At 40.9% G+C, this 144,179-nt stretch overlaps 4 protein-coding genes, 1 non-coding gene and 1 pseudogene across 6 annotated transcripts; 4 read left to right on the top strand and 2 right to left on the bottom strand.

The window, feature by feature from the left end:
- Nucleotides 1-9,848: 9,848 nt before the first annotated feature.
- On the bottom strand, nucleotides 9,849-10,810 carry LOC137770334 (olfactory receptor 13C7-like; annotated as a pseudogene).
- A 9,320-nt stretch (nucleotides 10,811-20,130) lies between these two features.
- On the bottom strand, nucleotides 20,131-21,147 carry LOC137770927 (olfactory receptor 13C7). Its single transcript, XM_068553976.1, has one exon. It carries the CDS (start codon nucleotides 21,145-21,147, stop codon nucleotides 20,131-20,133), a length of 1,017 nt encoding a protein of 338 aa, XP_068410077.1.
- Nucleotides 21,148-31,474: 10,327 nt separating this feature from the next.
- On the top strand, nucleotides 31,475-32,434 carry LOC137770324 (olfactory receptor 13C7-like). The gene has a single exon (XM_068552956.1). It carries the CDS (start codon nucleotides 31,475-31,477, stop codon nucleotides 32,432-32,434), a length of 960 nt encoding a protein of 319 aa, XP_068409057.1.
- Nucleotides 32,435-47,964: 15,530 nt separating this feature from the next.
- On the top strand, nucleotides 47,965-48,121 carry LOC137771055 (small nucleolar RNA SNORA69). Its single transcript, XR_011075274.1, has one exon. It is a non-coding gene; the product is annotated as a small nucleolar RNA SNORA69 (small nucleolar RNA).
- A 5,466-nt stretch (nucleotides 48,122-53,587) lies between these two features.
- LOC137770308 (olfactory receptor 13C7-like) lies at nucleotides 53,588-54,559 on the top strand. Its single transcript, XM_068552920.1, has one exon. The coding sequence runs from the start codon at nucleotides 53,588-53,590 to the stop codon at nucleotides 54,557-54,559; it is 972 nt and encodes a 323-aa protein (XP_068409021.1).
- A 10,348-nt stretch (nucleotides 54,560-64,907) lies between these two features.
- Nucleotides 64,908-140,298, top strand: RECK (reversion inducing cysteine rich protein with kazal motifs). 2 transcript variants are annotated; one of them, XM_068553395.1, is made up of 21 exons: nucleotides 64,908-65,053; nucleotides 74,741-74,799; nucleotides 79,385-79,459; nucleotides 80,375-80,411; nucleotides 82,975-83,060; nucleotides 84,628-84,675; nucleotides 98,310-98,343; nucleotides 100,582-100,779; nucleotides 110,255-110,522; nucleotides 113,137-113,316; nucleotides 117,320-117,532; nucleotides 119,189-119,325; nucleotides 122,207-122,347; nucleotides 124,203-124,391; nucleotides 125,911-126,033; nucleotides 128,363-128,534; nucleotides 134,224-134,416; nucleotides 135,691-135,901; nucleotides 137,097-137,170; nucleotides 138,014-138,169; nucleotides 139,001-140,298. In XM_068553395.1, exons 1-21 carry the CDS (start codon nucleotides 64,954-64,956, stop codon nucleotides 139,220-139,222), a joined length of 2,916 nt encoding a protein of 971 aa, XP_068409496.1. In that variant the 5' UTR covers nucleotides 64,908-64,953; the 3' UTR covers nucleotides 139,223-140,298. The 2 variants fall into 2 exon arrangements, with proteins under 2 accessions (XP_068409496.1, XP_068409497.1); XM_068553396.1 differs by lacking the exons at nucleotides 64,908-65,053; nucleotides 74,741-74,799; nucleotides 79,385-79,459; ... (1 more) ...; nucleotides 82,975-83,060; nucleotides 84,628-84,675 and adding an exon at nucleotides 85,909-85,963.
- Nucleotides 140,299-144,179: the final 3,881 nt, after the last annotated feature.

The raw sequence follows: 144,179 nt of genomic DNA, 5'->3' as shown, positions 1-144,179 counted from the left end.
TCTTTGCCTAGAAAAAGTAAAAACCTGAAAAACCTGCATACCCATCACCTTAGCAATTCCACCTCTGGGAAATAATTCTACAGAATCAATGAGAGTAGAGGGCCAGTGTCTCACAGTAAAGGCTTTTACATAGCAATATTAGCAAGTGAAAATAGGAAACAAAATAACTGTCCACCAAGAAATGCCTAAGTAAATTATGCCACTTCATATAATGAAACATAAATTATATATATATATATTTAATATATAATTAAAGTTATGTTTGTGATTTTTACACCATAATATTATTCCACTATAATGGTAAATGAAAAGGGAGAATACAAAATTTTACACACTGTTATGATCTCAATTAGGTAAAAGATATGTGTGGATTAAAGTTACCGGAAGGAAATTATAGCAAAATCAGTAAGGGAGGGATTCCTCTTTGTACCTCTTCAGTATTACCCCATTTTCTATTAATACAATGGGCACATGTTACTTGGTATTCAGGGGGAAAAAATCTTAGTAATTATGAAAGGAAAGTGAGAAAAACAGAACTAGCCATAGACTGGAAACCAGATGGACCAGGCTCGGGTCTGCTGACCCTCTGACCCTAAGGAAGACCATTCTTCTGAGAAATCTCTGCAGGAGGGGGATGACAGGAATCCCATCTGCCTCCCTCCCTGGGTTTCTGTGAGGAGGAAGCAGCAAGGGCAGGGCAGGGGCTTGGAAAGTGGTGAGCCCTGGAGAGCGTGATGGACTGCCTAGCGCTTCCTCTCAGCTGCTCCTCCCTGCTCCAGCATCAGCTGCGGGAAAGTTTCTCAGAGCAGAGGCAGGGGAGGGGAAAGTACATCTTTGGGAAATGCTCTGCAGAAGGCATGGCCAACTACCTCTGTCCCCGTCACAGCCCAGCTCTCCCCACCTGTGTCCTGCTTGTGGCCGCCTCTCTGAGTCTCCTGATCCCAGACACAATTCTCAACTCCTCACTGCACCCCAGGACCAGACCCTAGATGCCAGGGAAAGACCCAGACACTCCCCTGCCTGACTTCCTTTACCTCTGAGACCCTCTTTCTTCTTTTTCCCCCTGAATCCTTATGGGAACTTTAGGCTCTGGTGGTTGTTTCTCTCACGTCCTTCCTCCCAGCTGTGTTGGCTGAGCCCTGGGTATCTCAGTTACAGACTCTTCCTGTACAGGACCTGTCATCCTTGTCTGAGGCTGAGGAATCCCAAGGGTCCATTTTCCCCAGCAGTGAAGGGAGTCCTGAAGCTGCAGCCGTGGACTCCTACAGGGACCCTGCTAGTCCCAGAAGCAATTTAAACTTTGGAATGTCGAGTGTGCACAGAGTGCTGGGGCTTAGCATACTTGGGGGCTCCAGCATACTTGGGGGCTCCACATCCCCGCCGTCCGTTGCAGTTAGAGGCAGTGACTGGGACATGGCCAACTGGAGATGGAGAGGTGGGCACGGCAGATGCCGCCTTCCTCCTGAGCCTTCCCCAGGGTCTCAGAGAAGCCAGTGCTCGCTTTAGGGGCCTAGCACCTTGTCCCCAAGGTGAAGGCCTAGACACCCAGAATGGGGAGGCAGACAGATATCTAACAGCAGCAGCTGCTGCAGAATTAGCTACATTCATTGAGCTCCCCCATGTTCCCGTCACTGTGACAAACACTTTACACACATTATGTAAGTTCAGTAAAATCCAGCAATGCATATATGTTAAGTATCTACTTCCAGTCTTCCCTGGGAGGTTGTATTTATTATCCCCCTATTTTTTTATTTGAGGGAACAGACTTTAAAAAGTTAAGCGATTTACCAAAGACCACATCTTGTGAACAGCAGAGCTGGGATTTCAATCTCAATACATCTAATTCTCTTTGTCATTATTGATATCACCATCATCATCATCATCATAATCATCGTGATTATCATCACTGTTATTTAGTAGGTATTACTTGTACTTGGAACAAAATTTATAAGGTATAGAAGGTATAATAAAATTAAGCCTCTGTCTCCAGTCACCCAGTTCTTCTCCCTTGAGGCAAACAATATTAGCAATTTCTTGTATGCTTTTTCTCCAGTGGTGTTCTATGCATAGTTAAGTAAGAAAGGCAAGATAGTAAGACATTGTGTATTTGTGCTAAATTTGTCTCCAAAATAAAGTTAGCACAGATACACACTATCTTACTGTCTTGCTTTTCCTCACTTAGCAATATACCTTGGAGATCTATACCTTGAAGAAAACATATGTAGTACTGCTTCATTCTTTTAAATGTCTGCATATATTCCATTGTAAATATAGATAATCATTTAATTAACCAGTCTGATACTGAAGGAGATTTAGATTTTTCAGTCCTTTCCAATCTTATGCTATTACAATCAGTGCTACAACAAACATCCTTGCATATTTATAATTTAGCACATGTGGTAAAAATATATGTTTTATGTACATTTGTAATTTTTATGGATATTGCCAAATTTACAAGGTCTTATCAGTATATGAGAATGTCTGTTTTCGCATACTCTGTCAACATAATATGTTGGTCTTGAGACTTTTTGGTCTTTGCCAAACTGATAGTTGAGAAGTGACATCTCATTGCAGTATTTAAAACTTTTGGTATTTAAAATGATTAAAAATGTGAAATATAGCACATATATGTAAATGCATATGAAAGTATATAAAACATATATTTTTAATTTAAAGAATAATAAAGCAATTGCCACCTAATTTAAGGAGTAGAACATTGCCACATTGTCAGCACCTTGAAATCTTCCTGGGTATTCCTTCCCACTCCCAGCTCTCTCTCTCTCTCCTCCCAGAGATAATCACACTCCCTACTTTTGTTATAATCATTTCCTTGCTTTTCTTGAATTTTATCACCTATGGATGCATCTTTAAACAATGTAGTTTAGGTTTTCCGCTTTCTGAACTCTAAAAATCAAATCACTTGTAGGTGTTCTTTTTGACTTGTTTCTTCATTCAATATTATGTTTGCGAGATTCATTCATATTTATAAGTGTAGCTAAACTCATTAGTTTGTATTGCTATATTCCATTATATGACCGTAGCACAGCTTATTTATACGTTCTATTTTGATGGATAATTGGGTTGCTTCCCAACTGAATGCTGCTATAAATATTTTATACTTTTCTCCTGGTACACCCATGTCTTCCCAATTGTCCTAGTTGTGTTTATAGCCCATCCTTTCTCCACCAGTCTGCAGTACCATCTCTGTCATATATCAAGTCTCCCAACATAAATGGATCTGCTTCTGGGATCTCTATTCTTTTCCATTGGTTCGTCTATTCCTGTGTCAATGCTATACTGCCCTAATAAATACTGCTTTATTGTATGTTTTGATTTCTTGTAGGGTAAACCCCTTTATTCCCCCCCTCCAGTACTTCTAATACGTCATGCCTGTTCTTGGTCTTTTGTTCTTTCATATAAATTATTGAACCAGCTTCTTAAACTCTGGGGATTAAAAATTTGGGATTACACTGAATATATAGAGATCAATTTTGGGAGAATTAACATCTCTATAATACTGAATTTTCCTACCCATGAATGAGAAGTATTTCTCTCTTTAATATCATTCAAAACATTTTATAATTTATAATTGTATGCATAAAAGTCTTGGAGCTGTTTTATTAGGTTTACCCCTGTATGGTGGTATTTATATCTTAATATATAAATATCTATATTTATATTTCTCGATATCTTTAAAAATATTTCATAATCTGCTGCTGGAATATAGAAATGCAATTGGGTTTTTTAAAACATTGATTTTGTCTAGGAATCTTGCTCAACTCTCTTTTAAATACTTATATCTCTAAATTATTTTAGATTTCCTATATAGTAGGTAATAATAATATCTGTGAATGATGACAGTTTCTTTTTCTTCCTTCAAAAATGTTAGATTTGTAGTCTTTTTTTCTTGTCCTGCCTCACTGGCTGGGGCTTCCAGTTCAGTGCTGAAAGTTTTTATCATGACTGAGTGTTGTTTTTTCAAAAGCTTCTTCTGTTTCACTTGATATAATCATGTGATTTTTTTCCTATTTAGCCTGTCAATATGGTAGATGCATTGACTGATCTTTGAATATTGAACCAGCCTTGTACTCCTGGGAGGAGGGGATTCTCCTTACTGCTGGGTGGGGAGTGGGAATTTCAGCTCCCTACTAGGGCTCTGCTGATTCCCTTCTGCCTGGCAGAGGCAGGAGTGCCTAGTACTACTCCCACGGCCTCCACTGACACTGTGGGAAGGGGTGGCCTCATTAGCACAGGCACAAGTCCTGACCCTCCTTTAGGCCCCCTCTGATACCACCCAAGTGGGAAGGAGAGGAGCTTCCCACGTGGTCTCCACTGACACTGTGGGTTGGCGTGGGGACTTGTTACTGCCCAGCAGATATAAACATCCCACCTCCCTATCCAGCCTCCTCTGATACCACATTGACAGGGTAGTGGTTGGGTTGCCTTGTCATAGCCTGGTTAGAATGGAAGTCTAGGCTGTCTGCTCAGCCTTTGCTGGTGGGGTGAGGGTGCTGTTTTTTTTTTTTTTTTCCTGAGCTGTCTGGCTGGAGTAGAGTGGTTATTGTCAAGACATTGAATTTTAAAAAATTAATTAATTTATTTATTTTTGGCTGTGTTAGGTCTTTGTTGCTGCGTGTGGGCTTTCTCTAGTTGTGGCGAGCGGCGAGTGGGGGCTACTCTTCGTTGCGGTGCACAGGCTCTAGGCACGAGGGCTTCAGTAGTTGTGGTGCATGGGCTCAGTAGTTATGGTGCATGGGCTTAGTTGCTCTGAGGCATGTGGGATCTTCCCGGACCAGGGCTCGAACCCATGTCCCCTGCATTGGCAGGCGGATTCTTAACCACTGAGCCACCAGGGAAGTCCCAGGACATTGAGTTTTATCAAACATTTTCTACATCTATTGAGATGATCATTTGGTTTTTCTTCTTTAATTTATTAATGTGGTAAATTTTTAATGTTCACCCTATCCACGCTTTTTTGGGATGAATGCAACTTGCTCACAGTGTATTATCTTCTAAGTGTATTACTATATTTGTTTTATTATAATTTAGCATTTTGGCATCAATGTTCAGGGAGAGTGCAGGCCTGAAAAGAGTTTATTCCTTCTGTTTTATTTGAAAAAGAGCCTGGAATTTGATCAAGACTAGTTTGCAGTTTTTTGTATCTCAATTGGGAATTATCTACCATGTAATATAAATATAGGATTGCAGCTGGAGTATGCAGTGGTCAGCAAGAGAGGGTGACTTTGTAAAGATGCTTTTACTTTGGGCTTTGTAATTGTCAGGACTTTGTAAGTTTCTAGATAGAAAACTTACTCCAACCAGCATAATCCCAATACAAACTTTAATGCTCATACAACTGAGAAGTTTAAGGGTGGATTCAGTCTCAGGCACAGCTGGAGTCAGGGACTCACCAATGTCATTAGGACTCTCTGTCCCTTCATCTGGTTCTTATCTCTACTTGTCTTTTCCTGGCTTCATTTTAAGCAGACTTTCTCACGTGCTAGGGAAGAGAGCTGTCAGCAGCCTAATCCACATTTTTCTATTTGAGTCTCCAGATAAGAACTGAGCCTTGGCCAACACCTTAGACTGCAGCCTTGCAGAGGACTTGCTTGAATTCCTAACTCACAGAAATGGCAGGATTATAAATGTGTATTGCCTGAAGCCACTAAGTGGTGATCTGCTGTGCAGCATAGAAAGCTAATACAGGACCCCTTTCTTCTTGCTCCAGTTGAAATATGCTGGGGAATGGTTCTGATTAGTTTGACCTAGGTCACATGCTTTCCCTTAGACTGATTGCTGTGGCCAAGCGTTGGTGTAGTACAATTGGCAGCCCCACTAGAATCACATGATAAGAGTGAGAGGGCAGTTTCCTCCCCAAACAATAGATGCACAGTGAAGATGTAAGTGACCTCTGTGACGGCATCCTTAGGAACTCCAACAATCCTGTGACTTACATGTGCTTCTAGCAGAGGTCGTAAATTGCAACCCATAGCCAAAAATGGCTGAGGAACAAATTTTGTTTGGTCCTCATAATACTTATACTGTTGAAGAATTATGGGAAGCACTCAACTCTGCAAACACCAGAGGTAAATGTGGCGCCTGCAGCAGAGGGAGCAGCTCTTTGCGTTCCCTCCCCGCCCCCTTCCTGCATTCCTGCCTGGCAGCAGCTGGCTGGACCTGAGGAGGGAGAGGCAGTTAGCTCCTGCTTTCCCACCTGGTCCTTCCACCAGGACCTGGTCCTGGTCCTTTCCCACCTGGTCGTGTCCACAGGGGACACGTTCCCTGTCCGGCATCTGAAATGCTCTGATTCCTTAAATGCTCTGATTCCTTAAATGCAGTTTGGGTGATTACATTCTAGACACGTTGTCTGTGATCATCTGTGATGTTTGATTAGGTCATATTTTGTGATAACCTTCATTAGATACTATACTCTCTTGAAGATTTTAGGGATGATCCTAAATTGAGAGAAATGGTCACCAGTAGTAATCAGGTAGAAATTAATTTGCACGTACGCAGAGCTCTGAAAGACTCCATTTGTCAGTGGTCTGGTTTAAACTCTGGTTATCTTCAAAACCAAGGGCTGGAGTAAAGACTGGTTTTCTTTGCTTCTGAGAACCTTTGATGAGTGAGCCTTTGTGTTTGCCTCCAAGCCCGGGGCTTGGACCTTTTCCCAACAAACAGGATGGATCTGCTGTAGGGATGGGAAAATGGATGGAGCATGGTTCATCCCAATCTGTTAGAAAGGGGGAAAAAGGCTTTGGATGAGGGCACTTGGAGGATACTCTAGACTGCCCTGAAGTTTACATTCAGGGCTTTTCCTCCCTCCAAAATGAAAACATCTTTTTAAAATATCTTCTGTTAATGCATGACCATTGTAAATATATGATGTACTCAAACTTCTTTATGTATTTTCCCTAGGTATTTTAAAGTTGTGACTGGTGTGAATTATATACAACCCCTCTACTGTACTTTCTTACTAGTTGTAGTAGTTTTGCACTTGATTAAACTTTTTTCCTCAGTAAACAACATCTGTTTACTTACTGAATAGTTTTCTTCTTTTCTATATTTTGTTCCTTATTTATTTTTCTGATCTGATTTAATTAGCTAGAATGATGCAGACATGGAGAGCAGAGGTCCTAATCCAGACATGCATTGTAGGCATGTCACTGGTATTCTGCCATCAAGTATGCTGTTTGCTGTTGTTCTGATACTTTCCATTCTTGTCAAGGATGGTTTCTTCTATTCAAGTCCACTACTTTAAAAAGTCAGAAATAGATGCTAGATTTTACCAAATGACTTCTCAACATTTGTGGATGGGATTACTTTTTCTTCTTTAATCTGTTAACAAAATGGTTGTAGTAATTGATCTCCTAATGTTCCTAATGTTAGAAACCTTGAAATTCCTAAAAAAAAAAACCCACTGGGTAATGTGTATTATTTGTTTACTGTACAATGATTTAAATCTACTCAGGTTCAATAAATGAGTTTTTTCATTTGATGAACTTTCTTTGTTCTTTCATAATCCTCTGATTCTTTCAAAGAAAGAATTCTAATACTTGTCTACTGGTATTTACTCGTAAATTTTCAACAAGCATGTTAAGACTTTTGTTGCATTTCAGTATCATTGCAATGGATTGTATTTATAAGAACCCCTTTCCCACCATATCCTTTGTAAGATGAGGCCTTCAGTGGCCTTTGCTTCTCTTTCTCCATTTCCCAGCTTGATGACGTCATCTAGAATTGTAACTGGAGCTCCATCATTGCTTTGTTGTCACTGTTTACCTCGACATGATTGCTAATAATTCCTTCATATATTCGTCTTTGCAAATTTGGTATAAGAATTGACTAGACTTCATTGGTCTTATGCATTTCATCATTCTCCACTGTCTCTTCTATGGCATATCCATCACATCCTTTCATTTATTTATTTTTAACTGTTTGTTGGGAGAATGTTCTAAATAAATGTTTTTTCAGGAAGGGATTGCAGGGGTATGTGCTTTCTGTGTTTACACATGACAGCAAGTGTCTTTTTAACCCTCGTATCTGTGCAATGATGAGGGGTATGTAGAACTCGGGACTCACAGCCCATTTCCCTCAGAACTTAGTAAACCTTGTTCCACTGATGTCTACATTTAGGGCTGCAGAACAGCTGGCCAATGGCAATCAGATTCTCATTCCTTCTTAGGAAATATGCTTTTCTTCTGTGTAAAAGTCTATAGAACTATTTTGGTATATATAGGAATCAAAACTTATCCTTGTATAGTTATCCTAGGTAGGTGTGTCTTTTGCTACAATTCTTACCTCGTGATTGATGAACATTTTATGAACAAAATATCTAAAACTTCTATTCAGTGAAATGTGTTTTTTTCTCTTTAGTTATTATTTGTCTTTCGTCTGCTCTGTTTTCTCTTCATGATTTCCACGATGGATCCCCCTGGTCTATCTCCCATGCCTCTCATCTTTTCTCAAATAACTTAAATCTCTTTGTTTTTCTCTCTGAAGTCTAGGAGAGGAATTTAAGTTATTTTTAATTTTAAAGTTCATTTTAAAAAATTGTGCTATCTACTTTTAAATACTTTCTACTGAATTTTATTTGATCCAGTAAGTGGAATCTTTCCCTTAAGAAAAAGTTCTTATTTCCCAGTTATCTTTTGTCCTAGCTTCTTTTTTTATAGACTTCTCTTGTTTTATTGATTCACTACCCTCTTGAATTCTGCTGAGAAAACCACTGAGAATTTTCTTTAATGCTTTCACCATCTTCCTGCAATAACTCTTTTTCAGCAAAGGCTGATTGTTTCGATTGTTAGTTTCCTCTCTATTGGATTAAAAATTGATATCAACTGTCAGATGTTTTCTATTCTGCTCATTCTTTAACTAGACTTCTAGATTAATTACTCTACGGAGCTGCCTTGGAATTCCTCACCAGTCATGTAGGTGATTCTTAGATGTCTCCTCCTCCCTCTGAGCACCACCTCCTCTCCCTCTGACTACCGTGTGGCTTTGGGGTTTCTTAGGTAGGAAAGCAAGTGATGGTCACCCCTTGGCTGCACACTCCATCAAGCCAGGTCAGGTGGTTAATAGAATTCATTTGATTCTCCTCCATACCTCTCAGTTTCGACATTACTCTGATGACCCTTGGAGGACAAGGATATCTAGGGAAAGAACACAGGGATGAATAACATTTTCAAAAAAGGGAAAAGAAAATAGGCCTGAACCTTTGACCTTTGCATCAGTTTCGCCACACCTTACTCTCCTCTCTGCTCCAAAGATGTAAATGATTTTCTGGTGGGGGACTTGGTTAAGGACAAGAGAAAGAGGTTAATTTTGAAGACACAGGAAGAGAATGATTCAAGAAACAGTTTTAAGAATTTAAATGACAATCAGGAGAAAGAGGCAATGAGAATAAGGATAAAAAAATTACTGTTATTTAATAATGGAGTAGGAAGAGTTGATAGGTGACATAAAAATAAGAACCCTTTCAAATATGTTCAAAGGGCGAGCCAAGGAGTAATTGAATTATGGTCCTACAGACTAGAGCTTTTCATGAGTTAAACAATATATCTTGAAGAGTTACTTTTCCTTGACATCAATTTGTTTAGTATGCATCACAGATATAGAGAACTGTAAGGCTTGATCAACAGGAATATACTTTTGTAGAATCGCCTATAGAATGAGGGGAAAATTCACATTAAATGCTTTCTGTTCACACAGAGCTCTTGGGTGTAATGAGATTCCGTGTAATTAGATTTACCTACGTAAACTTGCATGAAGTTAGCCCTTCATCTTATCCTCCGAGACCCTCAGGTGAGAGAAACCAGGGAACAGGAACCATCAGGACCCCTCCAGCATCACTGGGTGAAGCGTTTCTGAGTTACCAGGTTCCTCACAGCGGCCTTCGCCTCCTTATTCGTCAGGCTGTAGATGATGGGGTTGAGCATGGGGGTCACCACTCCATAGAAGAGGGAGGTGAGCTTGTCTGCAAGGTCCTGTTTGTCTGCCCCCAGGGGGTCCTTGGATTTAGGCTTCCCATACATGAAGAGGATGGTCCTATAGAAGATAAGCACAACTGTGAGGTGGGCAGAGCAGGTGGAGAAGGTCTTTTTCCTCCCCTCAGCTGAGGGGATCCTCAGGATGGTAGCAATTATGAACACATAGGAGAAAAAGATGAACAGAACTGGGACCCCCAGGAAGATCACATTGGCCACTGCCATACTGATTATATTGATGGAGATGTCAGCACAGGCCAACTTCAGGATAGCCAGGATCTCACAGGTGAAGTGGTTGATGACATTGTCCCCGCAGAAAGGTAGTTGCATTGCTAGGGATGTCTGCATCATGACAGTGGTGCTTCCAGCTGCCCAGGAGCTGGCAGCCATGGGCACATAGGCAGCCTTGATCATGACCTCAGGGTACCTCAGGGGGTTGCAGGTGGCCATATAGCGATCAAACGCCATCATGCCCAGAAGCACACACTCCGTGGCCCCCATGGCAAAGGAGAGGAACATCTGCACAGCACAGGCTGAGAAGGGGATGGTTTTCCTGGGGGTCAGGAAGCTGTCAAGGATGAGGGGGACTGAGGAGGCTGTGTAGCAGATGTCCAGGAAGGAGAGGTTCCTCAGGAAGAAGTACATGGGCTTGTGTAGGCGGGAGTCAAGGATGGTCACCAGGATGAGGACCCCGTTGCCCAGCAGGGTCACCAGGTACATGGGCAGGATGAGCACAAAGAATGTTTTCTCCAGCCTTGGGTGGGCTGAGAGGCCCAGGAGAATGAACCCCACCAGGAGGGGGAGATCCAGTTAGACCTGTCCATGATGCCGCTGCTCTGTCACCTGTAGGAACTCAAAAAGCCAACTTCATGATTCTCTGATGCCTAAAGTAGCCAGAAAATCAGTGAGGGAACTTGTCCTGCTGAGCAGCTAGACAGCAGCTCTAGCAATCTGGGGGGTTCTTTGTGTTGTTCTAAGTAAAACAGAGAGAAATTGATCAAAATCTACTTTGTGATATTTGGCTGCCCATAGAGGTGTTTGACATGTCACCAGATTGGATTGAATTTTTCTAATCATAATCAAGATTGATATCACACATTTACTTCAAGTTATACCATGTGTGGCCAATTCATTTTAATCAATTTTGTGAGAAGTATTAACATTCCCTTTGTGTGATTTCCCCCGCTTTGGGGTATAGGACTGGTAGAAATAACTGATCTTCTTTATCCTCAATTCCTGACCATTCCTCTCCAAGCACTTTTCGATATTACCTTCCTCATCTTTCATAGTTCTCTCTCTTACAATCCCCAGGCCCCTGGGATATTCATTCCTTTATTCCTTCACTCACCTGCCAAACTCTGTGGAAGAATTTTCCCAAAGAGCTGGCCTTTGCCAACTACTCAGTGCCTGGGAATCATTAAGTCCCTTTTGCTCTTTGGACATCTGGCTCCCTAATACTCACTCTGGAATGGATTATTTTTAAAGGCTTTCCATCCCAGGAACTAAGTGATCTCACAAATTTCTTGTTCTTGGACTTTCTGTCACACCACTAAGATGTCCTTTTCCTTCAAGTTCCCCACATGCCACTTAATCACAAGGAATGAAGCCAGGAATGGGGCTGGGCCCTCAAAAGTTTACACATATATATATGTGTATATATATATATATATATATATTTTTTTTTTTAAAGTGTTCTCTTACCTTTTTTGTAAATAGATCGATAAAGAAAATCACTTTTCTTCGGTCTGGGAATAGTCCAGAGGCCTAAAATAGCCAATCTGGTCTGAAAGTAGCAGCCAGAGGAGTTAGCGCCTGAAATCGATGAAAGCTAAGTTTTCTTGTCTTTGTTCTGTGTTTCAGAAAAATCCACAAAGGACCATACATTGCATATATGAAGCCATTTAAGTCCCACCCTGCTATTGGGATTACTCTAGTCCCTGAAGTGATTTAAAGTTTAGAAATTGAAGTGACAAAATTTAGAAACTTTATACATCTGAGATTATGTCCCCAAGATCCAATTATTCTGAAGTCCCTCCAGAAATACTTTCTTCCCCCTCCCTCCCTTTGTATCCATCCTGCTTAGCTACTGGAAGACGTTAGAGAAGAAGGGTCATTCTGGTCCTGCCAGAATTAACATGAACCCCCAATCAATTAGAACTCTCAGCAGAGCCCACAGTAGATCTGGGAGAATGTGAAACCCACTGCACAGGACAAATCCTTGTAGCACCCCTGGCATTTCAAATTCAGGATCTCAGGACTGGAAAGAAGCAAGTGACCTAGAAGTTTCCCTCTTGTCTGTGTCCCACTAAATAGATTCTGAGTGCCTACCATAAGCCAGACTTTCACAGGGTATTGGGAGAGTCATAAATGAATCTGGTCCTGGCTCCTGCCATGAGAGTTTCACAGGTACCGCAGCTGTGGGCTGCTGTAAAAGGTCAGTTGTAAAAAAGATCAGGTGATCGCAGAAGTGATGTCCTTTTGCTTGAAGTCTTTCTTAAGTGCATGTGTTTTATCCTCTCCAGAGAATAAACTTTTTGTTGGGTAAGTAAGGGACAATCGACCAATGTCACGGAATGAGGGAGGGGATATAGGAACTCTGTTTCTTATCTGTTTTTTTGCCTAATCCTCCTTATTTTAGCAGCACCCCCCTTCATCCCTGGTCCCAGAGGGACCTGGTGCAGCGAGTCCTCTGTGCTGTAGGTCTGGTTGTGTCTCAGCTCTCCTAGTTTCTGGCTTAGGATTTGACTCTATCAAATCTGCTGTGGAAACGGCCACTAGTCCATTCACTTTCCAGCCTTCAAAATGTTATCACTGTGATGTCTCCCTTCTTCTCCTTAACCTTGTTGATTTTGTTATTAAAAACAAAAATTAAACAAAACAAAATCATATTGCTGTAGTTTTTGTGGGTTTCAGGAAGGAGAAAAATCAGATGCATGTGTTCAGTCCTCCTTTATGCCTCAGTCCTGATTCCATGCAGTTTCTAACACCCTCTATTATTTTCTTATTTATATTAGTCATTGTTTCTCTCCTGATAGAATGTAAATAAGTTTCACAGAGACAGAGGTTTTGTTTCTTTTTTCCTGCATTGTTCGCAGATGTATCCTATGCATAAAAACTGTACCTGGCTCACAGTATCCACTCAATGAATAGTTGCTGAATGAATTAATAAGTAAATTTGTGACCTACCCTTGTTTTCTTCTTTGCCCCATGTTAGCTGTTCTTTTTTATATTTTATTTTATCTCTATCCCATCTTTTTAATTTCTATTTTTTTAATAAATTTATTTATTTTCACTTATTTATTATTTTTGGCTGTGTTGGGTCTTCATTGCTGGACGCAGGCTTTCTCTAGTTGCACCTCGTTGTGGTGTGCGGGCGTCTCTTGTTGCGGAGCACGGGCTCTAGAGCGCGGACTTCAGTAGATGCGGTGCGTGGGCTCAGTAGTTGTGGCTCATGAGCTCTAGTGCACAGGCTCAGTAGTTGTGGCACACGGGCTTAGTTGCTCCACGGCATGTGGAATCTTCCAGGAGCAGGGTTCGTACCCGTGTCCCCTGCATTGGCAGGCAGATTCTTAACCACTGTGCCACCAGGGAAGCCCTTTAATTTCTATTTTTATAAGCATTTTATAATGTACATAACATATTTGTACATAACATCTATACATTTATAAAGGAATAAACAAACATACAGTGTAAATTGTAAGAAAACATGACTTTAAAACCTAGGAGACCATTGACCCTAGGAGACCACTGACCCTAGATACCTAGCTTCTGGCTGCGGCTACATCCTTTTAAATAGTCAGCAAACCTCTGTTAAACACTGGAAACCTCTATCTTGAACAGAGCAGCACTGCAGAATTCAGGGCTTTTGGCCTCATTCAGAGGAGATCTGCCAGCTTCCTTCTTGTCTGCACCAAACACCTTTTTTTGCCAGACACCACCCATGGTGAACAGGGACAGGTGACTGCCCTCACCAAGATACTGGAAAGTCACCCCTGAGCTGTAAGATGCCTTAGGGTCTGGTTTAGAGTCTTTCTTTCCCCCTTTGGGTTTCTCCCTGAACTCTTCCCCAGCCCGTCGCCCCCCACCCCCCGGTACTCTACTCATGAGTTCGGGTCTCCTGTGGAAAGTTCAGGGGTAAATGGAAGAGAAGAGCCCACGTCGTTGCCTCAGCTGTTATAACTGGCCCCAGTTACTGCCAGGAACATGGGAATCAGGATACATATCACAGGGACAACTTGACTCACTTCTGCTCTTTACAGAGCCGTGCCCATGTTAGCTCTTGACATAACTTCAAGGCCTCTCCATACTTTTCTGGAATGAGGAGATAGTACTTGGGGGAAGAAATCAATGAGGTTAAGTAAAAATTCTGTAGATCTTAATTTGAATTGTACATATGTATTTTCTTTCCACAGAAAAGGCCTAGAAACTATGACAAACTCAATAGCACCCATAGCACCCAGATTGTGGTTTTTAAATACCAAAAGGAAACAAAAGCTCCTTAGAGAAAATGGTTGTTTCCAGGTCTGGAGAGGAACTGTACATGTTGAGCCTGGAACATCTAGATAGAACCAGAAAGCAAAGAAGCCATCAAAGATACTAGGATCGTATCAAAAGGTCTCAGGAGCCGTGAGCTCATCACTACACAAACAAAAACCTCTCAAGTATCTAGATGTAATCACCAATTTATAGGAAACACAGGGACAGATACTACAGGACTGTAATCAGCAAAATGCAGACTATGGTAACATGGTACTGTGATTTATAAGAAATACATATTTGTTCATTCAGATGACCAAAATATTTTTATCATGTATATTTGGTCTTCGTCCACAGTTCCTGGCTCACAGCTGCCAAACCTGTCACAGCTCTTAGAATCCTTGGAATTTCCTGAGTGATAAGAGCAGTGGGAGCAACTTTCGTCATAGTATTTGGTCTTTTATCCTCAGTTCCTGAAAAACACTTTAGAGCCATAAGGTGAAGTGGGTGTCTTGTTATTCATAACAAGCCCATTTCAGCCACAACCAGGTTTATGTTAACTAGGTGACTTTTGGAAAGCACCTAAGATTGGAGTCAGTTGCCAGGGGAACCAACCCTGAATAGAGAGTTGGAACTTTCAGTCTCATCCCCTGATTTCCAGGAAGGGGAGAAGGGCTGGAGGTCGAATTAATCACTGGAGGCCAGTGATTTAATCAATTATGCCTTTGTAACGCTGTCTCCATAAAAACCCTAAAGGTCATGGTTTGGAGAGCTTCTGGGTTGGTGAACATGTGGAGACGTGGAGGAGTGGTGTGTTTTGGGAGGGCATGGAAGCTCCGCAACCTTTACCCATCCCTTGCTCTGTGCAGTCTCCATCTGGCTGTCCCTGAATTACATCCTCTTATAATAAACCAGTGATTTAGTAAGGAAAAGGTTTCTCTGACATCTGTGAACCTATCTAGTAAATTAATCAAACCCAGGTTGGGGGTCGTTGGAATCTCTAATCTACGGCTGGTCAGTCAGAAGCACAAGTGACAACCTGGACTTGTAACTAATGTCTGAGTAGGGGAAGGGTGAGGGGAGAGAGCAGTCTTGCAGGACGGAGCCCTTAACCTGTGGAATCTGATGCCATCTCCTGGTAGATAGTGCCAGAATTGAGTTAAATTGTAGGACACTCAGCTGGTGTCTGGGCATTGCTTGGTGGGAGGTGGGGAATCCCCACTCTACACCCACACATTGAAATTGGTACCAGAACTCTTAGGTAAACTCTACAGTTTCCCTAGTGGGAAACTATTCCTTCCCCAAAAATGTAAATTAAAAAGGAGGGGGGAAAAAAAAAAAAAAAAAGGAGGGGGAACAAAAAGACTAATTTTAATATATAGTCTTATTTATATTCTAGTTCAAATAAACAAACTGAGATCAAGCATATATAAGACATATGGGGAAATATAAATGCTGGATAATTGATGATATCGATGAATTACTTTTGAGTTTTCTGTATAATAATAGTGTTGTCGAATCTAAGTTCGTGTGCCTGACACACAGTGAGGCCAAACAAACTGAACCGTTGGAGTTTGGAGCAGAGAAAGGTATCTTAGTTGAGGAGGTGCCAACCTGGAAGATGGGAGACCTAGATTCGTCTCAACTCCATCTTGCTGGCTGGCCAGGGTGCAAGGTTGCAGACTTCCTGGCACCATCTCTTCACTCAGTGTGTCACTGGTGATTGTGATTGATCTATGTGTTCCTGCAAAGCAAACTAGTAAATCATGGTCTTGTGATCACTTCTTTCTAGGAGAGAGCAAAAACAATGGTTGAGGCATTTTATTATTTACTTAGAGCCTTCATGATGGTTCAGAAGTTTCAGTTCTTGATTGACCCTCCTGGTGTCATCAATATTAAGTCCGCTTGGGGCCAGCTGGTTGCAGCCACAGGACATTATCTCAACGGTTTGGGGTCATAAATCAAGGCATAAGGTTAAGCTAACAATCATGGAAAAGATTATGTTGGGCTTGCTTTTCCTTGTTTCTGCCTTCCCTCATGTCCCTAGTTAGTAACTGTGTGAATCTGCTCTTCGTAACTCAGGGAAGGTCTATGAGGCTAAGGCCTTTTAAAATTTATTTTTTTAATTTATTATTTGGCTGCGTTGGGTCTTCGTTGCTGCCCACGGGCTTTCTCTAGTTGCGACGAGCGGGGGCTGCTCTTTGTTGTGGTGCGTGGGCTTATTGCGGTGGCTTCTCTTGTTGCGGAGCATGGGCTCTAGGCACGTGGGCTTCAGTAGTCGTGGCACACGGGCTCGGTAGCTGTGGCTCGCGGGCTCTAGAGTGCAGGCTGTGAGTTGTGGTGCATGGACTTAGTTGCTCTGTGGCGTGTGGGATCTTCCCGGACCAGGGATCGAACCCGTGTCCCCTGCATTGGCAGGTGGAGTCTTAACCACTGTGCCACTAGGGAAGTCCCTAAAGCCTTTTTATACAAACAGGAAACTGGGGATACGGAAAAACTTTTTTGTACCCAGGAGGGCCTCGCAGGGTCCTGTTTGGTTTCAGTAGTAATTTATTTATATTTTACAAGAGTACTAATTTTTACAGATAAATACTGAAATATTAAAGGATGAAATGCTATGATCACCTAGAATTTGTTTCAGAATAATCCAGGAGAGGGAGAAATAATCCATGGGGGTATGGATGAACAAGATTGACCACGAACAGATCATTGTTAGTTAGCCATTTTATTATTCTCTTTATTTTTCTATAGGTTTAGATTTTCCCACAAAATGAAAGAAAAAAAGGCTTCTTTAAGTCTTAGCTTATGTATTGCAGCCTCTATTTCTGTTTTCATGGTTCTGTTTGTGTCTTTGATTTGTCATCTCTCTGCAGATCAGCTTTCTCTTTCTTGCAAGGGACATGTCCACATCAGACCTGGATTTATGTGGTCAAGAGCCCTATGCCAACTAACAGGGGTCTCTATATCCAAATTCCAAATTCCTTGGAGAAAAAATATGATTAGCCCAGTTTTGGTCAAGAGTCCAGTCATCTGTGGCCAGAGGGGCATGACTGTCCTCTCATCAGGTGCTAAAGGAGGAAACATTTCACTGCCGACAGGGCTTTCTAGCTAGGATGCCGCAGGCTCCAGATATGCCAAGCTCAGGGTCCCCAGGGGGTCACTAAGCAGAACATGTAGTGACCTAAGTCCCCAGGTGAATTGCCTTCAGCCATGAGTAGACTCATCCACTTAACCCAGGATGTATACAAATCCCATTATTTTCTATGTGTTTCATAGCAAGAAAAAGATAGCAAAACACTGAACTAGAGAGGTAAGCAGGGTGTGGTGGTAGGAAGATGTCAGAGAAGTTATATACAGTATAAAACAAACTTCAAGGTTATAACCATGATAAAGAGAGGTGCTGGAATCTAACCAAGGTCTGGTTCCAGAGCTTCTGATGCTAACACAACTATTCTACATGATTTTTGCTAAGTATCACCAATGTCCAAGATTCTGAAAAGAGAGCACGTGTTACTTGAGCATTGGACTTTGCATGGTGTCACAGTTTGGTTTTGCCAGGAAGCAAACTCTGAGACAGAGATTGGAGTGCAAGAGGCTTATTAGGGAGTACTCTTAGGATCAGTACTGGTGGAAGGGAGGATGAGGACGGAGGATTGGGCAGAGGGGGAAGTTGGGCTGTGATGCAGTCTCAACAGAGGCCTCAGTCAACCCCATGGGGGACTCTGGTACTGGGATGGCCCTTCAGAATTGTCCCTAGTGGGGGCAAGGCATTTATATCCCTTCGCCAATCAGTCATTGGATATGGGCTGCCTTGGGGAAAGGAGCATGACCTTGGGTGAGTCAGCTCTCTTCAGCTAAGAGCCCTCTTATCTAATTCCCAAAGATGACTGACAGCTGAAGCCTGTCTGCCAGCCGCTCTTTCAGCAACTGGGGAACACCTCCTTTGGTCCTTTCGAAAGAGTTGGGTAGGAACTAAGCACAGTTCTCTAAGCCAAAACTAGTGAAATAAAATATGTTGAAAAGGAACTTTGCTCTACAAGTACGTTTCATTTTTAAGTCAACTCTTCTTGATTTATAAAGGTCAGAATTAATCCCGAGTTGATGTCCTCCTCCCTGTAGTGAGCTGAGAAGGGCGTACGTGGGCTCTGTGCTCAATAGGGAAAGGCAAATCCACCCCCAGGGTGGGACAGATAATACTGGGGATGAAAGGGTGGGACAGGAACATGTCCTGCTCTTGCACAGCCCCAGAGACTGTTGAAGAAGCCACGCAGGCAGTGACCGTGCCTGAGTTTCTGCCAAGAATGGGCAGGAGAGCGCTGTGGGGACCAAGAGAGTGGCTGGACATGTCTCAGGCAGGAGGAACCCAGGACACCCAAGCAAGGCAAGCTGAGAGCATTTGTTTTCACTAGAAAGTTTTGATTCTCAGGGAAAACAGGGTATCTGACTGCCTTGAAAAAAAAAGAGGCAGTTTCTCTCCCTTACGATATCTTTGCCCTCTTTTGTGTCACTGCTGTCTGAGAGCCTCACACATTTTACCTCTGGACCTCTTGTCAGGTACACGTGAACTGGCTCTGCCTTTCAGTTTTATCACCCCAGTTCTCCTCAGCATAGCCACCTTGCTCCATCTTCTGCGGTCACATTTCACCGTCCTGACTCCAGCTTCCCTCAGATCACTGTGGTGCCCCTGCCCTGCTCTCCCCATAGATCCATCCTTTAACTCTCCAAACTACAGGACCAGACTGTGTACTTAAGACTTACCGAGGGGGCTTCCCTGGTGGCGCAGTGGTTAAGAATGTGCCTGCCAATGCAGGGGACACAGGTTTGAGCCCTGGTCTAGGAAGATCCCACATGCCGCGGAGCAACTGAGCCCGTGCGCCACAACTACTGAGCCTGCGCTCTAGAGCCCGTGCTCTGCAACAGGAGAAGCCACCGCAATGAGAAGCCCGTGCACCACAACGAAGAGTAGCCCCCACTCGCCGCAACTAGAGAAAGCCCACGCACAGCAACGAAGACCCAACGCAGCCAATAAATAAATAAATAAATTTTAAAAAAAGAAGAAAAGACTTACCGAGGGCAGGAAAAGAAAGCTTAAAACCACATTCCAGGCTAAGACCTTCCACACACGTGTTACAGGATCCACCTTACTTGCCCTCAGAGGAAATGCCCTACCTAGAATCTACACGATCCCAACTCCCCTGAGTCTCAGGGAAAGGAAGAAGACTGACTTCATTCTTATCTCCAGCCTCAGCCTTGCTTCCAAGAAAAATAAAAAGACGTGCCATTTCATCTACAAGGAAGACTATCTTTTATACTGCTATGTCATGAAGTTTTGCCCCACACTGTCTCCACAGTGCCTCCTTTGAGAGCAGGATTTTGAATCTTTCTGCAGCACCAAGGCAAACTAAGCTGTTTTTCTCAAAATGAAGGAGCAACCTGCTCACAAAGGTGAATTCAGACTTGCCCAATAGAGAAGCGGGAAAATCACTAATTGTTCTCTCAGCAGCATTCCACTTCCATCCCCTCGTGTCACAGTCCCATCAGGTTTTAGGTTACATTGTTTTTAAAAATTAAGTCCAGTAACAGCTAAAATTTTCCATTATATATGTAATTCAGTTTTCTGGTAATCACTCTACATGTATCTTCTTTGGGAGGCACATTCTTCTGAGATTCATGGGTGAAAGCAGCCAAGAGGCACAGAACTCCAGGGGCATCTGTCCTCCAAACACCACTGGGTGAAGTGTTTCCGACTTACCAGGTTCCTCACGGTGGCCTTCACATCCTTGTTCCTCAGGCTGTAGATGATGGGGTTGAACATGGGGGTCACCACCCCATAGAAGAGGGAAGTGAGCTTGTCTGCAAGGTCCTGTTTGTCTGCCCACCTTGGGTCCTTGGATTTGGGCTTCCCATACATGAAGAGGATGGTCCCATAGAAGATGACCACAACTGTGAGGTGGGCAGAGCAGGTGGAGAAGGCCTTTTTCTTCCCCTCAGCTGAGGGGATCCTCAGGATGGTGGTGAGGATGAAGATGTAGGAGACAAAGATGAACAGAACTGGGACCCCTAGGAAGATCACATTGGTCACCCCCATACTGATCACATCGTTGGAGATGTCAGCACAGGCCAACTTCAGGATAGCCAGGATCTCACAGGTGAAGTGGTTGATGACATTGTCCCCACAGAAGGGCAGCCTCATTGCAAGGGATGTTTGAACCATGGAGGCAGCACTTCCAGCTTCCCAGGAGCTGGTAGCCATGGGCACATAGGCAGCCTTGCTCATGACCACGGGGTACCTCAGGGGGTTGCAGATGGCCATATAGCGATCAAACGCCATCACGCCCAGAGGCACACACTCCGTGGCCCCCATGGCAAAGGAGAGGAACATCTGCACAGCACAGGCTGAGAAGGGGATGGTTTTCCTGGGGGTCAGGAAGCTGTCAAGGATGAGGGGGACTGAGGAGGCTGTGTAGAAGATGTCCAGGAAGGAGAGGTTCCTCAGGAAGAAGTACATGGGCTTGTGTAGGCGGGAGTCAAGGATGGTCACCAGGATGAGGACCCCGTTGCCCAGCAGGATCACCAGGTACATGAGCAGGATGAGCACAAAGAACGTTTTCTCCAGCCTTGGGTGGGCAGAGAGGCCCAGGAGAATGAACTCTGTCACAGAGGCTGTCTGGTTGGTGCTTTCCATGGTCTGTCTCGTCTTTCAACTGAATAAAATACTCATTGATCCAAACTCAACATCCTTTGTCTCATGTAGGTCCAGGGCATCTGGTCTGGAGTTCCAGTCTGGCTGAGTGATTGAAAAACCGTTGTGAAAGTCCACAGTCTCTATTTGTTTCCAGGAAAAAGGAGAAATAAAATTAGAAATTACTTTGGGGTCATAGAATATCAAATTTACAATGTTTAAAGTGATGATTCTGATTATTTAATGCATTTGATCAGAGACAAGATACATAACATATTCATTTTAGTGGTTCTGTGTCCTATATGGCAGTTCATCTCATTAAACTTGGCCAGAAAAGTGACTTTAAGTTTGCTCTGTGTTCTCCCACTTTGTGCTAGGTACTAGGGAAATCATTAGTTGTGAATACTCACTCTGTTTCTCCAGATCATTTTCACAGAAAACATGCTCCTGTTGTTCCCAAGATCTCTTTTCTCATGAGCAATGCTAGCTCCAGGGCTTTCCATTCATCTGTCTGTCCAGCCACCTGTTTTGTCCGTTTGTCCATCCATCCACCCCTCCATCCCTCCATCAGTCTATTTGTCTGTGTCTGAATATCCATCCATCCATCCATCCATCAAAACACTTGTTGATCACCCAGTATATGGGTGTGAGAATTCCTATGAGGAACAGGGGTGACCCATGGCCCAGGCTTAAATGGGCACACAACCTGTCAGGGAGGGGAAGCAGAAGGATTCAGGAGAGACCAGAACATCCAAAAGGACATGCAGTGTGTTGATAGAACAGGGATCATGAAATGCTTCTTAAGTGATGTAGAATCTAGCTGGGCTTTTAAGGACAAAAGGACACTGGACATGGAGAGTTACCTTGGGGAGGTCTCCAAGGTAATTTTGTGATCTGGAAATGCTGATATGTTCCTAATAGTTTGAATCTGATGTTTTATGAAGATAGACAGAGGACTGTCTCCAAAAATCCACAGTGGGTCACAGCTTCTGAAAATCTAGTTCTCTTAGATAACTAAAAGTAGTGCTTTTTTCTTTTTTTTTCAGTCTTGAATATATTTGACATAAAACATGTAAATTTAAGGTGTACAATGTGTTACTTTGATACATTTACATATTGTAATATGATTGCTGTTGTGATATTTATTATATTACATAATTATGGTACAATATTGCTGTCTATATTCATTGAACTGTGCATTAGATCACTGGGTTATTTACTACTTGTCACAAGTTTGTACCCTTAAACAACATCTATTTTATGTTATGTTATTTTATTTTTTTGTTATCATTCCCTCCTGGTGAATGTCCACACAGGAATCAGTGGACATTAATAGTCCTTGAACCTTTTGGCTAAGCTTCTAGGTATGTTACACAGACTTATATCATGATTATGCTTCCCCAAATAATCTAGTCCAACTCTGTCTGCCATTGTAGATCTTTTTCTGCACCACAGTGATGCATGGCTTTTCAGTTTCAGCTTGATTTCCTCTAATGATGAAGAGCCCACTACATTCCCAAACAACCTACTCCATATTTGCAGAGCTCTAGAGTATTAGAAAATTCTTTTTCGTATTGAGCCCAGCAGGCAGTTTTCTAAGTTTTTCTTGATCATATGATGGTGGTCAGCTTCCTTCAAGAATTGCATTGAATTTGTGCAAATACACCAGGTCTGTAACCACAGAGATTTGGGCCGCATTCTAACCTGCTGTGTAGACTTCAGTACTGCTTCCCTCTCTTAGACCCTCAGGTTACCCTATTCTATGTTGGGGTTGGAAGAGATCAATGATATTCAAACTCTTTAAGAAAGAGAACTCTTGTTTTCTTAAATTCAGACTCCCCCCACCCCCCCCAAGGATAAAGCAGAGCTGCTGTTGCTGAAGTGGTCAAGGAGGGCTCAGAAAGTCTGGGCTGCTCAGCCCATGAGGCCCTCCAGAGGCCAGACCACAGGGATACGCAGCTCCGGGAGACTCTGTTTTCATTGTGGTCAATGTAAATGACACCTCTGTAACATAACAACAGTGCAACTCCAGCCATTTCCATGGCTACAATGTGAATGGTGCTCCCTGGAGTTGTACAAGAAGAGGCTCTGAAACTGTGGGATCATCTCATCCTGGGGGTGTCTTTGAAGTTAGAGGAATCTATGAAATAAGACAAAGTTTCACAGGCTTCTTGCCGTCTAGGTTTTTCTGACCAAGGGGTTTTGCATGGCCCTCAATCTTTGAAATTGTTTCATTTTCTCCTTCTCAAGCGCCAACCCCTTTGAAAAATCAAGTCAGAAGCTGGAAATGTCCCTGGGCCAATAAAAGGTTGAGGATTACTCTTATAAGAACTCTCACTTACCTTTTTCAGGAACCTACTGAGAAAGGGTCCCTATGGCCTGGGAACAGTACATGGGCCAGAAGTATCAACACTAGTTTGACAGGTCCAGGCTGAGTTGTCCATCTCTGATTTGAAGAAGGGGTGAAAGCCAGTTCCTCCCACTCTTAGTTCTGTGTTTTAGGCAAAATCTCTAAAGGAACAACCAGTCCATGTAGAAGGCAATTTGAAATCAGTACTGCAGTTGGGACTATTGTGTTCCCTGAAGTGATTAAAAGTTTGGAAATGGAATCATACAAAGTCAGGAAGATTTTTATACTTCTGGGACAATGTCCCCAAGATCCAATTATGCTGAAAGCACTCCAGGAAAACTTCTTTTTCTCCTTCCTTTGTTCCTGCTGTAACTTTCCACTCTTAGGCCACTGAAGGATATCAGGGGAAGCATTTCCATTTGCTGCTTGAATTTCTACAAACTTCAAAATGCTTAAACTTCTTGAAAAGAGCAGTTGGGGAGATAAAAATTATTTAGGAACACTCTATGTTCATAACATTGTGGAACCAGCAGGATTCCTGGCCACCTAGGCATCTCCTCCCCTCCACTGGGTGACCCAGGGTGTGTGCTCTCTCTCTCTCTCTCTCTCTCTTCCCCCCGCCTCCCTCACCCTCTCTCTCCCCCACCAGCCTGCCCTCCACTCTGAACAATCTCTGTGCTACAAACATGTCATGTGTGCCAGGCCTTGTGCCAGGTACCAAAGGGTAGGGGTGAGTGGGGGACACGATGGCAGAAGGGAGTCTTTGCCTTCAGAGACTGTCCAGCAGAGTGGGAACATCCAGAGACTGAGGCAAGGCTGAGAATGTCACAAAGCTGTCCAGGGGGCTGGTCACGGGAACAGCGGGCAGCACTAGCCCAGGGTGACAATAACAGGGATGGAGGAGAGAGTGGCCCTGGGAGACGTTTAGGAGGAAGAAATGATAGAATTTAGAGATAGATCTGGGGTGGGACATGCAGGAGAAAGGAAAATGAACAATGGCTAGATCCCCAGATCTTGTGAACGGGAAGGAAGACCTGGAGGAAGTTAGAAGGAGAGCCTGTCTGGGCTGGTGGAGGTAGGGTGGCTACAGGGTTGTCTCTGACATTTCTGTGTACAGTTTCTCTACATCTTTGTGCCCAGCTCCAGGCTGGTTACTAGAAATAGAGATATGACTAAGAGATAGTTTCTGTGATTGAGGGAGTTTATGGCCAATTTGATTTGTTGTATTTGAGATAATGGTGAGGTATTAATATTAATATGGGTTGCCATTAATTTACAACTGTTTTCTTAATCTTATCTAATGCTCCCCAAGCCCCGTGAAGGAGGTACGAGGGATACTTGGATGTGAGCGGGTGGAAGGACCCTCCTTCACTGGGCTGTAGTGACTCGTATTCGGGATGTCTAGCATCTTTGACCTCTGCTCTCTAAATGCCAGGAGCCTCCCCCTCCTTCCGCTTGGGCTTCCTCAAGGGTTAGGGGATGTCTTGGGGTTCATGGGGGACAGTGGCACAGTCAGGCCTCATGGTTGAACAGGCACTGGACTGTCAGTCAGGATCTGAGTGGCTCCTGCTGGTCCCTCTGTGGCAGAACTCTCTGTCCCCCACCTCCAGGGACAACTGCCCAGGGTCCACCATGTTAGAGACTCAGCCACCCTGGCCTTGCTCTTCCTCCTCCAGCTGGGGCTAATTACCCCCTACCCTTCTCCCTGTGACTCAGCTTCAGCTCCCACAGGCCAGGCCACTCCTCACTACCTGCTTTCTTTGTGTTACTCTGGTTTCTCCTTCCTGTCCTTCCTTCCTTACACCAGCTGCTGACTCTGTCCTGGTGTTTTGAGTTCAAGCTCCTGAGAGACAGAACTAAGGGGTTTGGTTAGTCATCATCCAGTATCGGCCACCAGACAGCCCATATGCTGACTGCCCCTGGGACAGGGGTCCACTGGTCGGTCAGGTGAGTCCTGTGGCCAGGGCGCCTCGTGGTACAGAGCATGGAAACAATGGAAACTGAGGAGCAGTCTCCTCCTCAGAAGGAGACTGTGATGCTTCCTGGAATGAAGCAGCGAATCGGGCAAATATTGTTTAGACGATCCAGCGTTCAGACATGAGAAATTATACACTTACTTCTCCCCTGAGTGCTTGCTGCATGAGTGGGCTCCCCTCCATGAAGGGGCAGTGCTTTGGCCCCTCTCCCTTCCACCTCTTCCCTTCTCTCTCTTCAGGGAAGTTCTGTCTCTCTGACCTTTATAGCACCTGATTCCAGCCCTGGTATTATCTCAAAATGGTGGTGGTTCTTTTCCACCTTTACAGAGAATGTGCTGTTACTCATGACTCCCAACAGCATCTCAAAGTGTTTTGAGCAGGGATCTGGTTACAGACCTTATGAACTTCGCGGGGTGTCACGTCCACATTTGTCCTTAGAAAGCCACAATCAACAGATGCCTCCCAGGAAACGCGGGGGTTGGTGAAGTTCAGACTACCCCTTTGGTCCAATTATCTATGGCAAACTCACATTTACACACATACACACAAACACACTTGTAGAAAGGAGATTTCTGACACACAAAGCTTTGTCTTGGCCGATTAAAACCCAGTATCCCCTTGGCTGATCTGTCCAAGGCTTCCCTAGACAATGAGGAATAATGAGGAGAAGCATTTTCTGCAATACCTCAAATTTCAGTGCCCTGAGACCCTACACACTGAGTAAGAAGCCTAACCCTGGGCTACTCAGTGTGACAAACAGAGGGCAGCGTCGGCATCACCTGGGAACTTGTTAATGCAGATTCCTGGGCCTTTCCCAGGACCTACTAAATCAATCTCTGTGGGTGGGGCCCAGCAACCTGTGCATGCACCTATATGTGTGTGCGTGTGTGCCTATGTGTTTCCAGTCTGTGTTTTAACAATTCCTCTAGGTGATTCTGACGCATGCTACTGTCTGAGAAGCACTGGTCTATCTAGACTTTTCCTAGGATTGGGGTCCCAGTTATTCCTTTTAAGGAATCCAAGAGGAAGGACGGTGTTTCTTACGCAGGATCAGAACAGCTGCCTGTAATTCCTCTGCTCTGGAGACAACTGCTTTTCCAGTCCTTGCTTGCCCCTAACTCCTGACTTCTGACCCTTGACTGTCCACACCCCTGCTGACCTCCTCTGGGTCACTGGTCTCTGGGGCCTTACCCTCTCCTCTGCCAGCAGCGAACCTCGTTCCTATCCTCAGAATCCACTTGCTCAGAGGGTTCTCATGACAGAGTGGGTGGGTCCCTAGTGGCCCAGAGGTCAAGGAAACCATGTAGATATTACGAATTGCATTTCAGGGGGCCCCCAACAATCTTCCATGGCAGTACAGTTAGACTTGTATCTACAGACAGCAGAGCAGTGCTAGCATCTCCAGGGTTCCAGCCACTCTCCCTAAGTGCTGGATAAGTTGATGAGTCTCCAGCTCAGACATCTCCCCCATCTCTAGCTGGAAGTTCCTCAAACACACTGTACTCCAAAATGAATTCATCTTCTCCCCAAAAACCAACAACTCGGTTGATATTCTCTACTCTGGTGGTGTCACCATCATCCACCCATCATTTCAGCTAGAAATATTGATTCTATCCTCTTTCCCGCCTGCTGTATCCAACCAAAATCTACTATTGTATTTTGTACTTACCAAACCTTTCTTGAATCTCCCCATCTTCACCCCTCAATCACTCCCCAGTCAATGTTCTTATCTTTGTTTGCCTGAAGTGTTTCCCTGTCTCTTTAGACCTTGTCCTCCTGCCCCCAGTCTTGCCTCGACATTGTGCCCAGAAGGATCAACCTAAGATGCAAATTTCATCATGTCGGACCTTTACTTAAAATTTCTAAGTGCCTTCTCATCCCCTACAGCAGAAAGTCCTAACTCCTTAGGATGTCCCAAAAGATCAGCTTGGGTCCAGCCCTGCCTTCCTCCCCATCAGCAGCCCCTTTGTGCTCCAGCAACACTGCACTGCTGGTCACTCCTCACTCCTGGGGCTCTTTCTCATTTCTGTGTCTTTGGTTATGCAGCCCCCTCTGCCTGGGATAATTACCCACTCCCCTTCATTGGGCAGATTGACATTCCTCCATTCCAGTGGTGTGCTGGTGAATATTTAACGACTGCCATCTCCAAGTCAAAAAAAAGCCCTGATCTGGAGCATTTGATGATTTCTGTGATATAAACACTCCCAGGATGACCCATTTCAAGCTACCAACAAAGTCACTGAATCGGAGTTGGGAAGAGACGTGCACAATCGCGAGCCAGCGCCAGCACACCACAGACCTTGGGTCACCTCCTCCAGGAGGTCTGGCCCCTGCCTCCTCTGGGCTGCCACATCAGCGTGGGCATTCTCCCTGGCCTGCACTTCCTTCCTTGTTTGGTAGTTTTCTTTTCACATTCCTGTCTCTAGACCATGGTTCTCGGCACATTTCTGCCTTCTATGTAGTACACACTTAATAATCGTTTGCTGGATAAAGGAGGGTACCCATTTTCTGGACCCATCCCTGTTCTGGGTCACATTCTGTCCGTGACTACCGTAAGGTCTAGGAGCACGCGTGCAGATGATAGGTCACTGAAAGGACAGTGACTTAGATGGATGCCAAGTGAGGATTCAGGAAGAACATGGCAGGTTACTTCAAGGGCCCTAATCCAACAAGTTGAAAATCCAGAGGAGAATATAAGATATTCACTCAGACCCCTAAAAACCACTGCATAAGCACACACTTGGGGTAATGAGGCTTAACAACAGAACAGGAGAAAAGACTTGGCGTCTGAGTGAGTCATGTTCTGACCAGCAGGCTGCTGGACTCTGTTAATGGGATTATGATGTTCAGAGAGAAGGAAGGGAGGGAGGGAGAGAAGGAGGGAGGGAGAAAGGAAGCAGGCAGTAAACTTCCTCCAGTACCTTCAACATAATTGGATCTTGGAAATGTAATCCCAGAAGGATACAAAGTTTCTAAACTGAGTCAACTCACTTTCCAAACTTTAAATGACTTCAGGGACTAAAATGGTCCTGAAGAACAGACTGGAATTTAAATGATCTTCTAAGGGTGATGGCCAGTCCTTTGGAGATTGCGCCCTGAACACAGGAGACAGGTGGAGGGCAGAGGACTGGCTGGACCCTTCACCTGTCACATATTCCGAACCCTCACCCTGATGTTTCCCAGCTGGTATTGCTATTTCTGATATGTGACCTCTTCCCAACTCTTAGGAAGCAGATCCTTCTTGCTCACCATGTCTCTGATAAAGGTAAGCACAGGATTTGATCACACCAAAAGTTTCATTAGTGCAGCTGCATTTCGGCCGTCAGACTTGATTGTAATGGAATGGAGTTGAAAAGGGGAGGTGGGAAGCCCTTTCATTGATATGATGTTATTCTCACAGAGTCAAATAGACCCATCAAACTGCAAATGTCTCTGAGGTCCTCTGCCCTCACCCCACTTTGTGCCGACGGGAAAGGTCTTGCCTGGGACCCCGCAGTCCTAACCTTCTCACACAGTTGTCTCTTCTTGATTGAGACTGGTGTGTGGGGTGGTGCTGTTTCTTCTTTTGTAGTTGAGAATCCAAAGTCCAGCGATAATAATGAGCCACGATTCTGGATCTCGTGATGATGACATGGAGTGAATATCTTCTTCACAGGATCCAGGTTTTGGAGAGAGGTTGGAGGGCTGGCTGACGTAGAGTGAAACCCCAGCCTGGGACTGATCTACTGCCCCAGAACACACATCCACCTAGCAGTGTGGCACGTGAGCCATCCTCAAGCTGGGGGCTGTTCTCAGTGCTGACCAACCTTTGTAGTCAGTTCCTGGCTGGTACATTTGCCCGTGTGAGAGATATATCTGTTTTAAGGCCCTGGGAGGAAAAGGGAGATGGACTCTTGTTTATCTTCATGCTGAAGCCAAGCTATTTCTAGACACTTGGAGGGCTGTCTGTGGAAGAGGGATTAATGTTGCAAAGGAGCAGATTTTGGCTCAGTATCAAAGGGGAACTACTTCAAAGTGCAGTGAGCCTTGCCAGGGAGTACAGCGCCCCACATCATTCAAGGAGCCAAATGCAGGCCAGAGGACTGTGAGGAACGCAGCAAGGGGCTTTCCACATTGGAAAGGGAGCAGATTGCGAAACAGATCCCAAGGCCTGTTGTCAGTAGCATCAGAGCGATCGTTTGGGTTGATAAGGATGAGGATGATATAATCACTTGTGTGTGTGACTATTTGCATGACTATTTCCGCTACTAGATTTTGAGCTCTTTGAGGTTATGGGCTGTGACTGTCTTTGCTGTGATCCCAGCACCTAGAATTATGCCTTGCTTAGCACAGATGCTCAATAAATATGTCAACCTGAATTGAATTATTGTGGCACTGACTTGGTCACAACTACAATGCTGAGCACCGCCAGAGGAGTGTCTCAGAGCTCCCCAGGCAGGAAGTGCCCCCATATAATTGAGGCAGGGGCTGGATGACTGAGAGCACTTGAAGAGATGGAGATCTGGGAAGTTCATGAATATTTTCGATACGGAGCAAATAAAACCAAATGCCCAACATCCTCAATGTCACCTACAGTTTTTCACTGGTCCAGAATAAATCCTAGTTTGGGGAGCTCTTAGAAGTCTGAGGAGAGATTCAAGCTTCCCAGAAAGAAGGCCTGACTGAGCAGGACTCAGGGCTCTGTGAACCGTCTTAGGAAGAAGCCAGTGCCTCTGGTGAGGCAGATGGAGAATGAAGAAAAGAAGGGACATTCAGTCAAACTCTCCTTCAACTTGGCCACAGTGCACAAGAGGCTCACTTGTACCCCAAATGTACAAAAGGATCAACTGGAGGTTAAGACCTTGGCACTGTGTCTGGGTTAATTCTCTCAACAGGCAACACCAGGGCAGAGGAACTACAGGCTCCCACCTCCCCCTAAGAGAAGAGGCTTGATTTTCTTTTTTTTCCTGTTGGTTTTCATTTATGTTGTCTTGTCTCCTGTGTGCCTTATTCTTTTTCAATGTGTGCTGGATGTTGTATTTGCAAAATTACTTGTAGACATGATTTAGAGACGGGGTGGTACTGCCTTCCTTCAAGGTAGATTTATGTTTGCTTCTGTTAGGTATTTGGGAGCATCAAAAATTTGGGACCACCTCAATCCAATTTCAGGGCTTGATTTGAAGCTGAGCTACAGCACCTGTAAATGCCTGTTTCTTTCTGATTCACTCATTCCTATGGTGCTGCCCTTTGGGTTCCCTACCAAAGGGAGGCGGTTTAGTTAGGAGCCCTTCACAGTGGGCCTTGCACTTCAAAACCTGTTCCCACCTCCAGGAGGCTATGCGTAGTGCCTCTTGGCCTCTCAGTGGCCACCTCCAGAAGCTGCAAATGCCCTAGTTGAAACATAGCCTCAAATGCTAGATTTACTTCTCTGAATTCCTTTTTCCCCCCAGAGTTATGACCCTATGATTCTTTGTTGTCTTACTTACCTCACCAGTGCTTTACACAGATGTTTTAAATCATTTGCCCAGTTTTCTGTGCTCTAGAGCCTGCGAGCCACAACTACTGAGCCCATGTGCCACAACTACTGAAGCCCGCGCACCTAGAGCCCATGCTTCGCAACAAGAGAAGCCACTGCAATGAGAAGCCCGCTCACCGCCACAAAGAGTAACCCCCACTCGCTGCAACCAGAGGAAGCCTGTGTGCAGCAACGAAGACCCAAGGCAGCCAAAAATAAATAAAAATAAATTAATTTATTTATTAAAAAAAATCATTTGCCCAGTTTTTAAAATTGTCACCTGCAGATGAGTTAATCCAAATTAACTCTTCATTCTTACTGAAAACAAGTTAAATACTGATCTCTACTATATTTTTTCTAGAACCCCTTAGACATGACAGAATTGTCAGAGCTATTCTCCAGTTGCTCAGCAGGGTGAAGATTTTTGCCCTGCTTCCCAGGTACTTTTGGAGTCAGAGAGTGCTGAGATTGACCTCAGAGACTTCCTTCAGGTGACAGATCAGAGGCACCATGGACAGGTCCAATCAGACCTCCCCCCTGGTGGGGTTCGTTCTCCAGGGCCTCTCAGCCCACCCAAGGCTGGAGAAAACATTCTTTGTGCTCATCCTGTCCATGTACCTGGTGACCCTGCTGGGCAACGGGGTCCTCATCCTGGTGACCACCCTTGACTCCCGCCTACACAAGCCCATGTACTTCTTCCTGAGGAACCTCTCCTTCCTGGACATCTGCTACACAGCCTCCTCCGTACCCCTCATCCTTGACAGCTTCCTGACCCCCAGGAAAACCGTCTCTTACTCAGCATGTTTTGGGCAAATGTTTCTCTCCTTTGCCATGGGAGCCACAGAGTGTGTGCTTCTGGGCATGATGGCGTTTGATCGCCATGTGGCCATCTGCAACCCCCTGAGGTACCCCATGGTCATGAGCAAGGCTGCCTACGTGCCCATGGCTGCTGGCTCCTGGGCAGCTGGTATCACCAACTCTGTAGTTCAGACATCCCAGGCTGTGAGGCTGCCCTTCTGTGGGGACAATGTCATCAACCACTTCACCTGTGAGATCCTGGCTATCCTGAAGTTGACCTGTGCTGACATCTCCATCAATATAATCAGTATGGTGGTGGCCAATGTGATCTTCCTGGGCATCCCAGTTCTGTTCATCTTTTTCTCCTATGTGTTCATCATTGCTACCATCCTGAGGATCCCCTCAGCAGAGGGGAGGAAAAAGGCCTTCTCCACCTGCTCTGCCCATCTCACAGTTGTGCTTTTCTCCTATGGGACCATCCTCTTCATGTATGGGAAGCCCAAATCCAAGGACTCCCTGGGGGCAGACAAACAGGACCTTGCAGACAAGCTCACCTCCCTCTTCTATGGGGTGGTGACCCCCATGCTCAACCGCATCATCTACAGCCTGAGGAACAAGGATGTGAAGGCCGCTGTGAGGGACCTGCTTCATGAGAAACACCTAACTGAGTGACTGTCACAGATTCTCCGACTGCCAGAGTGCAAGGCCTCCAAACTCCTCATTGTCCTCGTGGGGGAATGGTAACCCAGGGAGGTCCTTAGGTTGTTGGTGGTAAGAGCCTTTTCATTTCTGGTGCTGCTGATTAGTTTGTTGGCTTCACCCAGAATGATACTGTATCATATCATAGCTTATTTTGCTGCCTAAATCTGAAATCCTCTGATACCAGAATTTGATGACTACCCATAAAAAAGTTATAAATATAGTCAAAAGAGACAAACAGAAATTTTGGTGGTACTGAGACTTTCGAGTATTTTGTTTTTCTCTGTGTATATCTGTTACCAAAAGTGGGGTCCAGCTACTTGCTGCTCAAAAGCCAATAAAGAGGCAAAGTTAGTGGAAAGGATAGATTGCTTTATTTTGGAGGCTGACAACTGGGGTTGGGGGTGGGTGGCAGACTCCTGTTCGAAGGCCGATTCCCCCTCCACTGACAATCAGTGGGCAAGAGCTTTTATAGGCAGAGGGAGGGGCTACATGCCGAAACAGCACAGTCAGCTCTGACAGTAGTCTTGAAATTGGTCATGCGGTGGTCTGATCAGCGTCATCTTGATTGTTTTAAGTGCAGTTAGTCTTCAGTTCCAGGGTCAGTTTGTTGCCATTTCTTTTGAGGCCAGTTCAGGGAATTGTGGCAGTTTATGTCATGGCTACAGTCTGGTCATCATGTAGTTAACTTCTTCCACCTGATGGAGGTTTTAGTATCTACAAGACAGCTCCCAGGACATGGCTCAGAATATTATCTATAGCTCTTGAGGAGGAACTAGAGGCCCTTGACTTTAATGACTAAACTATTATTTTGTCCTTTGCTTCTGCATTTTTTCATTTCTCTGATTAAATTTATTTTTTGACTAAAGATTTTTTTAACAGACAAAAGGCAGGTGGAGGACATGGGGGAAGGACCATAGGGTCCTGCTCCGTTTCAGAACTGTTGCTTCCCCTGTTCTGCTTTGGTCTCATCCTAGAGACCTTGGCTTCATCTGATAAATTGGAAAATGACAACTGCCTCAACGTACAATAGTGCTCGTTAGCACCATGGCAGGCATTCCTCTCGTATGTTAGCACTAGACATAGTGAGGCTTATCTTGAGCTGCCGCTTTGTTTTGATCTGATGGACACTAAGAATATTGTCATGTACCATGTTCTCCTCTTTGTTGTCACTGCAGGGAAGTCAGAGGTAAGTGTGCCACTCCGCCGCAGCAGAAGTAGAGTGCCGCAGGACAGGGGGCCTGCAGCTCCTACACTAGTGTCCACGCAACCCACATGGCTCATGGATGCCAGTTACACCCAGCACACGCTCCATGAGTATGCCCACACTGAGATGAAACCCCAGAAAGACAGTAGGAAAGCAAATGCAGAAATGTTCTCAACCCTACAACTAATGAGAGCAGCAGTGTTGGTCACCCCTTACCTTCTGTGGCACAGGCAAGATGGGCTGTGAGGCCAGTGCCGCTCCCAGAGCTCTATGTCCATGATTTTCTCCCAAGCTCAAGGAACATATTGAAATAGAAGTGAGATTTACTGTATTATAGTGATGATTTTTTTAAATTAATTAATTTATTTATTTATTTATTTTTGGCTGTGTTGGGTCTTCGTTTCTGTGCGAGGGCTTTCTCTAGTTGTGGCGAGTGGGGGCCACTCTTCATCGTGGTGTGCGGGCCTCTCACTATCGCAGCCTCTCTTGTTGCGGAGCACAGGCTCCAGACGCGCAGGCTCAGTAGTTGTGGCTCACGGGCCTAGTTGCTCCACGGCATGTGAGATCTTCCCAGACCAGGGATCGAACCCGTGTCCCCTGCAATGGCAGGCGGATCCTCAACCACTGCGCCACCAGGAAAGCCCCTATAGTGATGATTTTTAATCCACTTTACATTTGTAAAAGTCAGTGATTGCCAAATTTTGGTCCTTTGACTTTTGTGAGTATGTAACACATTGTTTCCTCTCTCTCTTTCCTCCCTCTTCCCTCCTGTCCCTTAAACCAGATCCATGTCCTTGCCTCAGATGTGTTTTTGTAGGTGGAAGTGCAGTGGAACCATATGGGGGATGGTCCAGAGAACTAAAACAGAATGCCAGAGCTGGCATTCATCAGTTCCCTTCACTTTCTTAAAAGCCTAAGCCCATTAAAGAAACTCATTTAGATGTCCTGAAGCGGAAGGGAAAGATCATCTGTGAGATGAAGGAGGAGAGATTCCTAGAGGCGGGGAGGTGTGGAGGTGTGGAGGTTGGCAGATCCTACTCTGGGTGGGACTCATCCCTACCCTTAGACAGTGTCCTGGGGTCTCGGAGAGAGTGGCTGCTTAATGCTCGCACGGAGGACAGCCAACGCCAAGCTTTTCGAAGATGCCTCACCAGTGCATGCCTTATTGCCTTAGTGGGGGGTGGCCTCTGGATTTTTCCAGGGTGGTGGGTTCTTTGATCTCCCCTCAGAAGCCCTTTCTAACATTCACACTCCCTGAACCTTCTCATTTCTTCCTCCACACGCTGCCAAGGCGGTGCCAGCCTCCTCACCTCATTTAATATGGACCACTGTCACATCCCAGCTTCATGAACCCATCGTCCTGCACATTAGGACAGCTCCGGCATTCTTGCTGAGTCTTCAGTCCTGAGTCAAGGAGAGATGTCCACATCAAGACACTGTCCCCATGTAGCCAGTGTGCCCACACCCTGCTCTCCACTCCAGCACCCTCCAGGTCCACTCCCACACAGATTCCCCAGGTCCTAGCATCCTTTTGCGGAGTCGCTGTTTCCTCTCAGAGCAGGAACTGTGCTGAGGGGAGTCCAGGCTTTATCTTGAGAAGAGTATCTGCCTCAGATGAGATCCCTGCACGGTCTCCAGGCAAGCGGAGGCTGCTCTGTGGCAGCACCAGGGAGGGGACTGATTCTGTGGGTCTGGAGGGTTCAGAGGAATCTGAGGGCTCTAGATTCTCAGGAGTATCCGCCCAGACACCCTGATCCCAGGATGCAGGGTCCCACTCTTTCCCTGTCAAGGCCCCAACTTTAGCATTGGAAACCTGGCAAGGCTGCACAGTCTCCTTTGTAGCTCTGCCATTTTTACAGTCAAGTCCTGGCCCTGCCTTGTAGCACAATCTGCCTTGTGGGTGCAGGAGATGAGAATCTCTTTAAAAATTGCCATGGATGCCTTCTGGCTTTCATAGCACGTTCTGTGTTTACACTGAGCTTACCTGAGCCTATTTTTCTTTCTTTAAGTCTTATAGGGTAGTTAACAAAAGAGGGTCAATTTTACCACCGTTAAAAATACCTCATATTATCAAAGTACTAGAGCTACTGAATAACTCATGCGTCCCCTTCAACCTGTAAAACATTTCAGCCCCCTGCAGGTGAATGTCTTAATGAGTATGATGCTACAACAGGCCAGGGGTTATCGCCACTTCACTTACCAACAGAAATGGGGTCCTTGTTGCCGTCTGAGTGGTGAGGGCATGTTTTCTAGGGCTACTCCTGGTAGCAGTTGTGTTCCCCCCAAAGCAGAGCCTGAGGCAAGGACTTGGGAGCAGGCAGTTTATTTTGGAGGTGATCTCAGGAAGCTGGCATGAGGGAACAGGAGGAGTGAGATGTGAAAGGAGGAAAAGCCAATACAGGGGCGCATGATTAAGGTGGCTGCTGTGCACAATAGGGGATCAGTTCTGCTGGAGGGACCCAAAGAGCATGAACAATGCCTCTCAGAATTGTCTACGTGAAGGATGGGAGGCTGGTGACTTTATCCCCAGCTACCTTCCCCTACTGGTTGATAGTTCCTCCAAGGTTGTGTCAGTTTTCTATTGATGTGTAGCAAATCACCACAATTTAGCAGCTTAAATCAATGCCCATTTATTAGCTCACAGTTCTGTATGTCGGAAATCCAGCATGGCATGACTCGGTTCTTAGGGTATCAAATGGCTGAAATCAAAGTGTCAGCTGGAGTAAGTTCTCATCTGGAGGCTCTGAGGAAAAGTCTACTTTCAAGCTCATTTATGTTGCAAAATTCAGTTTTTTGCAGCTACAGTACTGAGGTCCCCATTTCCTTGCTACGTGGCTCCTTCCATCTTCATGTCAGTAATGGTGCATCAAATCCTTTCAGTGCTTTGAATCTCTGACTTCCATTTCTGTCACTAGCTAGAGAAAAACTCTCTGCTTTTAAAGGATTCATGATTAGGTCAGGCCCACCTGGATAATCTCCCTATGTTAAGGCCAACTATGTCATGTAGTATAACCCAATCATGGGAGTAAAAGCCATCATTTTTACAGTCCTGGGGATTATGCAGGGTGTATACACCAGGGGGAGAGAAAACTTGGGGACAGCTTAGAATCCTGCCTACCACAGTTGTAACCCCTGTTCTTCTGGACTACACACAGGTGGCTTCCATAGCATTGGAGAAGGCCTGGGGCAGAGAAGCAGAAAGATGGATGGTGTTTGAGGTGGGATACTGTTAGCTCAAGGTGAGTCTAACATGCACAAACTGTCCACCTGAAATCATAGGTGGACTGAGAGATTGGGAAGTGAGATACCGTAGCATTTGCTAATTATGGATAGATCTGTAGAGCCAAGCTCATGTCACATCTTAGAGATGTCATAGAGCCTGCCCTATCCACATTTCCTCTAAAGGGATCTGTTCCAGCTTCAGCCCCGTGACACTACCAGTTATCCTGCAGCTGCAGTTCACTGGACCAGAGCAACTGATCCAAGAGGAGGTAACCTATAAATTTGAGGGTAATATATCTGAAGCAAAAGGACAAGCTGGGCTAATTAGATTGATCTTTGGGGAACTTGGAATTGGGAAACAGGGAGACTACATCAGTTTAGTGAGACTCAAATCAGAAAGGACCCACCAAAGATTCCATGAGGTAAGGTTAATGTTATAGCAGTGGGGTGGGAAGAAAAAGCTCTGAGTTAGCAGAGGAAGCCCATTAGAAAAGAGGAAAAAAAGAAACATATGTAGAAAGTGTCAGGACTTCCCTGGTGGTCCATTGGTTGAGACTCTGCGCTCCCAATGCAGGGGGCCTGGGTTCGATCCCTGGTCAGGGAGTGAGGTCTCACATGCAACTAAAGATCCCACATGCTGCAACTAAGACCCAACGCAGCCAAATTAATTAATTAAAAAAAAAGAAAGCGTCTGTCTCATTAATAGAGGAGATTCAGAAGGTGAACCTGTGAATTCTGTTTCTGGGTTTCCTGGAGCTGCCTGCTATCAAGAATACTCTCCATCTCTACAATCCTTTCACTTTTCCCTGTTAAGAATCTTGTTCTTTGATTTATATGATTCCATAATTGCCCCAAATGCATCTTTATTTAGAACCACTGCAGCAATGAAAATTTCCCTGAGCTAGCCTGAGCAGGTCTTAGTTTCTTATAACCAAAAGAGCAAAACTAAGCTAGATCAGGATGAGAGTTATTGAGAGCCAGTTGCTCACAACCAGTCCTGGCCCTAGTTTAGAAACCAGGAGGCTTCTTGGGGAACCCCAGTGGGGGAACCAGGGCTGACCTGTTTGGTCCCAATTAATGCTGGTTCAGTGTGCCCTTGAGAGTTAATTTAGAGTTAACTTTTTTCCCCTATATTTTGGCCATGCCACGCAGCATGCAGGATCTTAGTTCCCCAACCAGGGATCGAACCCGTGCCCCCTGCAGTGGAAGCATGGTGTCTTAATCACTAGACTGCCAGGGAATTCCCTGAGGACCCTGAATATGATAAGGAGGAGAGCCTAGGTATTACGAGGAGGAGGAGGAGAGAATGGGGGGGTCCATTAACCATCCCAAGTAAATTACTACAACAGCTGCTTCTATCACACTCTCAGTATGGCAGGTGGCTGTTCAAAGAAGGTAGATATGAGACAGGTTTGGCCTCTGTCAGACCACAGAGGCCACCATAGACTAGGTTGATTCATTTGCCCTTCTTTGTTCCAGTAGAGGAAGTCCCATCCCAGACTACACAGCCAAGAGTACCACTGCCTTTTAGTTCTGCCTCTAGCACTGTATACTAGTGCAATGACCTTGGCAAGCTCCTTTTCCTATCTGGGCTTCAGTTGTTTTATCTATAAACTGGGAGATATTGCCGTGACTCTGATACTAGAAAACATAAACTCTAGGTTCAAGCATGTTCAGAAAGAAACAATGTCCAATGCTGTTTGTGCAAAAACAAATGGGCACCTTTTATACAACCAGTCTAGATCAGAAAGGCCTGGGCATGTCTGAAGGCAGAAGGGAATAAAGGCAGCTGATGATATAAATGGAGGGAGCAACCTTGGGAGCGGTTGACATGGGTCAGGATAGGAACAGGGGATGTGTAAATAGAAAAATGGAGGTTCTATGGCTCTCCTCACCCCGAAGATATTTACTTGTGGAGATCTAATGGTTTGGATGGCCCAGTCACAAATAAACTCTAAACAAATCTATCCCACTTCTGTAGAGCTCCTGTTAGTGCAGGGTGCTGAAAGAAAGCTGGGAAGAATCCATCTCAGTTCCTGCCCTCGAAGGGCTGGAAAGAGGGACAGACACACAAGCACATCCCCGAATAACCAGCACACGGCAGGCAGCCTGTCAGATGTCCTTGTAAGTGGCAGAGTGAAAAAAGAATGCAGCAAAAAAGAAGTTAACTCCTCTTAGACATACATGAGTACAACCAGAGAAAAATGCAACTAGAAACTGATCCTCAGGAAGGCTTCAAGGAAGAAAGAGTGTTTGAGTTGGCATGAGATTAGTGTCCTTAGAAGAGGCAACAGAGAGCTCTCTTTCTTTCTGCCATGTGAGGACATGGCAAGAAGATGTCTGCAAGCCAAGAAGAGAGCTCTTACCAAAACCTGAACATGTTAGCACCCTGATCTCAAAATTCCAGCCTCCAAAACAGAAAGAAAATAAATTTATGTTGTTCAAGTTTAAAAAAGAAAAAAAGAGTATTTGAACTGGACTTTGAAGGATGCGAAGAACCACAGCAAGTGCTTCATAAACATCCACCTCACTCTGGGTGATCAGCATCTGATGTTTCATTGGCTCTGGGGCAATGAGGAGGCCTCAGATGAATCACTGCCAAAAGCAGTCTATGGGTCATTAAGCACCTTGTTCTGTGTCCACTTGTGTAAGCCTGGGATGGTGAGAACCCCCAGCGTGACCCATCAGGTCAAAGGATGAGGCGCCCCCGTACACAATCTGTTTGCATGATGTCTGCCTTATTTTATTACCCTCTGTCTCACTTATAATACATGGTACACTCAAAACAATATTTTAACTGATTATAAAACAGTAAATCACATGGATTATATTACTTAATGTTAGTAAAGAGCAAGAAAATAGAAAAACTCAGTTTTTGGTTCTCTGAATATATACAAGTATTTTTTTAAGTACACCAAATAAAATTGAGCCTAACCAAAATGTCACATTTTATTATTATTAATGCTATGACAGCTATTTCAATACAGATAAGAAATATACTACAATCTTAGATAAATAGAAATAGTTAGCATTGTTTTTATGTCCTAAGAGAAATGAGTATATGATTATAAGATGAAACAGGAAGAAAAGCCATAGAAGTTGACCAAAAAATGTTTGCAGGTACCTTTTAAATCTTTTAGAGCAGAAGCAAGAAGAACTACAGCCCTGCAGCCTGTGGAACAAAAACCACATTCACAGAAAGATAGACAAGATGAAAAGGCAGAGGGCTATACACCAGATGAAGGAACAAGGTAAAACCCCAGAAAAACAACTAAATGAAGTGGAGATAGGCAACCTTCCAGAAAAAGAATTCAGAATAATGATAGTGAAGATGACCCAGGATCTCGGAAAAAGAATGGAGGCAAAGATCGAGAAGATGCAAGAAATGTTTAACAAAGACCTAGAAGAATTGAAGAACAAACAAACAGAGATGAACAATACAATAACTGAAAAGAAAAATACACTAGAAGTAATCAATAGCAGAATAACTGAAGCAGAAGAACGGATAAGTGACCTGGAAGACAGAATGGTGGAATTCACTGCTGCGGAACAGAAAAAAGAATGAAAAGAAATGAAGACAGCCTAAGAGACATCTGGGACAACATTAAACGCAACAACATTCGCATTATAGGGGTCCCAGAAGGAGAAGAGAGAGAGAAAGGACCCAAGAAAATATTTGAAGGGATTATAGTCAAAAACTTCCCTAACATGGGAAAGGAAATAGCCACCCAAGTCCAGGAAACACAGAGAGTTCCAGGCAGGATAAACCCAAGGAGAAACATGCCAAGACACATAGTAATCAAATTGACAAAAATTAAAGACAAAAATTATTGAAAGCAACAAGGGAAAAACAACAAATAACATACAAGGGAACTCCCATAAGGTTAACAGCTGATTTCTCAGCAGAAACTCTACAAGCCAGAAGGGAGTGGCATGATATATTTAAAGAGATGAAAGGGAAGAACATACAACCAAGATTACTCTACCTGGCAAGGATCTCATTCAGAGTCGATGGAGAAATCAAAAGCTTTACAGACAAGCAAAAGCTAAGAGAATTCGGCACCGCCAAACCAGCTCTACAACAAATGCTAAAGGAGCTTCTGTAAGTGGGAAACACAAGAGAAGAAAAGGACCTACAAAAACAAACCCATAACAATTAAGAAAATGGTCATAGGAACATACATATCGATAATTACCTTAAACATGAATGCATAAAATGCTGCAACCAAAAGACACAGGCTTGCTGAATGGATACAAAAACAAGACCCATATATATGCTGTCTACAAGAGACGCACTTCAGACCTAGGGACACATATAGACTGAAAGTGAGGGGATGGAAAAAGATACTCCATGCAAACGGAAATCAAAAGAAAGCTGGAGTAGCAATACTCATATCAGGTAAAATAGACTTTAAAATAAAGAATGTTACAAGAGACAAGGAAGGACACTACATAATGATCAAGGGATCAATCCAAGAAGAAGATATAACAATTATAAATATATATAATATTATAAATATATATGGTGCACCATAGGAGCACCTCAATACATAAGGCAACTGCTAACAGCTATAAAAGAGAAAATTGACAGTAACACAATAATAGTGGGGGACTTTAACACCTCACTTACACCAATGGACAGACCATCCAAACAGAAAATTAATAAGGAAATACAAGCTTTAAATGACACAATAGACCAGATAGATTTAATTGATATTTATAGGACATTCCATCCAAAAACAGTAGATTACACTTTCTTCTCAAGTGTGCACGGAACATTCTCCAGGATAGATAACATCTTGGGTCACAAATCAAGCCTCAGTAAATTTAAGAAATTGAAATCATATCAAGCATCTTTTCTGACCACAATGCTATGAGATTAGAAATCAATTACAGGGAAAAAAACGTAAAAAACACAAACACATGGAGGCTAAACAATTCATTACTAAATAACCAAGAGCTCACTGAAGAAATCAAAGAGGAAATAAAAAAATACGTAGAGAAAAATGACAGTGAAAACACGACGATCCAAAACCTATGGGATGCAGCAAAAGCAGTTCTAAGTGGGAAGTTTATAGCAATACAAGACTACCTCAAGAAACAAGCAAAATCTCAAATAAACAATCTAACCTTACACCTAAAGGAACTAGGGAAAGAAGAACAAACAAAACCCAAAGTTAGTAGAAGGAAAGAAATCATAAAGATCAGAGCAGAAATAAATGAAATAGAAACAAAGAAAACAGTAGCAAAGATCAATGAAACTAAAAGCTGGTTCTTTGAGAAGATAAACAAAATTGATAAACCATTAGCCAGACTCATCAAGAAAAAGAGGGAGAGGACTCAAATCAATAAAATTAGAAATGAAAAAGAAGTTACAACAGACACTGCAGAAATACAAAGTATCCTAAGAGATTACTACAAGCAACTCTATGCCAATAAAATGGACAACTGGGAAGAAATGGACAAATTCTTAGAAAGGTGTAACTGTTCCAAGACTGAACCAGGAAGAACTAGAAAATATGAACAGACAAATCACAAGTAATGAAATTGAAACTGATTAAAAATCTTCCAACAAACAAAAGTCCGGGACCAGATGGCTTCACAGATGAATTCTATCAAGCATTTAGAGAAGAGCTAACACCCATCCTTCTCAAACTCTTCCAAAAAATTGCAGAGGAAGGAACACTCCCAAACTCATTCTATGAGGCCACCATCACCCTGATACCAAAACCAGACAAAGATACTACAAAAAAAGAAAATTACAGACCAATATCACTGATGAATATAGATGCAAAAATCCTCAACAAAATACTAGCAAACAGAATCCAACAACACATTAAAAGGATCATATACCATGATCAAGTGGGATTTATCCCAGGGACACAACGATTTTTCAATATACGCAAATCAATCAATGTGATACACCGTATTAACAAATTGAAGAATAAAAACCGTATGATCATCTCAATAGATTCAGAAAAAAGCTTTTGACAAAATTCCACACCCGTTTACGGTAAAAACTCTCCAGAAAGTGGGCATAGAGGGAACCTACCTCAGCATAATAAAGGCCATATATGACAAACCCACAGCAAACATCATTCTCAATGGTGAAAAACTGAAAACATTTCCTCTAAGATCAGGAACAAGACAAGGATGTCCACTCTTGCCACTATTACTAAACATAGTTTTGGAAGTCCTAGCTTTGGCAATCAGAGAAGAAAAAGAAAAGGAATACAAATTGGAAAAGAAGAAGTAAAACTGTCACTGTTTGCAGATGACATGGTACTATACATAGACAATCCTAGAGATGCCACCAGAAAACTACTAGAGCTAATCAATGAATTTGGTAAAGTTTCAGGATACAAAATTAATGCACATAACTAGTAAGAACCTGATATATAAAAAAATAAGATTCAAAAATTCAAAAAAAACCCAAAATTAATGCACAGAAATCTCTTGCATTCATATACACTAATGATGAAAAATCTGAAAGAGAAATTAAGGAAACACTCCCATTTACCATTGCAACAAAAAGAATAAAATACCTAGGAATAAACCTACCTAGGGAGACGAAAGACCTGTATGCAGAAAACTATAAGACACTGATGAAAGAAATTAAAGATGATACCAACAGATGGAGAGATATACCATGTTCTTGGATTGGAAGAATCAATATTGTGAAAATGACTATACTACCCAAAGCAATCTACAGATCCAATGCAATCCCTATCAAATTACCAATGGCATTTTTTACAGAGCTAGAATAAAAAATCTTAAAATTCGTATGGAGACACAAAAGACCCCGAATAGCTAAAGCAGTCTTGAGGGAAAAAAACAGATCTGGAGGAATCAGACTCCCTGACTTCAGACTATACTACAAAGCTACAGTAATCAAGACAATATGGTAGTGGCACAAAAACAGAAATATAGATCAATGGAACAGGATAGAAAGCCCAGAGATAAACCCACGCACCTATGGGCAACTAATCTATGACAGAGGATGCAAGGATATACAATGGAGAGAAGACAGTCTCTTCAATAAGTGGTGCTGAGAAAACTGGACAGCTACATGTAAAAGAATGAAATTAGAATACTCCCTAACACCATACACAAAAATAAACTCAAAATGGATTACAGACCTAAATGTAAGACTGGACACTATAAAACTCTTAGAGGAAAACATAGGAAGAACACTCTTTCACATAAATCACCAGAAGATCTTTTTTGATCCACCTCCTAGAGTAATGGAAATAAAAACAAAAATAAACAAGTGGGACCTAATGAAACTTAAAAGCTTTTGCACAGCAAAGGAAACCATAAACAAGACAAAAAGACAACCCTCAGAATGGGAGAAAATATTCACAAATGAATCAACAGACAATGGATTAATCTCCAAAATATATAAACAGCTCATGCAGCTCAATATTAAAAAAACAAACAACCCAATCAAAAAATGGGCGGAAGACCTAAATAAACATTTCTCCAAAGAAGAAATACAGATGGCCAAGAAGCACATGAAAAGCTGCTCAGCATCACTAATCATTAGAGAAATGCAAATTAAAACTACAATGAGGTATCACCTCACACCAGTTAGAATGGGCATCATGAGAAAATCTACAAACAGTAAATGCTGGAGAGGGTGTGGAGAAAAGGGAACCCTCTTGCACTGTTGGTGGGAATGTAAATTGATACAGCCACTATGGAGAACAGTATGGAAGTTCCTTAAAAAACTAAAAATAGAATTACCGTATGACCCAGCAATCCCACTACTGGTCATATACCCAGAGAAAACCATAGTTCAAAAAGACACATGCACCCCAATGTTCATTGCAGCACTATTTACAATAGCCAGGTCATGGAAGCAACCTAAGTGTCCATCGACAGATGAATGGATAAAGAAGATGTGGCACATATATACAATGGAATATTACTCAGCCATAAAAAGAAACGAAATTGAGTTATTTGTAGTGAGGTGGATGGCCCTAGAGACTGTCATACAGAGTGAAGTAAGTCAGAAAGAGAAAAACAAATACCGTATACTAACGCATATATGTGGAATCTAGAAAAATGGTACAGATGAACCGGTTTGCAGGGCAGAAATAGAGATACAGATGTAGAGAACAAACATATGGACACCAAGGGGGGAAAGTGGCGGGGGTGGTGGTGGTGTGTTGAATTGGGAGGTTGAAATTGACATATATACACTAATATGTATAAAATGGATAGCTAATAAGAACCTGCTGTATAAAAAAAACAAAATAAATCTTTTATTTTCAGCACTTTGGAATCCAGCTGTTATTAAATTCTGTGAAAAATCAACTTTGCTTTCCCATACACACTAATTTTCAAAAGAGGGATAGTAGAAATGAAAACTATATAAAGTCTACATATTTGGAACTTATTTGAGTTGAAAAAAAAAATAGAAGTTTGGAATCCATGTTACCTACTAATGTAATTGTACCATCTACAATATCTGAAAAAATTATCTTATTGAAAATGGTATCTCTTTTAAGAATGATGTATGTATGTGTGTGCATGTATATGTCTCTGGGTGAAGTTTTATTACATAACTGGAATGGAAAAAGATTAATAACAATGCCTTGATTTATGGCTGCCCCATTTAAGCTTTCTCCCATAGTTTACTAACATAACTCAGTTATTTCCTTCACACAGACCTTTATTCCAATCAGTCATTTCCCACGTTTTTTGACTTCCTACTGTAAAAAGAATACATGAACAAAACAAAATCTTTAACAACCGCATCTGATGAAACAGTGTGCAAAAATGCTTTCAAATATTTTCTTTCTACAAAAACAGCCCATGGCATCACAATGCATATTAATCACTATTATAACTGAGGAAAAGATTTTAAATTGCCCTTTTTAAAAAAGATTTTTAAATGAATTTTTAAATTGAGGTACAGTTGATTTATAATATTATATAATTTTCAGGTGTAAAACATAGTAATTCACAATTTTTAAAGGTTATACTCCATTTATAGTTATTATAAAATATTGGCCATATTCCCTGTACTGTACAATATATCTTCGTAGCTTATTTTATACATAGTAGTTGTACCTCTTAGTCCCCTACCTCTATCTTGCTCCTCCCCTTCCCTCTCCCCACTGGTAACCACTAGTTTGTTCTCTGTATCTGTGAGTCTGTTTCTTTTTCGCTCTATTTACTAGTTTGTTTTATTTTTTAAATTCTGCATATAACATACAGTATTTATCTTCCTCTGTCTGACTTATTTCACTGAGCATAATACCCTCCAAGTCCATCCATGTTGTTGCAGATGGCAAAATTTCATTCTTTTTTATGGCTGAGTAGTATTCTATCGTATATATATACCACATCTTCTTTATCCATTCATTCGTTTGTTTGTTTGTTTTTTGAAGTATAGTTGATTTACAGTGTTGTGCCAGTCTCTGCTGTACAGCAACATTCATCTGTTGATGGACACTTAGGTTGCTTCCATATCTTGGCTATTGTAAATAATGCTGCTATGAACATTGGTGTGCATATATCTTTTCGAATTAGTGTTTTCATTTTCTTCAGATGTATACCCAGGAGTGGAATTGCTGGATTATATGATAGTTCTGTTTTTAACTTTTTAGGGAACCTCCATACTATTTTCCACAGTGGCTGCACCAATTTATGTCCCTACCAACAGTGTACAAGGGTCCCTTTTCTTCACATTCTCACCGACATTTGTGATTTGTGATCTTTTTGATGATAGCCATTCTGACAAGTGTGAAGTGATATCTCATTGTGGTTTTGATTTGCAATTCTCCAGTGATTAGTGATGTTGAGCATCTTTTCATGTGCCTGTTGGCCATCTTAAAGTCTTCTTTGGAAAAACGACTATTCAGGTCTTCTGCTCATTTTTTAATCTTGGTTTGTTTGGGGGTTTTTTTGATGTTGGGTTGTATGAGCTGCTTATATTTTTTGGATATTAATCCCTTATCAATCATATTATTTGCAAATATTTTCTCCCATTCAGTAGGTTGTCTTTTCATTCTGTCAGTGGTTTCCTTTGCTGTGCAAAAGCTTTTAAGTTTAACTAGGTCCCATTTGTTTAGTTTTGCTTTTGTTTCCTTTGCCTTAGGAGACAGATCCAAGTATATATTGGTACAATTTATGTCAAAGGGTGTTCTGCTTGTGTTTTGTTCTAGGAGTTTTATGGTTTCCAGTCTTACATTTAGGTTTTTAATCCATTTTGAGTTTATTTTTGTACATAGTGTGAGAAAATGTTCTAATTTCATTATTTTAATGTAGCTGTGCAGTTTTCCCAGCACCACTATTGAAGACACTATCTTCTCTCCATTGTATATTCTTGCCTCCTTTGTCATAGATTAATTGACCATAAATGCATGAGTTTATTTCTAGGCTCTGAATTCTGTTCCATTAATCTATGTGTCTGTTTTTGTTCCAGTACTGTACTGTTTTAATTACTGTAGCTTTGTAGTATAGTCTGAAGTCAGGGAGTGTGATACTTCCAGCTCTCTTCTTTCTCAAGATTGTTTTGTCTATTCAGGGTCTTTTGTGTTTCCATGCAAATTTTAAAATTATTTGTTCTAGTTCTGTGAAGAATGCCATTGGTATTTTGATAGGGATTGCACTGAATTTGTAGATTCAATTCAAAATATTTCCTCTAATATCAGGAACAAGACAAGGATGCTCACTCTTGCCACTTATATTCAACATAGTGTTGGAAGTCCTAGTCACAGCAACCAGATTAAAAAAAGAAATAAAAGGAATCCAAATTGGAAGGGAAGAATAAAACTGGGAAGAATGATACTATACATAAAAAATTCTAAAGACACTACCAAAAAACTACGAGAGCTCATCAGTGAATTCAGTAAAGTTGCATGATATAAAATTAATGTACAGAAATCTGTTGCATTTCTATACACTAACAATGAACTATCAGAAAGAGAAATTAAGGAAACAGTTCCACTTACGATCACATCAAAAAGAATAAAATACCTAGGAATAAACTTACCTAAGGAAGTGAAAGACCTGTATTCAGAAAACTATAAGACACTGATGAAAGAAATTGAAGATGACACAAACAGATGGAAAGATATACTGTGTTCATGGATTAGAAGAATTAATATTGTTAAAATAACCATACTACTGACATTATCCCACTGAAAGAAAATCTGTGTTGATCGTTTTTGATTTTGCCTTTATGGGGGTAAACTCATGACAGATTGACATTAAAAAATCTGAGAAAAAACACCCATACTACCTGAGACAGTCTACAATTCAGTATATTGCCCTTTAAAAAAGAAACAGTACATTTGTGCAACCCTTGGCTAAGTAATCTGAGGATATTTTAATCCAGCTCTGATTAGTTGAAGAATACAAGACCACTATCATGAGCACATCAGTTTTAGCTGTCAGAATAAGGTGTCTCTGATGAGAAGCCATTGTTGTCACCTGTTTTTCTTCGCCCAGCCAACTCCAGCCCCCTTCTTCCAGTTACATAAACATTGTTATATAAAGGCCAACCGTCATATTCCATCCTTCATTCTAGATTCATCATCCGTCTTGTTTGCACTCACAATCCCAGCTCTACCTTTTCTTCAGCTCTACTTCACAGTCGATGGGTGTGATCCCTGTTCCTGGGTTCCACATTCAATGCAGAATCCACATAGTTCACATCACAGTCATGGGTTCATTCATCTTTTCCTTTGGTCTTTCCCATTCAGTAAGCTCTCGTACTAATACTTTGTCTGAATTTATCACTTACACCATGAAGTTTTAGAAATACGTGCTGGGAAGAGCATCCAAGTTCCTTATATTATTCTTTTTTTTTAAATTTTTATTTATTTATTTATTTATTTTTGGCTGTGTTGGGTCTTCGTTTCTGTGCAAGGGCTTTCTCTAGTTGTGGCAAGCGGGGGCCACTCTTCATCGCGGTGTGTGGGCCTCTCACTATCGCAGCCTCTCTTGTTGCGGAGCAAAGGCTCCAGTTGCGCAGGCTCAGTAGCTGTGGCTCACAGGCCCAGTTGCTCCGTAGCATGTGGGATCCTCCCAGACCAGGGCTCGAACCCGTGTCCCCTGCATTGGCAGACAGATTCTCAACCACTGCGCCACCAGGGAAGCCCCTTTATACTATTCTTGAGTTAACCGAAATACTTGGTTTCTAGTGTTGTTGGAGATCAGTTATTGCCCAATACAACCAATATCCTCCCACACATCTTTTAGTATTGCTTTTGCTACATGCCATAAGTTTTGGTATATTGTGTTTTGTTTTTGTTTGTCTTGAGGTATTTTCTAAGTTCCTTTTTTATTTCTTCTTTGACCCAATGGTTGCTCACGAGTGTGTTGTTTTATTTCCACATATTTGAATTTTCCAGTTTTATTTCTGCTATTGATTTCTAGTTTCATTTGATTGTAGTCAGAAAAGATGCTTGGCATAATTTCATTCTTCTTAAATTTGTTAAGACTTGTTTTGTGACCTAAGATGTGATCTGTTCTGGAGAAAGTTCCAGGTATACCTGAAAAGAATGTATATTTTGCTACTTTTGGGTGGAAGTACTGTATTGATAAGTACTGTATTGGGTGGAAGTACTGTATTGTACGGAGGCTGAGAAGTCCCACAGTCTGCTATCTGCATGCTAGAGAACCAGGAAAGCCAAGGTATAATTCAGTCAGAGTCTGAAGGCCCGAGGACAAGGAGCTGTGGTGTCTGAGTAAAGAGGTTGATGTTCCAACTTAAGAAGAGCGATACTTGACTTTTAACTCACCTTTCTCAATACAGAGGGTGAGTGCCCTAAAGACTGAGCCAGTGTGCTACTCCTCTACATGTGGATGCCTCCCACTCCATCCTGAAAAAGTAATGTCCACAGAGACAGTCTCTCATGGAGTGCCTCAGGGCTCTGTATCCATTCCTGTCCTGTGTTGTGCTCCTGTCAGTGACTCAGATGAGGAATTGAGCATGCACAGAGGACAGGAAGCTGAAAGGACAGTAACTTACTAGAGGCAGAGTGAGGATCCAGAAGGAACACAGCATGTTGCTTCAAGGAGCCTAACCACTCTGTGGATGAGTAGCCATCCTGAAATCAAACTCTAACTCTCCTCCCAAAACCACTGCAAAGTCCAGCCTGGGGATGATGGAGCTGCTGCTGCAGCTGAGGGAAAAGGACCTGGGGGCTGAGTGAGCTACAGGATGACTGACCAGCAGGCTCTGGGCTCTGGGTGATGTCTTCATAGGAATACGTTGACCGAAGAAAGGAGAGGAGGACATGGAAAGGAGGGAGGGAGGCAGCAAGAAGAAAACCTCCTCCGGGGCCTTCAGTATCAATGGATTTGGGGATATTATCCCAGAACAATACACAGTTGTTGTTTTTCTTAATAAATTTATTTATTTGATTTATTTATTTTTGGCTGTGTTGGGTCTTTGTTGCTGCGCACAGGCTTTCTCTAGTTGTGGTGAGCTGGGGCTACTCTTTGTTGCGGTGTGCAGGCTTCTCATTGCGGTAGCTTCTCTTCTTGCGGAGCACAGGCTCTAGGTGCGCGGGCTTTAGTAGTTGTGGCACGCGGCTCAGTAGTTGTGGCTCGTGGGCTCTAGAGCACAGGCTCAGTAGTTGTGGTGCATGGGCTTGGTTGCTCCGTGACATGTGGGATCTTCCCGGACCAGGGCTCAAACCTGTGTCCCTTGCATTGGCAGGCAGATTCTTAACCACTGCACCACCAGGGAAGTCCCAATACACAGTTTCTAAACTGAGTACAACTCACTTTCCAAACTTTAATGACTTTAGGTACAAAACTGGTCCCCAAAAGGAAACTGAGACTCAAATTACCATCTATAGGCAATGGCAAGTTCTTTGGAGATCATTCCTGGAGCACCAAGGCAAGTGGAGTGGGGAGACCTGGACCTTCATCCATCACAGGGACTGAGCATCTCCCCCCTCTTCCTGCTTTAGACCCAGTGTGGCTATTTCTGATACGTGGCCTGTTCCCAACCCTTAGAAGAGTGATCACCCTTTCACATCATGTTTCTGATAAAGGCAGGTGAAGGTTTTGGTAAAAGGACTCTGAGATTTTCATTAGCACAAGCTCATTTCTAAGAATAGATCTGATTGTTCAGTGGAATAGGGCTCAAAATGGGGGAAAAGAGGTGATTTCAGTGGTATGGCAAGTGCTGAATGCAGCACAGCCCCTCATGGTGGGACATAATATCCTGAAAGACATCTAAAAATTATTCAGGAATTATGCACAGTTCCTCTCAACTATATGACATTTTTTTTTGGACGCTATGAGAGTAGCAGCGTTGATTCTCTATCATCTTATTGCCAAAACCAACTGATTTCTGAATATCTGGAGGGCATGGGAGAAGAACTAACTTTGCTTGAGGACTGCAGAAGGCAGAGCCAGGTGGAAATTGCAGGGAGGCAGATTTCCTATCTATAGGATTGATACTTTAAAATGTAATAAACCTCCTCAGCAACCAGAGAGCCTGTTTTACTCAGGTATTCCAGCTGAGGCCAGAGGACCATGGTCAAGGAAGTAGTGGGCCTGCATGCTTTGGGGGTGGGGGTGCGGTGGTTGGCCTGGGTCGACCCTCAGGCCTCTCCCACGCCTGGATCTACAGTTGTCTGTCAGCATAATGAAAGCCAGAACTGAAGGATGGCCAAGAAGGTGTGTTTTAGGAAGCCCTGCATAAGCAGGTGGCATCCACCCCATGACTGTTTCTATGACTATTTTTGCACGTCTGCTGAAAGAAAATATTTTGGAAAATCTTTCCAAACCTGAATTACTTCCAAATCAATTAATTGGGCTTAAGTGATGCCAAAGGGAAGCAGTCTTTATTCTTAGGGAGGGGGAGGTTGGAACCATGATTCCAGTCATGAATAAACCAAATGGTTTCCTTCCTCCAGTGGAAGAGGAGCTGCTCAAGGGGATTCATGACATCCAACCCCTGGATCGGAGAGGGACTCTGACCTCGGAGGTATGGGGCCCCATACAGAGTTCCTGCAGACACCACCTGTGTGGGGAAGAGGTCAGGAGTGATGGGCATTCAGTCATCTAGCCTGACCTTTGCATTTAGGGGCAGAGGGGATAACACGGCTGGTAATAGGGCCTCAGAAAAACCCAAGGAGGGTGAGGATGGCTTGTCCTCAAAACCTGTCAGTGGACATTGCTTATTCTGGGGAAGTCTTTTGATCAGGCAAATGTCCAGGAAGAAATCGCGCAAGTCTCTAAAGAATGCTTTTCATTTGTTTGTCTGTTGATTGTCTGTTTTCAAAAGGTCGTGACAGCAGAATGGAATACCTGGGAATACAAAGTTAGGATAGTGTTGTCAGCCTTGGCTGGACATTGAAACCATCTGGGGAGCTTTAAAAAGTCCTGATGCCTGGATTCCATCACAGACATCTGGATTTACTTGGCCCAGCGTGTAACCTAGGAAAAGAGGAGAATTAAGGGAACCATTATCTTTAGATCTCTGATGAGCTGTTATGGGGCAGAAAGGAGTGACATGCTCTGTGTGTCCCCAGAGAGCAGGACTAGGACTAAAACTAGGAAAATATAAAGAGACTTGACCCAAGAGACAAATTTTTCAGATGATAAAAGATGTATAAAGCTAGAATTGGCTTCCTAAAAAGGTGATGAGATCTTCATTGGTGGATGGGATCAAGCAAACACTGGATAGTAGCAGCTTGGATGTAAAAAGGAAAATTCAGGGAGACTAGATGTTTGGAGGTCCCTTTTCCAAGGCTGAAGTCTTTAAAGTCAGGGATGAGGCATTAGCCTGACTTCAGTGGCAGTGGTATGAGAAGCTAGCCAGGGAACTGGAGCTCTCTGGAGGCTGAGATGGTGGCTGTTAATGCAGCCTGGCTTCCCAGGGCATCGGTGCAGACTGGCCAGGACAGCACTACAGCCAGGGGGATGATAAGCGCCTTAGAATGCAACCATACTCCACAACACAGCTGCCCAAGCCCAGCCCTCAGCCTCCTTCAAGGACCCGATTGGATGTCACCTTCCCCAGGTGGCCTTCCTGTCCATCCTGCCCTTCCAAAGTGACCTATCAGTGCCCCCTCCATGGAACTGTAGTCTATTCTGGAGCCAATGCATCCTTCCCTGAAAGGCTGTGGATTTTCTGTCACGTGTGAGTGAGTCATGTTGGCTGATGAATGGAGAGAGGAAGACAGGATGGCGTAAATGGACAGATGAGAGGATGGCCTGGGGCCTGGGCTGTCTATTATAGGAGGATAAGGGGAAGGTCAGAAGATGTTTCTGTGAGGGTAACATGAAGAGAAGAAAGCCTGCCAAGAGCTGTAGATTCAGGGCTGATCATTTCACCAGCCCTGGGCACCAAGGGAGAAAGACATGAAGTGAATCTCATCTCACTTTTCTGACCAAGATTTAACAAGATAACAAGATTTAACAAGATAAGTCCATCATCCAGCATATACCAGTAGAAATGAATATGTCTGATCAGGTAAATTAAATCACCACAGGGGCATCTCGAATGTCTCTCGCACAGAGAGTGGCTTAAGATGTCAAAGTAGATTCTTTTCTAGTCCCCTGAATTTTACTGAGAATCACAGAGAGACCATCCATTGTTAAAGCTGTTTTCCTTTTGCTCAGCAGAGAGGGCGTTCCTCACTAGCAAGCCAGCAACTGCAGAGTCAGAGGATGCTGAGGTTGACCTGAGTTCCTGCAGGTGACAGAGCAGATGCACCATGGCCAGGTCCAATTGGACCTTCCCCCTGGTGAGGTTCATTCTCCTTGGCCTCTCAGCCCACCCAAGGCTGGAGAAAATGTTCTTTGTGCTCATCTTGCTCATGTACCTGGTGATCCTGCTGGGCAGCGGGGTCCTCATCCTGGTGACCATCCTTGACTCCCGCCTACACAAGCCCATGTACTTCTTCCTGAGGAACCTCTCCTTCCTGGACATCTGCTACACAGCCTCCTCAGTCCCCCTCATCCTGGATAGCTTCCTGACCCCCAGGAAAACCATCTCCTTCTCAGCTTGTTTTGGGCAGATGTTCCTCTCCTTTGCCATGGGAACCACGGAGTATGTGCTCCTGAGCATGATGGCGTTTGATCGCTCCGTGGCCATCTGCAACCCCCTGAGGTACTCTGTGGTCATGAGCAAGGCTGCCTATTTGCCCATGGCCAGCTCCTGGGCAGCTGGTATCATCAACACTGTGGTCCAAACATCCCTTGCAATACGACTGCCCCTCTGTGGGGACAACATCATCAACCACTTCACCTGTGAGATCCTGGCTGTCCTGAAGTTGGCCTGTGCTGACATCTCCATCAGTGTGACCAGTCTGAGGACAACAATTATTATCTTCCTGGGCATCCCAGTTCTGTTCATCTTTTTCTCCTATGTGTTCGTCATTGCTACCATCCTGAGGATCCCCTCAGCTGAGGGGAGGGAAAAGGCCTTCTCCACCTGCTCTGCCCACCTCACAGTTGTGGTCATATTCTATGGGACCATTGTCTTTATGTATGCCAAGCCCAAGTCTAAGGACCCACTGGGGACAGATAAACAGGACCTTTCAGGCAAGCTCATCTCCCTCTTCTATGGGGTGGTGACTCCCATGCTCAACCCCATCATCTACAGCCTAAGGAACAAAGATGTAAAGGCTGCTGTGAAGAACTTTGTGTGTCAGAAACACCTGAGTAATGTTGCATTGTATATCTAGAAAAATAGTATAGATGATCTTATTTGCAAAGCAGAAATAGAGACACAGATGTACAGAACAAACGTATGGATACCAAGGGGGAAAGGGGGGGAAGGTGGGATGAATTGGGTGATTGGGATTGACATATATACACTATTGATACCATGTATAAAATAGATAACTAATGAGAACCTACTGTATAGCTCAGGGAACTCTATTCAGTGTTCTGTGGTGACCTAAATGGGAAAGAAACCCAAAAAAGAGTGGATATATGTAGATGTATATAGCTGATTCACTTTGCCGTACAGTAGAAACTAACATAACAGTGTAAAGCAACTATACTCCAATAAAAATTAATTTTTTAAAAAAGAAATTTAAATTAAAAAAAAAAAAAGGAACACCTATCTGAGTGACTGTCATGGAATTCCACACTGCCAGAACACATGATCTCCAAACTCCTCAGTGTCCTCCTGGGGAAGTGGGAGCCCAGTGTAGAGAAGGGAGTCTCCCAAGGTTCATGTTGTGGACCATGTGAGTAAGACTAAAAAGTAAACTGGCCCTCCTCCCCTTGTTACATAGGCAATGGAATCTTCTATCTAAGAATCTAGAAGGAAAGAGCTTCGCATTTCTAGAAATGCTGGCTAGTTGTTGGCTTTGTGCATAACCATGGTGACGTCACATCATAGCTACTTTATGCCAATGAAATCTAAGATCCTCTGCAACCAGAAGCTGACTCTTTGTTCTTATAACTGAAAAAACAAAACTAAATAGATTGGGATGAAAGTTCATTGAAGAGTCAGTGGCTCATAGCTGGTCCTGGCCATAGACTCAGGGACCATCAAGATTCCCAGGGGGACTGTCTGGGGACCATGGCTTGTCCTGTTTGTTCCCAATTAAATCTGATGCTTTGTTCCCCTGGGGGTTAAGTCCAGAACCCTAAGTATTGGGAAAAGCCCATTAACATTCCAAATTATTGTATTATTACAACAGCTGCTTCTAGTACTCCCAGAGAAAACAAGATAGCTGTTCAAAGAGCAGCTGGGTGGGAGAGGACAGGGAAGGGGATAAGCAGGCCACCCAGGTCAGCATAGACTGGGGCTGAACCATCCTGCCCTGTCCATCTAGAGGTGCTCTCAGCCCAGGCCAGGCAGCCAGAAACCGGCCTTCCAATTCCACCTCCAACACCATTTGCCACTGCTGAGCGCTTGGCTAAGTGTCTTTCCCTCTCTGGACCTTAAGTCCTTTGTCTGTAAAATAAGAGCTTATGGCCCATCCCTCTCACTAGACAGTGTGTGTAAAAACACCTGGGGAAAGCCCAGAGAGGAGTAGTTCATGGCTCACACCCCACAAACTGCCGCTCATTGATTAGGGATCTCCTCTGGGCTCTCTCCCCATCCTTCGCAGATGAAGAGCAATGGCTCCAAATTTCTAAGGCCACTTAGGGCACTATTTGAAGGAGACTTGGGTGGGCTGATTGTAGCTCTGGATACCTGTGCCTGCTGCAAACCCGCCATCTGGTGGACATTCTGCAAGCTCCTGAGATCAGCGCTTCTGGAACTTTAACGTGCTCCTGATTCACCTGGGGATGTTGTGAAAATGCCAGTTCGGATTCACTGAGTCTGAGGTGAGGTTGGAGATTCTGCATCTCTGACAAGTTCCCAGGTGATGCCTATGCTGCTGCCCTTCGGACCACACTTTGAGTAGCAGGCTCTGCAAGATGTGCGACTAGGGCCAAGGGTCTGAAGGGAGAGTCAGGGAAGCAACTCCTGCGTGTGCCAAGTCCTCCAGCATCGGCAACCGAGGCTGCTCTCTGCACTCTGGGGGCAGCAGTTTGCCCTCTGACCTCTCTGCTCTTACAGGTCTAAGAAGAATTTTTGGTTTATCAGTTTGTTCAGCTTTTCACTTGTTAGTACAGAGTGGTGTCTTCCAAGCTTCTTCCATGCTAGACCAGAAACCAACCGTTCCCACTTCAAATAGCTCTAAAAGTGCAGTCAAGTGCAAGTGCAAATAGATAAAACAATGTTGTCAAGTGCAAAATTAGAGGCATATATATAGCAGAGAAAGAAACGGATGTCAAATTTTGCAGAAAACAAAATTGTATTTCTAAAAATTAACCAGAAAAATATTATCAGTAATATGAGTTCAGAAAAGCTAAGGAGACAGAAATAACTTCTCAAAAATCAATTGTATTCCTATATACCATCAGTATAGAACAAAAAAACAAAACAAAACAGAAATAATATCCTATTTGCAGTAGTAACAAGTACCAAATAATTGGGAAAAAACATAATTCCAGACATGACAGACTGTGTCAAGGAAAAAATGATGCATGTTGTCGGAGTATAAAGGAAGGCGGAGTGATTGACCAGGGGCTTGAGAGTATAAATACAAAACAATGGCCTTAATTTCTAAGGGGGAAACTCTCAAATTGTAACAAATAGAACTTCTTTCATATGCATATTCCTGGTCTCTACCCCTCCCCCCCAACGATGATTCAAATTTCACTGTGTCTGCGGTAAGGCCAATAGGAAACCTGGGCTTAGAAACAAAGTTATTGGGCTTCCCTGGTGGCGCAGTGGTTGAGAATCTGCCTGCTAATGCAGCGGACATGGGTTCGAGCCCTGGTCTGGGAAGATCCCACTTGCCACGGAGCAACTAGGCCCGTGAGCCACAACTACTGAGCCTGCGCGTCTGGAGCCTGTGCTCCGCAACAAGAGAGGCCACGATAGTGAGAGGCCCGCGCACCGCGATGAAGAGTGGCCCCCGCTTGCCGCAACTAGAGAAAGCCCTAGCACAGAAACGAAGACCCAACATAGTAATCAATCAATCAATAAATAAATCTTTAAAAAAAAATAAAGAAACAAAGTTATTTAGTGTTTTAAATTCCCCAGAAGCCAGGACTTCCTTGGTGGTCCAGTGGGTAAGACTCCGTGTTACAACGCAGGGGGCCTGGGTTTGGTTAGGGGAACTAGATCCCACATGCATGCCACAACTAAAATGTCCGCATGCTGCAACTAAAGATCCCAAGTGCCGCAACAATGATCACACATGCTGCAACTAAGACCCGGCGCAGCCAAAATAAACAAACAATAAATAAATTCCCCAGAAAACTGTACCGAACTACATAAATTGCTAGTGAAGAATAATTGAACGGGACTTCCCTGGTGGCGCAGTGGTTAAGAACCTGCCTGCCAATGCAGGGCACTCGGGTTCGAGCCCTGGTCTGGGAAGATCCCACATGCCGCGGAGCAACTAAGCCTGTGTGCCACAACTACTGAGCCTGCACTCTAGAGCCCGTGAGCCACAACTACTGAGCCCACGCACCACAACTACTGAAACCCGCGTGCCTAGAGCCTGTGCTCCGCAACAAGAGAAGCCACCGCAACGAGAAGCCTATGCACCGCAATGGAGAGTAGCCCCTGCTCACCGCAACTAGAGAAAGACCGCGTGCAGGAACGAAGACCCAATGCAGCCATACATACATACATACATACATACATACATAAATAAAGTTAATTGTTAAAAAAAAAGAATAATTGAACAATACAAGGATCTTTTGAAAGTAATGATGTTAGAGTCTTCCTGCCAGATTTGAACTTATTACAAAGTAACAATTACTGAACGATACACTACTGGCTATTTTTAAGTTTTGTAAAATCAGTGGTTATCAGAGATACCAGAAAATTAATTCCAACTATAGAATTTAATACATAGATGTCAGGTCAAAATTAATGGCGTGAAGAAGGAACCACTTTTTAATAAATAGTGGGACAGCAGCAACATTCAATTGAATGAAGGTTTGCCTTTAATCCATACATCACACCACACGCTACCATAAACTTAGGATGGATTAGAATTAAACATAAGACACCATCATGATCACACAAAACAAAAAGAGAACAGAATGACATATTTATTCCAGCTGGGGAAGAGGGCATGATTCACTATTCTGGAAGAGAAAGAGGGTTATCAGAATTAAAATAGACATATTCAAACATACATCGCACAAAACTCTTGAATAATATGGTCTGATCAAACAAGAATCAAACTTCTCCCAAATGGAGGTTTGTTGGGTTCTGCAAGTATTTGATTTGAGTTTCTTTTATATATATGTATATCTATTCTAAATGACTTTTAATATGTAGTAAGACCATGGACACATGCAAACTTACGTTTTGATTTTTGGCACACAAGAGGCCGCTACCACAATAGCATGTGTATTGTTGAGTTGACTCCTTTGCATAGACCTCAGAATAAATCTTTTCCTGCCATCTCTTCATATTTATTTTATCTTCTTTAAATGTGTCCTTGATTAGAAAAAGTGTAATTCTGCACTGATCTTTTCCCTAATCCAAGCCTACGCTCAACTGCTCATTTATAATTGTACCAGGGAGTACAAATGTGCACTGTTCCCAATTAAGTGTCAGGCAAGGCTCAGAAGCATCTGCTTGGTACATGTTCTCATCATGGTGTCATAGCCAATTGCACAATAACAAGGAAACATGTAACTGGTCACACAGTAATAATGTCTCATTGTAAATAGTATTGGGATTAACCATACATTTGGGGTGTTACTTCTCTGACTACATTTATGATAAGGAACTTGAGCAGTTATCCAAACTTATTAGTAAATCAATATTTTTTCTTATTTTTAATGTCTAACGGGCATTTAAAAAATCAATACAGTTTGTTTTTTAGAGCAGTTTTAGGTTCACAGCAAAACTGAGCAGGAAGTACAGAGTTCCCATATACCCAGTCCCCCCACACACACAACCTCTCCGACTATCAACATCCAGCAGCAGAATGGTATCTTTGTTACAATCAGTGAATCTACATTGACACATCATCACCCAGATTTCATAGTTTAGAGTTCACTCTTAGTGTACATTCTGTGGATTTGGACAAATGTGTAATGACATGTATCCAGCATTATAGTTTTGTACAGAATGCTTTAACTGCTCTGAAAATCCTCTGTGCTCTGCCTCTCCATCCCTCCCACCCCCTCTAACCCCTGGCAACCCCTAATCTTTTTACTGTCTCCATAATTTTGCCTTTTCCAGAATGTCACAGAGTTGGAATCATTTAGTATGTAGGCTTTTCAGATTGGCTTCTTTCACTTAGTAACATGCTTTTAAGTTTCCTCCATGTCTTTTTGTGGTTTGATAGCTCATTTCTTTTTATTGCTGAATAATCTTCCATTGTATGGATGTACCACAGTTTATGTAACCACTTACCTATTAAAGGACATCTTGGTTGCTTCCAAGTTTTGGTAGTTATGAACAAAGCTGCTATAAATATCCGTGTGCAGGTTTTGGTATGGACATGAGTGTTCATGAGTCAATATTGAAATTAAAATCTCTCAGTACTTCTTTTTCAAGGTACCATCTTAATTTGAACAAAGAGTAGTCTGAGATTGCAAGGTGGGCTAGTTCAAAAAACATGACCCTTTGCAAACTACTCATCTGTATCAATCAGGATTTTCTCTTATAGCAGGCAACCAAAACAAAATACAGAAATGGAAGCCAAGACTGATGTGACTGCAGTTATCATACATAATTCCAGATTTCAAGTTTTTGTGTTCATCAAAGTCTCATTTATTATCTTTGAAGTCTCATTTATTATCTTTGAACCAGTTAATTATTATTAATTATTATAAATTTGAACTTAGAAAATAAATGTAGAACTAAAACACAGCTTTTTTCTATTTTGTATGGCAGAACTCTGTAAGATTTTGTTGGAAAAAGGATTCCACTGCTAAAAAATAAAAATAATATTTTTTAAGTTTGAAAATTACTGAAATAAGCAGGCAAGGAAAGTAGAGAATGGGGACAACTTCATACTCACAAGCTCATATCTTTAGAGGGCTCACTGGAGGCTGGCAGGATATTGTACCAGTATCATAGACTAAGGTCACAATGCTAAAGTTTATAACGTGTTGGTGTTGGATGCCTTGGCATTAGGGCTTCTCTCCCTCCTGTGAGATCTCAATATAGGGGCCAACGGGGCTTTCAGATACACCGATTCTGCTCCAAGTCATGGGATCCTTTGTTCTCCAAGGCCATATTCACAGTTAGTAAATTAACAGAGAACATGATAGCACTTAGAAAATGTTTGCTCTGGCTGGGCAGTTGCTTCCAAGCGACAATTTCTAGAAGGGCTGCACAACTTTGATGGACAGCTACTTGTCTCTACAAGTCCCCTTCCTGCTGAATGACTAAAACTTAATCTCAGTCAATTCAGTAGGATCTCAGCTTAGTCAAGGCCTCTCCCGAACCGCCCCCCGAGTTTTGAGAGGAAAATACGGAGTCAAACCCACCAACTGGGACTGAGGAAGAAGGCAGGACATCTGGTCCTCAGTTGTCATCATCAATCCCTGTTGACACCTGCATTCTCACCTGGTGTCCAGTGTATAGACCATGCAAATGCCAGCTACAGCCTTCTCATTCTGATCTTGAGGCCTCTTCAGGCTCTCAGCTTTCTCAGCTCCTGCCTTGCCCCTCTCAAAGGGCATAGAAAACACTGAGCTCCTCTTCTGTGTCACTTTAGGTGGGGAGCGAGGAACAGTACATACCTGCAGCCATTTCTCCTCTACACTCCCATCATGCTCAGTGCAGGGGAACTTCATGAGGTGTGTCACTTCCCTGAGCTCCATGGGAAACGAGGCTCAGATCCCCTCTTATCTCATATTCTCAAGCCTTTCTGAGGTTCTGTGTCCCAGCCCACAGTAGCCTCCCTTCTCCAGTGGCTCTCCTCCTCCCCCATCACAGGGAATCAAGTTGTTGGGGACTGATGGGGGTGGAGGGACTGTATTGACTGACCACGGTATTCTTACAAGTCCATTGTTCAGACAAATACTTTACGCCCTCAGCCTTTTGGGCTAGGTTCTGATATCTCAAAAGCTTTTACTCTTAAAACCACTGTCTCTGGGAATTTCAGATGTCTTGTTTTTAAAACCAAAAAGCTAGGAATTATCATCTTTGTCTACTTTTCTACTCTAATAATCATCCCTGAGGAAATGAATGCCTTGCTCTCATGTCTAGTTTTAGTAAAGAAATTACTGGGAATATACTTAAAATATATTAATATTTCAAAAAATTGGCCCACCATATATATATGTGTGTGTGTGTGTGTATACATATATATGTGTGTGTGTATACATATATACGTGTGTGTATACATATATATGTGTGTGTATACATATATATATATATATATAAGACTTTATATATAAAGTCTTAAAGAATTCAAAATGGACCTATTCCTTATCAAGATAGGTCAGTTTGTGATAAGAAAATGTGTTTAGGCTAAATAAACCCAGAAAAATTATTTCCATTAAAGATTAACTTCAGGATTTTACTGTGCATAAATTCCAAAAACCAATGTATGGGGTCCTAGTTAATTAAAATCAGCAAAACTTGCCATGTTCTTAATAAAAATGTTTCTCTTCCTCTAGATACTAGAGAGAAGGAGCTACATAAAGGAATGAAGAGCATTAGAAATGGTTAACATGTGCGTAAATATAAAACACATTGTTGGGACTTCCCTGGTGGTGCAGTGGTTAAGAATCCACCTGCCAATGCAGGGGACACGGGTTTGAGCCCTGGTCTGGGAAGATCCCACATGCCGTGGAGCAACTAAGCCCAAGAGCCACAACTACTGAGCCCGCATGCTGCAACTACTGAAACCCGCGCACCTAGAGCCTGTGCTCTGCAACGAGAAGCCACTGCAATGAGAAGCCTATGCACCACAACGAAGAGTAGCCCCCGCTCGCCACAACTAGAGAGAGCTCGCGCACAGCAACAAAGACCCAACGCAGCCAATAAATAAATAAGTTTAAAACACATTGTTTCTCATTTTATAATCTCTTATTTAAATAATTGACTATTTAAAGCAAAATAATAACAGTGTGTGGAAGCAAAATGTATGATAACATTAGCACAAAAGATGGGAGGGGAAAATGGAAGTATACTGGTGTCACGTTCTTACATTTGACATGAAGTGATTATTATTTGAAGGTGGAGTGTAATAAGTTAAACTGTATACTATAAACCCCAGTGCACCTACTGAAAAATAAAGCAAAGAAGTAGAGTTGATAAGCCAATAGAGGAGATAAAATGAAATCATAAAAACAACACTCCAAACGCTTTATTATTCTAAAAGAAGTTAGGACAAGTGGAAAAAAGGAAAAAAGAACAAATGGAGAAAATAGAAAACAAATTGCAAGATAGATTTAAACTCACCCATATCAATAGTTATATTAAATCAAAAGGATCTAAACATTCCAATTAAAAGACAAATTGTCAGATTAAATTAAACAAAAAAAGCAACCAACTATATGATTTCTACAGGAAACTTACTTTAAATATAAAGAAACAACTTAAAAGTAAAATGATGGGGAAATTATACTACACAAAGATGAATCAACAGATTTGATGGGGTTTATTTATCTAAAATACAGAAAGATGTTTTTGAGCTCAGGACAAAATCACTGGTCAGAAACATTTTTTTAAAGTGCCATTTTAAAGATGACCTCTAAGCATTAACCTTTGTTTAGAATGAAAGATAATTACACCAGCACTGTACAATAGAACTATGTAAACGCCAGAGTGAACCACATATGTAATTTTAAGTTTTCTAAAAGGCACATTAAAAAAGTAAAAAGAATAATGGTGGCTACATGTTGTAATACGTTTGTCCAAACCCACAGAATGTGTTACCACCGAGAATGAACCCTAAGGTAAACTATGGACTTTGGGTGATAATGATGTGTCAATGCAGGTTGATCAGTTGCAACAAACCTACCACTGTGGTGTGGGATGTTGATAGTGGAGGAGCCTGTGCGTATGTTGTTATGTTGAGAAAGGGGGTATATGGGAAATCTCTGTACCTTCTGCTTACTTTTTCTGTGAACCTAAAACTGCTCTAAAAAATAAAGCCTATGTAAAGCAAAAACAAGTCAAAAAAAAAAAAAAAGGTGAAATTAATGTTAGTAACATTTTACATTCTTGTTTTCATACTAAGTCTTCCAAATCTGGTTCCAGCACATGTCAGCTTGGACTTGCCACATCTCAAGTACTCAACAGCCACATATGGCTAGTGGCTACCATATTAGTGCAACTCTAGGATTTTTGACTCTTCTCTCCTGGGGAGGAGTGGGGAGTAAGGTGGGATGAAGTGGTAAAGGTGACTGGGTCTAAATGCTGAGAACCTCTGACACCACGTCGAATAACTGTACATCATTCTATCTTATAAGAGGCGGCCTCTCAGAGAAGCAAGAGAATTGTTGCCACAGCAAATGTTTTAGAAAGATTATTGTAACTTATTCATGTTTTCCTTTTGTAAACCTAAAAGAGAGGGAATAGAGAGAGACCTAAAAGACATACAAACCAACTTCAGTATATGGACATTGGTTGGAACTTGAAAAACTGTAAAAGGAAATTATGAGACAATAACGAAAATGTAAACTTACTGGACATTTAACATTAGGTATTTTAAAATGTAACTGTGGTTATGTTTTTTTTAAAAAGGAAGGGGAACGGAAAAAGTTATTAACATAACTCACGAACGGAAAAGAGAGGGAGAGGAGGAGGGAGAGAGGGACAGTGGTGGAAAACGCTTTGATAGCAAGTGAATCCTCTCAAACATACCCCACAGGAGCTGTGGGGATAAGGGGTGGAGTGGGGACCCACCTCCAAATTGTCTCTTAAAAGTCTAAACCCAACCTGACATTCAAGGCTCTCCATATTTCGATACACAAGCATTCCTCTCCCCACATTTTCCTGATAGGAATAGGTACCCAGAACATCAAAGACATTGAGGCTACACGTGCCAAAGAGCTTTGGTGGCGAACTCGTGCCTCGGGCCCTTGTCAGGGGACCGTGTCCGCGGCAGATTCCCTGCAATTTCAGGAGTTGTCCCGGGTGGCACGCCTTCTTTGGGTGTGAGGCAGCGTCTGGCAGAAAGGATATTAAGACCATTGAAGGTACGTGAAAGGGACAAGTCCCTTTGGTTCAGCCTTGGCTTATGCCCCAGTTCTCAGGCGAACTTGCAGTGTGACCTGGACCAGATGGTCTCTTCTCTGAGCCTCAGTGACCACATCTGCAAACCTCGGGAGGTCCAGGCGTTCCAAGGGCGGTTCCAGCTCTGACATCCTGCGACTCCACTCTTGGAGAACGCTGACTGCGGTACTCCGCGGCAGAAGCCGACACACAGCTGGGCCTTAACAAAGAGCCCGGGTCTCGGGCAGGTTCCCGCCCCCAGCAGGTTTTGGAAAGTCTGTGCGGCCGAGGGGCGGGGCTTCAGCGCGCCGCAGCCAATCACCAAGGGCCCAGGCCGCCGGGGCGGGGCCTCCGCGAGCTGCGGCGGCGGGCAGGCTGGGTCCGAGCATCCCGCGGCTCCGGACCCCCCGCCCGGACATGGCGACCGTCCGGGCCTCCCCGCGAGGCGCGCTACTGCTTCTCCTGGCCGTGGCGGGTGTCGCGGAGGTGGCAGGGGGCCTGGACCCGGGCAGTGCGGGTGAGTAACTGCCGGAGCAGCGGTTCGGGGCGGTCCGGAGCGGCCGCCTCAGCGCTCCAAGATGGCGCGGGGCAGGGGGCGGGGGTGCCGGCGACCCCCAGACCCGGCCCAAGTCCGGTGACCCAGGGTCCGGAGGTCCCAGCAGGCTGCAGGAGGAGCTGAGGCGGGACGAGCAGGACCCCTCTCCACGCTCGCTCTCCCCTCCCCGATCTGCTGAACTGGGAGCGGTGACCCGGGTTCGAGGCCTTATTCTGTCACCCACCGAGCAGGGGCCCCCAGCTCAGCCCTTTATCCCCTCACCCGGCTCGGGTATCTGTCCGAAGAGGGTGAAATGCCTTTGCCCAGGATCGTCGCGAGGGTTGGATGGGATTTCTGAGGTGCCGCCGCCTTACCCCCGCCCTGGCCAGTTATTACTGCTTGTTCCTTGACCCGCGGTTCAGAAAGGCCGACCTCGGGCAGCGAGCATTGATGGGCCCTGCAGCCTGCCTGACTTCTGAAGTCTCAGAAGAGAGTAGATCCAAGCCTCCTAAATCCGATTCTGCTGCCGTTCGCTGTGGGTATGCTGTGTGTCCAAGACAGCGCTGGGCTCTGGCAGGAGACAGATTAAAAATCAGTAAACTGTCTCTTTGGGGGCTGACTGGCTTGAGGAAAGTTTTGTTCTTGCTCTAGAGGAGTTAGACCACGAGTGGATAGCAAGCTGTTTCAGTGCTTATTGAGTGTCTCTCACGTGCTGGGCTTTTAGGAGTTGTTGCCATCTCCTGCTTTCCAGCAGCCCTGGCTAGGAGGTGGGGTGCAACAAAACATGAGCAGCTCGAATTCAAGGCAGAAGGGTCCAGAGGAGATGAAGGGCTGTGAGTGCACAGAGGGAGAGAGATGATGGATGATGTCCACCTAGGGTAGGAAGAAAATTGAGTGATGCCCCAACTGCACTAGATGTTAAAAGATGGCTGGGATTTATACATGCAAAAGTGGTGGAGAAGTGCATTGCTTACAGGGAGACACACCTAGAAAGAGCAAAATCAGTCTCAAGGTTATAAGGTAGCTTACAATGTTAAAAGTTTTTTTGTTTTTTGTTTTTTTTTTCAGTCAAGAGTATTTAAAGAAGGGAGAGGATTGTCAGGAACCTGGGGTTAGATAGTTAATTATAATTGGATTCTAACAAGCTGTCAATTAGACAAATCAAAGGAGAGAGACAGAATGCTGTGTATTCGTGGCTAAATCAGCTTACCTTTCTGGGTCCCATTTTTCTCATTAAGTTAAAGAAATTGAACTAAAGCACTTTCAAAGTTATGGTTCATTAGAAAATTAGTCGTCCATTCTTATTCTACAACTAGTCAATTCTGTGGGAGATAGTAGGGTAGAATATAGTTAAGAATATTTGAACAAATTAGTTAGCTTTAGTCTCTTTGTGCTTTAATATCCACATTTATTGTATACAGAAATTCTCATGGATTTTATTGTGAGAATTGCGGTAATACATGTATAGCATTTAGAATAGCATATAGTAAGCACTGAAATGTTAGCTCTTAAGGTTGGGAAACACTGTACACTGTACCCCTCTCTTATAAATTCACAAACACGTTAGATTCATAATAATTCGCAAGGATTCCTGTAGTAAAGAAACTTGTTGCTGGAAGAATAGAGAAATGGGGAACTGACTGCTGATGGGTATGCGGTTTCTTTTAGGGTGATGAAAATGTTCAGAATTGGAAAGTGGTGAGCACAGTTCTGTAAATGTACTAAAAACAACGGAATTGTGCCTTTAAAAGGATGAATTTTGTGGTATATGATTGTTAAAAGATAAACTGAGGCATATTAAAATGTTAAGAGTTTATTTGAGCAAAAATTGATTTGAATTGGGCAGTGCCAAATGGGAAGTAACAGGAGCTAGCGGAAGGACTTTTATGGAAGAGGTGGAAACAAAGCAAGGAAATATTCGGTTGGTTATAGCTTGAGCAGGTGCCTTATTTGGGAAAGTCCAGGTGGCTGTTTGTGATTGATTGTCCTTAGGGTTCTGATTTCTTAACCTTGGGGCACTATAGCCTTAGGTTTTGGTTTGCTTAGGTAGGCTACTGAGGCATTGAAGCCGCCTCAGTCTAATGGCCTCCTTGTTTTATTAATTTAACATGATTTATATCTCAATAAAATTATTATGCAAAGAAAGAAAGAAAGTTGTTTGCTTAAAGAACTCTTTTTTTCTTCATAACACCTAAAGCACACTTTAGAAAATTCTGGGCTAGATGATTTCTAAAGGCCCTACCAGTTCAAAAAGTCCATGACAATGTAGAGTTTGCATTGTTTAGTAAGAAGAAAAATTCCAAGTTTGATGTAAAAGTGAGATTTGTTCCTTTTACTAAATTCTTAGGCATATATTGCCTGGTTCCTTACATAAAAGACATTGAGTAATACAATGGACAAAGGCTTCCACTGTGGATTTGTATAAACTGTGGAAAACGTTCTTCAATCCTAAACAAAAATTAAGAACACAATATTAAATTGTATTTCATTGAAGGCCTGACTTGTATTCCTGCTCAGACAGTCTTCTTTCCCATCTCCTTACCCCATCCAAAGTCGGGTACTCCTGTCTCCTCTGGTATAAAGCGTTTCACAAGTCTCATCTGTTCTGACTTGCAGATTTTTGTTCCTGTTGGGGGAGAGGGGGTGAGGGAAGGAATCATTTGACTTGCTCAATTATTATTATCTCCTGTGAAGTTTGGCCACACCCTCCTCATTGGAGTAATGCCACACTTCCTATCCTGTGTACTTTCTGGTCTCCTCAACACCCCCAGCTCTCCTCCCCAGCACCTCTGGTGTTCCCTTTGGAGGATGGGATGGAACCCTATGCTGCAGTCTCAGGATCTGTGTGTCATGGCACCTGATATTAGCTCTGTTTCTATTTAAGATATTTTCTAATAGTACAAAAGAGAGAAAGATGTAACATTAAGGGCTAGGTTTCAATAAGTTGACATTTAAGAAATTATGTAATAGTCAGCCTAGAATCCTGAAAAAGAATGTAATGAATTTTAAGTTAGAAAAAGCAACCGCCTATCTGGAGGAATGTAATAAGAAGCAGATTCTCTTCCCTAAGAACTATCTTGGCCCACACTGTACAAAGAGCTAGAATTGGTGATAGACCAGATATGACAGTTTATTCTGGTGTGCTACTAAAAGTTCCTATCTTATATCCATAGATTTAAACAGTCTTTCATTAATCATACTTTTCACCATATGCCACTTCTGGAAGAAAGTGGGACAATATCAAGGAGGTGGTTTTTATATATTATAAATGTGTTTTTTTAAAAGAGCAAAACAGATACTACAGGGGTTTGTTTATTCAAAAAACATTTGCATGCTTACTATATGTCAGGCACTGTTCTAGGTGCAGGGTTGCTGCTCTCAAGGGGCTTACATTCTAGCAGAGGGGAGACAGACAATAAACAGTTAAATAAAATGATTTCTGGTAGGGATAAATACGCTGTGAAGGAAACACATAGATGGTAGCGTAGAGCAACAGTCCCCAGCCTTTTCGGCACCAGGGACCGGTTTCGTGGAAGACAGTTTTTCCGCGGGGTGGGGGGAGGGGGGAGGGGGATGGTTCGGGCGGTAATGCTAGCAGTGGGGAGCAGCAGTTGAAGCTTCACTCACTCGCGCTCCACTCACCTCCTGCTGTGCGGCCCGGTTCCTAACAGGGCCGTTCCTAACAGGCCACGGGCCACCAGTCCATGGCCAGGGGTTGGGGACCCCTGGCGTAGAGGGGAGTGGTTCTTAACATAGTGATGACAAGAATGGCTTCTTTGAGAAGGTAAGGTTCTGAACTGAAATCTGAAGACCGAAGGTGCTGTCCTTAGAAAAGACCGGGTGGAGACCAGGAAGTACATAGGCCCTAAGGCAGGAAAGAACAGAAGATCAGTATGGTTGCAACATAGTGGGCAGGAGAGTAAACCAGGGCTAGATGGTGCTGGGCCTTGCAAAAAGCCACGTAAGGACTGTGGATTTTATTCTATATACAAATAAAAACCAATGGACTTTTAAGTAAGAGGTAAGTGCTTTGATTTCTGTTTTAGATCACGCGGGCTGCTGAATGAAAAAAAGTGATCGTAATAGGGTAAGAGTAAAAGCAGAGCTACTAGAAGCCCATTTAGTAGTCGAAGCAGGAGATAATGTCTTACAGTAGAGTGGTGGTGGAGATAGAAGAGGAGAGATTCGAGATATATTGCTGTTGGATTGGATGTGGGAAGTGAGGGAAGGAGGCAGTAAAGATTATTTATAGATTTTTACCTTGAGCAACTTAGTGAAAAATAATGCTATTTACTGAGGTTGAGAAGATGGGGAGGAGCAAGTTGGAGGGTTGGCAGGTGAGTCAGGAAGAGAATCAAAATTTCCGTTTTTGTATGTGTTTAAGATGGATATTAGGAATAACTCCCCTTGGTCCATTGCTTTCTAAACTTAATTTCATGCCTGTAAGTATTCCATTCAGCAAATATTTGTTAAGGGGTTAATAGTGCCAGACACTGTGATAGGCACTAGGTATATAATGTGGTAAGCAAAAACAGACATGGTCTCTGCTTTCATGGGGTTTAAGGTTTATTGAGAACATCAGACATTAAATATCACCAAAAAGTGTATAATATCTACACTGCTAATATTTATGTGGTTATATTAGTACATATCCATTTATATTCTAAATCTGAATATATTTGAGGAAAATTGTGATTTAGTCAAGTAATGGATGCTGTAGAGCACATAGATTACATGAAGAAGACGTCAAGAAAAGTAGAAGTATTAAGAGAAACATTTTGACCATGGACTATACCATTGGGAGCCAGACATTAATACTTTCAGATCCCTTGTTTTACACATGGGTGTCCTATGGCATAGAATGGGGAAGGGAATTATCTGAGAGTACTGGCTATTAGCATCTGCAGGGAGGATCTGAGGAGTCATTTGCTTTAGTTGTTTCATAATGATGAATGATAATGTGTTAAGGCTCTTTTGACCCCCAAAAGAACAGAAACCAGGGTTGCTCAGGATTAGGGAGCTAGTTATATAGCATCTAACAGGGAACACATGGAAATCCAAGCATAGGAAATTGAGCACAGCACAACCTCAGGGACTGCTGTGGGAACTGGAAAGCTGCCAGCAACCAAGACTACTTTTAGAGACAGTCTCTCTCTTTACCTCTCATAGAGTCTCTCTGTACATCTCTTGCATTTCCCACTCTCCACCAACCAGCTTCCTCCTTTTACTCATGGTTTCTGCACACCATAAAACTTCCTCAGCCCCAGCTCATCTTGACCTTATAGATGCAGAGCCCACCACCAACTGGCTGTATACCTCTGTGCCTGTGCATATGATTGGGTCCAGCTTATCTTTTGACCTGGGTCAAAAACTCATATGATGTTTGCTAAATCATGGCTTGGTCACCGTGTGAAATATGGTATGGCAGTGGTATAGTGGGAGAAATAAACTTTTTGTACTTTTTTTTCTGATTAAAAAGGCATTGTATAAATAGGAAATCATTACTTATTAACCAATGAATAAATAAAATTTTTCGAGCTGAGCACTGTGCTAAATGGGTACAAGAAGTTTCCGTTCAATCTGGAGATACCATTAGTACACACATGAAATTATTAGTTAAGTGTTAAAGCTTCCAGTTCTGACTAGAATAGTAGGACATTAAATAACCAAAAAACCAACATGGCCTGGAGTTGTTGGAGAAGAAAGGCTTACTAAGAGTTGAGTTGGGATTTCAGCCTTGAAAGATGTTTAGGATTTATGTCAGCAGGAAAGAGGGCACTAAGCATTTCAGGCAGAAGGCTGTGTTCATGGTAAATGTAGGCTTTCCTTGTTAAAAAGTAATAGAAGATCAGGGAAGGGGAGGTAAGAAGACGACTTGGAAAATTTAGAACTGGAATAGCAGGAAGCCATTGTAGGCCCTTAGATTAGAAGAGTGACATCATGAAAGGTCTATTTAAAAAATTAATCTGGCACTCACGGATAATAGAAGAGAATGAGCATAATTGGCTGTTGTAGCAGTGCAGTATGAGGCAAGCAATGGAGAAGGATATCCATCTGTCTAGATAAATAAAGCGGTATGACAAGATGTTAGCAGTGTTGAATCCAGGTGGTGGGTATATAAATAATCATTTTATTGTTTGGCTCTTCCTTGGCTGATGATATATTTTATGTATATACACAGATATATATATATCATTAAAGGGATAAATGTGACAATTGTAAGAATGCATTTATAAGTTAAAGTTGCAGTTGTCATTTAAATGTTTTTAAAGTGATTGTCAATTTCCAGGCTGTTTTAGAAATAAAAATTTGATTAAAAGTAAGATGAGATTTTTAAAATTAGCGTATCTTTTTTATTTGAAATGACTGTTTTCCGCTATCAGCTTGGATTTAGTTTTTTCCCCTTCAATAGTGCAGGATATATATATTTTGTTCTAGTAATTCTCTAGGAATACATTAATTAGAAGGAATCTTTATTTTCTTTAGAAAAGAAAACAGGACTGGCTTTTCATTAACCAAATTGAATTACAGCTTTTGGGAGGCTTCTGTGGCAAAATCTCTTTTAACTTCAAAAATCCTATAATTCTGTGAATATTTTAGCTTTAGATTTTTAAATGCTGGTTGGTCTTAGAAGTTGCATTTTTCCCTTGTGGCTGGAGCATGTGCTTCCTGCTTACTTGCCTATCTTTAGTAGACATGTGGTCCAAACCAGCAGACAAACCTTGATGTTTCTAATTATTGGATGATTCTACTCACATATTTCTAGGTTACATTAATACCTTCTTAAACCCAATATACATGGCCTTTAGTAAGCAGTTTTTGATTTTTATTAATTTTATAATTACAGACTTTTGGAATAAGAATGCAAAATATGACGCTCTTCCTTATGTCTCTAATAAGGATAACACCTGTGCTGTTTATTTTTATCCTGTCAATATCAAGTGTTATTTTGAACTAATTTACCTTTATCTGTTCAGTTCCATTTTATGAAAATAACCAGAGTTTTAAACTATCCTTGAAGAACTAGAAATTAGGTTAGAATCAAATTATAAAAACAAAACATTTCTAGAATTCACTGTCTTCTCTTGTATAAAACATTAGGCTTTGGAGAGTTTTTTTGCACTCTAATAGTTCAATGACCCAATTAATCCATTTTGAAAGCTCTAAAAAAGACAAAGACCTTTAATTGCCACATTAATTGCGTTTGAATCCTTTGCCCTCATTCTTAATGAAGGCATATGACTAGATGTCTATTTGTAGATATTTATTTCTTAAAAAATATGCAGTGTTTAAGATTCTAGTAAGTTTTTGTTGTTTCAAAGAAAGAAAAATGTGTACTAATATAACGATGACTAAGGTTAAAAATAAAGTGTGGAAAATGTGATGGAGTGTAGGTCCCCTAGCCTGTTCTAGGAGGGTGGCAGTCCTCTCAAGGGAGGAAATGTACTATTACAGAGGAATGCTTGGTTGGGAGGGGGAAGGGCATTATTACCAGAAGACTTCAGGCTGCTCTCTTTAATCCCATTTTGTCAGAAATTTCAGAAGGCTTTTGGAAAGACTAGAAGGGAATATGTCCAAAATGTCAACACACGTTCTGGCAGGACAGTGGGAATATTAGGTCATTTTTCTTCTTATTTTCCAAATTTTGGGGTTTCTTAATGAAAAAATGAATTATTTTAAAATTTTAACTTTGGTGGCCACTCTACTATAAATTTGACCTTCACCATTAAATAGGAAAAAAACAGGCCTTTATATTTTTAATAAAACCTTTCATTGTTATTGGAGTTTTAATTATGACATGTTTTATGTTTCTGTTCTAAATAGACCTTTGCTCCAAGAAACTTTTTTCCAAAAATCCTTAGGCCCAAGTCAGACTCTTGTCTGCCTGACTGTTTACTTTTTGCTAAGCCTGTGCTTATTGGGACCATATGTTATCCTGAGCTATCTTTGCTGTTGATCAGCTGGATTTTCTGCCCTCGTGTGACCTTTGTGTTGGGGGACAGTAGAAAGTGGCAACAACTTGAGCACTTCAAAAGAGCACATCAGTATCACACAGGAGACTCCCCCCCTTTTTTTCCTGCCTGTTCTCTCCATTCTAATGAGGCTGGGGACATAACAGAATCTTAGAAGAGGGGGTCGGCATGGTGTGGCATGGCAGGGGAGAAGGGGTGTTGTGAGAAAGTCTCATGAGTGATTGGGCCCTCCCTCGAATTAGTAGCTTCTAAGAAAGTAACTACAGCCTATAAACAAGGAATTTTTTAAATTTCTGAAACTTAATGGAATTTCTATATGTTTTTCAGAATTTTAAAGTCAAATGTTTAGAACTTTAAGACAGCTTTTCCCACATAGTATTAGAAAGCCAGCCCCACAATAGTCTTTTATGAAACTAAACTATAGTGGTATAATATCACTATATATCACAGTAATATCATACACCCTGTCATTGTTTTACGGATTAACAGTGATCGGTTTTGAACTTAAAGGATTGTTGGTAAGAGCTAAAGAGGACCTTTTTTATTCATTCATTTCTCCCCAATACTAATCCTACCTTCAATCAAAAAAGCTCTGCTTTCACGTATACTGAAATTGTATAGATTTCATTTAAAGAGATTATGTTGCATATATATATATAAAACCATTGTATTTGATCTACCTGCCTGAAATATAATATTATTATGTCCTTGTCTCTTTTGACTTAGCAGTCTAAACAGGCACTGATCAATGTAGTTGTATCTTTTTTTTCCAGTCAACATCACTCTAGAATAGTAACATGCCCCCCTGCTGATTATCTCTATCACCAATTTATTAATTTCTCTGGGCCCATAATGCTGCTTGGCAAATTTTTCCTTTTCTCTGATATTTCTCAAATTGGCATTCTGAAATGTTAATACGTGGCATGAAAAAAAGTATTCTGTGCTCTGAGAAATCTGTCTACTTAGATCCCTTTTTAGGAGATTAATGATGCATATTAACATATTAAAACCTTCATAAAATCCTACAGAAAAGAATTCTCTTTAATTTTTTAATCCTTTGTTTCCCAATTTATTTGAACATGAAACATTTTCTCTTGAGGGATAGATATTAACAATTCATGAAACAGTGTTTCATAGAACAGAAGTTTGAGAAACATTTATAGTTGCCTCCTTTATTCTCTACAATGGCTGTTCCAGACCTCTACAACCTCACCTCAAGCCCAACACCATCTCAATCCTTTTTGTTTTCAGACCTAATCTCTACTTCACTGAGATAATGGAGGCTTACGTGTAACATGTCCAAAACAAAATTCACTATCTTTTTATCATTTAACCTTACATTATAGGTATAATAATAGAATATAGTCCATAGGGTAATTGTGAGGGTTGAATGAGGTAATACATAAAGCAAGCAGTAAAATTCTGGCATGTAGAAAGTACACAGTACCTAGTAGTTATTATTATTAAATGACAGTCTCCCCTATTAGATTGTAAGCTTCTTGAAGGCAAAAACCATGTTCTGCAACACAGCACCGTCCTTGACTTGAAATAGGTACTCAGCAAAAGTTTGTTGAGTTAAAATGGATAGTAATAGTAATAATTGTTGAATAAATGGTTTGTGTAACCATCTGGCTTAGCTTAATCATCATGTTTATTTAACAATAGGCAACATCAGGTGTTTATTTTTTCTCCCTAGGTGCACTGTGTTGTAATCATTCAAAGGATAACCAAATGTGCCGTGATGTATGTGAGCAGGTAAGCTTACATAATAATTGTAGAAGATATTATTTAGTATAATTGTTTTGGAGAAATCTGCTGGGCAGCACTTAAAACAAGTGTTCAGAGTTCACATCACCAGTGATGGAACAAATTAACGTGTGTCTGCTGACATGATGGAGCACAGTATCTTAAGTGGGATTCTTGCCCAAAATACATAACCTAAATCATGAGGAAACAATAGGGCAAACCCAGATTGAGGGATATTCCTCAAAACAACTGCCTGTACCCTTCAGAGGTATCAGTGTTATCAAAACAAAGGCTAAGAAGCTTCTAGATTAAAGGAAACTAAAGAGACAACTAAATGCTAGTGCATAATCCTGGATTGGGTCCTGGAATTAAAAAAAAGATTGCTATAGAGGACATGATTGAGATAAATTGGTGAAATTTAAATATGAACTGTAGGGACTTCCCTGGCGGCACAGTGGTTAAGAATCCACCTGCCAATGCAGGGGACACGCGTTCAAGCCCTGGTCTGGGAAGATCCCACATGCCATGGAGCAGCTAAGTCCGTGCACCACAACTACTGAGCCTGCACTCTAGAGCCCGTGAGCCACAACTGCTGAGCCTGTGCGCCACAAGTACTGAAGCCTGTGCGCCTAGAGCTCGTGCTCCGCAACAAAGGGAAGCCACCGCAACAAGAAGCCCGCGCACCGCAATGAAGAGTAGCCCCTGCTCGCCGCAACTAGAGAAAGCCCGCACGCAGCAATGAAGACCCAGCACAGCCATAAATACATACATACATACATACTGTAATAATATTGTACCAGTGCTATGATCTGAATTTGATGATTATATTGTGGTTAGCTAGGACGGTGTCCTTGTTCTTACGAGATATGTGCTGGGATTTAGGAATGATCATGTCTGTAATGAATTCTAAATGTTTCATCAAAGTAATAGTAATAATGTGTATATGTAGAGAAAGTTAAAGCAAATGTTGCAAATGTTAGTAATGGGTGAATCTAGATGAAGGCTATGTTGGTGTTCATTGTACTATTTTGGAAACTTTTCTGTGGTTTTGAATTTTTCTGCTTGAGCCTTTTTAGGCAGGTTCCACTGAGACAGTAGCTGTTTGTGTCTTACCTTTCTTTCATCATCTTGATTGTGTAGTTCTAGTCTTACCACTTGAGAATTAATGACCTCAGTCATCTTTTGAGGAGTTTTCAAGTAATAACCTGGATTTTGTTACTTCTTAAAAATGAGAGCACTACCTAACTGGGATTAAAACTTCTCTCAAACAGTATTATGAATTTAGAAAGATTTTGCAAGATACTCTAAGTATAAAACAAGACAGCTCATCTAAATAGCTGCTAGAGAATTCATGTCAAAACACTATAGCGGATTAGGTTTTCTACAAGTTTACTGCCAGAACGATAGCTTTTGAAAGCAAAAATGACCTCTTGATGGTGTCACCGTAAGGGAGCTTTTATTTTATTTTATTTTATTTATTTATTTTTTTTAAAGATTTAATTTTTAAATTTATTTTTGGCTGCGTTGGGTCTTCGTTGCTGTACGCAGGCTTTCTCTAGTTGTGGAGAGCGGGGGCTAATCTTCGTTGCTATGTGCAGTCTTCTCCTTGCGGTGGCTTCCCTTGTTGTGGAACACAGGCTCTAGGCACGCAGGCTTCAGTAGTTGTGGCACGTGGGCTCAGTAGTTGTGGCTTGCAGGCTCTAGAGCACAGACTCAGTAGTTGTGGTGCACGGGCTTAGTTGCTCCGCGGCATGTGGGATCTTCCCGGACCAGGGCTCGAACCCGTGTCCCCTGTATTGGCAGGCGGATTCTTATCCACTGCGCCACCAGGGAAGTCCCTAAGGGAGCTTTTAAAGTAGCTCTTCTACTTTTGGAAGCACTGCTTTCCTGACTTTTTGCTTTGTTTCCTCTTGTTTTTTCCACTAAGGTTCCATAGGGTAAATGATTTTTATGAGGCACCTGGAACAGGCAAGGTCTAATTTCTTTAAATATGAAGTGCTAGAAATTCTATAATTTAGCATATTAAGTGAATACTGTAGTCATCCTAATAAAAAAAACATTCTTCCCTGACCAAGTTCTTAACTAATTGAGAAATAAGGCAAAGGAGTAAGACAGGTAAAACCCCAAATATTACTTTTATCACTAGTTACACAGATGCTGAATGTAGCATTTATCTCCAGGTAAACACTAAACTGCAGAATTAGACTTACTCCCAGAGGAGGAGAGGTAAGGGTTGGGTTATATATGTTCACTTTCCCCTGCCAAACTCAGCAGTCAGATGAGTCAGTCATCGCAATCACGGGAGAAGTGAGAGAGGCCAGGGTGCTAAAATTGCTAGAGCTCACTGAAAATGAAAGGAATTACCAGGAGTGAGGAATCATTATTTCTTCAACCAGTAGGAAATGAAGAAAGGGTGGCGTTCTGCTGATATTTAGGTTTTGAGTTGGAGTGAATACTAGTGCCCTTGATGGCTGTGGAAAGTTAGGAAAAAGATGGTGGGGGGATGAGTTGCTGAATTATCAGTGAAAACCACTGTGTGAAGACAGTTGGAGATTTGGAGTTAAAACTTTTAGAATTTGAATTTAGATGAGAAGTCAGGACTGATGTTTTATAATAGTCAGCACAATAAGGTGTCAGATGCCATATAATTCAAGAAGTTTGAGATCTGAGAAAAGTCCCTCAGTTTTAAAAAGAGGACTTTTAGAGGAGATATTCTAGAACAGGGACTTTTGTTTGCTTTGTTTGTGCTGAATCCCCCAGTGCTTAGAATCGAAACTCTGCCTTTTCCAATTCCACTACAAATGTGATGTGCTTCCTCCTTCCCTCCTTCTCTCCCTCCCTCCCTTCTTTCCTTTCTTCCTGACTTTTTAATTCTTTCTTGCCTTTCGTCGTTGTCTTTTCCCCTTTCTTTTTCTTTTCCTTCTTCTTTTTAATCTTTTCATGATGGGAATTTTCAAATATATACAAAAGTAAAGAGAAATACAATAAACTCCCATATTCAGCTTTCTCATTGTTAAGTCAAGGCCAGTTGTGTTTCATTTACAGTCCCATCTACTCCTCCCCCCCGCGCATTATATTGAGGCAAATTTATATTGAAACAAATCCCAGTTGTCATATCATTTGCTCCATAAATTTTCAGTCTGTATCTATAAATTATAAGTATTTGTTTAAAAAATAACCATGTTACCATTACCACTTCTTTAAAAATGTAATACTCAAATATCTAGTTATTTTTCAAATTTATTAACTGTTTAATAAGTTTCATTTTATAAGTTTGAATCAGGATCCAAGTGAGATATAAGCATTGCAGTTGTTTTTTAAATATCTTTTAATATGGGTTTCTCCTTGCAGTTTGTTTAATGGATAAATCTGGTCATTTATCCTGTGGAGTTTCCCACAGTCTGAATCACGCTGTTTGTAGCCCTATGGTATCATTTAATGTGTTCCTCTTTCCTCTGTATTTCTGTAATTGGTAGGTAGATTTAAGAGCAGAGCTGTCCAATAGAATTTTCTTCAGTGATCAAAGTATTTCATATCTGTATGATCCAACAGGGAAACTGCTAGCTCTGTGTGCACAGTAAACACTTGAAATATGCTTCAAGAGACTGAGGAACTGAATTTTAAATTTTATTTCATTTTCACTGATTTAAGTTTAAATTTAAATAGCCACGCATGGCTGGCAGCTACCTTATGGAGTAGATCCAGAGGCTTGATCAGATTCAGGTTAGGTTTTGTTTTTGTTTTGTTTGGCAAGTCTTACTCATAAATAGTATTGTGTCTGGTTGTCTCTTTGTAATGTTAGCAGTCATTGTTAATAATTGCCTCAGTGCATTAATTCACTAGGAGTTGCAAAATGGTGATATTCTAGCTCTCTTCATTTATTAATTATAGTTTGTGGTTTGGGAGAAAAATGGCTGTTAAAACTAACTGGAGATAAATCCTTTTTCATTGTCGTTAGCATTCATAGACTTTACAATCTTGACTATTTGCAGGTAATAATATATGTAATGATTTAAATTTACAGAGACATTAAATTGTAATTGCATTAATTAAAGTTGTATTTGGAAGTGAGCCAACTAGCCTGTTGAGTGAACTTGTCAACCCCTCAGCAGCTTTATTTAAAAGATGGCTTTGTCTCTATTTTATGGAATTCTGTGGAGAAGTTTTTGCTACAATGCTATTCACACAGTTGTTCTTCACCAATATAAAGGGTATGGCATAGTCTGTTTTTCATTGTGGTCAGTTGACTAAAAGCAGTTTGTAGGACAGTTTAGAATAAATTTATTGTTTTTTCTTCCTTTTCTGTTTTTTTTTTCTCCCCTATACCTTAACAGGTTAACAGCCTGGTTTTCTCCATTTTTGAGCATTAGACTTGCCGTATTTAGATTTTGTTGATTATTTGTCAAGCTAACCAACCTTTCAAGAAATATTACCTCAACTTAATTTAGATCTTTCCAAAGGTTTTCCGTTTATAAAGGGAAATTGGAAAATATTCTAGACAATTCATATATCTGGAGGACAATAAGTTTACCTCTTCTATTTTCTTGTTGAAAAAAATGCCACAAAACTTTTTTTTTTTTTTTTTGTCAAATAGATATTCTCCTCAAAAAGTGAATCCCGACTAAAACATCTGTTGCAGCGAGCCCCAGATTATTGCCCTGAAACAATGGTAGGTCTTATTTAACTTAACTATGGAAGCTTTTGTCTAATGAAGCACTCTAATGAGTTACTTTAGATTTAGCAAATTTTTCAGTGTGATTGGGGTTTGTGGTCAAATAAAATGTTAGATTTAACTAGGTACTTTAAAAAGATCTTCACACAAATTGCTAGATAGAATATTGTTTTTCATCTTTCATTGTTTATTTTATACCTATGTTGTAGATATATGATATATTCCAGTCTTTAAATTTCATTATAATAGTTTATCTGGAATTGGGAATTTTACTTATTATCATATTTTGACAATTTTATGAAAACCATAATAACTAAGTCTTACATATATTTTGATTTTTAAAAAGTTGGATTTGGGGTAAGGGAAAATGTGTGATTTCTCATTACTTCTGTCTTCCCATTTTCTGGTATATTATAGATACATTGCATTCCTGTCTGAATCATGTAACTTAAAATGCCTCTAATGCGTGGGCCATCCTCAGCGTTTGGGATACTCATGAGCCAGGCTAAGAAAGTCTGAGCTGGCATGAGGGAGCCTCCTTAGATAAGGTAGCTTGGGTTAAATGGGGGGAAGGTTGATGATCAAACAGTTCTGACTGACATATTTTCCTTTAGTCACTCAACAGGCACTTTTATCTCTGTGCTTGGAAACAGTTATCCCAGTAAGCATCCTGAGTAACCGTATTTGTCCTTAGTACTCTCAGATGGGAAGATGGGAAAACAGCAAGCAGTATTTTTACATGTCAGTTCTATTTTTTCTTCCCTGAATAGCTGGTTGATACTCATATAGTTCTAGATCATTGATTGTATAGACACAAACATAATCAAATTAGCTATATATAATTTCTGTAGAAACTTTCATATTTAGGAACTGGTTATCTACATAAAAGTCTTTTGGTGATTACAATTTTAGGTTGAAATTTGGAGTTGTATGAATTCATCTTTGCCAGGTAAGCAATAGAAGTGCAACATTTAGCACTTTATTTTTTAAAACTTATTTTGTGATTGTAAAATCTGTGTCATAGTCCTGTAACCTAATGTTTACCCTTGAATTTCTATCCTCTCCTTCCTGTAGGCACCCAAATTTTCAAATGTATAATTAATTCTCATTCACTCAGTCCTTAATGGTACTCTTGTCTCCACTTCTACCATTCTATTGAAACTGGTCTTTGAAAGATCACCAGGATCTCTTGGTTCCTAGATCTTATGGCTTTTTCTCAGTACTTATTCTCTTTGACTTCCCTGTGACACTTGATATGATTGACCACTCCCTTCTTGTGACTTCACCTTGGCCTTGTGACTTTGCCCTCTCTTATCCCCACCTCCCCCACACACCGTCCCCCCCATAACTACCACAGTTATTTCTGTGTGTGGTCCTCTTCCCTTCTCTCTTCACATTCACCCTGGTAACCACATTCCTTCCCAGAACTGTTATCTAATCAGCTCTGGGAAGATAACTTTCAAATCCAAGTCATTGTTCATGACCTCTAGACGTCTTTACCTGGATCTCTGCATCCAGGTGGCATCTGAAGTGCCAATTCAAAACCAAACTCACCTTATAACTGCTTTCTCTTGTGAATGACACTCTAGACTGGAAGCCCTCAAGTCATTATCTCTGATTGCTTTTTCTTTTTAGCTCATTGACTCTCTTCTTGTAAAATCTTGCGTCTGTCCTCACCATTTCTAGTTCAAGCCTTTATGATTGCACCTTTGGGGTAGATTATTGCAATAACCTTGTAACTGGTGTTTCAATACACCATAGGTGTCCTCCCCACCCCCTTCAAAAAAAATCCCTCCGGGGATATCCACTTCCATCAGAATAAAGGCCAAACTCCCTAGCCTGGCATTCATGGTCTCCTAGGATTAAAGCTCATTTTCCAGTCCTGGTTAAAGCCAGTGCCTTGAAAAAAAGGGAGTATATCTTATGTTTCTCTGAATTCTAAAGGCTCTCACACTGTTTGAAGTTTTCATTTCAAACAAATTGTACTATTTGCTTCCTAGAATTGCCCACGTCCTTGCTTGTTCTCCCAGTTATCCCTCTCCCTGGTGTCTGCAATTATATATATGCGTGTATTGTTCCTACCAAACTGTAATCTCCATAAAGGGATAAATCATGTATTTTATCTATCTCATAGCCCACAAAATACCTAATAGAGTGCCTTGTACACAATAGGGGTTCAGTGAATGTAAATGCTTGTTGAATAATTTAATATTTTCTAAGAGACACTGGATATGTGAAAACAGCAGTAAAATGCATTATGGTATAAAAGTTCACAGAGTTTATGACCTACACTGTTTCCATTCAAAATTCTTTCTAGAATATGAGTGATTCTGAATAGCAAGCAGCAAAGATTGAGAGGAAACTATACTAGGCAATGGGACTAGATGGGAGTCTGTTGCCCTTTATACCATTAAAACATGTAGGGTTACAGAAGCTTATGATATGCAGGATTTTTAGCCAGTTTTAACAATTGGGATGGTTTATGATTATATTTTGAGAGCTTTGTCTGTCCATGGGCCATTTGTTTGCTTTTGTTTGGTTTGTTTTTTAGCAGAATACTTCTATTTGTTATATTAGGTCTTAGTTTTGTGTAGAGAACTATGTTACATATTGCCTTGAATCCCTGACATTTTTTAAAAATGGAAATAATAATCTAATTTAATGTACATGTGGATTTGCAGATCTATGTATTACATGGAAGCAGCATAAAGCATTTCTTAAAAGAGATAAGAAGGAATTTGCAGCATTCCTACAAGTGAATCTTTTCTTTTTTCATAATTATTACTTATATCTCCTAATTTTATCCTAGGAGTTATTCATTGACATTTATGATTGCAAAAAGGGATCTGAAAATTGCATTAGAACACTGTGTAATTTTATCACCTTTTGGTATCACTGTAATTTGGTTGGAGAAATAGAGCTATGCATAAATTGAACCAGAATAGTCATTTTGCCCCACAATAAAGTGTACCCATCAAAGTCAGTCATGGCTCACAGGAGATGTTCCTGTCTGTTTACTAAGTATCAGTTTTTAAACAGCATCATGTGTTTTATGCTATTCTAGGTATTTAATATTTTGAATGTTGGAATACCATAATACTCATGCCCTTTTTTGTTTGTTGGCTTATTAAGTTAAATGGAATCCTTTCCTCTTCTGGTTCATAGTCCAAAGGTGAAGAAAGCCTCTCATTGCTTTCCTTAGCCTGTATGTCCTCTAGAGATTCTGTTTACCTAAGAGTGAGAATGAGCTAAAGAGAGTTTAGGGTGGGCAGGGAGAAGAGGGGAAAAAAACAAAGGACCTGGTAATTTTGCTGTGAGGGACCCTGAGAAGACTGATAGCATTGAGAGTAAGGGTGGGAGGAGGGGTTTCATACTTTTGAGACCCTGCTATCTAAGCTAGCTTTCTTATGGACACCTGCTTTGACTTGTAGTGGTATCCATGAACCAGTTTGGCACTCTATTTGTGTTTGTCACTACTTATGACCAAAACATTTGAACATTTTGTTTTTAAGGTGTGTTTAAGAAGTCTGATGGCTGGGTTGGCTTAGGCTGCTGTGAACTGGCTATTACCTTGGAGTGTCGACAGGCATGCAAGCAGGTAACACTTGGCAATCAGGCTTTTAAGCAGCGTGGAGTAGAGTTTCAGTTTTGGCTGTGTCTTGGACCTAGCCTACCTCATATCTTTGGAGAGGTGACCCATAAAAGCTGCAAATTTAGCATTTCTTACATGGACCATTTCCTTTTAGACATGCTGCTTTTTCAGTTATGGCTGCTGCATGTAAGACCCTCAGCCTTCTCTTATTCTTTCTTAACTTCTCTCTGCCACACAAAGAAAGAATATTATAGGAATCAAGGCCTTTTGTATTCTGCCTATGGTCATGCTTAGTCAATGCTGAATGACTCCAAATGGTCGTGTAAATTTCAGGCATGCTTGGATGAGAGCAGTTGACACAGTTGGCTTATTTTGCTTTCATCTTCCCTCTGTCTTTCATCATGGGTTTACTCTGAGTATGTTCTTTTATACCTTCTCTGCTCCTAAGGTGAGCGTGACTCCTACAGTGAATTATGACTTCTCTTTGATTTGATATATCTCAGGTCCAATTCAGGTTAGGCCCCTGAACTCTTCCTCACTGTGTATATTTTCATAGTGGTTCCTCAGAGTGCTGTGGAAAAACTGGTCTCCTGGCTCCTCATACTCCAAATGGTGGGAGTATGGAAAACTGGGAAATTTAAGTGTCCCTAAAACTAAACTGGAAAGCCTTCTCTTATTTTCTCCTTCTAGTGACTGGTCTCTAGACAGGAGTATATGAGACATGCTGATGCCTTTGCTTTCATACAGACCACTGAGCCACACTCTTTGGGCAGCACATAGCCTAGCTATCTGCTATTCTCCTCCAGGCATTGAGATGAAACTGAGTTGTAGAGGATTTGAGCTATAGTACATCTAGTGGGCCACAGAATAGTTGCCAGTCCATTCTGCTTCTTGCTTTCCCTGTCCTCATCAGCTGGTCTATTCAGAATTGCATGAGCCTAGGTGATAGAACAGGAGGAAATAGAACAAGGAACCAGAGTCCATGGCTCTGGAACTATGTCTCTAAATGAGGATTATCATCATGTGGAAGAACAGCCACCCCTCAGCAGATTTGTTTTGGCTTGTTTTTTATAGAAAGTGTATACTTAAATGTAGTAAATAACCTTCTATTTTTCTGTGTGTCAGTTTCCTCATCTGTAGAAGGAATATCTTCTACATAAACTTGTTAAGAAAATTACATAAAAATAACTTATTAATTGTCTGGCATTGCCTTTCCCTCTTTAGTTGTCTCCTCTGTTATATATGGATCTTGGCTCATATGGGAACTTAAAACATGAAGGGTTAAAGAAAAAGCAAACTATAAATGCCCTAGCAAAGCTTCACAAGAAAATTCACTGCAGCAGAGCTTCAGAGCTTCACAAGAAAATTTGCTACAGAATGGAATTCAGCTTAAAAAAAAAAGTCCTCTGTCTACATTTCCTTCAAAGTTATCTAGTTTCTGAAATAACAAAAGGACTGTGTCATTATGTGAGATTAAAGCCATAAAAGTTAGAGTGAAATTCTAGCATATCTGGAGCTAATGTTTGTTTAATGTGGATTAAATAAATTAATGCAGAAATTTGTTATTTTTTAGGCATCTTCAAAAAATGATATTTCCAGAGTTTGCAGAAAAGAATATGAGGTATGCATTTTATTTAACAAATTTGGATAGATTAATTAGATGTTATCAGAATTGATAAAATCGCTCAAATTTTAAAAATGAATTCATTGTTAAATAAATTGCCTTTTACTTTACAGAAAATATGGCCTTGAGAAAAATGTGATTTACCTTTTTTAGAAATGTTATAACTTTAATTAACTTGTTGAAATTAAACGTTAATTTGAAAGAAATGCCTAAATCACATATACAGAGGATTTAACCTATAATGTTTTCATAATAAAGCAACTGGTTGTATCCAAGGTTGTAAAATAGTTTTTCTTAGGTTCCATATCCTCTTTTGCCCCTTTTCCTATACCTTGATCCATCCAGGTATCCACCTTTATCAACTACCTCTAATTGGAAGAAACAAAATCACATTGCTAGTGTGAGTAGCTTCAGACTTTCCTAGCATCTTACATTTGGGGGGGAAAGGTACATACCAAATTACAAAGGCTGTATTAAATCTGAAGGACTCTTGTCTCCCAATGGTGGTGTTTCAAGCACTGTGGTATCTAGATTGGGCGTTGGGGGGACACAGGTTGAGGAGGGGCAGAGGTAGAGGAGGTATTTCACACCAGGCAAATATGTACAAAAGATTGTCCCTAATGTGATAAAGCTCCTCACTGGGACTACTTTGTTCAGTTCCTAGAACTTCATTGTTAAGTATGATAATATTATTATTTTTTATAGTGTAAGACCGTGTAATTAAGCATACTTAAGCACATATGCCTCATTCATCATTTGTATGTATAAACATTGGGATTCCTATTGCTTTTAATAGTCTGTATTCTCTTGGAGAAGAAAGATAGAACAACTCTCTTAACTGCTTCTAGATTATAGTTCTGATTTTTTTTTTCTTTTCTCAAAGCCTGTAATTATATCTCTCGATTAATATTTTGGAATTGGAAAAATCTTATTTATCTTTTGTTCCTTTGTACTATTGCTAAGTTATATCTGTTTCTCTGAAGACAAATTTCCAAATTAACTGCAACTCTTCTCTGTTCTTATTGAAAAGAGCCTTTCTACAAAGAAGTAAAAGATCCTTCTTTTTTTTCTTCTCTCTCTACCTTTGAAATAACTAGTTTTAGTTTCTCTTGAACAGAGTGGCTAACTGTTATAATTCCTTCTTTTCTCCCACATGATGTCTGACACTGTCCATCTCCTGTAGCCTGTCCTCCATTATTTTAGTGTGCTTCCTTCTCTTGTCTGGATTTCTGCATTGCCCTAGGAAGTCTGCCAGTGTGTGTTGATGAAGGACGGGACAGGAAAGGTAAGAGAGATAAACACTGTCCTATGAGAGAAATACTGAGAGTAGTTTACCTTTTCCAGTCTATCCTCCCCTATTTGGCCTAGAATTAAGCAACTATCTTCCAAAAATATACATGCCAAGAAGGTTCTTCCGCATATATATAAACGTAAAATATATATATGTAAAGTATACATGTGTTTTATATATATATGTGTGTTTTATATATATATAAAACTGACTGTACAAATTATTCAAGATAATTCAAGATTCAATTTGATTTTTTATATGTTATTTAGAAATAAAAGGAGAGGCAAGAGCACTTTAACACAGAAAGAAGTTTCTGCATTATAAGCCCCAAATAACAGTCACTCTCACTGAATTGTTAAAGTCTTGTCTAGACACAATGGCTATTTGTTATAAAGTGAATTGGGTAACGTTGGTGTAGTGCAACCTATTTTAACTTGATTAGTTGCTTATTAACATTAGAATAATTTATAAAACTAGGCTTTTGGTACCTTTTCCTTAACACTGGAGTGGTCCCTGGAAGTGAACTTCCAGATGTGTAAGCTATTCCTTTAGGCTTACAACTTTAGGGGTTAACATTTACCCTGAAGGATGGTGTTGTGTAGTTTGACTAGAGATTCAGAGAATGAGCGGTTATATTTGAAGGAGCTAATGTTTATCTTTACTGATAAGCTGCTGCAGAATCCCCTTTGAGGGGATTTCCTGAGAAATTTACTTACATGAATAAAGTTTAAAATTTTTATGCCATTTAAGATTGTTTTGTTCCAACCAAGCTAAGATAAACTAGTAAAATGTAAAGCATTTTTATGTCTGATTTTATAGTATCTGGTTTCTTTTTTATGCAAATCAACAAATATTTATTGAATAGTGAGAGGCAGTTTTATTATATTAGAAAGAAAACAAACTTTTGGGAATTCCCTGGCGGTCCAGTGGTTAGGACTCCGTGCTTCCACTGCAGGGGGCATGGGTTCGTTTCCTGGTCGGGGAGCTAAGATCCCTCATAGCTGCACAGCGTGGCCAAAAATAAATAAATAAAATAAAATTATCTTAAAAAAAGAAAGAAAACAAACTTTGGAGTCAGACCTAGGTTAGAATTATGGTTAAGCTACATATAGCTCAACTTCAAATACTAAAGAATTATACCTGAGTCAAGATAGTTAAAATATGTACTGAACGTGCAAGAACTCAAGGAAATTGGAAAGCAGACTGAGCATGTTGGGAGTTAACAGGGAAAGCTTTGCAAAAGAGAGGCCTGAAAGGATTGGTATAATTTGGGTTAGAAGACTGGATCAACGGCATGTTAGCAAAAATGCACATGACTGAGGTGGGGGGTAAAAACGAAGATAGGCCTATTTGGGGCTGAGAATCTGCTTGGATAGGCAAAGTGGGACCAGATCCTGGAAAAATGATATTTTGGGGCTCAGCCCATTATTAAGTAGAGGGAGATGATAAGGATTCTGTGATAGGAGACCAACATAACAAATAAAAGTCCAATATTTTAGAAAGCTTCAAGTCTTAGGTATGTGCAGGCTAAGTTTTAGATCCCCCAAATTCCTCTAACTTAGCTAAAAACAAATAAGGCCCACAACTAGGATGATAGCAATAGAATTGAGTATTTGGGAATAAATCAGAGATTTGAAGGTAGAGTCCATCATTCAGGATTTGTTACAAAGGATTGAATATAGGAGATGATGTTCAGGGAAATATAAAAAACAATTAGTGAATTGGGAGATAGGACTAAAGAAGTTATATGGAAAAGCAGCGCAGGATAGGCTGAAAGAGAGTTTAAGGGACATGGAGGATAGAGGAAGTATTCTAATTGGAATACTCAAAGAAGAAGAAAGAATATGGGACAGAGGCAGTGTTTAAAGAAGCCCAAGAAATCCCCAGCAGGATTTTTTTTTAAAGCCATACGTTACAGACATACCTCATAGCCACAGGTCTTAAGAGCAGTCAGGAAAAAAGACATTGTCTTCAGAGGAGGTCAACAGCTGATTTTTCAGTAGCAACAGAGGAAGCCAGGAACAGTGGAATGATACCTAAACTGTTCTGAGAGAAAATAACTATCATATCCAGCGGAAATATTTTTCAAGGAAGAAGGCAAAATTAAGGTATTTCCAGACGACAAAAACAGAGAATTGCCAGTACTGGACCCTTGCTAGAAATCCTTCTTTTAAGGAAGTTCTAAAATATCTATAATTATTTGAGATGCAAAGGAAAATGAGAACAATAAAAATACAAAGTGACTAAGTTAAAACACACACAGGTTGTATAAAACAGTAATAATTTATTATTGAGTTTAAAAAAAGAGAGAAAATACACAGCAAAGATAGCATATACATTGGGAAGGGATTTTAAAGAAATTGAAGTATATTGTTAGGTCTTTTTAAGTGTAAAAACCCGTATCTCAGAGGTAGTTAGGAATACCAGACTAAAGATGAGGAGAGATCATGCCCAAAGTCAACCATGAAGTAACCCTTGAACGTTGAGCGTGAAAGAAAGCTCTGTGAAAGAAAAAATATAGAAAAAAATAGAAAGCTGATTTTGAAAATCGTTTTTAGGGAACGGAAAGAGGAGGAGCCATATACTGATCTGACATTCAATGAGAATATTAGATTGAGATATTCCAAGAAAAAGAGAAATTCTTATTAGTGAAAGTGTTCAAAGCAAAGATTTACTGGATAAATACATTGTGGAGGGGATTTCTGCAATGGACAGGAGATTTGGCTGTTCTCCCATCTTTGCAGTTCTCTTATTCTGACTCATACCTATGAAAGAGTACTTCCTTCAGAAATTGAGAATACTTCTTTCAGAATCACACACATTTGGTTAGAGCTATCAAAATCAACCAGTGGCTTGATAACTCCATCACAGACGTGTTCAAGTGTCACGGGCATGCTTGGTTCTAGGTTAGCCATGCGTTTTCACAGGCTTGGTCTTGGCCCATCTAGAAGTATTTATCAGGCCACATGCGCTCATGGATGTATGATACTAGACCAGGGATGATATTTAAAATATTAAACAACTGGAATGACAGGCACCAACAATCAGAACAAATGCTGGATATAGACTAGAGCCATACTAGTTTAGCCATACTAGGGCAAATTGGCTGATTAGAACTAAAGTAAAAACTTAATCATGTTTTCCATGAGGTGTGAGACATCTAGTGTAATACTTTTTGCATAGTCTTTGTCTACAGCTGGCTGAAAACATTTTCTTCTAGCCACCAAGACGGTGGTTAAAAACAAAAATTAGTTGTTGATAGTGATTTTCTTGAATGTCAGAATAAACATCAAGATGATATGAGGCTGGTGTATTTCCAGAGACCTGGCAGTGTCCGTAACATGATGAGACAAATTTTAGTTTCAGGTTCATAAACCCATTTCATACCTTTATGTCACACCTTACCTGCCATTCTCTAACATAATGGCCATAAATATATATACCTTTCCATTTGCTGCATGAGCCACTGAAATACAGTGTTGCAAATTTGTCATCAGACTTTTGTGCTTTTACTCTTTTGTTCCTTCTTTCACAGATCCTTCTCTACGCTTTTCTTTATATTGTTTTCAGAAATGTGATTTTCAATTCTCTCCTTTCTTCCTAGCTTTCTTCAGTCCAGTTATTTGATGTTATTTCATTAGGGAAGTTGAGAAACTATGAAGGAAAGTCAGTAGGAGATATTTTTGTGAGGATTTGCTTTTTTTTTTTTTTTTAAGCTTAAGCCATTTAAGTTTTAAACTAAACTGTTGCTAAAGAAAACTAAAATAATGTTCTGTCCTGGGGCTCTGGTTCTCTGAGAATGCTGAGATAAAATTAAGACTCTGAGGATATTAAAAAGAGGCTCTAAGAACCACAAAAACAAAGATGGTCAGCCTTGTGAGTGCCAGGCTCAGTTCTGTCAGCACTATCCTATCAACACACAGCTAAATGCATAAGAGAAGAGTGCAGGTATGTGTTAAATTTTATTTTTTGAATATTCACATGTTCAAAATTCAAAACAGTATACAATAAAAAGTCTCTTTCCTACCTCTTATACCACAGCCACCCAGTTCCTAAGGTCACCAGAGATATTTTATGCACATAAAAGTAAATATGTATATATAGTCCTCTTCTACCCTTCTGTACACAAATGGTAGCTTACCACACACTTTGTGGTACCCGTGGATGCCAGTGTTTGGTGCATATTTATGTATGTCTATATGGGCTGTCCAGTGTATCCTCAGGAAATGTCACAATAAAATGTTCTGTTTTAAAGATTTCTATGTTTTAATTTTATTTTGTTCCTTTTCTCTCAAATTAACCTTGATTCTAGATTTACTACCAGAAGCATAAAGGAAAAGGGATGAAAAGATAGCCCTAAAAATTTAGACCTAGGAGGGCAGGGATGTAGGGCCAGCAGGATTCTCTGGACAGCTAGAGGCCTTCTGTGCCTCGGTATGATTGGATCTGTGCCGCAGTAGTTCCAGGAATAGAGTAGACCTTCTTACATGGCAGATGACAGCCTAGGCTCTGGAAGTTGGCTTGGGGATTTTAGCAAAAAGAATCATGTGGTACTTTGCCTCAGCAGAGCCTTCAGCACCTAAATGTAAAGCTTCTCTTAGTTAGTACCAAGGAAACTCTGAGAATTGTCAGAATATGGTAAGTAGAAGACTGTGAATGGGAGGCTTTGTAAATGGTAAAATGCTATACAGGTATGCTATATCAGACTAGATTTCAGCCGTTACCTGCAGCTGATGAGCTCCAAAAAGAGCGAAACCTATTAGGTCCTGCAGTACTGGCTTAAGATAGTATAAAACCTTGATTATGTTCCATTTGTATGTTGTTTTGTTTTGTCATATTTTGTGCTGGGGAAGGGAATAGCTCCCATTTAGTCTCCTTGAGCTAGTGTATTTCCTCTGCAGTCCATTCTTCTTATAAGTCACCTGAATGAGATCATCCCAAAAGGGAAATCTGATCAAGTCTGATTAGATTGTGACCTGGTCTAATCCAAATGGCCAGGTTTTTCTCCCTAGGCAATCTCATCTACTCCCATACCTTTAATTGCCCCAATATGATGACAACTCCAGAATCTTCTTTGCTAACCTCTTTTTCTCCTGAATCACTGCTGGATATGTGTTCTTTCGATGCTCAACTGACATTTCAGATCAGCCAAACTGACTGTTAACCTTCCCTACCTCTCCTTCCCTCTACCCTACTGCTACACAACACCACACATACACACATCCCCAAACAAAAACTTATCATTTTTCCTGCATTTCTTGCTTGGTTGTTTAAGTACAGTCCTCCCAGACACATAAACTAAAAGCCTAAGAGGTATTGTCTACTCTTTCTTCTTTCTCACCACCTCCCACAAAACAAAACAAAACAAAAAATAAAACAAAAAAACTGGCTATCAAGCTCTAAAGATTTGCCTCTGAAATATGTCTTAAATTGGTCTCCTTTCCAGATCCTCAGTTACTGCCTACTTCAGGCCTTTATACCACTTTGGGGGACAACTACAATAGCTGCCCAACTAGCTTTCCTGTCTCTAATTTCTCCTCTTATTTACTATCTCCACTTCTCCTAGGGTGACCTCTTTAAAGACCAAATATGGTCGTATCACTCCCTTCCTTGAAACTCTTCAGTGGCTCACCTGTAAGATACAGTTCATGTTCCTCAGCCTGGTGTACTTAAGCTTTTCTCGATCTAGCCCCTGACTCTTCCCTCCTTGACGCTTCAGCAGCTTACTGCTTATAACTTCCCAGATTGACCATGTGTTGTATTTGTTAGCTGTAGTTGTACCACCTGTTGCCCTCCTGGAATTCCTGTTCCCTGAATCCATCCTATCATCCCCATCCATTAGTAGGCTGGAGCCAGCTCCTACCAGCTAGGGAGAACTGGTTGTTAAATATTCAGGAATTTGGCAAGCCAGTTTTTAACTTGAAAAGCAGCTGTGATGGGGGTATTTATACCACACATATCAGCAAATATTACAAATCAGAACTCCCCTTCACCCCCACCCCACCCCAGCATGCCACAACCCCTACTGAAATTCTGGCTTAGATGGTTCCTCTTTAAAACCTTTCCTGCTCAGCCCTTACCCTCACACACACAAAATTAATTGCTATTTATAAACACTTGACATGCTTTATTATAGCATTGGTCACCATATAGTGTAACTCTTTGTTTTCAAGTCACCTTTTAATGCTAAAGTCTTGAGTTCCTAGGACAGAGTCCATGTCTCAATTGTCTTTGCATGTCATTCATTCATTCCTTCAACATTCATTGAGTTGATACACTTAATATGTATCAGGCACTGTTCTCAGAGTACAAAGATGGAAGGATTTAGCCACTGTCTGTAAGAAGTTCATAGCCTAGTCCATGGGAAGAGAGAAATTCAAATAGTCCATTACAATACAGTGAGACAAGTACGTTGCTAGAAGTCTGTGCAAGACACGTTGAAGCCTGGAGGAAAAAACCCTTCCCAGGGTAATGGGGAAGTCTTCACAGAGCAGGTAAGACTTAAAGGATGAACAAAAATTTGTTGCCTGTAAATAGGTGCTACAGTTAGTATCTTTATAGATAGAATTTTTTAATAGAAAATTTTCCCACTCTGGACAGTACACAAGGTTCTTTGTTTCAGAGTAAATAGTTTTATGTGAAAACCCTGTGTAAATGTCTATGAATCAGGCATTCTTTGAATGAGCAGAGAAAGCACTGAATACTGTATCTGTAATCACAATGTTGTGTAGCAAACCATCCCAAAACTCCATAGCCTAGAATTATTATTATTTAATAATAATTTAGTATCTCTCATGCATTTAGCAGGCCTAGCTGCTTCTGGCTGGGCTCACTTGTGCATCTGCAGTCAGCTGGCAAGTCAGCCAGGGTCTGGCTGGTTTAGGATGCCCTTGGCTAAGTCAGCTCAGCTCTCCTCCATGTGTCTCTCCCAGCATTCTAGCAGGCTAGGTTCCCATGGTGGTGGCAGGGGCCCAAGAAAAGAAGTGGAAACATGCAAGTATATGTGCAGGTCTCTACTTACCTCATGCTTGCTACTGTCCACTTAACTAAAGCAAATCACGTGACTAAGTCCAGGGTTAGTGTGGGAGAAATAGATACAGGGAAATGTAAAAAATTGGGGCCATTGCTGCAGTCAATCTGCCACAAACACATACTCTGTGTAAGCTGTGTTCTAGACCTTATGTTACTCTGCAGGTGTTACTTGCCAGTGAATTTGCTTCCAGCTGGTTGGATGCTCTGGGTGATAATGAGCAAACTTCTCTGAGCAGTCTGGACCTATTAATCTTATCTCCGTTTTGGGTTTCATTTTTATCCCACTATTGAAATGACATTTATTATTTGGGAGGCTGAAGAGTCATTTGTTTAGTGATATCCATGTCCTATTAAACTCCTTTACATATTCTAGTCACTTAGATTTTTTTTACTAAAAAGCCATGGTGTCCACAACAAGGAGAAAATATCTTGTGGAGGTTTAAAAAACATGTTTTTAAAGGTCAGTTATTGGGGAATTCCCTGGTGGTCCAGTGGTTAGGACTCGGTGCTTTCACTGCCATGACCTGGGTTCAATCCCTGGTCGGGGAACTAAGATCCTGCAAGCTGCACGGCGTGGCCAAAAAAAGAAAAAATAAAGGTCAATTATTTAATCTCTCCAACTTAGCATTTAATAAGCTAGATTCTTCATGCAAAACTTCAAACTGGGAGAACTCTCAGTCCATCTGTGAAAAGCAAACAGATTTTATTTATTGAGACCTTAGGAACAAAGCAGCCCCTTTACTTTTAACTAGTAGCCTTGGGAATAGGAAACATTAATAACAGTTCATAGAATGTACTCTTTTGGGTCTTTGTCCAGAAGTGACTAAAATATCCAAGATTCAAACCTGGTTTTGTTTGTTTTTAATAAGATTCATGTGAAATGTTTGTTTCATTTTCATCATCCTCATCATTGGTGAGAAAGGGAAGCTGGAGGGACCAGTAGTAGTAGAAGGGCAGTGGACAGAGAAAGTATTGAGACAAGTGGACAAATGGAGAAATGCTAGAAGGGGTCACAAGTGGAAAAGTGAGTGGCCAGGTCAGAAAATAAATCTGCAGAGCCAACTTCTGAGCAAGAGGTTAGAGCCGCAGTCTACCTCGCAGATGGACCCCAATGGCTCTTCTCCCCAGAAGGAAGGTCAGTGTGGCATAAAGGATCACATAGGGTTCCCTTGACTTTGATTTCACTCTGTATCTGAGTTTTTCTGCTAGGTGTGCCCACAGGTGGGAGGGCTTATTGCAGTTCTCAAAAACCATTTTAGGTAGGGCAGGGAACTGGCTAATGAAAGCAGCTGCCTGAGGAAAGATTTCATGATCAAAATTTTTTAAGGGAAATAATAATACTTCAAGAAAATGATTTTTTTTCACAATTTAAGATGTTGATTTAAAAAATAGACTTAAAATAGGTTACTCTATGGACATAAATTCAACCTTGCATTGGCTGCATTCAGAATAATAATCCAAAGTCTTCTCACAGGATAGTGTCATGGGAGAGCACTGGCAGAGCAATCTGGGTTCTAGCCCCACCTTTGCCCTTTGCTTACTGTGTACATCTCTCTATCCAGCTGTATAGTGAAGGCTTTGGGACTTGAAGATCTCTTGCTGTCAACGCTCACATACTGACTTGTTCTTTGGGTCTCTGAGGTTTTCGTAGATCCTAACCTCAGTTACACTGTAATTTTGATCTCTTCTAGAGTAAGATGAGTGGGGTGAGGGAGCTGCTATATGGAGTCACATTGAGTATAATATTGGTGGCAGAAGGTCAAAAGAGGCTCGGTATAAACCCAACTGAGTATAAACCCTCAGTTACTGCCCACTTTTGCCACTAGATGGCGATTAGACATTTGAAAGACTTAAGAATTGACTAGCTAAGACCCTGATGGACCATCTTAAGAAATGAAGAGACTGTCGGCCAGGGCTGTAACTCATGTGTGTCTTAAGCCCTGTCAAACTAGTCAGCAGTAGTTTTAGCAGTGAAAAGGTAGAGTTACCTATAGTTTATACCTTAGGTAGAGTTACCTAAGGTTAAGAATCTTTTATCAAAGAGGGGGATATGATAAAATCATGATGCGTGTAAAGTAAGCAACAGAGAATTGATGAATTCATCAAATACCAGTATACTTGAGTGAAGGATCATTCTTTTTTAAATTTAATTTAATTTCATTTTTTACTGAAGTATAGTTGAATTACAATGTTGTGTTACTGCTGTACAGCAAAGTGACTCAGCTATACATATATATACATTCTTTTTCATATTCTTTTCCATTATGGTTTATCACAGGATATTGAATATAGTTCCCTGTGCTATACAGTAGAACCTTGTTGTTTATCAATTCTGTATATACCAGTTTTCATGGTATATATACCATGCAACCCCAAACTCCCAATCCAACCCTCTCCCACCCACCTCCCCTTTGGCAACCGCCAGTCTGTTCTCTATAAGGACCATACTTTGAAACCTTAAAACTGGTAAAGATAAAGAAAGAGATGTAAAAATGGTATTAACACTAGAGGTGCTGCCATGTGGAAATATAAAAGTTTTTAGTTCAACAAGTTAGAGTAACTCTATGCGTGAAAGGTCTATCAGTGAACATTAAGGGAAACGAGAAATGCTTAGGGAACATCTCTGAACTCTGGATGTGACATAAAGAGAGACAGCTGAGCCCTTCTATATCAGCGGTTAGCAAACTTTTTCTGTGAAGGGTCAGGAAGCAAATATTTTAGGCTTACCGGCCAGTTTAGGCTTACTGTCCACTCAACTCTACCATTATAGTGTGAGGTAACTGTATACAATATGTAAATGAATGGGTGTGACTGTGTTCCAATAAAACTTTACTTACAAAAACAGGCAGCAGGCAGGATTTGGCCTGGGTGCCATAGTTTGCCAAACCATTTGTGGGTGAAAGCTAGGGTCCATAAGTAGTTCTCCTTTCTAGGCCTCAGACTCTGGCTTCTTCTGTCAAATGAGTTGGATTAGCTGATCTCTGACATTTTTCAGATTTTGTGTCCTTTAGTACCTCTCTCTGAAGCTAAGTGATCCACAAGGCTGACCCAGAGTGATATTTCTTTTTATTTTTAAGATCAAATTAAAAAAAAAAATCAAGCTTGAACAAATTTGTAAGTTTCTAGAGCAGGATTTCTCAACCTTGACACTATTGACATTTGGGGCCGGATAATCCTTTGTTGTAGGGGAGCTGTCTTATGCCTTGTAGGATGTTTAACAGCATCTCTAGACTCCTCTACCTACTAGATGTCAGTTCCGTAGAACACCCCAACCCCCCCCGTGTTATGACAACCAAGAATGTCTCCAGACATTGCCAGATGCCCCCTGGGAAGCAAGATTACCTCCACTTGAAAACCACAGCTCTAGAAACTTTAAGAGTAACTGGAAGAATAACAAAAATGGAAATCAGGGCATGTAACCCAGGACGGCCACCAAGATAATAAACATACTTCTTTAGGAACAAGGCCAAAAAAGCCAAAACCAAGAGGAACCAAGAGGAACAAGAGGAACAACCAGCATATTAGAAAGAGAATGGCAGGGAATTCCCTGGCGGTCCAGTGGTTAAGACTCCGTGCTTTCACTGCTGAGGGCCCGGGTTCCACCAGGGAACTAGGATCCCACAAGCCTCTCAGCTCAGCCAAAAAAAGCAAAGCAAACAAAAAAAAGAGAAGGGCAATGAGAATTTTATTCACCCAGTTAAGAGGGGCTGGAAAATGGGTAGCAGATGACTTTTTTTTTTTTTTTTTCTTTTTTTGGCTGCACCAGGTCTTAGTTGCCACGTGTGGGATCTTTAGTTGCTTGCAGCATGAGGGCTCTTTTAGTTGCGTCATGCGGGATCTAGTTCCCTGACCAGTAATCGAACCTGGACCCCCTGCATTGGGAGCTTGGAGTCTTAACCATTGGACCACCAAGGAAGTCCTGGTAGCAGATGACTTTTTAATGTTGATTTAGATCATTTTATTGAAAGTGTTCCTGAAACCATTGAACCAAAATAGAGGGCTACCTATAATGGGTAGCTGAAAAGTCAAACTAAAACAAAGAAACATGGATGAAGAGAAATATAAAAAAGACCACTATTAAAGAATACCAAGAATATTTACTCTTCACTATTTTATATTTAATGAGATCTCTAACAGAAAGAATTCATACTGGGTGAATTCATTAGCCCTTTTCTATGGGTCCTGGGTATTTTGTTTTGCTTTGGATAAATCAAGTGTGGTTTATTCCTACAGTAGAATATTATTTAGTAGGGAAAATGCAGTACAGCTTCACACAACTACATAGATGGATCCTTGAAGCTAGGTTTTAAATGTCAGTAAAGCTGGTCCTTTAATAAGTCTAGATCATGTAGCCAGCTTGGAAGTTAGTTGCAAATAAAAGCCAAAATCATCTCTATTCATTAATAAGGGTGTACTTGTTTTCCATCTACCTTTTATTTATGCCCATATTCTTTTAAGAATTTATTCTCTTCCAAGTGTGATATTAATCGTAGTCTACAAGCCCTGATTATCCAAATAGCTTTGTACAAGGAATTTTTTGTTTGTCTTGTTTTGTTTATTTTCCTTACAATGACTTTAACACAGTGTGATATTTTCCGAACAGTGATCTAAGAGATCTAAAAACATTAATTCTAGTCTCAGATTCTACTTTTAACTTGCTCTGTGACCTGGGGCAGTCTCTCCCCTGCTAAGGAAATGGTTTCTTTATCTGTAATATGGTAGAGAGATTCCCCAACTCTGGCCCCAGGATGGCTACATAAGAATCATCTTTGAGGCCTTGTTTAAAATTTAGATTTCTGTGCTTCATTCCCAAATTCCAATTCTGTAGTCTAGGGTAAGGCCTAGGAAGCCCAGGTGTTCTAGTGCATGGCCAGGTTTGAGAACAATTAGAGGTGATCTCTAAGGTCCTTTCAACTCTAAAATGCAGTGGTTATATCAAATATGTATTTCCCTAAATAACCTTTATTATATTATTTTCTGAAAGCTTTTTTATGTTCTACAAGAAATAATTGAGATTACTACATTGTACTTTCCCCACATATGCACATTGGTACAGCTTTACATAAACTTGGTTTGCTATAATGTGGTCAGCTTATGGCTTGGGTGATAATCTTGATCCCCAAAATGTATTAGAAGATGGTTTCTCTTTTCACCAGAATGCTATATCATAGTTTCTTTGTTTTTAATCTTGGATTTAGAGAAGGATTAAATAGTTTGATATCCTGATTTCTGTATAACTATAAAAGTGGAATAAAATTAGAAATTCTATGTGGTTGTTAATTTCTGTTTGTTTTCCTTTAATTTACAGAATGCTCTTTTCAGTTGCATTAGCAGAAATGAAAGTAAGTATATTGTTGATGGTTATACAAGCAATCCAAAGAGCAAAACACAGTTTACAGAATATGATTTAGCTGTTATAAATATTGCCAAAACTCTGACATTATAACTTAGGCTGTTACTAAACCGTCTGAAGGAATGTGCACAGCAGGATTCTGATAGGCTCTTTCCTCTGGAGTGTTTGGGCCATTCATGAATTCGAACAATTCCCATGTCCTAATTACAGATTTACAAAGCAGATATCAGTGCTGGGTGTTTTAGAGGAAGATCATGCCCCACTTGGATAAACAGGAAGTTGAGCACTCCCATGTGATATAAACAGAAGTTGAACACTCCCACGTAATACAACGCAATATAATTGCAGCACTTGCTGAGGGCTGCCTCTCAGTTCATTCAGCAGATATTCACTGACTGGTTGCTCTGTGCAGGGCAGATGCACACCTGTGGGGGACACAACCTGTACACAAAGAACTCTGGGACACGGTGGGTATGGGATAGAGTTACTGATAAGGTGCCGAGGGAGTTCAGAGGAAGGAGGGATCACATCTTGCAGGGGCGCTTAGAGGTGACTTCATGGAGTTGGTAGCTGAACTGGGCCTTGAAGGGTGGACATGATGTGAGCAGTAGAGGTTGGAGGAAGGGCATTCCAGCTGAAGGGAACAGTGAGAGCAGTTGGAGATGGGGAAACAGGTGTGAGGAGTAAAGAGTTGTTAGGTGAGCTTGGCAGTGGGGTGTATTAAAGTATAAGAAACATTAGCTGTCTGTACTTTATCTTCTACTCTTTCTAACTGGGGTTTAGTTCAAGATTTTCCAGATAGTCTTTAGCACATAATCCTATATCCTCCCACACTGTGAGGAAGCCAGCCTAATTGGGGCATCAGAAGACAGGCATCTTTGTCCTATTCTCACTTGTCTCCTCTGTCCTCAGCATCCCTCACCCCTGCCCCCAGTTTTAGCTTCATTGAGGTTGACAATGATAATGTAGCCATTAATGATTGTTCTTTGTGATTAAAATGAACAATTCAGCAATGAACAATGTAAGTTTGTTAGTAATTTCAAATCAAAAACTTAGCTGGCACAATAGGTATGAAACAGTTTCCTTGTCCAGGAAAGAGGCTTGTCTTGCTATCAGTTTAGTCCTACTTTAGTTCATTTGTGTATGATTTTATCATTATCATTATTTCTGGAAGTCGCCTGAGTTCCCTGCTCATTCCTTGGTCTGTGGAATCCACCAGAAACCTGATTCTGGTTCCTCTATAACCATCCCTACTTATTATCAGAGGTTTCCTACCTGCCATTTTCTTAACCTTTTCCGGCCATACCTCTACCCTTTTGGCTCCCTTCAGCCTCCCACAGACCCCTTAGCCTCTCCTATGAGGACCTCTTGCTCTTCATTATAAATCCCACATCTGCACCCCCAGCCGCTCATCCTGCTCTTCCCAGATACCTTAAATAGTCCACCTTGATTTTTAAAAACACGTACATACAGAATCATTTATTCCAAATGTGGGTTTTATTTTTCAGTGTTGAAGCAAGTCATATCAGTTATGAGTTGAGGACTTTCAATTTAGGCATAGTCTTGGAGATTTTCAAACAGTATAGAACTTTTGGGATTTTGTTTCAAGATAGACAGTTATATAATTTGCAAATTTATGAAGTGGTCCTGGTATCTCTTAGTTTTTACTGGTCCTATTTTATAAATGTGAGGTATTTGGGGTTTTGTTTTATTTTGATATGTTTGATTTGTTTTGCTTTGGTTTGCTTTGTTTATGAATCTCCACAGATCTAACGTGGAAAGAAGCTGTTCCAGTGGTTCTCAACATGGGTGCTATTAGCATTTTGGGAAACAGTTTCGACTGTATGAGACTTTCCTGTATGTTGTGCAGCATTTAACAGCCCTGACCCCCATGTGCTAAATGCCAGCAGTCATCCTTAAGTCATCATGAAAACCAGAAACACTTCCACATGCATCCAAATTCTCCCAGGGGCTGGTACTGCTCCTGCTGAGAACCACTGCACTATAGACTATAAGTTGACAAATAATGACTTTCTCAGACCAGTGAGCACCTGAATGTCCCCATGGCCATGCTTATAGTAGTGCTGACTTTAAGTACGTGTCTTCTATGGCATGGTTTTATTTCTGAAATTCAAAAAGACACATTTTGTTCCATCATTATTATGATGATTTAATGTTAGCAAATAGCTGATTTCATTTCAATGTAATCTCCTTTTTTCTCCCCTAGTGGGCTCAGTTTGTTGCAGTTATGCAGGCCATCACACAAACTGCCGAGAATACTGTCAAGCCATTTTTCGAACAGACTCTTCTCCTGGTCCTTCTCAGATCAAAGCAGTGGAAAATTATTGTGCCTCTATTAGTCCACAATTAATACACTGTGTAAACAATTATACCCAATCTTATCCAATGAGGAACCCAACAGATAGTAAGTAAAAGCCACATATTCCTCTCATTTCAATCTTTGGTAAAATAATTTGTAAAAAAAAAAGAAGTAAATTCTTGAAGATATCTACAGTCTGGGTCATTTGGGAAATACCAGGCTTCCTTTGGTCTTTAGATTTGGCAGACTGGACATTATCATCACAGCTAAAAGATGCCGAGAAAGACAGTGCTGTCAAGGGTATGAAGAAACAGGCACTCTCTATTCTGAAGTGGGAAAATTCACTGGTATGGATATTTTAAGAGGGAAAATTGGGTTATGACCATGCGAATTTCAAATAATCATGCCTTTTAATCTAGCAATTCCATTTCTCAGAAATTATCCTTCACAAAAACTCACAAATTTTCAAAAATACATCTACACATATAAAGGATGTTTACTACAACATTGCTGGTATAGAGAAAAATTAAAAATGACCTAAACATCCACCAATAGGATATTGATTAAAGTTGATTAAATAAATTATGTATCTCTATAATAACAACGTTATACAATCAACATACTGGAAGATGTATTATGTAAATCAATGAAGTTAGAACACTCCCTCACACAATACACAAAAATAAACTCAAAATGGCTTAAAGACTTAATTATAAGACATGATACCATAAAACTCCTAGAAGAGAACATAGGAGAAACATTCTCTGACATAAATTTTAGCAATATATTCTTAGGTCAGTCTTCCAAGGCAAAAGAAATAGAAGCAAAATAAACAAATGAGACCTACTCAAACTTACAAGCTTTTGCACAGCATAGGAAGCCATAAACAAAATGAAAAGACAACCTAGGGCCTGGGAGAAAGTATTTATAAACAACGCGACCAACAAGGGCTTAATTTCCAAAATATACAAACAGCTTATACAACTCAATATCAAAAAAATAAACAATGCAATCAAAAAATGGACAGAAGACCTAAATAGACATTTCTCCAAAGAAGACATACAGATGACCAGCAGGCACATGAAAAGATGCTCAATATCGCTAATTGTTAGAGAAATGCAAATCAAAACTACAATGAGAGAGAGGGCAGACAGCAGAAGCAAGAACTACAATCCTGCAGCCTGTGGAACGAAAACCACATTCACAGAAACATAGGCAAGATGAAAAGACAGAGGGCTATGTACCAGATGAAGGAACAAGATAAAACCCCAGAAAAACAATTAAATGAAGTGGAGATAGGCAACCTTCCAGAAAAAGAATTCAGAATAATGATATTGAAGGTGATCCAGGACCTCGGAAAAAGAAGGGAGGCAAAGATCGAGAAGATGCAAGAAATGTTTAACAAAGATCTAGAAGAATTAAAGAACAAACAAACAGAGATGAACAACACAATAACTGAAATGAAAAATACACTAAAAGGAATCAATAGCAGAATAACTGAGGCAGAAGAACAGATAAGTGACTTGGAAGACAGAATGGTGGGATTCACTGCTGCAGAACAGAATAAAGAAAAAAGAATGAAAAGAAATGAAGGCAGCCTAAGAGACCTCTGGGACAACATTAAACGCAACAACATTTGCATTGTAGGGGTCCCAGAAGGAGAAGAAAGAGAGAAAGGACCCGATAAAATATTTGAAGAGATTATAGTCGAAAACTTCCCTAACATGGGAAAGGAAATAGCCACCCAAGTCCAGTAAGTGCAGAGAGTCCCATACAGGATAAACCCAAGGAGAAACACACCAAGACACATAGTAATCAAATTGACAAAAATTAAAGACAAAGAAAAATTATTGAAAGCAGCAAGGGAAAAATGACAAATAACATACAAGGGAACTCCCATAAGGTTAACAGCTGATTTCTGAGCAGAAACTCTACAAGCCAGAAGGGAGTGGCATGATAAAGTGATGAAATGGAAGAACCTACAACCAAGATTACTCTACCCAGCACAGATCTCATTCAGATTTGATGGAAAAATCAAAAGCTTTACAGACAAGCAAAAGCTAAGAGAATTCAGCACCACCAAACCAGCTCTACAACAAATGCAAAAGGAACTTCTCTAAGTGAGAAACACAAGAGAAGAAAAGGACCAACAAAAACAAACCCATAACAGTTGAGAAAATGGTCATAGGAACGTACATATCGATAATTACCTTAAACGTGAATGGATAAAATGCTCCAACCAAAAGACACAGGCTTGCTGAATGGATACCTAAACAAGACCCATATATATGCTGTCTACAAGAGATGCACTTCAGACCTAGGGACACATATAGACTGAAAGTGAGGGGATGGAAAAAGATACTCCATGCAAACGGAAATCAAAAGAAAGCTGGAGTAGCAATACTCATATCAGATAAAATGGACTTTAAAATAAAGAATGTTACAAGAGACAAGGAAGGACACTACATAATGATCAAGGGATCAATCCAAGAAGAAGATATAACAATTATAAATATATATAATATTATAAATATATATGGTGCACCATAGGAGCACCTCAATACATAAGGCAACTGCTAACAGCTATAAAAGAGGAAATTGACAGTAACACAATAATAGTGGGGGACTTTAACACCTCACTTACACCAATGGACAGACCATCCAAACAGAAAATTAATAAGGAAACACAAGCTTTAAATGACACAATAGACCAGATAGATTTAATTGATATTTATAGGACATTCCATCCAAAAACAGCAGATTACACGTTCTTCTCAAGTGCGCACGGAACATTCTCCAGGATAGATCACATCTTGGGTCACAAATCAAGCCTCAGTAAATTTAAGAAAATTGAAATTGTATCAAGCATCTTTTCTGACCACAATGCTATGAGATTAGAAATGAATTACAGGGAAAAAAACGTAAAAAACACTAACACATGGAGGCTAAACAATACGTTACGAAATAACCAAGAGATCACTGAAGAAATCAAAGAGGAAATCAAAAAATACCTAGAGGGCTTCCCTGGTGGCACAGTGGTTAAGAATCCGCCTGCCAATGCAGGGGACACGGGTTCGAGCCCTAGTCTGGGAAGATTCCACATGTCACGGAACAACTAAGTCCGTGTGCCACAACTACTGAGCCTGCGCTGTAGAGCCTGCGCTCCGCAACAAGAGAAGCCACTGCAATGAGAAGCCAGTGCACCACAGCAAAGAGTAGCCCCCGCTCGCCTCAACTAGAGAAAAGCCCGGGTGCAGCACCAAAGACCCAGTGCAGCCAAAAATAAAATTAATTAACTTTAAAAAAAGTTTAAAAATATACCTAGAGACAAATGACAGTGAAAACACGACAATCCAAAACTTATGGGATGCAGCAAAAGCAGTTCTAAGCGGGAAGGTTATAGCAATACAAGACTACCTCAAGAAACAAGCAAAATCTCAAATAAACAATCTAACCTTACACCTAAAGGAACTAGAGAAAGAAGAACAAATAAAACCCAAAGTTAGTAGAAGGAAAGAAATCATAAAGATCAGAGCAGAAATAAATGAAATAGAAACAAAGAAAGCAGTAGCAAACATCAGTAAAACTAAAAGCTGGTTCTTTGAGAAGATAAACAAAATTGATAAACCATTAGCCAGACTCATCAAGAAAAAGAGGGAGAGGACTCAAATCAATAAAATTAGGAATGAAAAAGGAGAAGTTACAACAGACACCGCAGAAATACAAAACATCCTAAGAGACTACTACAACCAACTCTATGCCAATAAAATGTACAACCTGGAAGAAATGGACAAATTCTTAGAAAAGTATAGCATTCCAAGACTGAACCAGGAAGAAATAGAAAATATGAACAGACCAATCACAAGTAACGAAATTGAAACTGTGATTAAAAATCTTCCAACAAACAAAAGTCCAGGACCAGATGGCTTCACAGGTGAATTCTATCAAACATTTAGAGAAGAGCTAACACCCATCCTTCTCAAACTCTTCCAAAAAATTGCAGAGGAAGGAACACTCCCAAACTCATTCTATGAGGCCACCATCACCCTGATACCAAAACCAGACAAAGATACCACAAAAAAAGAAAATTATAGACCAATATCACTGATGAATATAGATGCAAAAATCCTCAACAAAATACTAGCAAACAGAATCCAACAACACATTAAAAGGATCATACACCATGATCAAGTGGGATTTATCCCAGGCATGCAAGGGTTCTTCAATATATGCACATCAATCAATGTGATAACCATATTAACAAACTGAAGAATAAAAACCATATGATCATCTCAATAGATGCAGAAAAAAGCTTTTGACAAAATTCAACACCCGTTTATGATAAAAACTCTCTAGAAAATGGGCATAGAGGGAACCTACCTCAACATAATAAAGGCCATATATGACAAACCCACAGCAAACATCATTCTCAATGGTGAAAAACTGAAAACATTTCCTCTAAGATCAGGAACAAGACAAGGATGTCCACTCTCGCCACTATTATTAAACATAGTTTTGGAAGTTCTAGCCACAACAATCAGAGAAGAAAAAGAAATAAAAGGAATACCAATTGGAAAAGAAGAAGTAAAACTGTCACTGTTTGCAGATGACATGATACTATACACAGGGAATCCTAAAGATGCCACCAGAATACTACTAGAGCTAATCAATGAATTTGGTAAAGTTGCAGGATACAAAATTAGTGCACATAACTAATAAGAACCTGATATATAAAAAAATAAAACTCAAAAATTCAGAAAAAAGAAAACAAAATTAATGCACAGAAATCTCTTGCATTCCTATACACTAATGATGAAAAATCTGAAAGAGAAATTATGGAAACACTCCCATTTACCATTGCAACAAAAAGAATAAAACACCTAGGAATAAACCTACCTAGGGAGACAGAAGACCTGTATGCAGAAAACTATAAGACACTGATGAAAGAAATTAAAGATGATACCAACAGATGGATAGATATACCATGTTCTTGGATTGGAAGAATCAATATTGTGAAAATGACTATACTACCCAAAGCAATCTACAGATTCAATGCAGTCCCTATCAAATTACCAATGGCATTTTTTACAGAACTAGAACAAAAAATCTTAAAATTTGTATGGAGACACAAAAGACCCCGAATAGCCAAAGCAGTCTTGAGGGAAAAAAACGGATCTGGAGGAATCAGACTCCCTGACTTCAGACTATACTACATAGCTACAGTAATCAAGACAATATGGTACTGACACAAAAACAGAAATATAGATCAATGGAACAGGATAGAAAGCCCAGAGATAAACCCACGCACCTGTGGTCAACTAATCTATGACAAAGGAGGCAAGGATATACAATGGAGAAAAGACAGTCTCTTCAATAAGTGGTGCTGGGAAAACTGGACAGCTACACGTGAAAGAATGAAATTAGAACACTCCCTATTTTTGTGTATTAGAATACACAAAAATAAACTCAAAATGGATTCGAGACCTAAATGTAAGACCGGGCACTATAAAGCTCTTAGAGGAAAACATAGGAAGAACACTCTTTGACATAAATCACAGGAAGATCTTTTTTGATCCACCTCCTAGAGTAATGGAAATAAAAACAAAAATAAACAAATGGGACCTAATGAAACTTAAAAGCTTTTGCACAAAGGAAACTACAAACAAGATGAAAAGAGAACTCTCAGAATGGGAGAAAATATTTGCAAACAAATCAACGGACAAAGGATTAATCTCCAAAGTATATAAACAGTTCATGCAGCTCAATATTAAAAAAAAACCCAATCCAAAAATGGGCAGAAGACCTAAATAAACATTTCTCCAAAGAAGACATAAAGATGGCAAGGAAGCACATGAAAAGCTGCTCAACATCACTAATTATTAGAGAAATGCAAATCAAAACTATAATGAGGTATCACCTCACACCAGTTAGAATGGGCATCATCAGAAAATCTACAAACAACAAATGCTGGAGAGGGTGTGGAGAAAAGAGAACCTTCTTGCACTGTTGGTGGGAATGTAAGTTGATACAGCCACTATGGAGAACAGTATGGAGGTTCCTTAAAAAACTAAAAATAGAATTACCATATGACCCAGCAACCCCACTACTGGTCATATACGCAGAGAAAACCATAATTCAAAAAGGCACATGCACCCCAATGTTCATTGCAGCACTATTTACAATAGCCAGGTCATGGAAGCAACCTAAATGCCTATCGACAGACGAATGGATAAAGAAGTTGTGGTACATATATACAATGGAATATTACTCAGCCATAAAAAGGAATGAAATTGGGTCATTTGTAGAGACGTGGATGGATCTAGAGACTGTCATACAGAGTGAAGTAAGTCAGAAAGAGAAAAACAAATATCGTATATTAACACATGTATGTGGAACCTAGCAAAATGGTACAGAAGAACTGGTTTGCAGGGCAGAAATAGAGACACAGATGTAGAGAACAAATGTATGGACACCAAGGGGGGAAAGTGGCGGGGGATGGGGGAGTAGTGTGATGAATTGGGAGATTAAGATTGACATACATACACTATTATGTATAAAATGGATAACTAGTAAGAACCTGCTGTATAAAGAAATAAAATTCAAAAATAAATTTTAAAAATAAATTTTAAAAAAACCTACAATGGGGGCTTCCCTGGTGGCGCAGTGGTTGAGAATCCGCCTGCCAATGCAGGGGACACGGGTTTGAGCCCTGGTCTGGGAAGATCCCACATGCTGCAGAGCAACTGGGCCTGTGAGCCACAACTACTGAGCCTGCACGTCTGGAGCCTGTGCTCCGCAACAAGAGAGGCCGCGATAGTGAGAGGCCCGCGCACCGCGATGAAGAGTGGCCCCCCACTTGCCACAACTAGAGAAAGCCCTCGCACAGAAGCGAAGACCCAACACAGCCAAAAATAAATAAATTAATTAATTAATTAAAAAATTAAAAAAACCTACAATGAGAGAAGAAAAAGAACTACACCTCACACTAGTCAAAATGGCTGTCATCAAAAAGTAAATAAATAAATGCTGAAGAGGGTGTGGAGAAAAGGGAACCCACCGACACTGTTGGTGGGAATGTAAATTGGTACAGCCACTATGGAGAACAGTATGGAGGTTCCTTAAAAAACTACAAACAAAGTTACCATATGATCCAGCAATCCCACTCTTGGGTATATTTCTGCAAAAGATGAAAACTCTAATTTAAAAAGATACATGCACCCCAATGTTCATAGCAGCACTGTTTACAATAACCAAGGCATGGGGCTTCCCTGGTGGCACAGTGGTTAAGAATCTGCCTGACAATGCAGGGGACACAGGTTCGAGTCCTTGTCCGGGAAGATCCCACATGCCGCAGAGCAACTAAGCCCGTGTGCCACAACTACTGAGCCTGCACTCTAGAGCCCGCGAGCCACAACTTCTGAAGCCCGCTGTGGCACAACTACTGAAGCCCCCGCACCTAGAGCCCGTGCTCCACAACAAGAGAAGCCACCACAATGAGAAGTCCATGTACCGCAACGAAGAGTAGCCCCTGCTCGCTGCAACTAGAGAAAGCCCGCGCGCAGCAACGAAGACCCAATGCAGCCAAAAATAATTAAATAAGATTTATTAAAAAAAAAAAATAACCAAGGCATGGAAACAACCCAAGTGTTCATCAACAGATGAATGGATAAAGACGATGTGACACACACACACACACACACACACACACACACACACACACAATGGAATATATTACTCAGCCATAAAAAAGAATGAAATAATAATACCATTTGCAGTAACATGGATGGAGCTGGAGATTATCATACTAAGTGAAGTAAGTCAGACAAAGACAAATACTATATGATATCACTTATATGTGGAATCCAAAAAATAATACAAATGAGCTTTTTACAAAACAGACTCACAGACATAGAAAACAAACTTATGGTTACCAAAGGGGAAGAGGGGTGGGGTGAGGGATAAATTAGAAGTATGGATTAAGATGTACACTACCATATACAAAATAGGTAAACAACAAAGACTTACTGTATAGCGCAGGGAGCTATATTGAATATGTTGTAATAACATATTATGGAAAAGAATAAAAAAACCCAACATATATATGTATAACCGAATTACTTTTCTGTGCGTGTGAAACTAACACAATATTGTAAATCAACTATACTTCAATACAAAAAAAAAAAGATGTATGTTTGCAGAAGTCCAAGATGTAATAAGCAAAAAAAAGCAAGTTTCAGAACTAAATGTATATAATAAGGTACATTTTTAGTTATATACCTATTTGTTCCACATTATATGGATGTATAATGTTTGAATTTTACCAATGAAATTTATTACTTTTATAATAAAAACATCAATATAAATGAGATCCTGATACTTTTAAAAAATTAGGGCTTCCTAATGAACTTGCACCTTATGGGGTCTTCAAAATCTCAGCTTTGGAAAGCCCATAATCCACTTTCTTCATTTAGAGGTGATCAGGCTTTAAGAACTGACTAATTAAGCAAAACTGGCAAGAGACTTGTAAGACTCAGAAGCCAGATGCCAATGTTTTGATTTACACTGGGATACTGAAAGACTTGTTTTTGTAAACTCAAAAGCAGTGCTGTGGGCCTTGTTTGGCCAGAATCTAAAGCAGAACTCTAAGGCTTATGGCATTTGTGTGGTTGTGTGATGAAAATCAGAGGGTGAAGCATTTGCCATAATAACCTTCATTCATTTTAAAGGCAGATCTGTCTTCACTGACGTTTAGGCTATAGAGAGGTGCTGCTGAAGCAACGTTGATAGATAGCAGCTCAAAAAAAAAAAAAAAAAGGCAGAAAAATGTTTTAAGGGTAGAACAACCATCTCAAATGTCTGTGCTAATACACAGGAAATCCGGAAAAGAAAGCTACAGACAGATAACAGATATGCCTGAATAAGCTTCTTAAGAAGTCAGACTCCTAAGAAAACTACTTCAAAGAAGCCCTCTGAATCCTATAGACTGGTTGAAAGTGTTCTCTTGCTTTCTGATTTTTTATAGAAGAGTAAAGGCAGAAGCAAACTGATATCTTGTCAGAGTTTGTAATTGTATTATTTAAATTGCTACTTAGATTAATTTGCACAGATTTGTAAAAGCTTTATATCCCAGAATGTAATGAAATACAGTATTTGTGGTTATTGCTATTAAAATTAGTCATCTTTCTCATTATGTCAAGAACATAATCCCTTTTATGTAGCTGTTTCTAACATGCAATAATTCCAGTTTGATCTACAATACCCTTTCCAGGAACATAAAATGCCTTGCATGTAAGGACCTCTTAGGTGTAAGAGGACCTTTCATTTATCTAGGAATAGTGCCTGAGATCCCATGATTGGGCACAGTGGTGAATCTGGTAATAAATACCTAGTCTACCTTTAGCTTTTCACTTATTTGCTATATTGCAAAGTAATGGAGAGAGAATTTGGTAGGCTCAGTATCCTGGAGAAATTGACATGACTCAAAGTAATAACAGGTTCCAGTACACCACTGGGTCCTTCTGTCTGAGCAATGCATGACATAAAACCAGCTAATTAAGCCACTTATATTCTGAAAATGTAGGTTTATATTGCTGTGACAGAGCTGAAGATCATGCTTGCCAAAATGCCTGCAAGAGAATTCTGATGTCTAAGAAAACAGAAATGGAGATTGTTGATGGCCTCATCGAGGGTTGTAAGACCCAGCCTTTGCCTCAGGATCCACTTTGGCAGTGTTTTCTTGAAAGCTCACAATCTGTTCACCCTGGAGTCACTGTACACCCTCCTCCCTCTACAGGCCTTGATGGCGCTAAATTGCACTGTTGTTCTAAAGCGAACACTTCAACATGTAGGTCAGTACCTCATTTTCCTTTATTAAAAACAGTAGAAAATAGCATTTTAATTAATGAATTTAAGTCTAGCAAATGTGTGTTATATTCTTGTACTGCGTAGTCTTAAGAGTCTAGAAGATACAAAATCATTCTTTCATCCAGCAGATATTTATTGAGCATCATGTATATATAGAACATTGTTTTTGTACATTGAACTAAAAGCACTGTGTTTTGGGGTGTGGAGGTTTAGCATTGGCAGGGCAATAAATATTTAATGATGATGCAATATGAATTCTACCCTCGAGGTTATCGTCAAGTAAGCTTACAATTTAGGAGATGTTTTGACCAGACATCTAAGGGATATTCTTTTTGTTAAATTGTGAAACTTTGAACTTAATCAACTTTTTGCATATGTTGGTGAATAACCTGGGCTGGCACTTATATCCAAAGTTAGACAACAGTGTATTGGCATTCATTTGGATGATAAACTTAGGGGTAAAAAATTGACAATACTATTTGTGTAGGATGGAGGAAACACAATCTAGAGATAAGAATAAATGGAGATAAGGTAATGGTTTAACACAGGTGAAACAGAAGTTTGCTTTATTAGAGATATTTTGGGTGAAAAGGTACCACATATTACTAGAATATCCTGAAATGAATATGACATACAAGGAGTAAAACGATCTTCCTGTGGTTTCTAAATTGGATGGACTTTAGCAAAAAATTGTGCCTAGAATAGCTCATCAGACTTTATCAAAGATATGAAAAAATCTGGAAAATATCCAAAGAAAATTAACAGAAGGGCTAAAAGAGAAGTTAAGTTGGCCCTATAATTCAGGAAATTGGGTTGCTGATAGGAATTAATAAATGTACATATGGGAGGGATGCTGAGTACTTCTCTGAATGTCTACAAAAGAGTTTATGCCCTGTAGTCACTGGAGATAGGACTGGCTGTGTCATCCCAGAAGAATTTCAGTAAGAAACATGGCATCTCTTACCTTGATGTAAGGTTTTATGGTATACTGAATGCTTTCACTTTCATCTTGTGTCATCCTCATGAAACCTTACAAGATGACTGGTATCATCTTATGACTGATGTCAATTTGTATAATTCTTGTATGTATATAGAAAACTAACTCTGAGATGTTAAACAATCTGTCCAAGGTCATACAGAAAGTTAGGACTAAAGAAGGGACTGATTTCCAGATCAAGGTACCTAATGGATTTTTTTTTTTTTTATGGCTGCGTTGGATCTTCATTGCTGCGTGCAGGCTTTCTCTAGTTGTGGCGAGCAGGGCTACTCTTTGTTGTGGTGCGCGGGCTCTCATTGCTGTGGCTTCTCTTGTTGCAGAGCACAGGCTCTAGGCACAGAGGCTCAGTAGTTGTGGCACGTGGGCTCAGTAGTTGTGGCTCATGGGCTCTAGAGCACAGGCTCAGTAGTTGTGGCGCACAGGCTTAGTTGCACCGCAGCATGTGGGATCTTCCTGGACCAGGGCTCAAACCTGTGTCCCCTGCATTGGCAGGCAGATTCTTAACCACTGCACCTCCAGCGAAGTCCCTACCTAATGGATCTTGATATCAGCTTTCTCATCCCCATGATGTGTAAGCTCAATTGAGAGCAGGGGCTTTGTCTCTCTTTTATTCACCACTGCACATCCAGTGCCTTCAACAGGGCCTCACACAAAACAGGCACTCAATAAATGCTGGTAGAATGAATGAGCAAACTTATAAAAGTAAAAATACCCTCCTCATAGGGGTAATTATGAGAGTCAAAATGTGACAGGGGTGGAGAATTTTTACTTGTGACTTTGCATATTCCGGTAGTATTAAAATTTTATATTATGTGTTACTTTTTTTTTACACTTTTATTACATTTATAAATGTTAAAAATTAAACTAATGAATATAATGTGTGAAAGCACTTTGGAAATGATACTGATGTTATTTTAGCTATATACATGCACTGAAGTTGCTTTATAATCATCCAGTACTGAAATAAAAATGCATACATACTACAATAGTGTATATATATATAGTATATATTGCTATATACAATAGTTTATAGCAGCTTTGGAATTCATAAAGCCTTTACATGTAGGCTATCTTGGTATATCTTAAGGAATATAAGTGGCTTGGGGATACTTTTTCAGGGAGAATCCAGTGAACCCTAAGTCTATAATGCTTCTTAAAAGGAGTCTGAGGATCATGTCACAGTTTTGCCTCCTGTGATTGAAGCATAAATATAGTGGACTATATCTTTGTGGAGGCAAAACCATATGCTTTATCTTACTTCAAGTAAAGGTAAAAGAGAGATCAGAAATATAAAGGGGAATAATTGTGCCAAGAATAAGGATGTACCAATACTATAATTAAACATTAAATTTAGCACTGAGCTTTCTAGAAACAATAGCAAAAAGGAAAGAGATGGATAATAAAAGAAAGCTAACTTTTTCATATAAAAGATTACTTTTTCAGGCTCTAAATTCTAGAAGATAGATCTTAGTCTTTTGGGTTTTGTACTTTTTTTTTGTTTATGTTCCAAAGTACAGTTCATAGAGTTCAAGTTTTATGCAAATCAAATATTTATTCATTTGGCTCATCTGTACGTTTCTTCATTTGTTCTTTTGTTTCAGGGAACTGTGCACTAAACTTTATAGCATGAGCTGGGGCAATACACAGAGTTGGCAAGAGTTTGATCGCTTTTGTGAATATAATCCAGTGGAAGTGTCCATGTTGACCTGTTTAGCAGATGTTCGGGAACCTTGCCAGTTGGGCTGTAGAAATCTTACTTACTGTACTAATTTTAACAACAGGTAGGAGCAAGTTACTATACATGGAATAGAAGTATTTTATCATTAATTGCCTTGTTTTTAAATGAGTGAAAAGATCATTTTACTCTGATTTTGTTCCTGCTAAGTTAAAAGGAAGTAGTATACCTTTATCATTTCATCTTTAAATTCTGTATTCTATCTTGTAAATCACCCCTGGGAAAGGAAGCACTGTAACAAAGTCCCTTCTAATCTCAAGATACTTCAAACTTCTAGAATTCAAAGAATCTCCTCTTCAGTCTACCATTCTTCCCCTCTCCCTTCTGCTGCACCACCAGTGGAAATAATTCACTGCAGAATAAAACACTGTGAGCAGTTTGCTCATCCGAATGCCCTCTTACGGACAATTTGTTTTGAAGGACCTTCAGATTGGTTGAAGTTCCCACTCAGTGAGTCCCCTATTTCATACAAAAACTTTCTTTACAGAAGCAATTTGAATAGGTGTTTCCCAGAGATATCAATTATGGTATGAAAAATAAGGGCCAAGAACTGAATTAATGGCTGAAGAAGCAATGAAGAAAACAGAAAAAGGGCATCCAGAAGCATAGAGAATGCCATATCAGAGAAGCCAGAGAGGGAGAGTTTCTAAAGAAAAGGGGACTGGCTGGTTTTATGAGCTGCAGCCAGAGATCAAGAACACAAAAAGGAAGAGAATCATTCAGTTGAGGCAGAAGGAAGTTCAGAGGATACTCACCTCAAGCTAACACACATCCGATCCTCTTAAAAGTATTCAGATTATTATTTTGAGTAAGAAAATTGAGATATCTTTACAACTAGTGTTAGCCAATAAGGACCTGGCTTAGAGGTTGAGCAAATTTGAAGTCTATGAAATGTTTCAAGTTAAATTTGAACATAGTTCTAGCTTCTGGTAATGGTGGAGCAGTTTGTATCAGACTACCACTCCTGTCAGTACCAATTATGAGCTCTGCACAAAATATAAAAACACAATTGTTTTGAAGGCATTTGAGAGTGACCAAAAGCAGGAGGAGGTACATCTCATGAAAGATAGAAACCACACTGATTGGGGGCCACATTTATCCAGTTTTTTCTTCATGGGCACTCTCAGTCCCCTGGCATGGCATATAGAATTCAAGCAAAAAGCAGCAGTCTTGGGCTGAGGAGTTAAGAGATCACAGTTTGGGGCTGCCAGAGGGGCTGGATATGAAATTGGAAAATCCCAGAAAGGAGGGAACCACAAAAGGAGATGCCCCAACAATCTGCATACAAGCTCCCCTTAAATCCTTGAATTTAACAAAGTCACAGGGTACAAGTTTAACATACAAAAGCCAATTGTATTTCTGTATATTAGCAACAAACAGTTAGAAAATGAAATTTATTAAAAAAAATTTACACATTGCATCAAAAATATGAAATACTTAGAGATAAATCTAACGAAAGATGTGCAAGAACTCTACACTAGGAACCAGAAAACTGCAGAGAGAAATTAAATGGAGAGAAGTACCATGTTCATGGATTAGAAGACTCAATATTGTTAAGATGTTAATTCTTCTGAAACCAATCTCTAGATTCAGTGCAATCTCGATCAAAATCCCAACCAGCTTTTTAAAAAAGAAAGTGCCAGACTAATTCTAAAATTCATATGAAAAGACAAATAACCTAGAATAGCTAAAACAATTTTTTTAAGGAATAAATTTGGAGAACTTACAGTACATGATTTCAAGACTTATTATAAAGCAATAGAAATTAAGTCAATGTAGCAATTCCCTGGTGGTCCAGTGGTTAGGACTCTGTGCTTTCACTGCCGAGGGCCCAGGTTCAGTCCCTGGTCAGGGAACCTAAGATCCCGCAAGACGTGTGGCACAGCCAAAAAAGAATAATAATAAATTATATAATAATAAATAAATAAATAAATTTTAATTTTAAAAAGAAATTAAATCAATGTAATATTGGCATAAGTTTAGACAAATAGATCAATGACAAAATAGAGAGGCAAGAATAGACCCACACATATAAATTGATTTTCAACAAAGGCAGCAAGGCAATTCAGTGCAAAAAGAAACATCTTTTCAACAAATGATGCTGGAACAACTGAATATCTGTATGAAAAAAAAAAACCGTAACCTCCATCTCACACCATCCATAAAAATTAATTCAAGATGGGTCATAGAACTAAACATAAAAGCGAAAAATAAAAGCTTCTAAAAAAAAAATAGGAGACTATGTTGATAGCCTTGATATAGCCAGAGATTTTGTAGGCAGGACACAAAATACACTAATTACAAAAGAAAAAAATGAGTGAACTAGAGTTCAACAGTAAACATTTTTGTTCACCAAAAGACACCATTTAAAATTTGAAAAGATAAGCCACAGTCTGAGAAAAAATATTCAATATATTACACATGTACACACACACAATCACACACACGTGCATTTGACAGAGGTCCTGTATCCAGAATATATAAGTAAGTCCCACAGCCTCATAATAAAAAGTCAAACAACCCAATTAAAAAATGGGCAAAAAATTTTCAAGGACACTTCATCAAAGAAGACATCAAAAGAGCCACTTAGTATATGAAAAAGTGTATTACCATTAGTCATGCAAAATGCAAATAAAAACCCCAATGAGACGCCTCCTCATACCGAATAGTTAAAATTAGAAGACTGACAAGCATGTAAACCAACTAGAAGTTTCATACATTGCTGGTGAGAGTGTAAAATGGTATGACCACTTTGGAAAACAGTTTGGCAGTTTCTTCATAAGTTATGACCCAAAAATGCCATTCATAGCCAGGGGAAAGAGACATGAAAACTAGAAACAACCTTAATGTCTATAAAACAGTGAATGAATAAACCAGCATTTCTCAAAGTGTGGTCTGTGGTCCCCAAAACCCCTTGAGATCAAAACTATTTTTATAATAATACTAAGATGTTATTTGCCTATTTCACTCACATTCTCAAAAGAGTGAAGAGTGAAGTTTTCCAGCTGCTTTAAGACATGATACAGCAACAGATTGAATGCAGGAGCAGATATGAAAATGCAGCTGTCTTCTATAAAGCCAGACATTAAATAGATTTTCAAAACTATAAAACAGATCTACCCTTCTCACTAATTTGTGCTTTAACATGTAATGGGTTTATTATCATTTTAAATGAATTAATGAGTACTTTAAAAATCTCTCAGTTTTGATTTACAATGTGATGGGTAGGGGTGGATATAACCCACATAAACAAAAACTTTTTGAGAACTTAATAATTTCAAGAATGTAAATGAGTCCTGAGATCAAAAAGTTTGGGAACCACTGAGATAAACAAATTGTGGTACATTCATTAATGGAATACTACTGAACAATAAAAAGAACAATTTATATGTACAACAGCATAAGTAAATCTCAAGAAGATTATTTAGCTAAAGACACTAGACCCAAAAGAATACATATAGTATGATTCCATTTATATGAAGTTCTACAACAGGCAGAATTAATCTATGGTGATCTAAGCTCAAATGGTGGTGGCCTCTGGGGTGCAGTCAGCAGGGAGGGCATTGACTGGACAGGGACACAAAGGAACTTTCTGACGTGATGGAAATGCTTCTTTGTTGATTTGGATATGCCTGTGTGAATGTACATGTTTGTCAAATCACATCAAACTAACCATAAAATCTGTAAATTTTATTTTTATAAATAATACCTCAATTTTTAAAACTTGGACTTTAATATTTATTTTGTGAAATGAAAGAAATGGTATAGTTGGAGATGATAGTCCTGTCCACAGTGTTTTAAAGTTTTTAACTGCCTCACAAAAATCCATATTATGAAGAAAAATTGCAATCAGAGTCTTAATGCTAGTGTCTATGTCTACATTGAATCTTCATATATTCAAAGCTGACAATCTTTGATGGGTTGTATGTACTTTCTTCTTTAAAAAAAAATCAGATTTTCCTGATGCATTAGCATGTCAAGATTTTACATATTGTTTCTCTGTAGAAAGTAATTGCCTCTTGATTCCTTCTGGCCTTTTTTCTCTTCAGGCCAACAGAACTTTTCAGGAGTTGCAATGCTCAGTCAGATCAAGGAGCCATGAATGACATGAAGCTGTGGGAGAAAGGAAGCATAAAGATGCCATTTATCAACATACCTGTTCTTGACATTAAAAAGTGCCAGCCAGAAATGTGGAAAGCAATAGCTTGTTCACTGCAGATTAAACCTTGTCATAGTAAATCCCGGGGAAGTATTATTTGCAAGTAAGTTTCTTTCATCATAATGACTCTCTGGTTTTGGTTCAGACCCTTCATGATCTCTACCCACAGCCTATCTTTAGTTTTCTTTCCCACCACTTCCTTTTGCCCATCACCCCCGCATGTCAAATGCTTTCCCACTTTTCCTCCTCTGCTGAAAATACTCTTCCATCTCCACTCGCCCACCACTTGTCCTTCTTAACCCCTCTCAAATACCAGTCATTCCTATGGAATCTTCCCAGATTTCTCCAGCTGATAGTAATTTATCCCTACTACAAATTTCTGTAGACCTTTATTTGTACTTCTCTAATGGAACTTAGTTCAAGAAACATTGTGTATCTTCAATGCACAATTCTATTTGTATATTTTAATTTGTGTACTTGTTTTATATTCTGTTAGACTTTGCTCTCCTTGAGGAGTTTATTCTTCTTTGTACCTCTTTTCTTATCTCCTCTCTCCTCTTTTTCTCCTCTTCAGGGATTAGCATAATCCTAATATGCAATAGGTATTCCAAAAATGTTTGATGAGTGAAAGACTTAGTAAATATACTCATTAGCGCCTGTTCCTGAAACATTTTGTGAATGGTTTGCTTAAGATCTAGGATAAAGTACAAGGACCTACTGTATAGCACAAGGAACTATACTCAGTATTTTGTAATAACCTATAAGGGAGAAGAATCTGAAAAAGAATATATATATAAAGAAAAAGAATATATATATATAACTGAATCACTTTGCTATACCTGAAACTAACACAACATTATAAATAAAACTATATTCCAATAAAAAATAAAATTTAAAAAAAGTAAATAGGAAGACAAAAAAAAAAGTAAGATAAAGATGAAAGCTGCTATGGTGGGTGAAACCAAAAGCATTAACTACATAGTAATCTGTGTCAGCTGCTCTTCAAGCATCTTTTTTTCCAAAACCAAGGTAATATCCAGCCCCTAAGGTGATGGTATGTGGCTCAGTGCTGCTGGGCACTTGATGACTGACTGCAGATTATTTCAACCTTGAATAGGGTCCAGATCTGTTCTCTGACATGACTTTAGGGTGGCCTGAGTAGGGGAGAGATGAGGGGTAACTACTGGGTGACAAGCAAGAGGCAACAAGTGGGAAATTTATAGACTCTTAGCACAGAAATTTTATAGATGTCAAATCCCTATTGAAGACAGAAAATTTTAAAGTAGTGGATTTTCCAGTTGTTATAGGCCAAACACCTTAATGTTGATAACAAAGCAGATTTTTAAAAAGAGAGCGGCAGGAAGGGAGTGATAGAAGAAGAAAGGAAGAAGCAAGCATGCATAAGGTCCTGAGACAATGTATGATTTTGCAAAGAGCAAATCAGATTAGCCTAGGTTCATTTCCTTTCAAAGACAGTGAAAAGCCACACTGATGGTAGTAACAGTAATTATGAGTGTAAAATCTGAGCAAGGCCTTTGATCTCAGGTCGGAGAAAGTTAGGCATGCTTTGATGTGGTAATACATTACTTACTCCTCAACCTAATAAGGTCTGCTATCACTCCTGTTCTCTTTTGTCATACTTACACCTATAAAGCGTGAAACATTGTTGAGTTATGAAAACTGAAACAGAATTGATATTGGCTAGACAACGTGAGGCAGTTCCTCAAACCCTAAATTTGTGTGTGTATTCCTTTTCAAGATCAGATTGTGTGGAGATTCTGAAGAAATGTGGGGACCAGAACAAATTCCCTGAAGACCACACAGCTGAAAGTATTTGTGAGCTTCTATCACCTACAGATGACCTGGAGAACTGTATACCTTTGGATACATATCTCAGTAAGTACTTTGTTTTTTTTAATTTCAAAGGCTTCTCCCTTCTGTCTCTGCCCTTGATGTTTGCTTTGGATGAGCATCCTTCTGTTGAGAACATGCGGTTTAATGATACTACCTCAACTGCAGACTCTTATTTGCTTGGCCTCTTTGGCCCAGGAAAGAATTGTCATCTTTCTCTCTTTTCTTTTTTTAATTTTTATTGGAGTCTAGGTGATTTACAACGTTGTGTTAGCTTCAGATGTACAGCAAAGTGAATCAGTTATACATATACATATATACACTCTTTTTTAGATTCTTTTCCCATATAGGACATTACAGAGTATTGAGTAGAGTTCCCTGTGCTTTACAGTAGGTCCTTATTAGTTATCTATTTTATATATAGTAGTGTGTATATGTCAATCCCCCCCATCTTAAAATATGTACACAGAAGCAATTATTATATCAGTCTGAGGAGGTAGTGAACTGTTATCAATCAGGAATTCTAAGTGGTGAATCAGGGGCCAGCATACTCAGATAACCAGCTCTTTATCATTGCCGTCTCCTTGCCATGATTTGACCAAGAAGTGGAATTTCCCCTAGGGAGTCTTCAGCTTTCTGTCCTCAGAATATCAGTGGACCTGAGCCAGGTGTTGGCTTGGACTTACCCACCAAATAGGGGGTAAGGAATGATGGTCTGGGTTAGTACATGAAAAATGGAATTTTTCTGTGCCAAATACTCCTACCAAGAGCTAGAAGAATAAGTTGGTATCTCCTTGAAGGATTCTGGAGCTAAGCTTCCTGGCAGGAGGTGACTATGTGTGGTGGAAACCAGGGAGTAACAAGTAGAACTCATACACACCATGTAGTTAGGGTAAGGGAAGTGTTTAGGCTGCCACGAGGGGGCATTAGTGCCTTGAGCTAGCTGGGAAGGCAGTGAATTCAGCTCCTGCTAGCTTTGTTTTCCTGTGTTAGATAGGATTAAGTTCAACTGCAAATAACAGAACAGATAGAAGCAAAAGAAAGCCCAGAAGTAAATAGTCCAGGGCTGTTATAGTGGCTCCATCATCAGGAACCCAGGCTCCTTTTTCTTTCTCCACCATCCTTAGTGCTTGGCTTCCATCATCAAGGTTACTTCATGTATTTATCTTCACAACATGACTACTGTAATTCTAGCCACCATATCCTAGTGTAAGGGAAAACCACCCCTAATTGTAAGGGAAACTGGGAGAGATGTTTTTATCTGTGGGTCCATTGCCATCCTGCTATATATAGCAGAAAATATAGCAGAAAATATCTGCTATATTTTCTCAAGACAAACAAACTGTGTCCCTTAGCCTTAGTGACCAGTATAGAAAAAAAGAGAGCATTAGACTAGAATCATAAGCAGATCACTTCTTTGAGTCTCAGCTTCCCTATTTATAAAATGATTGGGCTGGATGCGATAAACTCCAAGAGCCCTCTACCTCTTTTAGCATTAGAGGCCTAAAATCAAGTAGGCAAAATGAATGTATTCACAATCCTGGATGCTATTAGAGCAGTCAAATATATGTGTAGAAGGAAACTATTTCAGTGGGAGGAAACTTAAAGAAATGCTTTTGTTTAAATTTCAATACTCTTTTTAAATATCACACATATAGTTGGCCCTGCATATCCACAGGTTCTGCATTTGCAGATTGAAAATATTCAGAAAAGAAAAATTCCAGAAGGTTCCAAAAGGCAAAACTTGAATTTGCTGTATACCTGGCAACCATTTACATAGCATTTACATTTTATGTACAACTATTTACATAGTATTTACATTGTATTAGGTATTATAAATAATCTAGAGATGGACTTCCCTGGTGGTGCAGTGGTTAAGAATCCGCCTGCCAATTCAGGGATCACAGGTTCGAGCCCTGGTCCGGGAAGATCCCACATGCCATGGAGCAACTAAGCCCGTGCACCACAACTACTGAGCCTGCACTCTAGAGCCCGCGAGCCACAACTACTGAAGCCGTGTGCCTAGGGCCCGTGCTCCACAACAAGAGAAGCCACCACAATGAGAAGCCCGTGCACCACAACAAAGAGTAGCCCCCGCTCACCGCAACTAGAGAAAGCCCGCGTGCAGCAACGAAGACCTAACACAGCCATAAACAAATAAATAAATAAATAAAATTAAAATAAATAAATAATCTAGAGATGATTTAAACTATACAGGAGAGAGTACTTAGGTTATATGCAAATACTATGTATGCCATTTTATATAAAGGACTTGAGCATCCTCAGATTTTGGTATTCATGGGGGTCCTGGAACCAATCCCCCACAGATACTGAGGGATGACTGTATATTAAATGAGATTCTTCCTTGGTCATTGTTTAACAAGTTAAGAAATATAATCATGGTATAGGTCCATCTTACCATAATAAATTATCATCATTTATGGTGAAATGTGCTAAATTATCCCTCTTAGACGTAAGCTATTTGACTACCTTATTCAAAATATACCTGTTACTTTCCATCCCCTTACACTGCTTATTATTTATTGTTATCTGACTTTTTATTTACACACACACACACACACACACACACACACACACACACACAGTGTCTATTTATTGTCTATTTCCTGACCAGAACGTAAACTCTATGTCAGAGGTTTGTCTGTTTTGTTCACTACTGTATCTCTAGTACCTAGAACCTTGCCCGGTGTATTGTAGGCACCCAATAACATTTATTTATAACAAATGAATGAATGTATGTTTATGCTAAATGCACAAATGATCAAGGAATCTGAGTATTTTAATAGCTTACTAGAATCAGTCCTCATGAGCTGTCCATTTGTTCCAGATGTCATTAACTCAGACAGTTTACAGACCTCTGTTACTCTTTTGGGTTGGTTAAACTGATCTGTTTTTGTTTTTTCAGGACCAAGTACTTTAGGTAACATTGTAGAAGAGGTAACTCATCCCTGTAACCCAAATCCTTGCCCCGCTAATGAGCTCTGTGAGGTAAACCGGAAAGGGTGTCCGTCTGGTGATCCCTGCCTTCCATACTCTTGTGTTCAAGGTAAGAGGTAGATGGGTGGGGTGTGGGGTGGGTGTGAGTACGTGCCTCTGCTGTTTCTTCATAGGAGTTATCTTTGGAATGAGATTATTTTCTAAATTATGTTTTTCTATAATGTTCAAGGTTTTTCCAACATGTATTATTTATGTAAGCAGAAAAAGACAAAGACAAATGTAATTTTCGATAGTCATTTTGATTGTAACCTAATTTCAATCCAAAACCAGACTCTCATAACGAGTCATAGGGTTCTTGACAACAAAAGAAGAAAGACCCTTGGGCCAGTTTTTTGTACTTTGTCTTCTATGCTGTAATGTTTGAGAAGATGCACTGCACATTGTTCGTGTTTTTTCTTTTCTTTCCTTTAAAAAATGGAGAAGTAGCATTCTCAATCGGATGTGTAATTATCTTCATAAATTTAATGTTGTGCTGAAATGCATACGATTTTAAGGCTGAAAAATTTTTATCCCATAGAATTCTTATGGTCTTTATCTCTCTGTGGGTCCCTTTAGAATATAGTTGCTTTCTTATATCTATTTCCCAATTGAAGATGTTTCTTTATCATGTTAGAATCAACATTTTTAAACATGTATGAAGTAAAAAGGAACAAAAGATTAAATAAGCATGATGTCTCAAAGGACCATGTATACTATTTGTGTAATGCTATAATATATCAGCTATAGCATCATAATAAATCTTGTTAAATTTGGAAACAAATGGGTTTTCCTTAAGTCCAATCAAGTATTCAACTTTTCTTTGAATTTAAGATGTACTTGTTTTCCATCACTAAAAGTTTTCTGACCAAGATTATTCTAAAACTAGTCAGTCGCCATACTCCATTTTTAAAATATCTGTGATTCCAACTACTGAGCCTGCGCGTCTGGAGCCTGTGCTCCACAACAAGAGAGGCCACGATAGTGAGAGGCCCATGCACCGCGATGAAGAGTGGCCCCCACTTGCCACAACTAGAGAAAGCCCTCGCACAGAAACGAAGACCCAACACAGCCAAAAATAAATTAAAAAAAAAAAAAAAAGATGTGAGCTATATATATATATAATGGAATACTACTCAGCCATAAAAAAGAATGAAATAATGCCATCTGCAACAACATGGATAGACCTAGAGATTATCACACTAAGTGAAGTAAATCAGAAAGAGAAAGACAAATATCATATGATATCACTTATATGTGGAATCTAAAATATGACACAAATGAACACATCTACGAAACAGAAATAGACTCGCAGACATAAGAGAACAGACTTGTGGTTGCCAAGGGGAAGGGAGGAGTTGTGGGGGAAAGGATTGGGATTTTGAGATTAGTAGATGCCAACTAGTGTATATAGGATGGATAAACAACAAGGTTCTACTGTAGAACACAGGGAACTATATTCAATATCCTGTGATAAACCATAATGGAAAAGAATATGAAAAGGAATATATATAACTGAATCACTTTGTTGTACAGCAGAAATTAACAGAACATTGTACATCACTATACTTCAATAAAATTAATAAAAAATACAGTAACAATTAAAAAAAAACTGTGATTTTAACATACATTTGATAAGCCTAAAGAAATAAAAAACTACATATCTTATAGCATTTTTGTACAGAACTATTGCTATCTTTGAGGTACATGTCCTTTAATCACCACCATCTCACAGAATATGGAATTTTTGTTTGAGAGGATACGTTTTTGGCCAGTGAACCAAAGCAGTTCCTTAGTTTAGTGAAAGTTCTATTACATAATCTTTAGTGGCCACACAGTACCTATAAGACTTGTGTGAAGTGTATCTAATGTCATAAAACAATATCAGAGAACAATACCAGCTCTCTCAGCTAATTTTGTCTATACAGGTTGCAAATTGGGAGAAGCATCTGATTTTATTGTCCGTCAAGGGACACTGATCCAAGTGCCATCATCTGCAGGGGAAGTTGGTTGTTATAAAATTTGCTCATGTGGGCAAAGTGGACTCTTAGAAAACTGTATAGAGATGCACTGTATAGACCTTCAGAAGTCTTGTATTGTTGGAGGAAAAAGAAAAAGTGAGTCTTGAACTGTTTTTGTTTTTTGTTTTTAACATGAGATTAGTTATATTAATTTTGTAGGGAGAACATTGGATGGGTTCTCACCAGAAAGTAAAGTCTACAAAGCAGATATTCCAGGGAAGTATTTTTCAACTATACAGAACATGAGGACTTCTAAGGAACCCTCTTAGAAGCCTCATCAAGAAGGGACTAACAGCTAATAATAACTAACACTTGAACTCTTAACTGTGTGCCAAGCACTATGCTAAGTCTTGGCCTGTGTTATCTCCTTAAATCCTCCCAGTTGCTCTTTGATACGGGTGCTATTGTAAGGAAGCTGATGGTAAGAGAGGTCACCCAACTAGTAAGTGACCAAAGCAGAATTCAGTCCCAGGCCTATTCGACTCCAAAGCCCTTGCCCTCCACAGGCAAGGACACAGGTCTACCCCTCCCCACCCCTTCCTCAACAGTCTCTCTCCCCTCTGCCCCTTTCCCAGAAGTAAAACTCAGAGTTTGACGTCATGCAAAGCAAACTGGGGGATGGAAACTACACTGTTGATCCGTGATTGTGAGAGAGCACATTAAAAGGTGCCCCGCTTTATCGCCTTCTCTAAAAGTCTGAGAGTCTTGCTTTCTCACTGTTTCCTTAACCATCTTTTGCTTATAGCCCTAATAACTGTTCTTATCAATATATAACCTCAAAAATTGTGAAAAAATACCACTTTTGAGAATGTGCTCCCCACTACACGTGCTCATTCTGCTATCCTTACCTCTACGTCCATCCCCCTACCCATCAACCAGAGTAGTTCAGCTTTTATATGCCTCTTGTTTTACTCTTCTGTGTGAGATTTTATTTTAAGAAGAGTACTCTTGGCTAAAAAGGGCTTGCAAATTTCTGCTTAGACCAGCAAGTCAGGTATTCATTGCTTAGTCCATATTCTAAAATGTAATGTATGTACCTTGAATCACAGAAAACATCTGAAGATAGACAAGTTCATTCCTTCCATAAGCTTTCACTGATTAAATGCCTATTCTATACAAAAGAACATACTAGTGCCTTGTGGAGCTGAAACTGGGATGAGGGATTGAGGTCATGCTTTGCATGCTAAGATGGGAGAGAATTTGAGCCACAAAAAGGAGCAGACCAAATGTATGTACTTTAAGGAGCTAGTCATTTCTGCCAGGGCATCAGGAGAGTCTTCAACCCAAAGATGGCATCAGGGCTGATCCTGGAAAGATGAGTTAAGTTCCAGAAGGAGGAAAGGAACGAGCACTTGAGGCAAAAGAGGTAGCCAGAAACATTCTCAGAGAATAAGGTGCAGTCTGGTGAGATGAGCACATTAGGGGTTTTGAGGGGTATGGTGGGAGGTAAATACAAAAATGTAAGTATTACAAATTTAACTCCCTAGTTTGTGTATTCAGAAGTCATCTTTCAAGAATTTCTATTTTAGAGCTCTTTAAACTATTAAATTTTTTAATTTATGATTTATTTATAAATGCATGACATAGATCAACATTTTATTTCTCTTTCTCTCAGGTCATGGAACTTCCTTTAATATTGACTGCAATATCTGTTCTTGTTTTGCTGGCAATTTGGTGTGTTCTACCCGCCTGTGTCTCAGTGAGCACAGCTCAGAAGATGACCGTCGTACCTTCACAGGTAACCATGGTCACCCAGAAGCTGCCCTCATCCCTTTGTACTCATGTTCCCTTCAAGGCAGCTTCTCTGGTCTTGCCTTAACTGCAAATTTTCACAGTAAAATTAATACATAACCTGAGAGCAAGGTACTTTCCTCTCTGGATCTGTTGCCTCCTCTATAAATTGAAGGCATTAAACTAAGTGGTTTCTTAGGGTCCTTTTGGAGTTCCATGAGTCAAAAAGAACAGGGCCAGTGATTGGGATGGTTTTAGTTAAATGTAATTTTTCTACCTGCTAAAATACCCATTTATCCCTACCATTATGGTCTAAAGTGTCCATGTATTTTCTAAATTTGCTTCTGTTTTTTTTTTTTTTTTTTTTTAATTAATTAATTTATTTATTTCTGGCTGTGTTGGGTCTTTGTTTCTGTGCAAGGGCTTGCTCTAGTTGCGGCAAGCGGGGGCCACTCTTCATCACGGTGCGCGGGCCTCTCACTATCACGGCCTCTCTTGTTGCGGAGCACAGGCTCCAGACGCGCAGGCTCAGTAGTTGTGGCACACGGGCTTAGTTGCTCCGTGGCATGTGGGATCTTCCCAGACCAGGGCTCGAACCCGTGTCCCCTGCATTGGCAGGCAGATTCTCAACCACTGCGCCACCAGGGAAGCCCCTTGCTTCTGTTTTAATGTTTTTTTTACCACCTTCTTTCTTGTCCTACCTTGTCTTACTGAATTCATATAGGTAGGGACCCCTATAAACAAAGCTATAGGTAGAAAAAGTAAAGAGTGTTTCTCCCAATCTAGTATATAAAATCTAGAAGTTAGATGTGTCAAGTCTTGCTTGGGAGATTTCTGGAATGTTGAAGGGTGATAACAAAAGTAAGACAAAGACAAAGGTTGTAAACACCTTACATAGATTCCTTCCACTCATATCTCATTAGGGATGGGGAAAAACAGGAAAGTAACTCAGGAAATTATTGTAATTTTGAAACTTAAGAATTTTTGTGAACAATTGGTCAAGAATACGACTTTCTTGACTTTCCTTTGCTTTATGCTGCTGGTATTATGCTCACACCAGCTGCAATAAGTGAAAAGCCTAGCTCGATGGGATGCTCTTTTCTTGAGAAGAAGCTACGGTTGTCAACAGCAACAGCACAGTGGCTGGTATCTGCTGGTATCTGCTTTTTCCCAAATCTGAAATACCTTTGGTTCTGGGTGAAGAGGAATCTGGTAGCTTCCCTTACTCCATTTCTTGCTGCTGCAGCAGCAGCTTGATTCTCCTTCCATGGAGTTGGTATTACACATGGAGTGGGGTAGGAAGAGAACAGAATAGGGTTTTACCAACCTTGTATCCCCAGCCCATTGGAAATAAAAAAGAGATCAGAAATAAGAAGTGAACGGCAGACTGATGAGGAAGTAGAGGCAGGACTAGCTCCACGCCATCCTCTATCCACCCTAATGAGTACCAGCCTTTGCCGCTTTATTGTTCTGTTGTTGTTGTCCTTTATTTTTATCCTTTGTCTGCTTGGTCTGATGAGGACAATTCATTCTGCTTAGAGAAACAGTTAAAATGATGTGGGGATGAAAAATGAACTAAGGATTTACACAGAAGACTTCTATTTATTTACTTATATCTAAGTGTTTTTGGAAGTTGAACTTTACAACTAGCAGGACGCTTTTTCCCTGTAGTGTGTAGCCCCTCATGTCCTGGGATAAATTACATTAATGACTATTTAGCTAGCAGACTCTAAGGAGATTTTACTGGCCACAAAGTATACCACATTTTGGGGGACTCAGAGAGTGCCCCAGTCCACACAGGACTCAGAAGGAGATGTTCATAAAAATTCTTAAGTCTCAAGTTACAATAATTTCCCAAGTTACTACCTTCTTGTTCTTCCCCCTCCCTAAGGAGATGGAAGGAACCTATGTGAGGCATTTACAACCTTCATTATTTGTCTTGGTTTTGATATTATCCTTTAACATTCTAGAAATCCCCTAAGCCAGAATCAAACATCTAAATTTCAGATTTTATATACCAGACTGGGAGAAACATTCTTTACTTTTCCTACCCATAGCTCTATTCGTCTCTACCCCTGGAATCAAGATCTGGAGGCCCTCAATTAGCTGGCAATAAATGGAACAAAGGAAAGTCGTTATGCAGACAAATGGCTTTTCAGAACCTTGCCACCTTTAAAAACACTGTCAGAGATTGGAAGGATTTTTTTTCTGACTTATTAAAATTCTATTTTAACCTGAGACCTCTGCGTGCTTGTTAGTGGTTTGCCTTAATTAGGAAACATGAGGGGAAGGGGACCATACAAATGCACACTGTTGAGGCACTCTCCTCCCTTCAGGTCTGCCCTGTAACTGTGCAGATCAGTTTGTCCCTGTGTGTGGGCAGAATGGACGCACTTACCCCAGCGCCTGCATTGCTCGCTGTGTGGGCCTCCAAGACCATCAGTTTGAGTTTGGATCATGCATCTCAAAGGATCCATGTACTCCTAACCCCTGCCCAAAAAACCAAAGGTAAGTCAAATGCCTCCTTATCTTTTTCAACTGAAGGTCACCACTTACTCTATACCAGACAGTGAAAATACAAAGATGAATTAAGGTGGTCTCTGCCCTGAAAAGTTGGAGTCTAGAGGGAAAGATCCAGGTAAAGCTGCTTGGTAACATGCTTTGACTGGGGGCCCAGAAGCTGAGCAGTTTACACAGCCTGGGGGAACCTGGGAAAGCCTCTAGAGCATGTGATAGTCGGCTGGAAAAACGAGGAGGAGACTGACAGCAAGGTTTACGGTGGAGGAAAGGTGGTGCTGGTGAAGGCAGAGAGAGTAACAGGAGCAAAGATCTTGGCTGCTGGAAACGAGTAGAGAGCGTGGTGTATGCCGGGAGCTAGAGCAGTTCTGTAAGACTGGAACAAAGTGTGAGGCGAGGAGAGGTGGCAGCTGAGACAAGAGAGGCAGATGCATTCTTGTTACTAGCTACCTATGCCTGATGGCAAGAGGAAACATTCTACTTAAAACCTACCTCCATTGTAGGGATGGGACATGAGAAATCTCTGGAAGTGCAACTTCAGTATTTTATGAAGTTGTTTAGGGGCTCCTTTCTCTGCAGTTTCCTCAGGAGCTCAGAGTGCAGTTGACCTCGCCTTAATGACGGATTTCTGCCTGTGGTGGCTGCAGGGTGAGGGTCCTGATGATTCACTTAGGTTTCAAGCTTCTAGAACTGGAGTGTTCACCGACTACCTCAGAGAGCTGAGCAGGACATGTCCCAGTGCCACAGTCCTTGCCTTATGAAGGTTTTGTGGAGAATAAGCAATTGCTTCTCCATCCTGAAAATCCTGGTGCAGCATGAAGGGAGGGAAAGATTTTCTCGTGTGTTAAATTTATTTTAACAAAATTAAATTTTCTTTTAGCAAAGAGAGTTGGTCACCCATCTAGCAAGGTTTACATCATGAAAACTAAGTCCAAAGAGTTGCTACGGAAGGAAGACAGGGTGCTATACATAAGGAAACATGATAAAGAAATAAGTCAAAAGGATAATATAGTTGTGTTGGGAGGTAGAATTGAGGGTTGTTTTGGTATTTGTTTGTTTCCCTCTATTTGCTAAACTTTCTGAATACGGTTGGCTTGCTTTTATAATAAAACAATAAAATCTCAAAGTGGAAAGGGCTGGCTGGGTATAATACAAAATAAATATAAAAGAAAAGTTTGAAAAATGCAGCTACATGAAAATGAAAATTTTCTGCATGGTAACAAACAAATGACAAACTGAGAAGAATCTCAGAGAAAGGGCTGATGTCCTTACAATATAAAGAACCCCTACAAATCAATATGTAAAAGATGAACAACCTAGTATAAAAATGGGCAAAGATCAATAACCAATAGAAAATGGACCAAGGACGTAAACATAGGAGAAGAAGTACAGATGGTTCTTAAACACTTGAAAAGATGCTTATATTAGCTGGGGGGGAGTAACTCTAGCTACTGTATACAAACTCCCAAATATCAGTGCTTTAACATAGTAGAAGTTCAAATACAGTCCATTTGGGTGTTCAGCGGGTGGCTTTCTACATGTGATTCAGAGACTTAGGATCCTTCCATCTAGCAACTCTGCTCCTACAGCCTCTAGTCCTCCTCTGTCCAGCAGACAAGAGAAGGGAGATGATGGAGGTTGCTCTTGAGAAGCTTTTATAGGCCAGGTTAAAAATTCATCTCTACTTCCAGCCACATTCCATTGTCTAGAACTTAGTCATTCGGCCAGAACTACTGCCAGGGAGGCTGGGAAATGTAATCTAGATGTATGCCCAGGAAGAAAATTAAATGAATTTGATGAATGATCATCTAGCCAATCTACCACAATGCTTAACCTTTCTCATATTAAGAGAAATGTAAATTAAAGTAAAACTACAATTGTGTACCATTTTCTGTCTACCAGATTGGTAAAGGTAAAAAGTTTGATGACAAAATGTAGGGAAGTAGGCACTCCCATACAAGAGGGTTTTGGGGTGAAGATTGGTACATCCTCTTTGGAGGGCAATTTGTCCAAGGCTACCAAAATTTTAAATGCACATACTTTTTGAGTCAGCATATATAAATGCTTGTTCTTATATAAAATACCTCTGGAAGAATAAATAAGAAATTGATAATAATGGTTGCCTCTGGGGAAGGGAATTAGGTGGCTGGGACACAAGGAGTAAGAAGGAGATTTACTTTTCACTATATATGATTTTGTGTCTTTTCACTTTCTACATGGGCTTGTATTATCTGTTCAAAAACTAATTGTTTAAAAAATAAGAAGTTGAGAATAAATAAATAAAGTTGTAGTCATTCATCAAATATCTACGGATATACCAGGCATCTTTCTAAACACTAGGACACAATAGTAAGCAAGACAAAGTCCCTGCCCTGATCGTGTTTATTTTAATTTACCCACCAGAGTCTCAGCCTTTCCTATTGATCCTCTTATTTTTGTACGTTCAAATTGGTAATGTTTTTCCTTCCAAAATTACCAAATTTCTCCTGATATTCTTTGTTCTCATTCCTTCAATGTTAATAGATAGTGAGGTTCTAAATATTCTTCTTTTTCTTTATTTCTCTTCAAATGTCTTAAATTTCTGTAAAATTATTACTACATGCATTCTAATTTCTTTCTTCTAGTTTTATTGAGATAGAATTGACATATAGCACTGTATAAGTTTAAGATGTATAGCACAATTATTTGACTTACATACATCATGAAATGATTACCACAATACGTTTAGTGAATATTCATCATCTTATATATATACAAAATTAAAGAAATAGAAAAAAAAATTTTTTTCCTTGTGCTAAGAACTCTCAGGATTTATTCTCTTAACTTTCATATATAGCATTCAGCAGTATTAATTACATTTATCATATTGTACATTACATCTCTATATTATAACTAGAAGTTTGTATCTTTTGACTACCTTCATCTAATTCTCTCTCCTCTCACCCTTTGCCTCTGGTAACCACAAATCTGATCTTTTTCTATGAGTTTGTTTGTTTGTTTTGAAGTATAGTTGACCTACAACTCTGTGTTAGTTCCTGGTATACAACATAGTGACTCAGTATTTCTATACATTTTGAAATAATAGTTTAGTTACTGTCTTTCATCATACAAGGATATTATTGTACGTAGTTATCGACTGTATTCCCCATACTGTACATTTAATAGCTGTGATTCCTTTATTGTGCAACTGGAAGTTTGTACCTCTTAATCTTCCACACCAATTTCTCTCCTCTCCCCACTCGCCTCCCCTCTGGCAACCACCCGTTGGTTCTCTGTATCTGTGACTCTGTTTCTTTTGTTATGTTTGTTCATTTGTTTTGTTTTTTAGGCTCCACATATAAGTGAAATCATACAGTATTTGTCTTTCTCTGTCTGACTTATTTCACTTAGCATAATACCCTCTAGGTCCATCCATGTTGTCGCAAGATTTTGTTCTTTTTTATGGCTGAGTAATATTCCATTGTGTGTGTATGTGTGTATGTGTGTGTGTGTGTGTGTGTGTGCACTCGCACACACATGAAGTTTCCCTTTTCTCCACATCCTCACCAAGACTTATTTGTTGTCTTTTGGATAATAGCCATTCTGACAGGTGTGAGATGATATTTCATTGTGATTTGATTTACATTTCCCTGATAATTAGTGATGTTGAGCATCTTTTCATGTGCCTGTTGGCCATCTTTATGTCTTCTTGGGAAAATGTCTATTCAGATCCTCAGCCCATTTTTTGATTGGGTGTTTGTTTTTTTTGATGTTGAGTTGTATGAGTTCTTTGTATATTTAGGATATTAACCCCTTATCAGATATATTGTTTGCAAATATCTTCTCCCATTCAGCAGGCGGCCTTTTGATTTTGTTGATGGTTTTCTCTGCTGTGCAAAAGCTTTTTAGTTTGATGTAGTCACATTTGTTTATTTTTGCTTTTGTTTCCCTTGCCTGAGGAGACATATCTAAAAAATATTACTAAGACTAATATCAAGGAGCATACTGCCTATGTTTTCTTCTAGAAGTTTTATGGTTTCAGGTTTTACATTTAAGTCTTCAATCCATTTTGAATCTATTTTTGTGTATGGTGTGAGAAAGTAGTCCAATTTGATTCTTTTACATGTAGTTGTCCAGTTTTCCCAACACCATTTATTAAAGAGGCTGTCTTTTCCCCATTGTGTATTCTTGCCTCCTTTGTCATAGATTAATTGCCCATATAAGAATGGGTTTCTTCGTGGACTTTCTATTCTGTTCCATTGATCTATGTGTCTGTTTTTGTGCTAGTACCATACTGTTTTGATGACTGTGTGTAATACAGTTTGAAATCAGGGAGAGTGATACCTCCAGCTATGCTCTTCTTTCTCAAGATTGTTTTGGCTATTCAGGGTCTTTTGTGTTTCCTTACAAATTTTAGAATTATTTGTTCTAGTTCCATGAAAAATGCTATTGGTATTGTTATAGGGATTGCATTGAATCTGTAGATTGCCTTGAGTAACATGGCCATTTTAACAATATTAGTTTTTCTAATCCATGAGCATGGCACATCTTTCCATCTTTATGTGTCGTCTTCAGTTTATTTCATCAGTGTCTTATAGTTTTCCAAGTACAGGTCTTTTACTTCCTAAGTTAAATTTTCTCCTAAATATTTTATTCTTTTTGATGTGATTGTAAATGGGATTGTTTTCTTAATTTCTCTTTACATGCATCCTAATTTTAAATCCCATCAGAAGAGGCAACCACATTAGTAGTAGTGATGGTGGTGGTGGTGATTTCAGTGCAGGAAGCTTATCTCTAAAAAGAATAGAAGTAATTTCCTTTGAAATTATATGATGCTAGCTAATATATTCTTCTCCTTTTACTTTATAGATTAATATTTGTGTATCCTATTATTTCAAATACCCAGTAAAAGCTAAACATTTTCGTAGGTCTTATCTTGTTATAGAAAATTATAAATACCCTTTATAGAAATGAGGGAGGCAAAAAGAGTCTAAAGAAGAAAAGAACCATCCTCCCTAACCCCTCTGAAGAAGTTCAGAGATTGAGAATGGAGCAAGGTTCAGGTATTACTGGGAAAACCCAGCTTCAGGGGGTGGCATTCTCTCAGTGATTCACTACCAGCCAGCATCAGGTCCTCAGCCTTGTAAGCACAGAAACCTGAAATTTTCAGCACATACTGTGAAGCCTTCTCTTAAGATAGACTCATATTAGCCAAGCTGATAATTAAGCCTCTGAAAATGCTTCATTTATTACTAACGAGAAGGCCTCCAGCATTGGGCCCCAGCCCATTTGATGGCTTCATATCATGCCTCTTCCACCCTGAGCATACTTTGCTCCTGCTCTCGGGGTCCCCTGCCCTCTCCCCCAGCACCACAGGGTCTCAGGCATCACACCTTTGCTCTGCTGCTCCCTCAGCCTGGCAGGCCTTCATCCTCCTGGTTCTACCTCCTCCCGGTGCTTTCTCCAGGCTCCCCAATCAGAATGACTCATTCCCACGATCATTTGGTGTGTGATTTTCTACCTGATAGCCTGCTTTACATGCACGCTCGACTCCCCACTCTCCATAAGCTCTTGGGCACAGGGACTGTTTCTGATTGCTGTCTTACTTTCTCCTCAGCCTCCTGTGCCCTGTCAGTTCTTTGCCGGCCCCACCATGGTCCCTTACGACATTGGCTCATGGTGCTGCGTTTGTGTTTTTCAGATGCATACCCAAACCACAAGTCTGCCTGACAACTTTTGATAAATTTGGATGTAGCCAATATGAGTGTTTGCCAAGACAGCTCACCTGTGACCAGGTCCGAGATCCTGTTTGTGATACAAACCACATGGAGCACAGCAATCTCTGCACTTTGTACCAGAGAGGGAAAAGCCTCTTATACAAAGGCCCGTGCCAGGTACCACTGTTTACCTGACAAACCCAAGTACACTGAGCATGAAATCAGCTTATGATCTTTTACACATGAATCAGCAGTGAGACCCCTTCAGGGTCTGCTGTGAATCCCGTCAAATCTAGAGCACTCAGTCCTCCACCAAAAATGAGCCATCCCGAGGCTGGCTTTTCCTCCTAACACTGGAGGGCCCCCTTGCTCATGTGTGAACCTTTGCACATCTAGTGTACAGAGCAAGAAGAGAGAGGCTTCTTGCCGCCAACCATTAGGAAAAGAATTTAAAGTCTCACACCCCCTGGCATTAGTCAGCAGCATCTTCACTTCCCCTAGTTCTGCGGGCCCTCATTAGAAAACAGCCCAGGAAGAATGCGAGGTAAAACAGCGAAGAAAAGAGCTCTTTCCCCACTCTTCCCACTGAAGTCCCACGTGAGGTATGAAAAGTGACTGCAAATTTCTCTGAAACTTAATGTTGTCTTACATCAGTTTATCTTTCAGTCTTTGAGGGTCATGAAATCTGTATGCATGTTAAAAGTAACCCCAAGGACAACCCCACTGAGGCCTCCCACAGTAGCACCGATCTGTGTGCTGGGCCCTCTGCCTGGGGGAAGCCCAGCCTTGGGCCAGCATCCCCTGCCCACAGCTGGCTGACACCAGACATTCTGGCTGCTCATTTCCTGGTCTTCATTGTCGGAAAATCCCTTCAGCTCATCTCCCTGGGCTTGTTTCCCCTCAGAGATCATGTTCCAAGTGCACTGATACCTTTACTCTGAATTCCCAGTCTTCTCTTCCTGTTGTTCCCTGTTCCTGGCTTCAAGTTTTCTCTTCCATGTTCCTAACCTACCTCATGGATCCAGTCTGTCTGCTCTCCTGATCTCTCCACTCTTCCCTCTCCTTATCCCGAGCCCAGCGTGAAATGATAAGGCCTCTGAATTTGCATGAAGATTGGTCTTGTTTTCTTCTAACAGGTTCTTCTGGAATAATGGAAGTCTGGAGGGAGGGAGGATTTTTATCTCATATCAGTTCACAGAGAACGAGTACCCAAGTCGAGTACCCAAGTCCCGGAGAGGCTGAGAAAAGTAATCTCTTCAATTCATCTTGGGACAGCCCTATTGCCCCCAGCCCCACCCCATGTTTAGCAACCTCAGGAGCTTACTTCAGAGGGTCCAAGAATTTATACTGTCTTTTTTCCTTCCTGAAAATAAGGAGACCTACTCTGCACTCTTGGTTAGGAAAAGTGCACCACAGAGGTTTACAGGCTAAGTGTGCTTTCTTGCCCTCAGGCCTTCTGCAGAGCCCCAGAGCCCATCTGCGGGCACAACGGGGAGACCTACAGTAGCGTGTGTGCTGCCTACTCGGACCGGGTGGCGGTCGATTACTATGGGCCCTGCCAGGCCGTCGGGGTCCTCTCCGAGCACAGTTCTGTCACTGAGTGTGCTGCTGTGAAGTGTCCTTCGCTCTCAGCGACCGAATGCAAGCCCATCATCCCACCCGGTAGGCTGGCGGTATTGGGGGTGGGGCAGGGGTGGAATTGGGAGGATTTGCATATCTGTCTCCAGAGAGTGAGTCACTGAGAAGAGAGATGACTAGTGTGTTTAAACTTTCCAGAAAGTCTTGACGCCAGCTGATGCTGATTAGATGCATTACTCTGGGCCAACCTTAAAAAGCTGTGGATCTGCCTTAGACATCATCTGGTCTGGTGATTTTAAAACAATGTGGAAAACTTTTTTCAATCCTGCCTTAAACACCAATAGATAAACTGCAATATATAATTGCTAGAATTATGGTTATTAGTTCAAATGCGTAGTGTTTGCATATTATAAAGTTAATGAATAAGGAATTGGTCACTAATGAATGAATAATTGAAGTAGTTTTGATGAACACAAACATTTGAAATTGAGAAAAACAGAAGATAGTTGTTGTCTTAGATTGGCCTTAGCATCTAATTTAATTGTTTTGGTTGCATATAATCAAGAAAGTCTTGTTTCGTACAGGCTATTATAAGCGGTGACAGTTTTCAAACAGCTTACCTTACAGTCTCATACTCTTCGGTTAAACAGAGGTGTCAGAAGAGACTTTATCCCAAGTCTGCACAGAACAGATTAATCTGGAGTCTAACAAGTTCGTTCCTCTGTCCATGAACTCAGCAAATGTTTCTTGAGCTTCCACTATGTCCTAAACGCCTTCTAGGCACTGGGGACACAGCAGTGAGCAGAACAAAGCCTCTTTCCTCCTGGAGACCATGGTCTGACATTTTATTATGGTTTAACGGTTTAAAATAATTTTTAAAATTAAATTTGAATTAAACACTCATGGAACCCCTGAAACACTTGCTCCTGTGTTTCGCAGACAGGAGACACTTGCCCGGGATCACACAGTGAGTTCTGAGCAGGGCAGGGTCTAGGCCCTGCCTGTCTTGAAAGGCCAGCTCTCCCTGTGCTGTATTAAACCACCGCTGCCCCGCCTGAGAAGTAGCACAGGAGGAAAGCAGAGATGGAGGAAGGATTTCGGTAAATGTGTAGATTATAAGACTCCAGGTTGGTCAGGGAACATATCTAAAAGTGCAGTCATCAGGAAGGACTGCTGTGACTTTCCCAGCACAAAATGAAGAGCTGGTCATTTCACCAACGATTATGAATTCTCTTTGTTTCTAATTCTGAACACACATAAAATGGTTTCTGTTATACAGGTGCTTGTTGCCCGTTATGTGCTGGGATGTTAAGAGTTTTATTTGACAAAGAAAAACTGGATACTATTGCTAAGGTAAGTTGCTTTATGTGCCATGTACTGTTGAAACCTTATCGATAAACCTGTCAGTAATCGTACAGACAGAATGGGTCATGACATTTATAGATGAAGAAACTAATTTGCACAGGAGCAACTTGCCCAAGGCCGTATAGTAGCTCACAACCAGGAGAACTGGGGTTTGAACTCAAGGTGTCGGGCTACGTCCTGTGCTCCTTCCCTCTACAGCCTGGCTGTGTGGTGACCTTGCTCTGCAATCCGTCAGCCCGGGCCTTTCTCAGAAAAGGTCCCCTGCCGGCATAGTGGAGGCAGACCAGGCAGCCAGGGACTGGTCACGCCCAGATGGTCTCAAGGTTGCTAGCCCTCACATGGTCCCCATGCTGCCGGGGGCTGCGTCCAGAACCGGCCACGTTCCTCTGATGGTTTTGCCCCTTTCCCTTTGCTGTATCATCACTTTTTCTGCTTGCTGTTACAGAGACTCGTCTCTAGAAATGTAGCAGCCAACACCTGCCACTACCTAGAAAATTATGCCCATCTATATGAAAACACCTGTATTTTTACAGGAAGGCTTTAATTCTTTTCCTGTGGCGTCCAACTCAGAACTGTCCCTTAAAAAAGTGCTCCTGGTGAGTGTGTTTATCTCAGCCAGAAAACTCAGCAGTCAGAAAAAAAAAAAAAAACCCATTGGAATGGGCTCTGTGGATATTTTAGAATTCAGCCAACAAGGCCCTGTTGGGGCCCTGCACTTAGGGGTTCCTTGGTTAAAAGAGCCTCTATGGCTTAGGCAAGGTGGCAAGGCAGCTTAGGCAGTACTAAGGAATTCTTCTTTTTTTCGGGTAATGAATTTTTTTCTCTCTCTAGGTGGCAAACAAAAAGCCAATAACAGTTCTGGAAATACTTGAGAAGATCCGCATGCATGTGTCTGTCCCGCAGTGTGACGTGTTTGGATTCTTCAGCATCGAGTCAGAAATCGTGATCCTGATCATTCCTGTGGATCATCATCCAAAAGCTTTGCAGGTGGGGTTCAGCACATGTTGTGCAGCCATCCTGTTACTTTCAAGTTTGGAGGACCTGGGAGGGGGCGAGGGCAGGAGGAAGGAAAGCATGGCAGTCTCTGAGGGACGGAGCTGCACCAGGTTAGCAGCGGTCAACAGAACGCAAAGGAGTGGGAGAGGGGAGAGGTTGAGATGCTGTGACTCAGAGCGTGCAGAGATGGAAGGCATCTGCTCATCGTCCAGACGAGGAGGCGGCTGAGGCCCAGGGAAGGCAGGGACTGACACAGGTCACGCAGTAACAAAGCCGGAACCGACTCCTGTCTCCCGAGGGCTGTGCTCCCACTGGGGAGGAGGAGCCCCCCAGCGCTGGTCTTATGGGCCAGCTCACAGTCTAGAGGTGAACTTCACTCAGGAGGCCCAAGTTTCAGCATCAACATAGTGAGGGCTCCAGTGAAGGGGGTGAATACAGCCGTTTATAAACTGCCACAATTAGGAAGCTCATTAAGTCTAATTGCTTTCCTCCTGATGTGTGGGTGGGCATTGAAAGGCCACTCCCTGTGACTATGTTTAAGCATGAAAAGATAACTTCTAAGCGTGGAGAAGGGGTGAACAGGATTGTGGGAAAAGAAAGGGCAGTGGCAGTGTGGGTCATGGCTTTTTTCATTTGATTTCCATTGATGCAGTTATTTTTTGTGTAATAAATTAAGACTATTAAAATGTTACTTTGGGTAAGAAAAGAAGGACAAAGAGAAAGCGTATTCCTAGTGTTGGAATATTTGTGGAATTTGTCTGACTTGACCTTTTCATGGATTCTGTGATATTATATTAAAAGAATCTGATTATCCTCTCTCAGATTGAGGCTTGCAATAAGGAAGCAGAGAAGATCGAATCCCTTATCAACTCCGACAGCCCTACCCTGGCGGCCCACATCCCTCTGTCCGCCCTCATCATTTCTCAGGTGCAGGTCTCCAGCAGCGTGCTTTCTGCTGCTGCCAGGGCCCAGCCTCCCTGCCACTCCCACCTCTTCCTCCTCAGCCTGGGTCTCGCCTTGCACAGGGTCTGGACACACAACTGACTGCCCGTGAAAAGTGCAAATTATTCCTCGATCTAATCTTTCTACTTTGGAAAAGACGTACAGGACTGCTGGTTTATAGTTGAATAGTGGCCAAGTCAAAGCACTTGTCACCTCTAACCTCTATGCACCACACAGTATTTTTCTTAATCACCAGTGTTAGTAAGGGTTTTGTTTTGTTTCTACAAATGTTACAATACATTCTTCCAAATACTAATGAAAAGAGGATGTCTCCTTCTGGCAGATCACTGCCTTACAATTTACATTTTGCTCATTAGATGGGTCCCCCACTCTAAAACAAATTCTATATCATTGGTAAATGAGATGATCACATTTTAGAAAGATAACTCACTTTACTATGGGCTTCGTATCACAAAAACTTCATTTCCAAGTTCTTTTTAGTATTAAGGTGCCCCTAGAGTGTGTGTGTTTGTTTACAGATATTCCCTACTCTGTCTAGAAGTGAGGGGTCACAGCAAAGAGCCACTGCTATTAGAGTATGAAATAAAGATAAGGCATCTTTGGAATTATCATATAAATCATCATGCAAATTTAATTTACAGAAATCTAATTCAGGAATCCATTTAATGTGGTAAGCAAAAGCAAGCTAAGTAAATGGCACTCATATAATATATTGTAAGTGACAGTCTCAGTGGTTCCTAATGTGTGTCTGTGACTTTTGTGAAAGGGAGAAGTCATATCCCATCAAAGCGACTTGTATTATGCATTTTTATATTAACCAGATGTATATTCTTTGGTATCATCCAAGTTAAATTTAGAGTTTTTAAAAATCGACCTTTAAACCAATTGCTGCTACTTATGTAATTGCCAAAAAGTGAAATAATTAGTAGTTCATGTAAATAATACATGATTTTTCTATTTTATTATGAAGAAGGTGAATAGCCATATTTGTAAAATGACAATCATGTGTGTTAACCCAGTACTTTCCGTTCATGAAGACACATTTGCTTTTTGTGATATGCACAGTGTAGATAAGTGTTCTGTTTGACTTTCTTTTTTGATATAGAATTATAAAGAATTGTGGTTTATATATTTAAAAGTGTCAATCTAAGTTTGAAAATGTTTGCATGTTGTCTAAGAAATTGAATACTTTGAATGTGTTTCACAGTTTGAAATAAGCTATTCAGTGTAATACTTCTTGTTTATATGCACCTAAACTTAGATTTTACATGAAGTGTTTTTTTCAGTGTTATATGTACCTTCTCAAAAATATAGGGATATGCATATTATACCAAAATGTTGTTTAAAAGTGGGCACTTAAAGCTTTCAAAATTTCTCAGTGGTGATGTAGCATGTTTGTTGCAATTGCTTTTTCTATATAAATGTCTTCAATGCAATATACTGGAAAGCTTTTCTATTTTAATAAAATAATTTTATATGATTATGTGTATTTCCAAGCAATGTGCACATTTTAAATGAAACCACTGATCATTCTTGGGCAAGCTATGTCCTTTGCTTTGGAATAAGAAGTTATGGGAGTGTTATTACTCCAAACCTGGGAAAGCGGAGCAGCTGGAACAGAGCTGGTCAGAGCAGACCCAGGCGTGACCAGAGGCCAGGCTGTGGCAGAAAGTCAAGTACAAAGACTCCAGCTTTAGGTCTTCAGGACCGAGAGAGCTTCAGGCCCTCCAAGACCAGGAACAGACTAGGGAGTTCTACTCCCCACTGCCTCGGCCCAATATTCCAGCCCCAGGATATGTCCTGGGAAAAAGAGAACTGATCAGCAGGTCTGAAAGGTTCTGTCAGTCAGTGGAGGCTAAAGCCCCAAGCCTCCATCTTGCTCCCATCACATGTCTGCTGTAGGTCAGTTGCGCTTCTTCTCTATACTGTCTTCACTTCTGGACCCACCCAGTGTCCTCACAAAGAGAAGAAGGAGACGAAGAAAACCACAACTGGCCCTTAGGTCTCTGCTCAGAAGCGACACTGTCGTCTCTGCCTACGTCTTACCAGCCCAAGCAAGTCACTCCCGAGTTCAAAAGGTAGGGATGCATCGTCTTCTGGTGTGTGTGTGTATGTGTGTGTGTGTTGGCGGGAGGCAGTAGGGAAGGAGCTGGGGGCGGGACCATGAGTATTGTGAACAATGATACAGTATACTGCAGAGGCCCTTTCTCATCAGCATAGGACAATAGCCAGGACTGACTAAATTTCTTATTAAAAAAGCAGTAGAATGAGAGCGGTGCTTGGGTTTGGGGGAGGAGGAGTATCAAGGGAGGAAAAGATCTAAAGGTTGGTCCTGCCCTGAGGACACAATCACACAATCATGAGAACTCTGACGATAGATAGTCACTGGCCAAACAAGCCCAGTGCTGGTCAGTTCAGGAGACGGTGCTCCCCACTGGCCAGTGTCTGTGGTGATCACAGCCAGGCTGCCTCATGGACAGGGTGTCAGTGGCTTCCTGGCCTTGAAGCAGGACAGAGCCCCTGCTGGTTGGCTCTGCCCTAGTGTGTCAGGCAGGCTAATAGAGGCCCTGTGGGAGACAGCGGGGCTGTGGGAGAGAGAGAAATGAGGCCCATGTGCCCCTGTAATTCTGCCAGGACCTAGTAGCGGGGGGGGCCTGGAAGTCCAGGAGAAAACGGTTCTGCAGGCTGGGGACAATTTAGCAGGTGAGGTAACTGCATGAAAAGGGGACTCCAGAGAAAGATTCAGAGGCTCCTATGGCCATGGGTGATGAGGCCAAGGCACTAGGAAACAGATGAGATGGCCCCCTATCCAGCCTACAGGAAGTAACTGGACAGGAATGGACCCTAGGAGAGTCATAGGCCTGGCCTGGGTCACATGCTCACCTCTGTGGCAGAGAAGGAAAATCAGGAGAGCTTCAGCCCCACCTAAACCAGATGGAATGGATTTCTCACAGGAAACAGCTCAGTTCCTAGAAGAAACCTTCTGCTAGATGTGTCCTCTGGGGTGTGTGCATCTCTCACAGGCCATTAGCCCCCAAACCAATTCAGCCTGGGAGCACACAGCTATGCCTCGCCCTCAGGCCGGGTGCACACCTGGAGCTGTCAAACCGTCAGCCACCAGAGCCCAGGAACAACCAACAGGGTCCCTGTGAGACCGACCTATTGAAAAACGGAATTATCCAAAGTGATTGATAATAAAGTAATTGTTATCCACAGAGCAAAAGTGCCAACCAAAAGGAGAGACTGTGATGAGTGCAGAAATTTTAAATCAGTGCATAAAGAAGCAAGCCAACTTGGGGAAGATTTTGTTTGCCTCCTGGATGCCTCGCTCCAGAGCAAGCTCTATCAGGGAGCTTCCCAAGGGCTCTGGGACAGAGGACCCGGGCTTAAGACTTGATTGTCACTGGATGACACTAAATTGTTAGTCTCTCCTAAGTCATTTTTCTGTAAACCAGGGACAGCAAATGCATGTCATTCATGCCACCAAATCGTCATTTGATGTCCATGGTAAAGTGATCAGGGCTCCGTCATGGTCTCCTGGTGGTTGTCTCCGCTCCAAGCCGAGCTTCAAGCACAGCGTTCTGAGCGAGAAAAAAAGGGGACGAGAGTCGTGGTGCCTTCTTTTCCTGCCAACACCTCTTATGAGTAAGAAAAAACATCTCTCAGAAATCCCTCAACAGTTGTCCCTTGTATTTCCTTCAGGATCAGGTAATATTCCCAACCCTAGTCAGTTGGCCAAGGGGAGCAGGATAGCCGTAGCTGGCTAGTCAGGGGCTGCACACACTGCTGCCCCAACCAAGTCGAGGTGCAGGAGGACAAGAGTAAGATGGTCAGGGCCGCCAACAGCATTCACCTTAAGATAAAGCCAGTTTTTTGCAGTCTCAACTTGTTAGAGTATAAATTTGAAAAGTTTTGTTTTTCCAGTAATTGCCTCCGGCTGTTCTAGGTGGACCCCTGTTTCTAACTAGGTAGCAGAACCCCATAAGAACAACTGTCTGATTTCATAACTTTAGTGCTTTCCTCCAGTTACTCAAACAGCCTCACTTCATTTCTCAGGCCTCTGTCCTGGTTATTTTAAATCTTCAATCCCATATCCAATGCGAAGGCCTCTTCCACCTCCTCTGGCCTAGATGCTTGCTTAGAGTAGGGGGCGTGGCAGGGATGGTCTTTTTGCAGCCAACAGAGGCAAGGCTTACTTCTCAGTGCGTCGGTGAGCTTGTCCTGGTGTCCCTAGTGGCATCAGTCACAGACATTAGGATGTCTTCAGTACAAACTGTGGGATATTAGTTTCTAGTAAGAAAACTTGTCAACCAAGAGCTGAGTGGTCTTGCCCTCAGCTATGGTTTGCCTGTACAAGACAGGAATAGGTAACCTTATTGTACAATGTGTCATGGGAAGTGTGAGGAGGGGGAGAGAAAATCTAATAAGGAGCAGACAGAAGGCTTCCCAGGGCACTTGATTTGAGCTGGGCCTGGTAGAAATAGGGATGCTTTGCCAGATTGCTCTGAGGTGCGGCATTCTAAGTGGAAGGTACGGCTTAAGCAAAGATACAGAGGCAGGAGAGTCTGGGTTCATCCCAGTGGTAGCACAGTGGAGCTGACAACTTGGGGAGGGGTGGTGAGGGGAGGTATAAGGCAGGTCATCTGTGCAGCCTTGAATGCCAGACCAGAATGGCACCCAAAGCCTCTGGCCTTGCCTTCCCAGCTATACTGGCTGACTGGATAGCTCCGGTGTACGTAGGACTGTGGCCGTCCAACTTCAGTGTCCAGAGAGACCCTCAAGATCACCCACTGATCTTGTTATGGGGCTGTGCTCCCTTCCCCTCTGTCCTGTGAACATCCTGGACTCTACTGAGGAAACATTAACTGAGCCTGGCTGGGTGCCAGGCTTCCCCTCGGCCTGGTACCCTCCCTCAGGGTTCAGCCTGGGTCTGTTTCAGCTCCACCTTGGGAAGAAAGTTAAACCCGCCAACAACACTGATAGTCTTGACACAAAATCCATAGAAGACATTTTATTTTCCTTCATTTGATTGAATGGT

The sequence above is a fragment of the Eschrichtius robustus genome, chromosome 10 (genome assembly GCF_028021215.1).
Source record: "Eschrichtius robustus isolate mEscRob2 chromosome 10, mEscRob2.pri, whole genome shotgun sequence".
In the NCBI taxonomy this organism is placed as follows: Eukaryota; Metazoa; Chordata; class Mammalia; order Artiodactyla; family Eschrichtiidae; genus Eschrichtius; species Eschrichtius robustus.
Note: the sequence above shows the minus strand (reverse complement) of the source record. Positions and strands in the feature narration are given on the sequence as shown.

What these genes read in the sequence shown, in the direction of transcription:
- LOC137770308 (XM_068552920.1), top strand. Translation starts at nt 53,588, where the DNA reads ATGGCCAGGTCCAATTGGACCTTCCCCCTGGTGAGGTTCATTCTCCTT.
- RECK (XM_068553395.1), top strand. Translation starts at nt 64,954, where the DNA reads ATGGCGACCGTCCGGGCCTCCCCGCGAGGCGCGCTACTGCTTCTCCTG. An exon ending in TTTGCAGAAAAGAATATGAG is followed by an intron (nt 84,676 to 98,309) that starts GTATGCATTTTA and finishes TTTAATTTACAG; the next exon opens with AATGCTCTTTTCAGTTGCAT. An exon ending in CAAGCCCATCATCCCACCCG is followed by an intron (nt 135,902 to 137,096) that starts GTAGGCTGGCGG and finishes TCTGTTATACAG; the next exon opens with GTGCTTGTTGCCCGTTATGT.
- LOC137770927 (XM_068553976.1), bottom strand. Translation starts at nt 21,147, where the DNA reads ATGGAAAGCACCAACCAGACAGCCTCTGTGACAGAGTTCATTCTCCTG.
- LOC137770324 (XM_068552956.1), top strand. Translation starts at nt 31,475, where the DNA reads ATGGACAGGTCCAATCAGACCTCCCCCCTGGTGGGGTTCGTTCTCCAG.